Consider the following 144179-nt stretch of genomic DNA (forward strand, 5'->3'; position numbering starts at 1 on the left):
AAGAGCAATGAGTCATTTTCTGTTACCCTTGTTCTTTGATTAACATTAATTGCAGACAGCATTAGCGACTTTCAGATGCCATCCTTCTTTTTATAGCTCAAATGGAACGCAAAGGATTGTGGGATATCTTAAGCAGCGAAGGATCCATCTATGCTGCCTTCAAAAATCGATGAAGGTCTTTCAGGAGGCAGGAAATGAAGCTAACACTGGATTGGGATATGCCTTGATGCAGCTTCCTACCTTGAAATGTGTCCTCCGAAGGCAACATTTACCAGTTTTTGGACAGTATGTTTACATTTATCACCAAGCGGCAACCTCCCGCAGTTTCTCTTGAAGTCAATACGGAAGTGACTTAAACTGCAATTCATCGACTGGCCACAAGGGACAGGCTCCAGAAGGGAGCAGAATCTCATTGAGCCCCATGTTAAAATGCCCAACTTTACAGCAGAAAAAAAAACATGTTTACAGCCTGGTACAAATTGTGGTTTTGGTCTATACGCCTAATTTTGCCCTTCATGACAACTGTGAGGGGGGTGAATTTTTTTTATAACTCATTCGTTTACATTATACAAAGCCATAAAGTTTTGCATAATTAAGGGCGTGGCCACTTTGAGTGACAGGTGGATAGCCGTTTATCTGCTGTCTGTTAGTCATTGCGTCACTTCAGCTCCGCCCACGTCCCGTCTTTTTGCCCATTTTCTGTTATCGGGGAGTGACGCGCGATGACGTGCTGCCAAGATGGCAACGGCCAGCTCGACCCTACTTTACGCTTCAAAACTGCTCATAAGAATCCTATGGGTGACGTCACGGACACTACGTCCATATTTTTTTACTGTCTTGTGTGATAACCATAGACTTTCTCATCAGAGCGACGAATCGACGCGTGACCATGGAAAAAGACGATAAAAACGCTCCATACTTCTTTCTTTTTCATTTGTTTAATGGCTATTCACATAGTGCATATCGCCACCTACTTGGTGGTTGTGCAGTCTTTTTCAATCTTTTCGTTAAATTTAATTATATAATAAAAAGAAAGACTAATCAAACTAACAGTCTGTGCTTGCAAATATAACCCGGCTGTGAAATTGTAATTTTTTTATATTTAGTCATTTTGCTTCCACATTGCTTGAAAGGTAAGGTTTATCATGTAAAAAACAGAAGAAGAAAAAAGTCTTAAATCAATGCGTGTAAAATTTTTTTTTTTTTATTTGAATAAAATAAAAATGATCTTGTTTTAATAGTGCTTTATTAATCAATATAACTACATAGCCTATATAATATGTGTGCAATATGTCACACCCACTGAAGCCTCATCAATAGGTCACGCATCCGCTGAACACCTCTGAATCAAACTAACCCTGGAACATGAGCTGCTCCGGAGCAGGTTATGTTCAGAGAGTGAGTTGCTATGGCTACTAACATACCCTGAAAGTTACCTGAGTTTTTGGGACCCAAAGTTGAGGTTGTCTGCGGGTATGTCTGAGCAAGCAGAAAAGACATCCTTATTGTTGAGCCCTGCTGCCTGTACCTGATTATTGAAATCATACATCTTCGCACTTATTCTAAAACAATTTTCGCAAAACAGATGCATTTTAAGATATGATAATCTTACATGATTGTCTTCATTTAATGTGAAGACATCGACTGCCTCTAGTAGTGAGTAATCTTCAAAGATTTGTTGTAGTTAGAATTAGTTGCATGTCTTGGGTCACTTTGTATCTGCTTTACTGATGCTGAGCAAAATAGGGACCTCCTTACAGAAGCTGACATTCTAGGCCCTTAATTGCATGCAGTTGGACTGGAGCATATGCACTGATACACAACCATTGTTGTGTGTTCAGCTGCAAGTCTAATTTGTCAAGAACATTTTCTAACCCTCAGCAACTTCAAATGCCTTAAGCTGAATGTTCCTATAGAAATCCATCCAGCGAGGGTCTGCGACTCATCACCATGATTATGAAGCGAATATGCTAAGGCTGAGTGAGGAGCCTATATGAATAAGTTATTGAGGACGGGGCAGGGGAATATGCTAAATTCAATTTCTCCTCCAGGCAGGGTCAGGACTTCTGCTTTAAGTCTGAGAGGTGGGTGAGCAAACGGATCAAATTCTATTACAAAATCAGGTCTGAGATATTGTTATGGCCCGTTCTTGCTGTCGCCACTGAGTGAGCCTGCATTCTAATTCGTAATGCAAGCCAGGAGGATCAAGACACGCTTGCCCACCAGGACCAGTGATACTGAGGGTCCTGCCAAAAGAACAAGTCGTAGCTTCAACTGCTTTTGACGGAAGAAACCACAAAAATATATTTTGTTTGAATGTTTTTGTATCACCAAGGAGATTTCTGGAACTTCCTCCACAATGGAATAGAGAGGTCACACACAAAGTCATGTTACTCTCTGTTTCACATCTAAGCCTTTTATTGCACTTTGACTTCTTGGACAGCTAAAGCTACATTGTTTTAAATATAGTCCAAGCCAAAAACAGCAGTAGACACTACAAGCTTTCCGAAATATATTATAATTTACAGTTTGTGCGCATTGCTGTGAACTTTACCATGACACAAAAAGGGGATTCCTGCAATATCTATCTCTCTTTATATTTTTATCAATATAAAATAATTTATTTTGCTATCTGCAAGTGTATCACATAAAAAAAAAACATTTTAAAACTATAATGTATATATGTGATAACATAATTTATTCAGTGTTTACTATGGGAGAAATAATCCATGTAAATTATGATTGTCCCTCAGTTGTGAAATTATTTTAACCAAACCTAACAATGTTGAACTTATAAATAAGTTTAAATTCCATATCCATTAACGTAAATTCTTAAAGAAACCATGCTTTTTAAGTTTAAAAAAATTAGTAATACATCATGTCTTTTAACATAGTTTATTCCCCCAAGCAATTATTATTTATTCATTTATTTTTAAAAGTTTATACATTGTTGTATTGTTCATGTAGTCGTTGTTCAATCAATCAATCAATCAATCAATCAATCAATCAATCAATCAATCAATCAATCAATCAATCAATCAATCAATCAATCAATCAATCAATCAATCAATCAATCAATCAATCAATCAATCAATCAATCAATCAACCAATCAACCTTTCAATCGATCGATCGATCGATCAAGCAACCAACCAACCAACCAATCAATCAATCAATCAATCAATCAATCAATCAATCAATCAATCAATCAATCAATCAATCAATCAATCAATCAATCAATCAATCAATCAATCAATCAATCAATCAACCATTCAATCGATCGATCAACCAACCAACAAACCAAACAACCAACCAATCGACCAACCGATCAACCGATCAATCAATCAATCGATCATCCGATCATTCGAACGACCGACCAACCAACCAACCAATCAAACAATCAATCAATCAACCAACCAACCAATCAACCAACCAACCAACCAACCAACCAACCAACCAACCAACCAACCAACCAACCAATCAACCAAACAATCAATCAATCAACCAACCAACTAATCAATCAATCGATCAATCAATCAACCAATCAATCAATCAATCAATCAATCAATCAATCAATCAATCAATCAATCAAACAAACCTTGCATTTTTGTAAAATTTGGGTATGTTTACACAACAACAATGTACTAAAATCAGAAATGCATTTTTGCATTTTTCGTGTACAGACGACAACGTTGTCTAAACTATCCTGTTCACATGGATTCGTGAAAAATACTAAAAACGCTGTATTCCAGTAGTTGGCGACGACATTTTGTAAAGAAAAACTACGCTCCTAGACTGAACTCTTAATACGCATGCGCATGACGTCATTTTCACAAATTCATGTTTTTGATGATGATGATGGTATTGTTTTCAAAAGTTTGCATTTTTAGCCCCCCCCCCAAACGCCATTGTCGTGTAAATGTTTAAAAAACATTTTTAGTTGAAAACAGTGTAAACGGCCTCTTAATTTTTTTAAGTTAGTGTAGGCTACGTGGTCAGCGAGAAGACATTAGTGAAAAGCATATGATGAGAATCATGAGATATGCGATGATGTGTGAAGAAAACAAGGAGAAATCAAGGTAAATAATTTTAATATTTTTATTTTATATATTCTGCGTCATTTCAAACCATGGAGTAATATTGTGAAATTATGCACAAAAAAAGCACAAATAGCCTATATTATTTAGGCTAATTGAGTCTAGTGATATAACTATATAATCGCTCAGTGTACTGTAAGCATAGGTCGACTTGTATAATCTTTTTTTTCTCCGACTTGCATGTATAATCTTAGGTAGTATAAGTGCTTCCTTGTCTTGTGTCATGTGATCATCATCTATCTTCATGACTGCGGTACTGTGAAGTTCAAAGGTCCAGGCGCCTGTAGGTGTTCAAAAACGCCCAACAGACAACATCTGTGTTTAATCTGGCAGTGAGAGCGAGGAGTAACTGATTTATACTGTAGTTTCACTTTTACCACATTTACAAACACAATGGCGCGCGAGGAAGTAAACAATGTGACTGTTTCTCAGGGAGTTCGTATGCTGTTCAGTCTAATGACTCCTAATGAATCATCATTCGCGACTGTACAAGAGGTGCCGACATATGTTAATCAGGTGAGTCTGACGTCATTACCGCGTTCCTGGAAAACTTATGAAAACAAATACGAGATTGCATCGGCTAACTTACTTATTATACGAGCTACACAGTGCTTAACAACAACTATAACAACGCACACTCAGAGAGAGTTCGACAGTGCTTACATACACAATGTTATGTTTACATCTATCAGCAAAACTTGTCCTCGTTTTTCTGTTTTACCACGTGTAGCCACTTACTTTTTGTTAAAAGTATTGTTAAATGCTCAAGTATCGTGCAATAGTGCCTGAGTCTAAAGCACAGTAGACAGTAGACAGTGAAAAGTACAGTAATGTAAATGACAAAGGACAGTTATGTATACGCTATGTTAAATAACATAACGAGGGTGGAATATGGCCTTCCCCCATTGTATCAGGTACCATATTTCAACGTGTTGGTGGATTTTTTTTTTACTATTGCTTGCTCTTATAAATTTTATAAATACAAAACGACTGTAATGGTTTCTTCAGCGGGGGGTTTTCAGTATTGATAATGCATTACCAAACACTTTCACACACTGACACGATGCTCTGACTTTAATGGTGACCCCACCCATGTTTTCCAACAAGTCTAATTCCAAGGGTTTAAATGATGCCATAATTGCATATTGTACCTTTAATGGTGTGGGTTTTTCATTTTATTTTCATCAACGTGCAAAAACAGTGAACACCATGCCTGCAACAATTGGAAAATAAGTCTGCCACCTGTTCAGGTTTTTAAGCCCTACAGCGGGGTGCTCGCTCCTCACATTTTAACAGACCCATATGTGTGTTTTTTGGTTTGGCTGCACTCAAATCAACACATGTTTGTTATTTGAGGTAAAACACTCACATTTTTACAGGCCTCCATAAACACATGAATAGAGAAATTGCAATTAACCACACAGCAGGAATCCTAATTGTTGTAATTCTGTCACAAACACACACTATGTAGTTAAATTGCCTCCCTCACCATTCCTGCAGAACTTTATTTGAAGTTTCTGTCTCTTGATGTGTGTGAGTGAGACAATAGAAATTCTCGGTTTTCTTGTCTCAGTCAATACACAGATTTGTGCTTTTAACATTTTAGATATTATCTCCGATCAGTTTGATTGAAAACTGTCATCGCAGTCCCATTGTTGGAGAATAAATGTGAAGTGAACCGATAAAATCTAAATACAAATTTTGTATTAGAAATGTGTAAAAAGACAGTTTAGCTGACAGAGCATTCCTTAAAAACTGTTTCTGTTTTTGTGTTTTTCTTTGTAAAGTCAGATGAACCGTCCAGAATATGACCAAAAAAGCTAAAGAAAAAACCTAAAATACTAACATCTGCTTCACAAATGTCATTTTTTCCTTGGTGAGATCTGAGTCCACAATCACAGCTTTATGTACAACTATTAACAGCCCCTCAACAATTTTTGCAAGCTTAAAAAATTTTACTGCAGGGCTAATCGCTGTTTTCATTTAGTTTTTCAAACTTTCGAAATTGAAGTGCACTTGTTCTTATAGTTTTCTTGTTACAAATAAAGTAGCTCATTGAAGTTGAATATCTAATTACATGTAGGTTGAATTTCATGTACATTAACATTAGTTTGTAGGTTTTGGAAGTTACGTATTTGTAGCACTAGAGATTCGCTGCAGTCGGCAGCCAGATGTGTCCAGGTTTGCGTGTGATAGGGGTTCCCAAGTGGTCTATCCTGCCTCAGTTCACATGTACACACACACACACACACACACACACACACGTCGCGTTCCACCTGTAGATCTACTCTATAGTGTTGCTCCCTGCCCCCCCACTCCGTTCAGTGTGCGTGTGTGTTTGCATGTGAGAAAGCGAGTCTCGGGTTTCACACTGCAAAGAGTGACCCGGAGTTCTGCCAGCACCACATCTGTTAAGTTTTTAATTGGTCTTTTGTGATTTGCCCCATGTTTTGATGGGTAATCCGAGTTCAAGAAATCCTGAAAAACCTCAGATCCAAATATTTAAAGTTAAACATTGCTGGCAAATTATAAATGTGGTGATTTACAGAATTATACATCTAATAGTCCTGTCTTGTTTCTGATGTTCAGAAGATGGTAGTGATTGTTTTGAGATCCCAACCTCAGTGGAACCTTACAATTCCTTACACTCCAATCCAACACACTTTGGTACTTTTATCCAAATTTCATTGCATTCAAGGTGTACATTATTAGGGATGCACAGTACAGTTTATCATGTCATATTGGGCATTTAATTTGTAGCACTTAACAATTGATTTTAGTTTTTAGTGTTTTATTTTTATATTTTATATAATATAGTGTTATATTGTATATTGTATTGTACACACACACACACACACACACACTTTTTAAAGCGACTTAGGATTTATTCAAGGTACTGTATTTTATCAGTTCATTCAATCCCTGGGAATTTAAACCCATGACTTTGCTACATAATCACCACACATACTTTATATTTATTTGCTGACAGTGGTCTTGTGTGTGTTGAATTTTTATGCTTAGTTTACCATGCATTTTTTTAAGTCATGTGTAAGTCTTACAAAATGTGACTTAATCTTTTATATTAAGATGCAGCACTTCAAAGTTTCCATAAAATGTACTGTCAACAGTATTGCCACAGTATTTAAAGTTATAATAATTATTGTTTATTCACTGCTGGATTTTTTTGGTGTGTTGTAGGCCACACCATATTTCATTGGTTTGATATTATTGGAGGTTGTGTTGGGATGGTTAAAGACAGATGGCCCTCGCATCAAGACCAACGACTTCATCACGTCTTTGTCCGCAGGGATGATGTCTCGTCTGCCTCAGTGAGTTGACAACAACTTCCCAAGCGTCAGAACTGGCTGTAGTAATCACAGGAAATGATTGAAATGTCTTAGATTTCAAACATCGATTTTGTTAATAGTCGTACTGTATATCAGATATCACTTGACCTTACAAAGAGACATGTTTATTTGCTGATGAGCTCTTCTCTTTGTTTCTTTCTATAGGCTCATGGTAAGAAGTTTGGAACTTTCAGCTTATATTTATGTCTGGAACAACTTCCGTTTATTGGAGCTTCCCTGGGATTCAGCTTGGACGTGGTGGCTTGCGTTTCTTGGTGTGGACATGGGATACTACTGGTTCCATCGATTTGCCCATGGTATGTGGATATCCTGCCAAATGCACTGCTATTATATCCGTCCATCTGCTTTAAAGGAGTTCACTGAATGTAAAAATGGAAGGTCGTAACATTCCAAAATGTACAGGGTGTGCTGCTTTCTTCTTGTGAATTTTAATATGATTTTTTTTTGTAAATGTAATTGTTTAATCTAGTACTAATAGCATTTTACACCTTTCAGTTCCAACTGGAATAGGAACTATTAAAATAGTCATTTTCAATCTCCTTCCATGCAGTTTATAGTGATATAATGACCAAAAATAAAACTCGAAAGAGTGCCATAAAAGTGGTCGATTCTACTTCTGGTAAGGTACGTTTTTGTGAAAAACAGACTGAAATTTAGGTCATAATCCATTGATAATCCTGACCAAATTAAAAAATGAAAAGAGTTTTTCATTGCGATTAAACTAGCTTTTGAACATGTGTAGGAAGCACTATTTGTTTCTGAAGTCATATTTGTGGATGTTAGTTTTATGTTCTTGCCATAATGGCTGGTTTAGTTCCGTGATAATATTGTTTTGACCCCCCTGTGTCTTCAAGGATCGTACATCTTGCTACTTTTGCGAGTTCATAACTTGGAAGAGCAAGTAACTGATGACTGTTTTTGATTTACCTCAGACTCTATAGGAGTTTTATTTTCCATATTTCAGTAAACACATTTATATACGGTATAATCTGTCTTCTATCCAGATGTGGAAAATGCATCTTAGATGAAGTGCTTTATCTGGCCTTGCATATGAAATATCAATCTGTCAAGAAGTAGGCGATTGCAAAAGTTTGCGTAGCATGAGAGTTCAGGCGGAGAGCCGTGAGACATGTGTCCAAACAGAGGATAACATTGTCACAGCTGTAATCTTTGAGTGCTGTGGTGTTTTTCTTCTTTCTTCAATTGCAGCCGTCACAGAACAGCATTGCCAGTAAACATACTTTGGTACCATGCTGTAGATTGTAAATCTGCTTGAGACAGTGGATCTTGCTCTGGGAGTAGCTCTCCAGTATGCTGGAGAAAAAGAAAGCGTAATCGTACTTTTGGTTTACCAAAACACAATGTAACAGGCTGTTTTTTTTCTTCTCAAATGCATATTGCTAAATAGTTTGCTCCATGTCCTCTTCTACTCCACAAGTAAACATCCACACTGTGTCAGAGGGCCAGGGCATTGACTTCAGTTTCTTCCAAGTGAAAAAGGTAAAAGCAGGCCACTGCCCTTCGCTTCTGAAGTATGCTTACCATATGCTACACCAATTCCATCCATTTGGGATTTAATGTTGATACGATGGCAGGATGTTTTTTTCTAAATTACATCTCTCCAGACTTCACTTGGATCCCTAAATAAAGTGATGAGGTGCTTGTGGCTGTCATGTTATGTTTTCCATTGTCCCGAGCTCCTGCTCCGAGTCGGAAATGTCATTTATGTCAGAGGTCTCCTGTGCCCAATTTGTTCTTTTTGAAGTCAGAGGAAATGATTTGTCTAGTTTTCTATTCCATCCCTGTCCAAGATGACTTCTTTTGGATATCGTATGGTTATAATTCATAAAAGGCCCAGACATATTGGCCTTTCTTTTAGTTCTTTAGTTTAGCTGCTATACTTTACAACCAGAGAATATTACTGACAGAAGAATCGAAAAGAGACGAACCAAGTTCTGATTCGTTCTTTTTTGTTCTGAATAAGTCTTTTGAGCGTTTTATTATAATGAACTCACTCAAAAGAGTCATTTGTTGATTAATTGGACTACTCTGGTCACTTTTTTTTTACATTCAACCACTGAGGGCAATTCATATGCTATTTTGAATAAGAAACAGTTCTCTATTCCCAAACCTAGACCGAAATGTAAAATGACAGATGACAGCAGGGCTGTCCCCCGGAATAACTAGAAATGGCCAAATTGTCCACCCCAAATTTTGATATTCTTGATGCTGCTCTGCTGCACTCCATTACACTCCATTTGTTGCTAGGTTGACAAATGTAAAATGTTACATTTTTAGGTTGGTGTGCCTCAGCAGTCTACCAGTGCTCGCCTGTCAGAATGAGCGAGATGGCCAATCTAATCAAAGAAGGGTTAGTGCGATTTCCAACGCATCCCTTTATTTATAGCAGTGAAAGGGTGCGTCATACGATGTAAGTAGCTAAACATTTAATATTCGATAACTGTTTTACGATAAAAACGTTCAGCGACCAACAGTAACATCAAGTGATGCAAAGCTCTTGATATTTTTTTATGAAAGTGCACCATTTTTAATTGAAAATATGAGATTATTTATGTAAATCATAACTGAATTTGACGTGACAAGAAACGTTATGCATTTTTACATATTAGGCAGATGAAAATAAGAGTGAATGTGTGTGCATATTTAAAAAAAAAATTACTTCATAACTGCAATAGAACTGGAATGATATGGCTGTAATGATAATTAATAATATAAAAAAGTGTTAGAGAAAGTAAGAGAGCATTTTCAATTGCCATGGTAACATGAAATAAAAATATATAGAAACTTTTTAAAACAATATCAATATTTTTGCATTGAGTGTAAATGTTATTATTTTCAATGACCAAAAACCTGTGAGCAGCAGCTCTGTGACTAAACCACATGTCCACCTTTGTTATTTCAGATTTTACTTCTGACCATTGACTTGAGAGGTTAACAGCTGGTCTTAAGGTTTAGCTAATGATCTCCGAATAGTTTTCATACTCGGTTTTGGCTCAGTTGTCTCTCTGAAGCTTTTATCTAAAGCTCTATTCTTTTGGGACTTGTAAGCCATAAATCTTTATTCTATAGCATGAAAAAACAATTTTATGGGCATAACGGCAGAAATATAACCACTATAAAACTATACTGACCCTAATTAGTGCCATTGTAAAATGGGAACAATTTTTTGATCATTTTTATGAAATTCTTTTTTCCCTGCACAGGTCACAGGTCCTTTTTTGATACTATAAGCATGCTAAGATCTGTTAAAAATGCTATAATGCTAAACATTTGTATTGTACAGTAGCAACCCAATTTTTGCATAATTTATCACTGCTGTCCTGAATGACATTTAAAACTAGATTCAAGTTTAAATTTAAGACCGATTTGCAAAGTAGGTGTTTTTCCTTGCCGTTTAATATAGTTAGAAATTCATATCCTCATAAATCAAAGGCTGCGTATGGCTTTGGTGGCTTTTGATGTTGTCCAGGCGTCTGCTTCTGCGTGAGCTATTTGCATGCGTCCATTCTGCTCTCTTCTGTCATTCCCTGTCACATTTTTTCCACATGTTGCCTTATTTTCCAATTGCCTGCAAACCTTTATTGCGACTCTCGGTGGTGTTTGGCCATTCCATGTCTTCCTCTAGCCATGCCACACTCCACTGTAGCAGGGCTGGCTTTCCGACCGCACGGTCGGTTTTGGCAACGTGAGCCAGACGAGGTTTATGGTTTAGCCCGGACTAGGTTAATGGTCTTCTGGATCTTTTTACGCATCAAGATTTTTAAAAAATCCGTAGACAGAGAAGTGTATTAAAATAGCTGCGGTCCCCAATGTGCAATTTAGGTAATACGGTTGTTCGCACTGTCTACATGCGCTTCTCTATTAAAACAAACTAAGTTGCAATTTGGATTGCTGATATTTCAATGTTGTTGAAATGAAATAAATTGGAACTCATAGTTGTATTTACACCATTTACCCGGTGTGTTTTTACTAGTGTGTGTTTTACTACGCTCCTTGGCATCAGTAGGAGAGAGATTTGATGCGGCCGGCTTGATGACAGCAGTAGTAGCTCTGTTTTCTCTGCCGCTCTCATGATTCAGGTCCCCATATGCTACTATTTTCAAAGAGCTCCACCAAAACCTCAGCTTAACCCTTCGTTCAGGAACTCTGAAGCAGCCCGATGGGCTTTTGACAGGAAGGCCATGGTGGCTGCTGCTGCATTAGGGCTCCATCAAGTTAGTCTTTGATTTCTCAGTTTCATGAGTCATTAGCAATGAAAGATGAATGGTGGGCTCCAGAAGTCTGAGACCACATTGAAAATTTGGGTTTCAGAATCTACTGTAGTTTAAACATGGAAGTAAAGTTTTTGGATTTTTGAAAAACCTAAAACAAAGAAATGTTACGAGGTAAAATGAATGAGAACTATGAATAAGATTCTGCATTTTTCCTTGGGTCTGTATATACGCTTGCTTCCATTTAAAGCACAAGATACTCTCTGTGTCCTCCTCAAATATCATGCTGGAGAACACAATCTTCAGGTTTTACAACAATTTGTGGAAAAGGGACAAACCATATATGACATTCAGAAATGTTTTAAACTTTTCACTCATATTGTTATACTTATAATTTTTTAATGCAAAAAATTGAATTAGTTTAAATCAGAACATTTTTGCAAGTGGTTTCTAGTGGACCCTGCTGTATATCTTTTTTTTTTTTCCAAACATTTTTTTCAGTAGATGTTTCATTGCATCCTCAACAGTTTCAGAAGATTGATTTTCCTACAGTAATGCTCTCAGGTTGGAGTGCTTTTGATGGCAGACTCGCTTAAATAACCTTAGTTTTGGTGATTAGTTTGGCCTAAGGTTGCATTCTGTTCTTCCTAGATGTGTAGTATGACGTCTTTAGATTAATTACAAGTCCTGCAGGTCTTTGGATCTGGAGACCCACTTGGAAGCCCAAATTTTGTAAAGCAACATGCATTTCAAGTCCCCAATTCCCTCTCCTTTTCATTCACTTGAGTCACATAAAGACATTTGAATAATGATAGTTTGGGAAACTTTTGGTCCTTCCAAGGAGGATATTGTCTGGGTTTCTAAGACACACTTTTATCTGGTGTGCAGTCTAGCAGAAGTGTCATATTCTGTCATTCTTTTTACTTTATTTTGAGGTTTGGTTGAGGTTAGATGCTATAGGTTTATACAGGGGGCAGAGACGGTCATAAAGCTGGAGAGAAACTATAAACAAGTTATGGAAGGCAGTACGTAATGTTACATTCTTTATCACCTCACCCCATTCAATGTTTTTCAGTGGGAAAGGTGTTTATGGCACATGAGCCACTAGGTTTTCCAAAAGTAAACTTTGATCATATTAGAAATGGCATTTTGTGGCTGTCATTCTTGGAAGTGCTTGGGGCAAAATGAGTAAATATTACGTCTGATGTAACCTTGTATGCACAGAGAAAGGTTGTACGGAAGGTTTGATTTTATTTGCGCATTTTTCATTTGTAAATGGAATCCAAAAAGTTATAAAAAGAAAAAAGGCAGCTTTCTCCTGTAGCAAAAGGTCGCAGTAGCACATATTTTTACATATGCAACCTCCCAATATCAGGTTCAGGATACAGTAGTGGCACACGTTTAGCATTTACGCAGACGGTGGCAGTTGTCAAGACAAACAGATCACGTCAATGCCGCTGCGGGTTGTCCCAAAGGAGGCCGGGACTGGATGTTATTGTTTTCAAAAGGAATCCTCTTGGTGGAAGGCGGCGGGGTTTAACCCCAGGCCACGGGGGCTTCATAAATCTTCTCCTGCCTCTGGAAGTCCCCGGCCGTGCAGGTTGGAGGGCGTACAAAAGAATCGAACCGGCCAGGATGTGGAGCCAGGGCTCAAAACGAGCGCCCCCGGGACACTGCAATAATATCAACAATGTCCAGCAAATCAGCCACTTGTGTTTGTAGGCAAGTGTGTGCATATGTGAGTTTTGGACGAGGCCAAACCAAGCCAGTCTGAGGGATGTCTCTTGCTGTGTCAAAGATTTTTTCCCTCAGGATAGGAGTCTACATCCACCATATGCCATGAGTGAAATAAGACTAGGAAATTTTTTTTATTTTACAATAAATTGCAATATTCTTTTGAACTTGATTTTGATAGCTTCTGCGACACTAGTGTCACTTAGCAAAATTTCAAAAATAAAACAACCCTCCTAAACGTGCCTCCTCACGTCGCGTCTCCCCCAACTCAAACATCCCAAATACAGCTCTTAAAGGGATAGTTCACCCAAAAATTCTGTCATCATTTAGTCACGCTCAAGTAGTTCTAAACCTGTATAAAAATGTTTTGTTCTGCTGAACACAAAGGAAGATATTTGGAAGAATGTTTGTAACCAAGCAATCTTCCTTTGTGTTCAGCAGAAGAAAGAAATTCATACAGGTTTGGAACAACTTGAGGGTGAGTAAATGATGACAGATTTGTCATTTTTGGGTGAACTAGCCCAATGGGTGCGTGTAAAGGCGTTTCTCAACAAGTAAAGGTAGGCTACCTTCAATAATACTTTTACCTGTGTTGCTTGGTGTCATGAGTTACCAATTGATTAGGCTAATAACACTCAGTCTAGAGGGAATATGAGCATCTAACTTATAATGAACCCATGCAATACTGGGCGCATTTTTTGACATGACGCATTTGATGCTGTCTAGCTGGACAAACCAAAGTAAACATTAACTTTTTTTTCTGAACTGGTGCATGATGATGCTGAATTTAAGTGTCCATTGTAATGCGTTGCATCACAACAATCCATTCTCATGTGACCTGTTAAATACTGCAGTCCAAAATAAATTTTATAAAATAAAAAATGCAGTGTATTGCAAAATTTCTAATGCATTGTCCATACACGCTTAAAGCAATAACATAGCGCAACCAGTGTAGTCTGATTCAAGAACAAATTAATTATTTTAAACCTATTCTTGAGTTTAAACCTATATTTTAGTGAATCAAAAGCATACAGCACAGATAGTGATTCATGAACAAATGAATTGTACCTAAAATGTACAGTAAGTTTACTCAGTATTAACACATTGTTTATGAAACCATTGTATAAGAGCAATATTGCACCTACATTTGCATTTTCCATGATTATTCATGTGCAGTGTAATTCAAAATATACCACTCTTTTTACCAATGTCTCCAGCTGCAGTTTTTTTTTTTACTGTGAGCAAAGACATTGTGAAGTATTGTGGTGTCAGACATGGTTTTGGTTGCCTCAGCTGAATGTTTGTGTTGGCGTCTTTTGTTCGCTGACAGCTTGTCCACTCTGCCCAGACATTCACAGTTCATTGATAACCTGAATGACATGGCATGCAGTCTGTCGCCACGCTTAGGCTCAGTGAGGCCCGTGGCATCATGTGGGGCCTAGTGTGAGGGTGACACTAAAGCTGAGGGGGTATTCACATGTTCGATGAAAAGGGAAAACGCAATATTTAATGCATGTGATGAAAATAACTTGACTGCCAAGTGTTCTTGGTCCCTTATAGTTTTTGTTAATAGGTTGTTTGAATTAACATATTTACAAGTAGAGAGATTACATTTATTTTTCCTTTCAAAATGTTTCTGCAGTACACTTTAAACTCTGCAGTGTAATGCACAATGGCGTAGTGCATTTTTTTGTTAGTTTAACCCTTGTGTGAAGGCCTCTCACCTTATTCATATCTACTGTTACAGCACGGTTATTTACGGTGAGGTAATTGTACATGAGTCTGTATTTTTCTGTTCCTGTACTTTGCATCCATACTAGAGTTTACAGATAAGAACCTATTCAGGTACAATAGACCCTGAACCTTAAGGTGATTATTTTGTTTTACAAAAAATGTACATAGGCTGTGTTCACACTTGTAGTTTGGTTTGCTTGGTTTGTTTGGTCCGGAAAAAAAAAAAAACATTTAGTCCTGGTCCGCTTAGCGTTCACATTGGCATTTTAACACTGCACCTAAAGATACCAAACCTAAAGGCACAGGGATATGTTCACAACCTGATTGGCTTTTATTACATATATTTCGTGATGGAATTTACCGAACTTCCAAAACAATGCTGTGTGCAGGGCTAAATACGCTCGTTGTATGCGCGTAGCTACAGTAAAATGACAGTGTTTTGAACTTGTGAAGAGCTTATAAAATTTGTGGTGGAGTCAAAACAGCGGCAGGAATCACACACAAACAAAGATCTGCTGCAAGGAGACGCTCTTCTAATGCCTGTACCGAACTGTGATGGCCTGATGGGCAACATCGCGACTATGACGAGAAAAAAATTGTTTCTTGAGCACTGTGTCCTTTTTAGGGCCGCATCTTGTGACATCATGTCCCGTTTTTGGTTCGTTTACATGTCTTTGGTCCGTGTTGCAATCATATTTCATACAAACTGCACCAGAGTTTGTTTGGAAGCGGACCGAGACCCATCTTCTCAGCTTGTCACACTTATTCAAATGACCGCAATCACAGAGCAATCGCACCAGGGTTCGTTTTAATAGAACCAAACATGCGAAGTGTGAACACACCCTTAATTTCATTCATTCATTCTGATGCCATGACATGGTTTGGATATTAATTTGCATTGAGAATATTTTGCCTTGGGCCAGTAAGTGTCCATTAGCAGACGCACCAAGAGCACTCTAGTAACCCTAGTTGATCTCTCCTTGAGTGTTGAGGCCAACCTAATGCTTTTCTTTATCCTTTTATAGTACACACTGCTTCCTGTGCAACCAAATGCTATTTATCCCTGTATTTTTTGAGAAAAGAACAGAATCTCTGTGTCTGAGAAGACCGTGGTCTTCAGGCATGATGGGAAAGTCTTTTCTGTGGCATAGGTTCTCATCATTAAAGCTCTTCCCCTCTGAATACTGCCTGCCAAACTATGCGGCTTCCAGCCGAGGCCGGCGCACGAGGACACGGATTGCAATGAGGCCTAGCTGAACATACTTCCTACCGGTGACACCCCACATCAATCTTACACTGCACTGCCCTAGGAGGTGAAAGCATGGGCTCACACACTCTCAAACACTGACTGGAGCTCTGCGGGTGTGTTTTAAGAAAAACCTCTGATTTCATCTCTTGATTCAAAGCAGAACGCTTTAAAGAGTGTAATGTATAACAAAGTAGTATTAGCTCTTGCAATACTTCATTTAAAGTTTGGAATTTAAATTTAAATTGTGTTATTTTTATGTCAAATACTTCTATACGCGTGAAGTGTGGAGAAAACTAAATAAACGAAACATTTCTCTGTTGGTTTTGAGAGCCCCGACACTGCAACAACTGATGCCGTGAGTCAATAGCAGAAAGTGGAAACCTGTTTGGAAAAACAGTTTTCATTTTATATATATATTACACACACTGAAAACATCTCTTCCTGGTCCTGTTATCTGGATTAAGTGGACTGGTTGATGTTGTTTTCTCAATGGAGAGCTTTGACTGCTCACTTTGCCGCTGGCCTGGTGATTCTAACATCTCGGCAGAGCCCCACTGGCAGAGAGGAAGGTTTCGTTCTTATGCTCTCACCACGATGTGTTTTTTCAGCTGGATCACAGCATTTCACTGGGAACTTCACCAGCTCTTAGATTTGATGGACCTCACACTTACACAAGGCCTTCGACAATCTCAGAGAAAAATCCTAAAGAGATTTGACAGTGTTGGTCATCTCATTAGTGCTGCCTGCTAAGGCAGGCCTGTAGACTTCATTGAAGGAGGAACCTAAGCCGTATCAAAGGACCAGAATATCATGGAGAATTGAAACAGAAATTTCACAAGAAATTATATTACATTACATTTATAAAAAATAAAAAAATAAAAAAAATTTTTTATTGGAATGTTAAAGAATATTTCCATTTGAGTCTCATTGTCTCATTCGGTTACTTGTTCTTGTTCAGAAGAATGCCGACAAATCTTCCTGCCAAAGAAGAGATTGGTGGTTTAAATATGGCTCTTAGGGTCCCTTTTAACGTTGGCAAACTACAGATTTGCTTATCAACAATTTCAAAGCATGTCTAATGCCAAAACATACAAATTAGTCCCATTCATTGCTGCTTCTCATCGAGTTAGATTCTGCTTATTATTTCAAAAATGTCATTCAGCTGTCTTTCTCTTTTTTTGTTGTCATTTCAGAGTTAAACTTTCTGTGGGCTGCTCATCAGGTTCACCACAGTTCTGAATACTACAATCTGTCGACAGCACTACGCCAATCTGTCACTCAGCAGTTTTCCTCATGGGTATGAAGTCCCTGCATCTCACTAATTAACCTATGATAATTTTGGCACGATGCATGATAGATCACATAACAGTTATTAGTTAATGAGCTCTAGCCGTGTAGCTAATGACCTATTATGAAGTGATATTTTGTGTTTTATCAGCTGTTTTACCTTCCGTTGGCGCTGATGGTCCCTCCGTCAGTGTTTGCGGTGCACGTACAGCTTAACCTGCTGTATCAGTTCTGGATTCATACTGAGGTACTGTGGGATTTGTCATTACTAATGGTTTGGCACATTTCAAATCTTTTAGTGGCACATTATACGATAAAATGAAGCCTTTTCTTGCTCTTTTACCATTCCGGGATAGTTTCATAGCGTGTTAAACTTAGTTTAGCCATTTTCAAAACTCTAATCATTTGTAGGTTTGCAGTTTTGCCCATTCTGTGGTTATGAATACCACACTCAATCATAAGTAATGAGATTTTGAGATTTTATGAAATATTCCAAACAGAAGCCTTACATTTGCCATTTTAAATGGGCTTCAGTATCAGCTTTACATTCGGGGATCATTTGGGAAATGGATTTGGAATCACTTCCATCTTGTAGAGCTCTATTAGTGAAAACAGTCTTCACGTCTCCAATTTTCTGAGGGGTATAATTTATGCTCCCTTTATAGGCTTTTTTTGATGTCATGTAATTTATTGGCGTCGAATTCCCAGTCCTCATCCAACATTAGAGCACGAGTTAAGTCGTGAGGGAGCTCTTTTCTTTTAAGATAAAATTCAGCTGTTGCCAGATCTCTCATTACATGGAAATAATGGCCCACTGAAATATGGTGCTCACTTATGCTGAGCTGTTCCCATTTTGCAGACGTCAAAAATCAAACACTCAAGTAAAAAACCCGATGGTCAGCCCTAACACCTGCGATATACGCTTCATCAAGCTGAAATGGATGTTTATATCCCGGTAAAATAAGGCTGGCTTTTTAGCTCACCATAAAGCTTGCTCATAGCTTGCGTGTATTTATGAGTGTGTGTGTTAGTAGACTTATTGGCTTCTTTATGCTTCTTCTAATCCAATGTAATGTTTGTTTTACATCCAATCTATAAATATTGTTCTTTCCATCTGGAAATTTGGCCACCTTTCTCTTTCCGTAGTTAGCAGAGTTTCGACCGAGCTCATCAGATAAGAAAACACTATGTATTAATGATGTCTCCAAGTACATTTGTGAACATCTGAACCAGTCAAGGTTCCACAATCCCTGAAGAGCACATTTCTTCAGCATGTTACGCCAAGATAAAGACAAGGCACTCAATAGGGAAAATTAATCACATGCTGTATGTAAGACTAATATTACGATTCGGTCTGCCTGTCCATATGAAAAATGTTGAAGGAGGACAATGGGCTTAACCCATGATCATTTGTCTTTGGGTCTTTTGTCTGTGGTTTACATACTGAATATAGGAGCGACATGTTGCTGTTGCCCTTTTGTGCATTAAAGGAAAAGGTTGTTAGTGAGGTTAAAGAGAGCGTTCACCCAAAAATGAAAATTCTGTCATCGTGTACTTATGATACCCTAATATCATTCCAAAGCTGTATGACTTTATTTCTTCTGTGGAACACAAAAAAAGTCATTTTAAATATTGTACTAGTCATTTTTGTCCATGTAGGTTTTCAGATTTAAAAAATGACACAAAATGACCATAAAAGTGAACCCAAATTAAAGTCATTATTCATCGATAATCTTTCCCTCCGGTAAGCCGTGAACCATTGTGAATTGAACTTGGAGAACAGTCAGATTTGTGAACAAAACAATTTAAATTGGTTGAATTTCACAGTTGAATAACATTCAAATGACTTTGAATATAGTGCACAAGTCACATGGATTACTTTTATGAGATTTTATGGTGCTTTTCATCTTTTTTGGAGCTTGGAAGCCTTGTAAGAATATTATCTGTGACCTTGTGAAACTATTTCTATTTCTATTGTGAAACTATTTCTATCACTAGATTGTCAAAGATCTTGGACCTCTGGAGTGGATCCTAAATACTCCCAGCCACCATAGAGTTCATCATGGTAAGTGTTATTAACCTTTGACAGTAGAATTGCATTGCACTGTTCCCATAATGCATTGGTGTTAGTTTATCGCTGTGGGTCAAAAGCGAAGCATATTTTGTCGGCTGAATTGTCATTGAGATCTTATCATGTGACATAAGTAGCACTCTGTTAATACTGGCTATACACTTTATTTGAAGAAAAAACAGTGATTCTGTAACAACTAGTCTGTTATCTATGTAGTGAATCATTAACATTTGACCATGCATTCGCAGGGCGAAATCCATATTGCATCGATAAGAATTATGCAGGAATTCTTATCATATGGGACAGGATGTTTGGTAAGTTCTGTGTATGCTTTTAATCTGTCGACCAATAGACTCTTGTCTGATTGAATGAAAACAAGCCCGATCTGTGCCCTAGTAGCACATGCATCCAATAAACTGTCTTCCATAATTTCATGTAATCTTTCTACTGTCTGTGGTAATAAAAATGGCACAAAATAGCAGGGTCTATTCTTATATAAAAACACAAATGATGATCTGTAATGCACTTTTTGTGATTGTACTCTAGTATTGTGATTTAGGATCGCACATGCAGAAAATGTGATGTTCTCTGCTCTTTTCCATATAGGTACGTTCGCTCCTGAAAGTGATAAAGTGGTCTACGGGCTTACACACCCAATAAACACATTTGAAGTCTGGTCTGTCGAGGTTGGTACACTACAGCTTGGAAAATGTTAATACAAATGTTTTATGGAATTATTAATAGTTTTATTTCACAAATTTTAAAGGGATAGTTCACCCAAAAATTTAAATTCTGTCATCATTTACTCACCCTCAAGTTCCAAACCTGTATGAATTTATTTCTTCTGCTGAACACAAAAGGAGACATTTTATCATTGACTTCCATAGTAGGAATGGGGTCCATCAACTGTTTGGTTACCGACACTCTTCAAAATCTCTCCTTTTGTGTTCAGCAGAAGAAAGAAATGAATACAGGTTTGGAACAACTTGATGGTGAGTAATTGATTACTTAATTGTTTTATTTTTGGGTGAACTATTCCTTTAATACTAATGTTATAATATTTTTAAATTCTTTTTATTTTTTTGTTTTAATACTGATCTCTTTTGTAATATCTAAGTTTAAAAAAGTATCCTGTTTTTGAGATCATCTTTGCATTTATGTCTGTTTTGGGGTTAGTTTCTTTACAGTGGTATCGTAACATACATGGGCTCAGTGATCATATTATGTAAGAAAAGTTAACATCATTTATAAACAATGTTTAGATTAATTTACCCCTCTAATTCCATCAAGACCTTTGACTGGTGAAAATATCAACACTGCAGATGAATTGGGTTTCACATAATGGGCTCTAGTGTATCAGACCAATCTAATTTTAGAGATGTAAATATCTAAGCAGAGTCAATGGGAGCCGGCTTCTGCTCACATTACCGTGCTAGTGGAAAAGCCATGCTGTAACCATAACATTATTACTTCACTTTAAACATACGACTCGGGAGAGGTGAAAGAGTCCTGCAAAACCAAATGGAGGTTGTGTTTGATTATTTTTTCTCTGCTCTCCTGTGGCGGTCCGGGGTAAGAGCGATCTGATGTGTGTGACAAAAAGCATTAAGACACGAGGACTAGATGATGACGAATAAAATGAATAAGAAAAATGTTTATCTTTTGGTGAAATATAAACTGTGCTAAAAAAAAAATCTGAGTGAGATGAAAAGTCTTAAATACTAATCAAAAGGATAATATTTCACGTCATAGTTGAGTGAACACAGTTTTTGGGTAATGCAGCATTAAAGAGGTGGCTTAGTGTAACGGCTGCTTGTGCCATGTATGGTTTATGCCCTCATTCTTCTTTTCTTTCTCCTCTAAAGTTCCTTTATTACCCGTACCTGTGGCAGAGGTTCTGGGAGGCTGAAGGAATTTCAAATAAGCTGTCCGTCATTTTTAAAGGGCCAGGCTGGACTCCAGGAAAACCCAGATTAGGAGACATTGCTGATATACCCGAGGTGGGAATTTTTTTTAAAACTCTACTGTCTCTTATTCTGATAAAACGGTAAACAGAAATTAGTTGAGAATATAATTTAAATTCTAACCAAATTCCTAAATGTATAGAAAATATAATGAAAATGTAATGAAATAAACTGCTGTATTTTAAGAATTCATAGACATGTTTTTTGGTAGAAATTTGTATTTGATTTATACTACTATGTAAAAGTTTTGGTCAGTTTTTTTTAAATGAATACATTCAGCAATCATACATGAAATTGATCAAAAGTGACAGTAAATACTTTTCCATTGTTACAAACATTTTTATTTTAAATAAATGCTGTTCTTTTGACATTTCTATCTATGAAATAGTTCTGACAAAAATGTATAATGGTTTCCAGAAATAAATATTAAGTAGAACACTTGTTTTCATCATTAATAATAATCATACATTTCTGAAGGATCATGTGACACTGAAGACTGGAGTTATGATGCTGAACATACAGCTTTGATCACAAGAATGAATTAGATTTTAAAAAAATGACTAAAATAGAAAACCGTTATTGTTTGCTTATGGTTAGATAATATGACCAAAATCTTATATCACGACATGAGTAATTTTATTCTCGTGATAATTATATTTATCATGATAGTTACTTTTGCTTTAAATAAGGTTTTTATGATATGAACTGAAATTTCATTATTCTCATCACCATTTTCAATATAATTGAATAAACTAATACTAGCCTAAAAAACTCTCAAGCTTACCGAAGACAAGTGATAAAGAAAGAGCAAAGAAAACAAACTACAACAGAACAAAGACACAGAAATGAAATAGATCGATAGAATGTGAAGAACTTCAAGCACTAGAAAGGCTACATAAAATGTATAAAGTTATCAAATTCATAAAAAAAGCAATGAAAAGTCTTTACTGTGTAATTTAAATATACATTTATTCTTATTAAAGTCAAGAGCAGTGAAAGATTTTCTCTTGTTGTTTGATTAGCATTAAAGGTCCCGTTTTTCCTGTGTTTTTGAAGCTTTGATTGTGTTTACAGTGTGCAATATAACATGTGTTCATGTTTCGCGTGTAAAAAAACACAGTATTTTTCACACAATTTACTTATCTGTATACCGCTGTTTTCACTGTCCTAAAAACGGCTTGATGATTTCCTTATTCTATGAAGTCCCTCCTTTAGAAATACGTAACGAGTTCTGATTGTGCCAGCGATTCCCGTGTTGTGATTCGACAGCAGCTTAGCGCACGTTGCCCGGAAAGGTCACGCCTCTTACCATAACGGGGAGATGCATGTGCTCAAAGTACAGCGTCCCTGAAGGCCAAACAAAGGTGATTTGACTCCGGGATGAAAATAACAGCGTCTGGATGACATGGCGACAAACACACTCTACAAACGCAACACTTCCTCTTCTCCACGTGGGAGAGCAACAAGACCACGCCCCCTTTTTCGCGTATTCTTGTGGGCGGAGGTTAGTCAACAAACTGTTCTACTGACATCATTGAAGCAGGAAGTACAGGGATGTAGTCCAAACCGGCCGTTCACTGTAGGCTTTGAAAGGGAACTTCTGTTAAATAAAATATCTCGCTTGGCATTAAACTTTGAGCTTTATAATTTTACAGGTATTATTTATGCTCTAACAGCAACATTACACACTAACTAAAGTTTGAAAAATTGGATCACGAAGAACAGGACCTTTAATAATGACAGCAGGTAAATTTGGATACTGTCACTTTAAGACCGACTGCATGGATCCAATATACGCATTCATTGTTCTATCTCAATTTCTCAGTGCTTTCTCAACTGTTAACGTTCACTTAAGACATAAATGGCAAATACATGTCACTTTGACACATAGGTATGTGTATTTAACCATTCAAGCCCAAAGGTGGCAAAAAGCACTCCGTTCATTTCTCACACGCTCTATGTGCAGCGGCTTCATGTCACGCATCTCTCAGCACTGAGAAACAGTCTCTCAGAGAGCACGTGCATTTACTAAAATTAGTTGTCTTTCGCTACTAATTGTGCTTCAAAGCTTAAAAACGCATGCAAACGATACGTTTTTGTGACCACACAGCAACGTCACGTGAGCGCAACCGCGATAGAGACGATAGTGCAAAATCTCTACCGGTTGACACATTTCTACCCGTTAATAGTGTCTACCGGTATATCGCACACCATTAAATGTGCTCAACCAATAGTATGGGTTAGCGGCAGGACTATCTGTTGGTCTGACCAATGAAAAAATGGAGTTAGTACTCAGGAAAACGGTTTGGAAATAATCTTTTGCGGTTCCATTTCTGCTTATGGTACAGAAATGATCACCTTTACCTTTAAATTGGAAACTCTTTTGTTCCTTGCCTTACTTGTCATTTACTACCTGCTGTTTCTGTAACAGGAAAAGAGGTCTCCCAAATGACTCCCTGAGTTCTCACATAAAAACAAACTCTCGTTTCAAACAGGCTTTACAAGTGTGCGCCTTTGCCAAATGAATCTTAACCGCCTTTGTGGGCCGAAGCACAATAGGCTCATTTTCACTCGTCTTTAAAAAGCAAGCTTTTTTGGGCCTGATCAAACAGCAGGCCTGCGACAAGGTTTTGAAGTCTTCTCATCAGGAGAGCGGCGGTTTGCTTTGAAACACGTCTGACTGCGCCACATACTCACAGACGCAGTTTCACACTCTGAAAAACCCTGTCTCTCTCTCTCTCTCTCTCTCTTTCTGTCGCTCTCACCATGTTACAATTAAAGCCACCTCAAAGTAGGCCCTGGTGATCCTAAACATGTGGAGAGAGCAGGAATTTGACAGAAATATCTTGAAAGGCCCTCGGTGATGCAGACCGGGGCGTGCCTGTTGTTTCTCCTGTGGAGTGGAGGAGAGAAGTAGCGAGGGAGGCCGGGTCGGATGTGTTGATTTCTGAGGGAAAGCAGAACACCGCGGAGGTGCAGCCACCAAGGTTCTGGTGTGAGGGAAACCCACACGTGTCTGCAGCTGAGCCAGCCTCAGGAATTTTTAGGAAATCAACAATGATCAAATTCGCAGTGATTCGTGCCTTAATAACTGATGTATGTAGCAGAGTTATTTTAGGTTGGGATCCAAACAGTGATGTAATTTGAGTTAGGAAGCCGAGCTGTTTTTTCGAGCATGGTAGCTAATTTCTTGCGGGTCCAAGGTAGTAACCAAGTTGACATTGGGTGCTTCTCAATTCTTATTTGTGCATCCTCGTTTCCTTTCCTCACGTCTTAGCTCCACCCCTTTAGGATGCGAGGGAAGGATGCAAGGAAAAGACGTGAGGACGGAGGAATTTAATGAGGTGAAATGATATATCCTCGCTCCCTTTAGCGTCACTTCAAAGCGTCGTCAATTATTGATGACTACACCACTGGATTTCGTTTGCACGTCGGGATTCTTGAACATTAGAGATAACTATTTATATTGTAATTGTTTCAATCCCTACACAATACCACATTTTTCCATATTTTATTTAATATTACCAGTTATTAATAACAACAAATTATTCCCAGTTATTAACTGCTTTTTATTTGTTGTATAGTATTACAGTTTGTTTCTTTAATTTTCTTGTGCTTTGATATAATTCTGCAACTGTCGGTTGTTGTTATTTGACATACATTTGTGTCTTGTACATGTAAACATAATAATAATAATAATAATAATAATAATGAATAAACTGTGGCAAGATGTGAAGGGGGAGGAGAATTTATACGTGCGTCACGTTTAGTCAATAAAACACTTCCGCGAAGGATACACCCGTGTATCCTCGCTCATGACTCCTCAGGAAGCCTCCTCACTCCTCGCCTCCTCGCGGTGCAATTAGAGAATTGAGATGTCCTACAAGATGGCTGAGCTCGGTCGGTTTCCGGGTCATAGGATGGAGGACGGAGGAGCGAGGAAACGAGGAGGGATATTGAGAAGCACCCAGTGGGTCTATCAGCTCATCAACAATCTAGACCATCTTTGACCAAGTAATGGCTTTAATTATCCTAATTGGAACCGCTATAAACCATGCAAAACCATCTACCTGTTCCATTTCTGGTTGAAAACAATAATTTATTCTACGACTTAAGATGGTCAAGATGTTTTTTTGAGCATGGTAGCTGGTTTGTTCCTGGTCCAAGGTAGTCTACTAGCTCTTACCAAGTTGACATTGGTCCTACTAGTTCTGATCAACAATCTAGACCATTTTAAACAATTGATGGCTCTGATTAACCAACTTGGAACAGCTGGAAACCATGTAAAAATCATCTAAAATCCTCTTCAGGACTAAATTAATTGTTTATTCTATTGCTTAAGGTAGCCAAGGTGTTTTTTCGATGATGGTAGCTGGTTTATTGCTGGTTCAAGGTGCTATGTTAGCTCTAACTAAGGCCTATCAGCTCTGATCAACAATCTAGACCATATTTGACCAACTAATGGCTCTAATTAACCAAATTCGGACAGCTAGAAACCATATAATAACTGTTATTATCCTGTATTAACTCACAGAGAATGCTATCATTCTGCTAAGTGGTAGCCAAAAAAATGAAAATTTGTAATTTATAAACATTATATTATATATGTTTTGTTTTTATTGTTTTTTTTCTACGATCAGATTACAGGAGAGGAAAAGCCCCACAATCCAGCATGGTCCTCTCCGATGGAAGCCTATGTGTTAATACAGTTCATGCTTCTGTTGGATGTATATAACAACTTGTTAATGGATGAAATGGTGGGTACCTTTTTTCCTCTTTTCACCGTTGAAATTGACATCAGATTTTCCCAGAAATGTCGAAGCCATCATCTGTATGCCATCTTTGATTGTCATCTACAAGATTTTTAAAAGCTTTTAATTTGCTGTGTGGTTAATGCTACCTCACAAGGTCTATTATCAACCTCAGTCTCTCTCTCATTATCCTAAATATCCTTTAATAATAAGGCCTTTTACTAGGCCTTAGTACAGACAGAATACTTTGAAGTAATCTTTATCTATTATTTTTCAACCCCCCCTTTTAAAAACAGAGATGTTCAGTTGCCCTTGTCCGTTATCCTTGGAAGTCCATGTTCCCCAGGCATAGTTTTGGTTAGCCAGAATGTGTGGCCCCACCCTGCCTCCCCACTGAAATGAAACGGCCTGTTTTCCTGTGATTCCTACCTCTGCGGTGCTCCTTTAGTTGTGGCTCTCGGTGAAGTGTCCCCTGGATCCCTCTCTGGCTCCACCAGCAAATAAAACAGCCAGTCGGCGGTCCAGCAACCAATACAAGTCCTCTGACAAATTTCCCAGCCCCTGGGAACCTTCCTTTTGCATCAATCACCTTTTCCAAGGAAAATAGCAAACCTGAGGCCTTCAGGCTTAGCAATAAATATTGTAAAAGTGTGTATTTATACCTCGTTGTCCGTTTGCATTCACTTCCATTAACACATGATGCTACAGCACTGCTTATACTGCCACTTCAAAAAGAAGGAAAACATTCATTTTTAGTGTTGACCAAGTCATCTTTCAATTGCATCATCCATGCAAGGCTATCAATCCTGCTGGATGTTTGACTAACTGTTCATTATGGAAGGTCTGTTCACTGACCTCTGCTGAAATGCAAATTTCAGGCGATGGTTCCCCCCCCCGCCTCCCCCTTCTGCCCTCTTGCTCTGTTATTTTTGAAATTGGATATGGAAAGGCTTTACAAATTAACTAATCAAAATAGTTTTTTTTTTTCCCTTTTTGTTAATTGTTGAAAAATGAGCCAGTGCTTTAGGGCTGAGGTCTGGGATCTGGATTCTGTCTAGTGTCACACAGCAAAAAGTCAGTAATTGTTTGCTGGTGTCATTTTAAAGACGTTATGAGGTCACTCACCTGACTTAACCTCTGCTGAGTATGGTGGGTTAGCAAGGTCAAGAAAACCTCATTAACATCGTTCCATGTATTAACAGCAAATCATCACCAGATCATGATTTCAGTATAAATCCATTAAAAGAGGTGTGCGAATTCAGATTTGGATGATACTTCCCTAATGGTTAGCCTTGAGTTCTTGGAGCGTCCCAGTTGTATTACTCTACTGTCCTGACACCTAAATTTGTTTGGCTACTTGTATTCAGCTGTCATGCATGCAGAAATCTTTCTATATTTTGACTGGATTGAATAAGACATAAGAACATTTCTCCAAATCATGACCTAAATTATTCTTCCACCATAGTACAAAATCAAGATATACAGTGCGTATTCTCACTCATCTATGTATACTATGTTACTTATCTCTCACCTGCAGATACATTCTGAGATGACTGTTCTTCTCATGGCTGCCCACGTATTACTTTCTCTAACCTCTCTGGGCTTCCTGATAGATCAGAGGTACAGCTCCTATATATTTTATTTATTTTATTTATTTATATATCTATTTTTATATCTATTGTGAATTGGACGTGAAGCATGATTTTTTTCTAGTGGGCCAGCTTTTGAAAACGTATTTGCTTGATATACAATGTAAACAACCCAAGGTTGAACAAAGTGTTGTACAGAACAAGATTACAATACATATTAAGAAATAGCATACACAAAACTACAATATTCATGAAGAATTGAAAGCCACATTAAAGGGTTAGTTCACCCAAAAATGAAAATTCTGTCATTAATTACTCACCCTCATGTCGTTCGACACCCGTAAGACCTCCGTTCATCTTCGGAACACAAATGAAGGTATTTTTGTTTGTAAGCTGATGGCTGAGAAAGGCCTCCATTGGCATTCAGTACATTTACACTCCCAAGACCCATAAAAGGCACTTAAAACGTCGTTACAAAGTCCATCTCACCACAGTGACTCTACAATAATTTTACGATGCGACGACAATAGTTTTTGTGCGCAAAAAAAAATCTAAATAACGACTTTATTCAACCTCTTCTTGTCTTCCGTGTGTGCCTCCACGACGCATGCGCGAGAATATGACGTAGCGCCAGCGTTCGGGAATCCATGAAATGCACACTTTAACCCCATTTTGAGAACTATGCCGAGACTTAAAGCACGATCAATGTAGAATTCAACAGCTTAGACACGCGCATCTTCCTCTGCTTGTAAACAAATCGCTTCTGGGTCATGTGTCCGAACGCCGGATCTGCGTCATATTCTCGCGCATGCGTCGTGGAGGCACACACGGAAGACAAGAACAAGTTGGATAAAGGTGTTATCTTGATTTTTTTTTGCGCACAAAAACTATTGTAGTCGCATCGTAAAATTATTGTAGAGTCACTGTGGTGAGATGGACTTTGTAAAGACGTTTTAAGTGCCTTTTATGGGTAAATGTACTGAATGCCAATGGAGGCCTATCTGAAGCCTTTCTCAGCATCAGCTTTCAACAAAAATATCTTAATTTGTGTTCCGAAGATGAACGGAGGACTTACGGCTGTCGAACGACATGAGGGTGAGTAATTAATGACAGAATTTTCATTTTTGGGTGAACTAACCCTTTAAGCAAATGAGTTTTAAGCTTTGATTTGAATACAGAAAGAGATGGCCGCTTTCTGATGGATACTGGTAGGCTATTCTAAAGTTTAGGGCCTACTATAGCAAAAGCTTGGTCCCCTCTATGTTTCAGTCTAGACCTACGGTATTAAGCGGTCTTGATGGAAACATCATACATGCACTATACACTAAACAGTACAGTACAAGTCAAATTGATCAAAAATACATAAATAAGATTTGTTTTTCTTGTACCTTTCTTTCAGGGCTAATGCAGCTGAATTGGAGATGATGAGATGCGTTTTGATAATGGCGCTTCATCGGTTTGGTTACATTAAACCTCTGGTGCCTCTTTTGGCTTTTCCAATGGAAGTAAGTTTGACTGACACACGCACGGCATTATCATAATCTCCATTACAGATTTCCATCTTCCATTGAAGCACAATATGCTCTTTGGATTATTCTCAGAACATGCTGGGTAACAAGCATGTTTTTTTTTTTCATGTAGCTCGAGTGCTGCAAAAGAGGGCCAAATCAAATACTACTGTAGCATTCTGATTTCTCAAATGTTTCACTCAAATTGTTGACTGAAATTATAGAAATTGACTGTTTCCTACTAGTGGTATCAGACTTGTCTATATGTGTTAACTTCGTCCAAAACGTATGTGTGTTCGAGTGTGTGTTTTTCGGATCTGGCACTGTTTCTTGCTGCACGCCTCGGTGATGTATGACTCCAGATGCATGGCCCAATTGACCATAAAATTGCTGTGTGTGTGTTTCTGGCACTTGTAGCGTGGGCCGTGCATCTCAGCTGACCTTTCATTAGTGCGCCACCTCTCTCTTCACAGCCCTCCCTCCATCTCTTCTCTTCTCACCATCCAATCTTTATGCAAAGGCAATGTTTCTGGAATCAATTAACCATGTCTGCGGCTTGCCGTGGAAGACTGATTAGATTTACACAAGAGCTGAATTGCTCATTTTACTTTGAGAACGTGCATCTGTAAGCTCAGGTGCTGAAATGCCCGCAGAACAGTTTTACACAAAAGTAGCGTCCTGTTGGATTTTTGTGTCCATGTGAACTGTATCCACAGACTCCACCTGATTGAATGTGTTTCGGTAATTGGACAGCATACCAGGGAAAAAGTTTCCTTTACTTTAGTCTATTTGCAGCAATGCCATTATAATCATTCAGAAACATTATCAGTTTCCTAAAAATTGCCCCATCAGTTCCACACTCATTCCAGCTTCTGTTTATTTCAGGTAGGGGATGATATTCTTCCATTCTTGCCTGTTTTTTTTTCCTTTCCATTCCGTGTTTTTCCACCCATCTAAGCTAATATTTGTCCTCGTCATTTCTCAAGGGCGAAACAAAAATTACACCGCTGCAAAGACCCACCCCACTTTTTTTGAAGGAAAAGGTTAAGATAATATTATCAAGATCAGCTTCACACAAAAGCTGCAGTCAGCAGCAGCGCTGGCTTATCTTTCCACAGCACCTGCAGGAGAGGAGCTCTGGAGATTGGAGCCTGGAGATTGGAGCCTGAATTAGACTGATAAGAACAGTATTAGCAAGTATTTCAGGTGATTGGGAACATTTGTTTCCACTGTTAGTTCTAAGGTGTCACCAGTGAATTGGGATTTGTGGATTGTTTGGGATATCTTGGAAAAGAAAACATTATAGCAGTGCATACAGGGAAAGAAAATTATTTCAAACAAAGTAGATATTTTATTTTTTAGTATCTTTTTAGGTGATAGACATAGAGAAAAGTTACAGGAAAATGTTGGAAGAGAGAGAGAGAATATTATATGCCAGACTTGAACCTACATTAAAATTAGCCAATGGTTTGTTTGTTTGTACATTTATTTAGCAATTTGACATCTAATTTAATATTTAGTATATGTTAATATAACCTCCATATTTACTTTGTACACTACCATTCAAAAGTTTGGGGTTCGATCTCTTATGCTCACCAAGACTGAATTTATTTGATCAAAAATACAGAAAAAAACAATATTATTATGAAATATTATTACAATCTAAAATAATTGTTTTCAATTTGAATGTATAAAAAATGTAATTTATTCCTGTGACGAAAAGCTGAATTTTCAGCATAATTACTCCAGTCTTCAGTGTCACATGATCCTTTAGAGTTAATTCTAATATGCTGATTTGGTGCTCAAGAAACATTTATTATTATTATCAATGTTGAAAATAGTTATGGTGCCTAATAGTTTTTTTATTTAAATGTGTTTTTTCTGGATTCTTTGAATATACAGTTCAAAAGAACAGCATTTATTTGTAATATAAATATTTTGTAACATTAAAAAGTATTTACTGTCACTTTTGATCTATTCTTTCTTTCTTTCTTTCTTTCTTTCTTTCTTTCTTTCTTTCTTTCTTTCTTTCTTTCTTTCTTTCTTTCTTTCTTTCTTTCTTTCTTTCTTTCTTTCTTTCTTTCTTTCTTTCTTTCTTTCTTTCTTTCTTTCTTTCTTTCTTTCTTTCTTTCTTTCTTTCTTTCTTTCTTTCTTTCTTTCTTTCTTTCTTTCTTTCTTTCTTTCTTTCTTTCTTTGACCCCAAAATTTTGACCCCAGTTAACAATTTTTTTTAATAACCAACCATAATTTGGTATTATTTTAGTATTTTGATTAAAGACGTTCCTGATACAGAAATATGATATATTAACAAATGTATTCGATTTAGTCTTTACGCCTGTATTAACAATGACATAATCGGTAGCTGTATGAAGATCGCCTCTCTTGATTGAAGAAAAAGGCTAATGCTAATATATACAGTGTTCTAATCTTGAGCTTTCAGTGGCTTCAAGTTGCTAAGCAAGCTGCCATGGCGAACAGAACGTTCCTTACAAGCCTCAGGAGACCCATCCATCTTGGACCTTGTCTCAGAATCCCATTGAACTGATTTACAGAAAGTCCAGTGAGAGTCACACGAGGCTGCTATGACGCCCTTCACCCCGGCATCAAAGCGCTCGGAGCCAGACTGAACCAGGCTTCGGCCTCTCAGCTTCATTTCAGAGAATCAGTGCTAGTTTGACTGCCAAAAGCAGGAGGGGGTTTCAGTAATAGGTCAGCACTGCCACCCCAGTTCAGAGAGTCAGGGACGAGGGACAGTAGTTTATGTACGCTGTTTTTTGTGAGAGATCTAGTGGTATTTTGGGAACAAAACATTGAGTTTCACATTTATTAGCACACTTAAATACATTTTATTGGATTATTTGCATTGCCTTTAAAGGGTTAGTTCACCCAAAAATGAAAATTCTGTCATTGGTTACTCACCCTCATGTCGTTCCAAACCTGTAAGACCTTCGTTCATCTTTGGAACACAAATTAAGATATTTTTGATGAAACTTGAGAGCTCTCTGACCCAGACATCAATTTAATTACCGCTTTCAAAACCCAGAAAGGTAGTAAAGACATTGTTAAAATAGTCCATGTGAATACAGTGGTTCAACCTTAATGTTATGAAGAGACAAGAATACTTTTTGTACGAAAAAAAAAAAATCTTTTGAATGGTAGTGTATATCACCATTGTGTACTGGAGTAAACCCAGGGTTCTCTTAGTTCCTAACTAGGAGGCAGTGTTCATTACTGACATGTAGGCTTCCATGTGGAGTGTACAGCTTGAAAATACCCCTTCACTAGTCATACATCACAAAGGTGGCAGCAGAGATTTAGTCCTGTATGCGTTTGGCCCAAAACTGCAGCTGCCCTGAAGACTTGTCTCTTTGCTTATTAAACCTGAGTGTGAATGTGTGCTGCTTGTTTTAGCGACTTAGAAATGTATTTGCGTACTTATTTAGAGTGCTTTTATGTGTGTGAAAGAGAGAAAAAAGCTGAGGGACACCAGAAAGAGAGACACGAGAGGTCAACTGAGACCGCAAGAGCAGTGAAAAAAGGGGAAAATACTATATCAAAACATGTACATCTCATGTGTTTTTCCACCTAAGATACACCTGTGAAGGAAAATCAGAGAGAGAAAGCGTCTCAAATTAATTGGAAACATCTGCCAGTTTGTCATTTAACCCCTTAGGTGCTCCTCTTTTAGGTCACAGTCAAAAGTGGCCGAACAGTAAAATGAATGTTATCTATTTTAGTTCAATAATATTTTTTTTATTCAATATTTGTTTTTTGAGGGAATTTTTGGGGACTAAGTAATATCCATGTAACTATGATACATTTATTTACTGTGTGTTTTTTTTTCATGGCGATAATTTTTTTTTTAGGAACATTTTCAAATCATGTCCTTGATTTTAATTTTTTTCACATTGAAAGTACAGCAAAGTCACCAAGTGTTATGAAATTTTGATAAAGTAAAAAATGTGAAATAAATATAAATAAATCAAAAATAACCGAAGAGCACCAGAGGGTTGCATTCTGGAATTTGTGAGGTTCCCCTTTAAGATAATTTCCCAGCAAAATTAAATTGACTGGCAGTACAGACTAAAGATATAGAATAAAGTAATACCTCAACAAATGAATAATTCTTGCATTTGTACCAGAGAAAAGCTTTAATGGTATAGAATGCATTCATTTTAGGAGACTTTGAACACTTTAGGATGTCTAAGCACAGTCTGAGATTTCAATGGTCACAAGAAAATCTCAGAAGCTGAAGACTTGAGCAAAATGCATCATTTAATTAAAAAATAAAACATGCATTGAATATTGCGTTGCCATTTGAAGGGTGGAATCAGGTAGCAGGAGGTCAGGAAGCACAGGGACATGCCTTTCCCTTCGTCTCTCTCTGTCTCTCTCTTCTCTCAGAGGGAAACAGCTGCGCTGCTCCTGAGGAAACTATCGTTATTTATTTCCCATCGGAGAGGTAGTTCTGATAGATAGAATATGATTTTGGACTCTGTTTAGAGCTCGGATGCACTTTATGATCTAGAACGCAAGGAAGGAGGGGCAGTTAAGGTTACAGCTTTTTGGAAGAATGTCACTTTTGGCCTGTTTCCACAGTGGCTTCTGTGAACCTCGACTCCGAATGCATCATGGGAGATTCTTTGGCCACGTGTTTGACCTTTTGGCTTTAATTCTTTTTTTTTTTTATGTAGTATATTCTCCTGGTATGTGACATTTTAGAGCTCTCACATTTATTTATTGCAAATAAGATTTTGACCTATGTAATTGATTCACAAGTGATATTGTAACAAAAAAAGTATTATCGTTATACCCGTTTACTTTACATTTTCCGTTTATACACATCATCTTCATTGCAATAATGTGTAACTCTTCAAATACATAATGATATTAAAAACTTTACTAATTTAAATTTCAATGATTCAAAAACTAGAGTTTGCCTGTTAATATTAACCTTTTTCAATTTGAATTAAAGTATCTGTTTTCTTTCTGCAGGCCTTTGTCTTAATCTCTGCATTCTACTGGAGTCTACAGTGTGTGAAACAGCTAACTAACAGGATGAAGAAACAAAACTAGATAAGACACCAACTGACAACATCTAACCTCATATTGACACATTGTACCGAGGGAGTTTACGAATCACAAACTTTTGAAACTGATTTTGGTTTGGCATTTTAAGAAGATGCTATTAAAATGCTATGAATGAAGATATTAACACACTAAATACAATATAGCTCTCAAAGTGTGCAGAATGGTACTAACCAGATTAGTCAAAACTTGTTAAGCACACAAGCACATGTAATGCACGGAGTAAATTAAACACAGAAGGTATCAATTTATTTTAACTGTAGCTTTAAATGCATGCATACTATTATTTGAAATGTATCAAAGTATCTTACCCCCCGTTTCACAGACAAGGCTTAAGCCTAGTCACAGACTACACTGTAAAAATGATTGTTGTTTTAACTTTAAGTGCGTGCTCCCTTCATTTTAAGCTTAGTCAACTCAAATATCTAAGTTGTCACTTAATACTTCACATTTCAAGTTGACCAAATTTAAAATTTTAAGGCAGCATGAACACTTGCTTTTTTAAGTTAAAACATCTTTTTTACAGTGTAAAATGCATGCTTGAGCTGTTACAATTGAAAACAATGCCACTCTTATATTTTAAGATATCAAGTTAATTGGTCTCAAGATGCACACCAGTAATGTTTTTTTTTCTTCTAAGGCGCGTTGAACTAAGGTCTAATCCTGGCTTAATCTAAGCCCTGTCTGTCAAACTGGGCCTTAGTGCTTTTTGAAGAACTGTGTGTAAATGTATACATTTTAGATCAGTTTCTATCTACCTGAACTTTTACTGACAACGTAAAATACCTGCATGCATTTATTTTTAAATAAAAATTTAACACAATATTTTATAACTACATATATGTTGTTTTTTCTGAAAAAATCTTTAGATTTTTCTTTGTACAACTCATGCAGTGTGAATTAACCAATGGAGGCTGGTTTTTAGCTGTGGTGTGATCTCATGTAATTCTTCAAGTTACCACCAGGTGGTAGTAGCAGGGACACTAAAATTGTGTCCCCATTTCATCCAGTAGCCTACTTATGTTTATTGATTATTTGTATTGCTTGTTGACAGGGACAGTTCCAGTGGAGAACAATTCTTATGTGACAAAAAGAACAAAGCACTTAGAACCACCGACCCTTACGATTAGTTGAAAGAAAGTATTTGTTGTAAATTAGTATTGCTGTTTGTATTGCTATATGAACCACTATTTGAGTATAATTGGGTAAAATACATTACATTTATTATATTCTATATAATTTATCACAGCATACAGTCAGCAAGACAAATAATGTCTCCCAGCACAATAACAATATTAGTAGTTGACAGAAAAGAAACTTGTTAGTAGTTGATAGAAAATATTTGCCAAACATTTGAGCTTGTTTACATTTGATTTAGACATATGCATTGATTTAAAATAGCCGCTTTCTGCCAGGATGTGACTATATTTCTGCAGTTTAATTTTCCAGTTTCATAACATCTGGATTTCACACCTGGAATGAAAGTGAGGTGGTGTGCTTAAGCGGTGTAAATAATTAATGACAAATTTGTTGGATGTCTAGCCAACACATCCCTGGAGGAGTGTCTGAATTTAATCTTACTTAAATGTTACTGCTCATTAAAGACAGAAGCAGCAGTAGTTTAAGTAAATGATGTTGGCAGTGTAGAATATTAACACATTTACGATTTTCAGTGGCACCGGCAACATGTGAAACCCCTCAAAACATCACTAACTGCTTTATATTGCTTTTGATGAATTATGTAACACATTTGCATCGAATAAATATAAAAGCTCTTGAATGTTTATAAAATATTTTCATGATTTATCATTCATCACAACTTTTTATCATTTGCCAAATCAACTAATGTGGTTCAGATAAAAATGTTTGAGTTTTTATTTATTAAGCCAATCTCCTTTGTTGTATTAACTCAAATTTTTAATTTCAGTGAACTCAAATTTTTAAGGCAACCAGGTAACTTACTTTTTTAAGTTAAACCAACAAAAATGATATGATCAATACGTTATTACAACATGTTTTTACATTGCTTTATCTCATCAAAATAAGTTAAGCAATTTTCATTTTTTTATAAGTTATACAAGATTAAACTAATTTAAGTCAGTTTAATGTCAAGTTAACTGTACTTAATTTAAAGCAGCTACTTTTTTTTTTTTTTACACTGTACATTCCTGATTTGCTTATTTGTGAGCAAATGATATATTCAGCGTGTGTGTTGAATGGAAGCTGAGGCTAACAATTCCTTAGGAAAGATGGTCTCCATCGACACTTGAAAATATTCTTCACATGGGATTGGTTATTCTGTTCAAAAGAGTTTGGAGTCTAAACTACAAACGCATGTTCTGCTATGATATTGTGTGTATAAACTAGTACCGCTGTACAGGTACATTCACCCGATAGCTTGGTTTGACACAAATCTCTTTCCTGCCATAACCGACTGTTAGTTGCATGCCTGCACATTGAGTTTGAGCTGAAAGCTCACTGATGTGAGGATAACACACATTAGCAATGACCCGAACCTCTTTTGCACTGATATTTTGTCAGCCTATTACACTATTAAGTGCGGACTGCAAGATCCACATTACAAGCATACAATACAATCAACTGGAAACAATTTTCAGAGACTTAATTAGGTAAAATGTATAATGTGGTGAAAATAACAGGCTTGTCCTCCTCGAAATGGCAGATGGGTCCTGTTAGGCTCACGGATGAATGTGGTGTTCTGCTGCCAGAAAAGACCCAAATGACTCATGTTCAGATTATAGCATTACACTGCTTGCATCAACTGGCAGAACTAGAAAGAATCAGGCCCATCCTTTATGTCTCCTAGCCTGGAATGAAGCTCTTCCACGGGATGTTGACCACAGTAAAATATACAGTATTATAGGATTTGTGGCCTCATTTAGCCTTGTTACAAGACGAAATAAGAGATTGTACAAGATTGTTTATAAAATATTTGGCCTTTTAGGTTGGATTTTCCAACTAGACATGTTTACAGTTGGCAGTAATTTGCCTTTGCTAATGACTTCCAAACAGCTATTTATTGAAAAGTGATGTGCTCTCAGTGCATTCAGACATATTGTTGGTTAACTGAAAGGGATAGTTTTCTCAAAAATGAAAATTGACATCATTTACTCACCCTTCCAAATCTGTTTTTCTGTGGCGCACAAAAGAAGATATTTTGAAGAATGTTTGAGCAGTTTGGAAATCATTGATATCATTGGCCAACACTGAGGCATTTCTCGAAAAATATTCACAGCAAATGATTACAGAATATAATGATTGTAGGATTTCAGTTAAATAACAGATGTGGTTTGAGTTATACAGGTAAATGGGAGTCAGAAAGCTTGGAAAAGCTGTCAGTCACTTCACAGCTCATGAATCCTCTTTTCTCTAACAAAATCTATGGAGCAGCTGTCCCATGCATAACATCCAGGAGGTTTAGCCCTACACAACGAGTGCGTATTATTATACCTGTAGATGCTAACATGCAGTGTTTACTGGTAAATAAGCTACAAATGTGTGGCATTGAGGATACTGGCCCGAGCTGTTTTATCCTTAAAAGTACTTTTCTGACATTGTAGATATCATTGTTTTTAATGTGTAGGTTTATAGTTTAGGCGTACAATTGGAGAAATTGAAATTTCTGAATTTAGTAAAGATTTAAATAATAATAATAATAATATATTCAATGCACAAAAGTTTGGGATCAGTATGATTTAAAAAAATATATAATAATACTTTCAGCAAGGATGCATTAGTTTTCTGTTTCAAATAAATGTTCTTTTGAACAAAAAATGTATCATGGGAAATATTTTCAACATTGATTTATTGATTTCAACATTAATAAGACATGTTTCTTGAGCTGTAAATCAGCATATTAGAATGATTTCTGAAGGATCATCTGACTGGTGCAATTTGAAAATTTGGAATATTCAAAAACATTTCTATTTAAAAAAAATATTCTGCATATTTCTAAATGTGGTTCATTTGTAATGCAGATATTTTTAGTAAAAAACTAAATTAAAAAAAAGTATTCTTCATATTTCTAAGTATTGTTTATTCTACCGATTTTTTTTATTTATTCAAGAAATATATTTTAAATATATAAAAATATTCAACATAAATTGAACAAATTATCTCCATTTGTAAATTTGTTTAAAAAATGTAATTGAAAAAAAACAAAAAAAAAAACATATATATATATATATATATATATATATATATATATATATATATATATATATATATATATATATATATATATATATATATATATATATATATATATATATATATATATATATATATATATATCCTATATTTTAAACATTTCCAAAAATATTCAACCTATTTGGTTAAATGGTTCTAAAAAAATGGTAATCCAAAAAATATAATCTTTGAAAATAATATAAATATATAAATATAAATATTCAAAAAGGGTTCTACACTCTTAAAAATAAGGTTCTTTGGCAGGGTGTATGGTTCCATGAAGAACCGTAATATCCAAAGAACCCTCCCATTGCACAAAAGGTTCTTTATAGCGTAGAAAGGTTCTTTAGAATATAAAATGGTTCTTTAAAGAACCTTTTACAAAACAGTTCTTCAGGGAATCAAAAATGGTTCTTCTATGGCATTGCCGTGAAAACCCCTTTTTTGGTTCGTCCTGGCACCTTCTAAGTTCTAAATGTGGTTCAAATGTTCCACAGATTTTTATCAAAAAAAAATAAAAAATTCTTTGGTTAATTTGATTGCTTCTCCCGAGTCATCATTAAACAAATGTGTCAGACAACACAGTAGCACAGCAACCCCAAAACATGACCCTACGTTTGTTAATTGATAAACTGCAATAGGTCAACACTAGTGTCACTTAATAATGTTTGTTGATGTTATTATGAAAGTTAATATACAATATTGCACAACGTCTTCATAATAGGAGGTCCCTGAGTTGATGAAACTCTGGTGGGTCTCAACAGTAAGTCAGTAAAGGTAGGCATCTTCAACCCTCACTCACCCTCATAAGGCTGCATATTAATGTGCTGCATATCACATCCTAGATCCAACGTCTGCTAAATGGCAAGATGGAGAGATCAAGGGGGAAAAGAGGACGGGAGGGGGAGTGTGTGATGCGAGCAGAAGCATGAGAACTGATTATTGCAGATGAGTAGATCGCTCTCCCTCTCTCCAGCGCTCCTCTCTTATGCTCATTTTCTCATAGACAAACACAGTGCTCCTCTTAGAAGAGAGAGGGATTCTCGCAGGTGACGTCCACTCCAGATGATGCTGGAGAAGACATAACGTGCCTGCCGGATCACTGCTGTTGACTCTGGGAAGCATCAGGTGAGTGGAACTCCGCATTGTGCGCTTGTGTTTGTGGGAAACTGGGAATTGTGCTCCATCCGTTACCAGTGACATCTTGATGGAGCTCTTGACTGTATTTGCATTGCTTTATTCCAGTGTTGTTGATATGACTAATTGTGGTAGGGTTGAATTGTATGTAATGTGTTGTATACTTGTGATCATTGAATGGCATTATCATTTTTCACTTTGTGAGCCTGGCTTGTGGGTATCATTTATTTCAACTGTAAAAGTCATTTTGAATGTGGGTTAAGGTCAAGACGAGGCCAAGATTATCCATTTTTCGTACCCTGAGGTAACACTGAGAAGGGTTTGTTTTGGTTTCTTGACATGACAGGCACTTTTTTTATTCATAAATAAAGATTATCTTTCAGAAAAGACACTTGCTCCAGGCACTTCCTGCTCTTGACACAGGAAGTTTAAAGGAATGACAGGATGTGGAATTGAGTTGCAGAGTTTTGCTTCAGGAACGGATGAGTGCATGATCTCATTTTATTTAAACTTTTTCTTGTGACAATAGTCATCTCTTATGAACATGTATGAATGTTCTTGCACAGTAGGCCTAAATGTGTTTTTTGTTGCAAAACCATAATAACAGGTAAAACTAGTTGCGCCAGGGCACATACGGTTTCTAAAACTATGATATTTGTTATGAAAATAGTAGCTTAAACACATTTAGAAACGTTTTATTGCATATCAGCTGATATTACCCTTTTTTCTTTTTTACTTTATTGGCATGGGTCAATATTGGATATTTAAATGTACATTCTCATTTTCTCTATTTTTACATTTAGATTACCTTTGCCGTTATCTAACACTCACATTACGAACATTTTAACACTATAATAACACTAATAATTTAATAAAATGAAGTGTAATCTTTAGCAAATCTTATAATGAATATACATTTTTCATATTGTACAATTTTATGATACATACATTCACATCTAGCATTTAAATTGATCAATACTATTTTATTTATCATTTATTTGGTCAAAATAATATAGGCAATTTATCGGTTATTGGTCATAACATGAAAATAATTGTCTTATCGGTGCATCCTTTCTGGACTTACTCTCTTAATAGATTATTGAGTTGAAATCTAAAATATTTCTGCAAAATATCAACTACAGATGTTATTACTGTAAAAACATAAATACTTTCATAAGGGATATAGACCCATATCTCACTTAACTAACTACCCAACAATATAGTTTTTTTCTAGGTTAACTCTTTAATAACTTATTTTAAGTTAAATATCTACAATGGATGTTTAACTTAAAATGTTTATGATTTAATTGAATTCTTTTAGATTTATGTACGCTACTGTTCAAAAGTTTGAGGTCAGCACAGTTTTTATTTTTTAAAGAAATGAATACCTTTATTCCGTAAGGACATTAAATTGATCAAAAGTGACAGTTAAGCCATTATAATGTTACAGAAGATTTCTATTTAAAAAAAAAATTCTGTTCTTTTGAACTTTCTATTAATCCAATAATGAAAGACTGCATCACAGTTTCCACAACAATATTAAGCAGCTCAGCTAATGTCATAATTGATAATAACAATAATATTTTTTTCTTGAGCATCAAATCAGCATATTAGAATGATTTCTGAAGGATCACTAAAGACTGGAGTAATGATGCTGAAAATTCAGCTTTAACATCACAGGAATACATTACATATTAAAAGAGAAAATGGTTATTTTTAAATTGTAATAACATTTAACAATATTACTGTTAATGTGTTTTTGATCAAATCAGTGCAACCTGGTTGAGGATAAAACATTTTTTTATTTTTTTTTACTTACTGGCCACAAACTTTAAACAGTTGCATACGTCTCTTATACTGTTGGGACCCAGTCATGCTTGTACAGTACAAAGCATTGCTTCACATCAATCAATGCCTGTCACTGAGAATAACTTTGACTTCAGTATTGACTGGCATGATGCTATACATTTGATTATTTGTTGGCACGTGTGACACATAACCTATTCTAGTTGTTCTGTGATGACTGGTAGCACAGAAGCTATATTGTGTATCGTACTGTAATGATCAGTTTTGTAAAATTGACAGTATGACTGACAGTTTTCTCCTTTTGTCCTCAGAGGCGGTGGATCTTATACTGGAATGTAAACGGAGACGGAGAAACACTGGGCAGCATGTCTAATGAAGAAAAGTGGGTCACTTTGAGCCCGAACGAATTCTCTCTTCTTCAAGACTATGCGCAATGTAAGGCCTTTATTTTGTAATTCTTCAGCTGGTTAGTTTAGACCAAATGTGTCCAATATGAGTTTATCAATGCATCATGTATAGTTCAATTCAGTTAAATTTACTTAAGAGATGGGATAGACAAATCATACATTTAAAAAAAAAAAAAAAAAACTTTAATCAAGATACATTTACTGGAGAAGCAAAATTACTTATGACATTAAGGGCCCTAATTTAACGATCTGAAATGCAAGTGTCAAAGCGCGAAGCGCAAGTAACTTTGTGGGCGGGTCTCGGCGCTGTTGCTATTTTCCCGGCGGGATAAATGGCTCTTGCGCCCGGCGCAAATCTAAAATGGGTTGGTCTGAAGTAGCTTCATTATTCATAGGTGTGGTTTGGGCGTAACGTGAATAAACCAATCAGAGCGTCATCCAACATTCCCTGTAAAAGCAGGTGCGCAAGTTCCATTATGGATTGCTATTATTATGGCGTATTTACCAGGCGCACGCCAGGAGCGGTTCACAGCCGAGGAGACTGATGTTCTTGTAAGAGCAGTGAAAGACAGAGAAGTTGTGTTGTATGGGGATGGGAGAAACCCACCCAAAATAGCGTCGGTTAAACAGGCGTGGGAGGAAATAGCCACAATTGTTTCATCAGCTGGCATCCCCAGGACGTCGCACCAGTGCCGCAAGCGCTACAATGACATCAGAAGACGGGGAAAGTCTAAGCTTGCCAGCATCAATCGGGCACGCCGTGTAACGGGAGGTGGATCTGCCTCTACTCAGGACCTGACGCCAGCAGAGGACATCGCTGCGTCCACCCTCACCGATTTTTTTTCCTGGTTCTTGACGGACAAACCAATTTGTTAGATGTCCTTATATACATATATGTCTTGCCAGAAGTTGCCACTATTGGGCAAACAGGTCTCCTTAATTATTAGACAACAATTAGCCGGAATAATTTTTAAGCTAGATTTATGCCTATTTTTTCACATCTTCGTGGCACACCACAATGATTTCCGTCATCTCATGTGTTAATATTTTTTAGTGTAACAATTTATGATTTGCAAAAATAACTGTTGCATCTGTGTAGATTACATGAGCAAAGTGTATGCGCGTTGTGCACGCTATACATTATGGTCAAGCATGCGCCCTTAAAATAGCATAATGAACAACGCGCAACGTGCCACTGACTTTAGACTAGGTTTTTTCTGGTCAGTGGCGCAATTGTTTAATGGAACAGCAAAATAGCACCAGGGATTGTTTGCGCCGGAACACGCCTCCTTTTTTGCGCTGAACCGCCCAGGTAGCGCAAGTTCATTCACTAGTTTAGCGACGTGCTTCTGTGGAGGGAAAAGGGCGCTTTGCGAGGGTGCAAAATAGGAATGACACATGCGTCGGTGTACAAAGTCAATTGCGCTGGGTGCAAGATAGGGCCCTAAGTCTTGTATACTGAAAAACAAAAACAAATCAAAATTAAAGGGTTAGTTCACAGAAAAATGTAAATTCTGTCATTAGTTACTCACCCTCATGTCGTTCCAAACCCGTAAGACCTTCGGTCATCTTCGGAACACAAATGAAGATATTTTTGATGAAATCTGCGAGCTCTCTGACCCCTCTGCAATGTTATGAACACTTTCAAGGTCCAGAAAGACATAGTTGAAATAGTCTATATGACTCCAGTGGTTCAACCTAATGTTATGAACTGACGAGAATACTGTTTGTGCGCAAAACCAAAATAAAGACTTTATTCAACAATTGTTTCACATGGACTATTTTAATCACGTCTTTACTACCTTTCTGGGCCTTGAAAGTTGCCATGACGTTGGTGACTATGGAGAGGTCAGAGAGCTCTCGAATTTCATCTTCATTTGTGTTCCGAAGATGAACGAAGTTACATTTTTGGATGAACTAACTTTTTTAGTTTATACTTAAAACAAGAAATAATATCAGCCAAAGGGACTGGAAAATAATCTTGTTTTTCTTTAGAAATTAATGAATTAATATCTTAAGTAATTTTTTCTTGGTTTAATGTTTAGATATTTGTACTGGAAAACAAGACAAAAATACAAAGATTTTTTATTGTTTTTTGTAGTGTACCATTTCAGTTCAATTCATCATTCACCGTTTATTCCTCAGTATCTCCAAAAAGCATCCTCTAAATATCCTTGCGGAGAAAGCAGACAGGCTGCCAGTTCACAGAAATAAAAATCAAACCATTTAACACCATTTGTGCATGTGTCACTTAAGGAAATGTCATTTCCTGTCTGGAGTTTAAGGTTAAGTCTTCAGTCTAATTCAATTGGTACCAGACTCTATGATGGGTTAGAAAATTCTGACTGACAGTTATTAATTCCCCTAAATGCATAATCCATCCAACGTTGATTCTTTTGAGTGCTAATGCTGTGGTGGGAGTCAGTCTGACTGAAGTCTCTATATATCTATAATCTCTTTTTGGAGGGAACGGTTTGTAAGGCCCTGTGTTTGCTCTCAAAGTAAACAATTTTCCATCCATTATGTATTATATTTACCATTAAGATAAAGAGATATAACTATTCTTAGACCATTTTAGTAGCAAGAATCTGCTTGACATGACAATAATAAAAGGATCTATTGCACATCAATACAAAAACCGAACGCACAAAGATCAAGATACAGATGTGCCATTTAATTAATTACCCCAAAACCTGCATTCATACATAACAAATCAACTGTCAAAGAAAGGATCTTTCATTACGTATGCAGGGAACCGAGATCGTCTGCATTTAATTGAGTAATCTGAATAATTGATGCCCCCAGAGCCCGCTGTTTCCTGTGCCAGGCCAGTGCTTCTCTCATTCTCTCATTTTGCAGTATGACAATATGGGTCATTAGTGAAGAGGAAGGAGGGATATGTCCCTCTGCAGCTGATTGTCTGCTAGGTTTGATAGTTGTGAGCTCTACCATCATCAGACTCCTTGATAGAGACGATCTGATCAAAGATGCACTCTGGTGAATCCGTGCTGTTTATGCTTTGGGTCTGAAAAGTTACAAAGTCAACTTCAAAGGGAGTTATTCTCTATACCAGCAAACAGTATTTCTGAACTCCCTGAAACACCTCGATTGTAGTCTCAAGTTTTCTTCTGGAAACGTTCACGTCACCTCATTTAAATAATTCCCACCCAAGGCATACGCAAAAAAGGGCAGAGGCCTGGTTTAGTAGTGTGTTGACCAAGCGGCAACCTCCCGCAGTCTCTCTTTGAAGACAAAACTTAAAGCAATTCATCGACTGGCCACTAGAGACTGGCTCCAAAAGGGAGTCAAATCTGTATCTCCCCCATGTTAAAATGCCTAAATTTACAGCAGAAAAAAATATGTTTACTGCCTGGTACAAAAAGTGGTTTTGGTCAATACAGCTAATTTTGCCTGTGATGGGGGAGAATTTTTTTTATAACTCATCCGTTTAAATTATAGTAAGCCTTAAAGTTCTGCATAACATTAGTGACAGGTGGATTGCCACTGTGGTCCAGCTAGGCGGGCGTGGTTTCAGAAACCAGGCACCTCAGCTCCACCCACGTCTCCCATTTTTTGTTTTCCGGAACTGGGAGTGATGCACGGTGATGCGCTGCCAAGATGGCAACAGCGACTCCGAAACCTACGGGTGATGTCACAGACACTACGTCCATATTTTCTTTTACAGTCTATGGTGTTGACTTGAAACTCGCGGTTATGGTAAGGGGTGTGACATTTCAGAAACACGCTCTAAGCGGTTGGCCAATCACAACATACTGGTCCAGCCGACCAATCAAAGCACATTGAGCATTTCAGAAGGAGGGGCTTCTTAAAGATCCAAACCAAAGTCGTTTTAAGGCAAAAAAGAAAAGAAAAAGTAACGCAGCTGTAAGCAGGGAAGGAGACCAGAGGTCTTTTTTTTATTGGAGGAGAGGCTTTATTACGCTTTTTGTGGGAAAACAGCCTATCATTTAATGAATCGACAGCCCATTCACCCATCTTCAACATGTTTGCCATTAAACATTTTGGATTGATCTACACTGAAAAAATGCTGTTTTATAAGAGAAGTCGCAGACAATTTTGTGACTGGTAGGATTCAGTTTGCTTACTTCAAATCTGAAGGCTGGAGTAATGATGCTGAAAATTCAGCTTTGACATCACAGTAGTTAATTAAATTTTAAAATAGAAAACAATTATTAATATTTTTTTTTACTGTATTTTTGATCAAATAAATGCAGTCTTGGTGAGCACAAGATTTAAAAAATTGTATTAATCCCAAAATTTGAATGGTAGTGTAACCTTGCCAAAAAGTTCTTCATCCTTCAAACATCAAACATGTTTATAATAAAAAATAAAAAGTATATGCAAGCCATTGTCTGTTTTTTGGCATAAATTAGCACTATACATTAGCACATCATTGAATTTCCTGGCTTACAGTGTCTTATCTTTCTCTTATTTTACTCGTTTGTTGCAGACACAACGAAGAAACTAAGAGATGTTCTCCAGGAGTTTCATGGAGATGGGATTCTGGCCAAATATAATCCTGAAGAGGTATTGCAACTCTTTATGCTCTTATGAAGCACACTATATTGCAGTGTTCATGCTTAGCTAAGAATTCTGTCCTAGACCGAATGTTATGATGATGATCTAATTTCAGCAAATATTAGAACCATTAAACTATATGATGTTTGTATTGGGTAATGAAACCATTGTGGTTGCCATAATTGCTTGGCATCCATTTACTGAAGATGCCTCTTGCTTGTCATTTTGTTCTGCATAGAAGCCAGAAATCTTTAATCAGGTAATTTATAATTTTATAGTTTTACAGCCTGATCATGCAGTTATTATGTTAGCATGAATTATTAACCGAGTAACAGGGGGAAATCGCCTTCAGCAGGAAATTGACTTTGAGGGTTTCAAGCTCTTCATGGAGACCTTCCTGGAGAATGAACTTGCTGAGGAGTTCTGTCAGCATCTCTTCCTCAGTTTCTGGAACAAAGACCCCAAGCCAAGCCCCTCCATGATGGACAAGCAGAGAATCATGGGTAATTTGCATCTTCCCAATCACACAGGCTGTACAAACTGGGCAAACCTAACCTATTTGAGAAAAAGTACAAAATTTAATATACTGTGATAACTAATCAAGAAACCACCACTAAGCTATAGTTTAGAGGAAACATCTGGTAAAGTCAAATTTACACTACCATTCAAAGGTTTGGGGTCAGTTTGATTTTTATTTTAAGAAATTCATACTTTTACTCAGCAAGGATGCATTACATTGATCAGAAGTGACAGTAAAGACATTTATAATGTTACAAAAGATGTATGTTTCAAATAAATGCTGTTCTTCTGAACTGTCTTTATTAAGCAGCACAACAGTTTTTAACATTGATAATAATAAGAAATGTTTCTTGAGCATGAAATCATCATATTAGAATGATTTCTGAAGGATCATGTGACACTGAAGACTGGAGTAATGATGCTGAAAATGCAGCTTTGTTCACAGGAATAAAATATATTTTAAAATACATTAAAATGGAAACCAATTATTTTAAGTTGTAATAATATTTTACAATATTACAGTTTTAATGTATTTTTGATTAAAAGAAAATGCAGCCTTGTTGAGCATAAGAGACTACTTCCAAAAACCTTTTAAAAATCTTACTGACCCGGTAGTGTAAAAATGATGATGTTGGCCATATGCACACAAAGCAGCTATATATGGTTTAGTCCTTTTATTCAGTTTTGATTGTATAACTTTGTCTTAAAATCAATAGAGTTGCAACAAGATTCCAGGGCAACAGTTAGTCTAAAAAATGGATTGGTTCATGCCAAAACATACAGAATACGTGGTGCTTTAAACATACTCAAATGTGCTTTACAAGGTCTAAAGCTGATAAAGGGAAACTGCTCCCCGCCAAAGGCGACAAGCTTGTCTAAACCTCTCTGCACAATCCAGCTGAAGGATATGATTTGCTACCTGTCTCTCCTGGAGGGCGGACGACCAGAAGACAAACTAGAATGTAAGATCACCATTCTATTTTTATATAAAGTATCTTACAGTTCACTTGCAAGTCCTTTGTGATGTGGAAGAAGCTCTTTATATTCGGTTGGGTTTCCATTTGGTTCCATAATGGGTTGTCAAATGGTTTCCATAATGGAGAAAACATGAGGCTGTGCTGCCATCTACTGGCAGCTTTTGTCGCATCTCTTATGATTTTCTGATTGTAATTCTAGGTTGCTAGTTCAGAAACCTGTTGCTATGGGCAGACCGAGATGGCTGTTGCTAAACTGCTCAGATTCGAATAACCTCTGACTGATAGCGCCTCTGTATCATTATTATGAAGAAAGCACAATTGGTTTGCATAAAGGACGTCTGTGATGTGTCTAGTCTAGTTTAAATTGTGCTAAACTTGATTAAATTTACTTCTTGAGAGATTCTGCCATTGGCTGAGCTGCTGGTTTCCATGGTAACACTCACTTGATGGTGCCTCATAGAAAAGCTGAGATTGCACTCTGAATTGTGAGGTTCATTTCATAGATATCCTTTATGTTTTGAATGATACAGAATTTGCAATTGAAACAGTGCTCCTATCAGATGCATGAATTATTCTTGTATTAAAACTGCAGTGTTTTCTCTTTTTCATCCCATCTCTCTTTGTTTCTGTCACAGTTATGTTTCGGCTTTATGACACAGATGGGAACGGCTTTTTAGACAGTAAGGTGAGACCTCATCTTTCTAGCAGTCGCTTCAGTTTGTTACTGTTTTATTAACGGTCAAGTCGTCTTTATTTATTTAGAGTGCTTTTTACAATACAGATTGTTTCAAAGCAGCTTCACGGAAATAAACAGGAAAATAACGATCGGTGATGCAAACTTCATGTAATATGAGCTAAATTCAAATTTTGCTGTAAAGCAGTTCTACAGAAGACAGTAGTGCCATTATTCATCTTGAGTCAGTTAAGTGTTGATTCAATTCAATAACAGTTTTGATGTTGCAAAATTTGTCAATTATGAAGCAGTCAATTTAGCTGTAGAGCTGAATTCAGTTCAAGTTTTATTCTCATCCAATAGTGTCAGTGCAGTCAGATCGATAATGAAGTAGCCTATTACTGTATATTTAAGGAACACGCCGACTTTTTGGGCCTTATTCACTGTATCCCCCAGAGTTAGATAAATCCATTCAACAAGGTGCTGAAAGCATTCTTTAGAAATGTTGGCCCATATTGATAGGATAGCATCTTGCAGTTGATGGAGATTTGTGGGATGCACATCAAGGGCACGAAGCTCCCGTTCCACCACATCCCAAAGATGCTCTATTGGGTTGAGATCTGGTGACTGTGGGGGCCATTTTAGTACAGTGAACTCATTGTCATGTTCAAGAAACCAATTTGAAATGATTCAAGCTTTGTGACATGGTGCATTATCCTGCTGGAAGTAGCCATCAGAGGATGGGTACATGGTGGTCATAAAGGGATGGACATGGTCAGAAACAATGCTCAGGTAGGCCGTGGCATTTAAACGATGCCCAATTGGCACTAAGGGGCCTAAAGTGTGCCAAGAAAACATCCCCCACACCATTACACCACCACCACCAGCCTGCACAGTGGTAACAAGGCATGATGGATCCATGTTCTCATTCTGTTTACGCCAAATTCTGACTCTACCATCTGAATGTCCCAACAGAAGAATGTCTTCACAAGCAGATTGTGAAATACTCAGACCGGCCCGTCTGGCACCAACAACCATACCACGCTCAAAATTGCTTAAATCACCTTTCTTTCCCATTCTGACATTCAGTTTGCACCGCTGCATGCATGGTAGGCCCTACTGCACAAAGTTCCTTGATTATTACGCAGGAATGAGAGAATAGTTCCTAGACATATTGGTCTAGAAAATCGCAACTTTTCATTTTCCGTCGGTCTTAGTACACGATGTAACTATACACATCACAACATGTTAATAGGAAAATGTTGGCGTTATTTTGTCACTTATTGAGCAGTAGGCTAGCTGGAGCCATTTACCTCAAGTCTTTGTGCTAAGCTAGGCTAGCGGTGGGTGCGTCAGACAGAGTTATGGCGCGCACGGAGATGAGAATGGTATGTATGGACTTATCTAACTCTGGGGGATACGGTGAATAAGCTCAAGTCCCAAAAAGTTGGCGTGTTCCTTTAAGTGTCTTCAAGACCCCTGCATATGCCACCTAGTGGTTTAACGCTGAATTGTTTGCATTCAATAAATGATGGATGCTCAGTTTAGCTCCTTACTGTCGAGTTTGTTTTCAGAATTTTTGAATGAACTAAAGATATTGATTAGCTGTTTCAGGTGTGTTTGGTTGAGTTGAAAGTAGACTTTTTGCAAGAAGGTTGATCTCGTGGAGTAGGATTGAGTGTCCCTACACTAAGGCTGCATCTGAAATCACATGCTTCCATACTATATACAGTAGGAGACAAAAAACATTCTGAATTCACAATGTTCATAAAGCAGTTGGCAAAAAGCACCTGGATGGCTTACTACTTCTGAAGAACACTTTACTATCCGGTTTGGTGGATTTTGGACTCAGAAGGTCTTTGTATGGCAGGAATTAGGAATAGTAAGAGTAGTATGCGGTTCCGAATTCAGCATTATTCTTCTTACTTTGTTTTTGGAGTTGCTTTCCCGCCAAGGAAATTATGTAATATCTAGCGAGTCATGTGATTTAGGCCTTATGCTTAAGATTTTAATGTGCAAATAAATAGCACCAATGTAATTGGGTTGACTAGAGTCTCAGGTACATAATCTAATTTAATGGGTTTTAGACATTAAAAAAATGTGCATCACAATGTCAAAGAGAATAATTAAATGTGTATACTTACTAATACTCAAAAGTATGTGGCATGAAAGTTGATAAATACTTTATGTAAAATATGGAGTATTATTTAATGGGGACATACAGTAAAATCCACCAAACTGTAGGAATGACCCATCCCATGAGGCCACAGGAGAGGATTTGTAAATGGCAATGAAGCGACTGGCTGCAGGTCACATGACAGTGATAACATTGCAGATGTAATACATCTGGATTTCATTCATACTACACACGTTCATACTTTGTAGAACAAGTTTCCTCAAATCCAGCCCTGGAGAGCCACTGTCCTGCAGAATTTAGCTCAAACCATGATCAAACTCACTTTCCTGCAGTTTTCTAGTAACTCTGAAGACCTTGACTAGCTTGTTCAGGTGTGTTCAGTTGCCTGTTTGTATTCATTTTGAGGAATACTGAATCTGTTTTTGTGCAAGTGAGATGAGTAAATGCTAACTACAATAACCATCATGTTATCCACACAACGCCTCTGCTGCACCTTACTTCTGATTTCTCAGTCAATAAATGGGAAAACAAAGTAACTTGCGTTACTTATTTGAAAAAGTAACTTGGATATTTTGTGGTACATTTCAAAGTTATGGGCTACTTTATAGTTACTTGAAAAAAGTAATCTGATTACATAACTGGCGTTACTTGAAATGCATTACCCCAACACTGTGTACACTGTAAAAAAAATATTTTAAAAGTAAGTTACCTGGTTGCCTTAACATTTTGAGTTAATTGAAATTAAAAATTTGAGTTAATACAATGAACATTTGAGAATCGACAGCACCCTTTATTAAAATATTATTAAAAGATTTTGTAAGCATATTGCGTTGCGTGTGTGTTTAATAATGCAGTCAAACATGCCAAATTGTGCTATTTTCATGATTTATTACTTTTTTATTTATTTATGTGGTGTAGATACAATAATATTTTGAATTTCTATTTATTAAACCAATTTCCTTCATTGTATTAACTAAAAAAAAATTATTTCAATGAACTCAAAATTTTATGGCAACCAGGTTACTTACTTTTTTAAGTTAAACCAACAATATTTTTTTACAGTGTAGAACTTTTTTTTTTTTTTCGGACTCAAAGAAATTATTTTTTCCGAAAAAAGTTCCTACTAAGTGTTTGTGCGATTTCTGATGGCGGCTTAGATCTCTGTGTAGAGTTGCAGTGATGTAATGCAGAAAGTCTGCTCCTTTTTAACAGGAACTGGAGCACATTATCTCTCAGATGATGCATGTTGCAGAGTATCTGGAGTGGGACGTCACAGAACTGAAGCCGGTAAGATTAACTTGAATTTGAACCTGTTCAGAATTTTAACATAATTTTCTGATTATGAACTTTTGCTTTTGGTTGTGGGGTGTAGATTTTGGAGGAAATGATGCAGGAGATTGACTATGACCATGACGGGATGGTTTCTCTTGAAGAGTGGGTCCAGGGTGGCTTGACCACCATTCCTCTGCTAGTGCTGCTCGGACTTGAAAATGTGATTACCAATTCAGCTTTATATATTTATATGTGTTTGTCCAACTACCCACTAGTCCATCCATTTTGTCCATCTATCCATTCATCTAAGCCAGAAGAACAGATTCATCAGTGTTGATAAATTGATGTTACACTCTCCTTGCCCACTAGATGGAGTCCTCCACTCATTTTAAATGCCTTGACAGCTGCATTAGCGGTCTAGTATCTGATATTTGGCATGACCTCCAAATTGTTAAAGATGCATATTTGACACTTTTTATTAAGACCCATATAAGTTGTCCCAGTAAGATTCCAGGATCGCTTTTAGGTGAATGTTGTAATGTTTTTCATTATAGTTGTATTGTCATTGTCAAGTCCTCATAGATGTCTTATTCTCATCCCCTCGCTGTTATCTTTGTCTTTCTCACTCTCTCTGTTTTGCAGAATGTAAAGGATGACGGGCAGCATGTATGGAGACTGAAGCACTTTAGTAAACCTGCATATTGTAACCTGTGTCTAAACATGTTGATTGGATTGGGAAAGCAAGGCCTGTGCTGTTCCTGTCAGTGCACCAGAACTTACAACATTTATTACATTATTCACTAGATGATTCTGTTATTTTTTGCCTTATTCTATGAAAAATACAAGTAAAAACCATGTGATATACTTTCATTTGGAATATAATTAAGCTAGTGCATTAAATATCTCGTCTTTAAACAAATGCAATCAAATAATTGAAGATGGATGTGAGATAATTATACCAAATTACTATAGTATGTGTGTGTATATATATATATATATATATATATATATATATATATATATATATATGCATTTAATAAAAAAAATCAACATTTTAATGATAAATAAATAATATATTAAACAGACAAAATATGCTTGATATTAAATCAGCAATTATACAAAATAAATGTTAAAATATAATTAAAATAGAAAAAAATAGAAATTCATAGACTAGAAACCAGTAACAAATCATCGAAACATTTTTACATTACTTTGTGAATTAATTTTCTGTCTGTCTGGTTCATAGTCTGTAAGTACACCGTTCACGAGAGATGTGTGGCTCGAGCCCCCCCGTCCTGCATCAAAACATATGTCAAATCCAAGAAAAACACAGAGGTGCGTCGAATTGTAGTGTTTAAAAACCAGCACGCTTGGATCACCAATGTTTCATGGAGCTTAGACCAAGGGCTTTCTTTTCAGCTAATGAAATTAGAAAGAAATTCTCTCTGTAAGCATTGCTAATTACATGATTAACCTGGTTTAAACAGAGACCCAAATACACTAATGATGATTCTTAATCAAAGCGCATGCTCCTTTGTCTGTATTTTCTTTCTTATATAACATGTATATAACAAAAGGCTTATTTTTTTAATAGATTATGCTTCATTTCTGGGTTGAGGGAAACTGTCCAAGCAAGTGTGATAAATGTCACAAAACCATCAAGTGTTACCAGGGTCTTACGGGCCTTCATTGTGTCTGGTGCCAGATTACTGTGAGTTTATGACTTTCTTTCTCATTACAAATAATTATTACAGTTTTTATGCTTTTGAAAATATTATTAGGACCATGTGAGAATAAAGTTTGTTTTTAAAGGCATGTAATCCAATTATTAAAGTACGTACATATTTGATAAATGCAACATATAGGCCTGTAAAGTAACATAAGTCTGTATGTTAAATGATATGTCGGATGCGTTTTAAAGTTATGTTCTCCTTCTTGCAGCTACACAACAAGTGCGCTTCACACGTCAAACCCGAATGTGACTGCGGATCACTGAGAGATCACATACTTCCTCCAAACACTATATGCCCTGTTGTACTGGTAATATCTCCTATTTCTTCTCATGTGTTATTTTTGGAATCAATGCTTATATAAAGTTCAGCTCTTTTAGACCTTTACATGTGACCTTTAACTGCAGGAGAGGCAGTCTACTGTGAGAAAAGACTCCAACCAATCAGGAGGCCGGGGGAAAATACAAAGGACCAATTCTGTATCAGTGGATGGACAGGGGCTACAGGTGAATGACACACTATCACACGTACAGTACAGTGGGATGTTTCTAAAAGCAGGATGTCCATTTCCTGCAGATTGAATCAAACAATATGAAGTGTCTGGGAAGTTGACATGTCCTGTGGTAACATGCTGTACTGCATCTAAAACATTTTATTTAGCTATTTCATTTATAATTATTATGTCTGGCCTTATACAATCTCATATTAATTAGGGACATAATTTACACACCCCAAGTTAAAATGAACAAGTGAACCCTAGTGAAAATAATAAATGTATTTATAATACATTTTAGTATATTTAGTTAAGTATACTACAAATACATTCACTTATGTATAAATTGTTATACTTAAAGTCTGCTAAATTGGAATAACTGATTACTAACTGCTTAATGCACTTTAGTTATCCGGAAATAGTGCTGAAGTCCAACTAAAGATATGCTGGAGTGTATTTGATTGTGCTAAAGTGGAACTATTGCAAGTATACTTTAGGTACACTTTTTATATCTTGCATTTAAAGACATATTATTGATATTATACAGATTATACCAGGATATTATGTCATACTGTCCTTACTAATAGTGATATTAAAGCACATTTTAGGCTTAATATTAAGAAATGTGCATTGTGCAATGAAAAAGTACTCCAAATAAAGTTTAATTATAATATCTCATTATTATAATAGTCTTAAACGTTATGTCAGTAAATATGTTAATGGATTTATAGTATACTTAGTATGAAATAAATATATTTTAAATACATTTTGGATATAGGGAAGACAAAAAGGCAATTCAAAATTAGATTTTAACTAAGGATGCACTTATATTAAAATATTTATTGTATGTATTTTTTTATGTATTACTAATTATTTTTATAAATAAAATAATATTTATAAATAAATATTTTATAAAAAAATAAAAATAAAACAGTAACAACTAAAATCGATCATTTTAAATGCGATAAATGAATTTATCATTGAATATCAACCATATCAAATATTTCTGGCATATCAGTTATACATAACTGATATGCCACAAATATATTATATATTATTGCGTATTGTTCATCCCTAATGAAACTGAAATATAAGTATATAAATAAAAAAAGGACCCACTTTACCACCTCAATAGCAGCAAAATTGTTTTGCAATACAATATGAATACATTAAGTACATTACCTAACAATGCATTTTTTACATAAGTACACAATACTACAGTTGAAGATGCCTAATATAAAATGTGACCTATAATATTAATGCTGAATTTCCTGGTGAAGAATCATCAACTGTTTCGGCCAAAATGACAATTTTGAGCAAGCTAGTTAGGATTCATAGATCATAACTTGGTTGAGGCAACAGTTAGGCTGCAGTGACCCACTGTGACTGGGCGTTGTCTGAGCATAGTAATGACAGAACGAAAAAAGACAAATCATGTCCTGGGTCATCAATCTTGGCTGGCGGCGGCTAACCAGTGTAATAATCAGGATTATTATTTATAATTAGAGGAAGTAATGGATCACTCGTCGCCGGACGGGCGGCTCATTAATTCACCTGGGCCTGCTGGGATTGTTTCGATGGGTTCTGTTTTAAGCGCTTCATCTGTGTCACTGTCCACCGGAAGACGACTCACACTCTCTGGATTAGTTTGTGCGTGCATCGTCCGCTCCAAAACCCCACAATCATCATGCATCCATGCAGAAAAGTGACTCATGGTCAAAGACCGTCATTAATGACTAAATATGGAGCTGATTACTGAGGTTTGCTAGATGCGTCTCATGACGTGGGTTTTCATGGCTGGTACATTTTAAGATTTTTGTAATGGAAGAGTTATTCTGAGCTCAACAGACTCCATTTATGTTATTCTTTATGTAGTCTCTTTTTATAATTAAGAGAAAAGGGAGAGAGAATTATCAAATGGCTGACATTGAAATTTCAGGTTTAGATGGTGAATGAGAGAAGTGTTAAGCTACAACATATAGAATTGTTAAGCAAAAGCTTTGTAGAAAAGACATGTTAATAATAATTATTATAATATTGTCTGGTTTATGCATATTCGTAATACATTTAAAATCTTAAGTCAGTAAAATATGTGTCATGAAGGACAACAGCTAACAATGCTTTTTATCACTTTTTTTCTGTAGATTACGTCATCAGAAGGAACTCATCCACTGTTGGTATTCGTCAACCCTAAAAGCGGAGGCAAACAAGGTGAAAGGTGCGAACTGTAAAAGATGGTGTCACAAATAAGAAATTGACCCCATAGTATTTTCATATAGCATTTCAATTGTCTTGAGTCAATCTGCATAATTTATCAGTCACTAGCAGTTAGTTTGACACCAAATTTGTTGCCTTGGTCACATGAGCTCAATGAATTTTCAGATTTTCATCAATTTGTTGATGGAGCTTCTTTGAGTTTCAATTCTATTTATGGCAACTCAAATGATGATCTAACGATCTAATCAAATCAGTTCCAATTCAAAATCCATTTTTGGCATCCTAAAGATCCTGATCAAACCTCATTTCCTCTTGATGGACCACATTAAATGAGATGGCCATGATGTCAAATATTTTTTGTATAGTTTATCCATCTTATTAGGTGGTGACCAAATCCTTAGTTCTATTCAAATTCATTCAGCCACAAACATCTTATTTTTGATAATTCACTGTAAACATATCCTGTTAAATGAACAGTAAAAAAGTAGCAGCGGTGGTTGCCAGAAATTCACAATTCAAAATTTGGTATTATGGGAAAGCATTTTTGTGGCTGTATATTTTACCAACATAACGTCAGATCATGATGAGCGAACGACAAACAATAGAACTCGCTGCCAAGCCCAACTCGCTCTTCGCCAATCACTCGCTCTCCAGCTCCGTTTGATCCAGTCCCTCTTAAAGTGACCTGATTAGGTTCAAGTGCGAAACCACGCCCTCTATCAGCCAATCACCATCATGCTGTGGAAAACAAACTCACGGAACCGTCACAAACTTAAAACAGTGTATTTCATTAAGTTATATGATGTTAATACAGTACCAGTCTAATTGAACTATCAAAATCTGCTTTGTACCCGCACTGATAACCACCATACTAATACAGGTGTAAAATAAAAGCTACACAATGATTCATGAAAGGAATAACTGTAAACTTATCAAAAACACCCAAGTGTACATTAGTAATACCTAAAAATAAGACGAATCAAAACTATTCAAAATAAAGTATAGTCATATTGTGATGTCACAAGGTCTTGTCATGGGACTGTCCTTTAACTGTTTTTGCCGTAGTTTTACTTCTAACATAAATTTGGCTGTATTTTATTGTAAAATTTCATATAATGTCTTGCAATTGCTTTGCCATAAACTGTACTGTAAGGCAACTTTCAGTTAACCAATTAACATGATTTGATTTTTTTTTCCCTGCAAAAAATTACAAACATTTTTAATAACGTGGGACCAGTTTATTGAAGATCAACTTCACCAAAATGTTAAAGTCAGCACAAAATGGAAGTTGTGACAGTCTTTTTTTCCCTATTGTGACATATATCTGAGTGAAACTGCTTCTCAAACAAGAAAAGATGTAGGGCGGGACTTAATTTTGTCCATTGGTAATTGATTGGATCATTGGATGGTGGTGGTTTGCTATTGGTCGATCTCATGTGAGTGGCAGGTTGCCTCGCCCTCGTGCCAGTAAACACGTCATCAGAGAAGAGAAAAGATGTCATTGCAAGATGGGGGGTAGGATTAAAAATTAGGGTACATGGATTAAAAAAAGATGTACACAGATCAAACCTTTATAATAAATGCTGCAATATTAATAATAACAAGAATTGTCCATTTTGATTTTATATGTGACTTTAAAACAAAAGTGACTTTATTGACATTTAATGAACATTTTCCTAGTCATTGATTTGTTCATACCTTTTGCCCTATCTAGGATCTTCCGAAAGTTCCAGTACCTCCTGAACCCTCGTCAAGTCTACAACCTGGCCAAGAACGGGCCCATGCCTGGGTGAGTGACAGTTCTCCAGAGACTCCAAAGAAGGTTATGTCTTATCATTCTAACAGAAACATAATGCTCCCTGCTATCTAGCTCTTAGGGAAAAGAATTGTTGTGGCACATTCTCAGTTTATGTTCATAAATAAGAGTTGCGATAACCCGACGTTAACAATATATTGTATATGCAGACACTGCTTGTTGGTAATATGCACTAATTCATGCATGACAATCACTCTCTGTGTCTTAGCTGTAAATGTAGACATTATTAAAGGGTTATATCCAACATCACAAACACTGCAGTGTACAAAGCCAGGCTGTGCAAGTGTCCAGTGCTGACAGTCAGCTGGTAATAATAGATTTGTGTTAGTGTTAGTGTGTTGCCGCTCTCAGGGCCTTGTGTGATCACGCATACCATCGGTGGTGTCATCCAATGCACGTAACCATGAGGCTCTGTCATCACTAACTGAATTTGTTATTAGTATGCCAGCGACGTGGTCACTTTTGAGTTAAGTGCACAGCCGTGAGGAGTGTGACAATATTCATTGATACTATATTTTGAAAATGAAATGTTAAAGAGCAATAAAGAAAGTGGAGATGCTATTGTGGGATGTTGCCATGAAAATGAACTATGGCTGAATATTTGGGTTGACAGAAAATCGATTCCATTCAACGTTCATTGTAGGTTTTCTATACAATTTTTGCAAATTCAGAACAAAGAAATTTAATTTAGTTAAATTAGCGATTCTGTTTTTTTTTTAAAAATACATATATAGGATTGTTTTATAATCTTAGGCAAGAAAAAAGGCAAATTACTATATTTCTCATATGCTAATAAAGATAAGAAAAAAATTATATCAGCTATTGTATAGTTTAAATACACTACTCTTCATAAGTTTGGGATAAGGAAGGAAATTGATATTTTTGTACAAGTGATGCATTCAATTGATGAGTAGTGACAAAGTCATTTATAATGTTACAAAAGATTTATATTTCAAATAAATGCGGTTCTTTTGAACTTTATATTCATCAAAGAATTCTGAAAAAAATGATCAAGTTTTCTACAAAAATATTAAGCAGCACAACAGTTTTCAGCATTGATAATAAATAATAATAAGACATGTTTCATGAGCATCAAATCAGCATATTAGAATGATCATGTGACCCTGAAGAATGGAGTAATGATGCTGAAAATTCAGATTTGATTACGTTTTGAAATATAATAAAGTAGAAAACGGTTATTTTAAATTGTAATAATTTTTCACAATATTACTGATTTTACTGTATTTTTTTCTGTAAATGCAGCCTTGGTGAGCATAAGAGACTTCTTTCAAAATTCCCAATTTAATTTGGTTTCTAGCATTTTAAATGAGTGGCAAAAAAACGTATTATTCACGGTTAAAAGAAAATCTTATTTCAAGATCGATGCATATGAGTTGTCACACTTTGAATATTTCTCACTGTAGGATTATTTTTTAAAGGCTGATTTCTGTCCAATTTCTTGGCTTCTGATTAATTTTTTCCCAGGCTTTTATGATTTTATAAATGCACCCCACTGAGCGATCTTCTCCAGAAACCATTTAGTGACCTTGTCAGCCAATTTTCTTTTGAAACTATTGATTATGGTGTTTGAAGTCCTACTGACTAGGTCAGGTGTAGCCCATGTATTGGCATTTCTCTGCTGGTGGAAAAGATAGATTTTGACTTTATGCATTCACAGTCACATCTGTTGAAAAAAAAAAACATATACTTGGTGTAGTCATGTGATGACAATGTAACATTGCTTTGTCAAGGTGACTGTCAGGTGTAACTCCGGGCTGTCCTGTCAATTACAGGCCTGGCTAACACAATTAGAGCAAATTGAGTGTTTGCTTCTTCATGCTCAAACATCCTCAAAAGTTGCTTTTCATGCGATTGGTCGTCTGTTTCTGCTGTCTAATATGATTTGCCAAGCCTGCATGTCCCAATGAGTAAAGTAATTGAGAGTCTTATATCGTGTGCCTTTCTACCATGTAAGGTCCCTTCATGCGGTTACAGCTGTATTATTGTGAAGGAACGGAAGACGTTGTAATGAACAGATCTGATTAGCTTCTGAACAGGCTTGGCTTTCGAAAAGATGAATTTGCATTGGTTATTTAAACAAAAGATTTGTTCATAAAGGTTCAATATGGTGGGAAAACGATTAGATGTAGATTTTTCTGTATAATATACCTAATATAAAATATAAAATGTATTATTCTTTGTGATAATATATATAAAATTGTATATGTATTGACTCATAAATCTTTTACTAAATTAATTGACATACAATACTCAACAGTTGTAAAGTAGAAAGTTGTGGTTAAATATTTGTGTTTAAATACTTCTGGTAACACTTTTTTATTTCAGCTTAAATTTCTTTCGAGATGTTCCAGACTTCAGAGTCTTGGCCTGTGGTGGAGATGGTACCGTTGGATGGATTCTTGATGTAATAGGTGAGTTCAGATGATGTGAAAATTTAAACCCAAAACGCACTAGGGTAAGTTACAGTTTTCTGTGTTCATGGCTGTTAACTTGTTTGTTTGCTCTGGCCTTTGGTCATTTCTTAGAGCAATTAAACGCTGGAGTCATGTGGATCAGGCCTTCCATACTGTTGCATATTGTAAATGAAATCCAGGAAGTTTTCATTATAGATTTAATAAAACCAGCAAGCTAAAGTAAACTTCATAACGTAACGACATCTTAAGGAAATGCTGCAAAAAAGGCTTTTCTTGTTGTTTCAGAGGTTCTTTTATACAGAAGTGATTTTGTTATATTTGTCGAAATAGTCAAATGCTTATTTTTCACAGAACTAAAGCTATTACATTCATATCTGTATTTTCGGGGCAAATAGGATGATTATCTTTCTTCAAGAAATGGCATATTATTTATATCATCTGAAGAATAGTCTCCGCAGGTGATTTTTTTAGATGACTGTGTCCTCATTTAGTCCTTTATTTGTCAAAAAATTGCCTCCATTTTTTATCAATCAAAACAACGACAGAGTAATAGACTGGATGCTTTCAGAGGACTGTATTGATAGTGTATGAAAAGAACCATTGTATTTTTTGACATTGCCGTTTATTTCATAATACAGTACATGCATATATACATACACATACAGTGTTCACATACATATACCTGTATACTCTAGTTTGTTCATACAGTATATACAGTATGGATGTGTTTGTGTGTATAAATAGTAACTAGCCACTCAGCATTTTAACTGGCCACAATTTTTGGAAAATGTTTTATTTGTAAGTAATTTATTAGTAATGTAATATGCATAATATAAACAATCAACTTATGTACATTACATATTAGAACTAGTGCTGTCAATCGATTAAAAAAGTATGCTAATTTATCTCAAATTTTTCTGTAATTAATCCTGATTAATCAAACCTTACATTAAAGTTTTTAATATATTTTTATATTGTAATACTTTCACATTTAAACTCATACCTAATGTAGAACCAACATAAAGATAGTATATTTTAAATATTTGTTTAATGGGATCTTTTTACTAAGCACTATGAATGAAGGCCAGTATCGCTAATACTAATACTGATGTCTCTATTACATGGATTTCCCAATTTTACCCATTAATTATAGCCATTCATTATTTTTTGCGTCTTATTGCACTTGAATGGTTTAATAGCACTTGAATGAATATAGCGTGATCATATATTGTAGCGTAGCCAAAGGATGACAGAAAAAAACTGATTCTGCATTAATTGCCTTGAATATTTTAAACATGTTAAACTGAAAAAATGTATTGCATGTGTTAACTCGTTAATTTTGACAGCACTAATTATAACAAATGCCTGCAGGGGGACGCCAATGTCCTGGTGACTGTTGTTGTTACACTTTACAGCATGATCAAATCCTTGTTTAATATTGGCCAAACAACATTGAATTCAAATGTCCACTTAATCTTTCATATTTGGCCACTTCTTTATGATATAAATGGCACAAAACTGGTGGACATCAAAACATGTAAGCTCAGAGCATGTTAGACTACGTTGCGTTCCCAGATGAATGTTATAAGCAACCCATATTTATAATATATTTCTATATCTGTTCTGTGGGAGTTTTTCCTATCTGAAGTGCTGTTCTTTTTCATAGACAAAGCCAACCTTGAGCAGAATCCTCCTGTGTGTCTACTTCCTCTCGGCACAGGAAATGACCTCGCAAGGTGTCTGCGCTGGGGTGGAGGTAATTTAAGTCTTTTCAATATTTTAATTTGCTGCACGAATGAAACTTTGTGGGAATCCTTAAACCTACATTCACACTGTGGATTGATGAGCTAATCAGCTCTTGGGAAACCTCTCATATATTATCACTGTAGTATTTTCTGTTTTCACTCATTCATGACTAATTAGTTCAAAATATTACTATTATGTCAGTTCCTTGTCTATAAATAGCTAGTGCTCAATGGAGCCAACCCCTAATTTGTAACGTGACCTTTGGGTTCCAGGCTACGATGGAGAAAGTCTTTTGCAGATTCTCAAGGACATTGAGAACAGTACTGAAGTGATGTTGGACAGGTGGAAGATTGACATCATTCCTCTAGACAAAGATGAAGGAGGAGATCCTGTCCCATACTGCATCGTGAACAATTACTTCTCTATTGGCGTGGTGAGTCTGAACAATTAAAGCTGCATTTGAGGATGTAGAGACCCCTGTGATCCTTAACAATCAGCATACTTGTGCTGTTTCCCTCATAATAAACAGAGAGAGACTCGCTTTATACACGTCTGACCAGTCTGCTGGTCTAATCCATTAACCATGATACAGTATGTGATGACTGTGAGTGGAGTTTATGAATGAAGAAGTGAATAAGGCCCCTAAGTAATAAGACTAAATGAGCTAATCAAGAGGGCTGAGTGCTTTTTGAAATGCCAAGAGCATCTATTACATTAACAAAGCCATCTCTCATCACTGCGGTGAGGAGCAAAGCTTGCCAATTGACAATGAAATATGCCGTAGACGTTACACGGCTCTCGTCTTACCGAACGCGATCAAACACGTCGTGTGTTGATGCATCTTGGGCCGTCTGAAATCTAATGATGCTTATTACAGCGACCGCATGTCAGCCATTATCCAGAAATGTCAAGGGAAATACGGTAATTGACATTTACAGGTTTGACAGCTCTGTTTTATTTTAGATTTGTACACATCTTAAAAACAAGAAATTGTAATGAGGGAGGCATGCTTGGACAAATGTTAGTCAATGTCATTGAATGTCATTTCATAAATCAGTATTTGGCCCAGTGTTCACATTCAGATAGATAGATAGATAGATAGATAGATAGATAGATAGATAGATAGATAGATAGATAGATAGATAGATAGATAGATAGATAGATAGATAGATAGATAGATAGATAGATAGATAGATAGATAGATAGATAGATAGATAGATAGATAGATAGATAGATAGATAGATAGATAGATAGATAGATAGATAGATAGATAGATAGATAGATAGATAGATAGATAGATAGATAGATAGATAGATAGAGCACGTCACTGCCAAGGACTACTGAACCATTCTGGAGGAGCATGTGTATCCAATGATTCCCTGAAGAGGCTACCATGCATCAGCATGATAATGCACTAATACACATAGCAAGATTTGTGTCACCAGATCTAAATATCTTTGAGCCACTTTGGGGTATTTTACAGGGCCAAATCAGAGAACGTTTTCCTCCAGCAGCATCACATAGTGACCTGGCCACTGTTCTGGAAGAGGAATTGCTCAAAATCCCTCTGGCCACTGTGAAGGACTTGTATCTGTCATTCCCAAGACAAATTGAGGCTGTATTGTCCGCAAAAGGAGGCCCTACGGCATACAAATACATTTATTGTGGTCTGAAACCATCTAAAATCAGGTGTTTTAGTTTCATTGTCCAACTCCTGTATACTCTGTATACATGTGTATGTATATTGCTCGTTTTTAATAAATACATTTATTATATTAATATCATTTAATTATAGATAGATAGACAGATATGCATAGATAATAGATAGATAGATAGACAGACGGACAGACAGACAGATAGACAGATATGCATAGATAATAGATAGATAGATAGACAGACGGACAGACAGACGGACGGACGGACGGACGGACGGACAGACAGACAGACAGACAGACAGACAGACAGAGAGACAGAGAGACAGAGAGACAGAGAGACAGAGAGACAGAGAGACAGAGAGACAGATAGACAGATAGATAGATAGACAGACAGACAGACAGACAGACAGACAGACAGACAGACAGACAGACAGACAGATAGACAGACAGATAGATAGACAGATAGACAGACAGATAGACAGATAGACAGACAGACAGACAGACAGACAGACAGACAGACAGACAGATAGATAGATAGATAGATAGATAGATAGATAGATAGATAGATAGATAGATAGATAGATAGATAGATAGATAGATAGATAGATAGATAGACAGATAGACAGACAGACAGATAGATAGACATAGATTCAGCTACAATATTTTCTGTACCGTGTTATTGAAATTCAAATTTAAATGCGTTGACAAATTTAGTTGTTTATTTGAATTAAAGAGAAGTGCAAATCTCAGTGGGATCTAGTGAGATTTTTCCTAACACATTTTACATGAAAACACAAATTCCTTTTGAAAACAACTGAAAACCAATAGAGATTACAGAGCAAGTCGTGCTCATAATTAGTTTGCAGATTATTCAAATGAAAAACAATGTCTTCCGTAATTATGTATATGAACTCTAGGAACTAAACAGCCAACAAATGCAGCTGTTGCCAGACGGTGGTAGAAGAACATTTTAACAAATAGGGGTAATTTAAGACATTTACAACAAATCACAAAATATCACAGCATCTGTACAATTTCTTTAACTTTTAAGTTACCAAATTTTGGTAACACTTCAGTTTAGGGTCCAGTTCTCACTAGGATTTTGGCTGTTTATTAGTACTTATAAAGCACACATTAATGCCTTATTCTGCATGATATTCTTCATCCCTTAATTATACCCAATACCTAAACTTAACAACTACCTTACCAATTTAATAAGCAGTAATTAGGAGTTTATTGAAGCAAAAGTCAGTTAATAGTGAGAACTGGACCCTAATCTAAAGTGTGACCCCAATTTCTAAGGGAAAATGTTAGCACTTCAAAAAGAATAAGCATAAATGGAGCTTGAGTGATCGAATGGGATTCAAGCGTAGTTCAGGCAGACCACTGATAGCTAAATGATATCAGCTGACGCTCAGCTGATTTGTTACTCCACCTACTCTAATCAACTATAGTATTTAAGCTCATTCAAACTCATGTTCCTAAGTCTGTTGCACAGACATTTACACCCACCTCCACCCCTTCACCTCCTAGTATCTTCATTATCGAGTATTGGTTTCTGTGTAGAACTCTATTGTATCTCTTTCTGTAATATGTGCTAAAAAACGTTTGGTTGTTTTGAAGGCTGGGGGATTATGTTTCAAGGATGTGTCTCAAGCTGTCTAGTATGGCAGCTCGAGCATCTTTTGAGCCTAAGCCTTTCGCCAAATCAAAGATTGTCAATAAATTTAATTCTCAAAGTGGTCCTGACTGAAATGTATTTCTCATAGTCTCAAAGTGTTGAGGAATAAAAGAAATACAACAAAATCCAAAATATATATTTTTTAAAATGTCACATTTAAATCCAAAGACTAACAAGGTTGGTATAAGAAATGTCTGTCATCTGCAACGCATCAACAAAAACTCTCTCAAATCAAAGCTGTTCTTCATATTAACGCTTGTCTCGTTGACTGATCACCCTGTCAAGTGATATTTTGGGTAATTAGGTACCATTTAAATACCAAAGTTGAAATATCCCTCTCTGTTAGACAGGGGGTGTTATCATTTCGGTCAGAGCCAGAAGCTAGAGACAGTCCCTAATCACACAGGATCGCCTAAGATAATGTAGTCTGTTTCCTAATGACCCTGCGCTCATGTCAAAGTCATTACTCTCCCGGTGAAGGCACATCATCTGCCTGGACAAGCCGTAATTGGACTAAATGGTGAACTATGAGAGAACATTACACATGTCCCTTTATTAATTTGGTCACGAGAGTTTTGCAGTGGTAATTATCGGGGAGGGGTGGACAACGGCAGATGAAAGATAGCGTGTGACTGACTGCTGCAACTTCAACTTTAGAGTCAATGAAAGGAAATCTGGTCTCTCCTTCATGGACGCCGGATACGATGACGTCTCGGAAAGCTCCAGAGCCAGGCCGAGGGGAGAACCGTGCCTTTGCTCTCATGTTTTTATATGTTGTGCAGTTTGTAAGAAAAGAGCAATACAATCTTTTAGATACACCTGTCATTATACCTTTCTTCTTGTTCTGCGTTGAAAAAAACGGAGCCTGGTGGGACCCCGGGCCTCCCTTTGCTCTGCAACTAACAGCGGATTTAAAAGATGTCAACAGTAAAGGAATTGATTTTTTTGGCTTCCACTGAAAATTTTTCAGCAGTGAGCTAGCAGGGGGTCTTCTGTGTGGAGGTGGTTTCATTGGAAGGGCTGGATTCACAAATGGTCTTAAGAGTGTGTTTGGGTCTTGGGGGGAAAGAGAGGGAGGTACAGGAGAAAGTTTCTGCAAGTTTTTTTTTTTTTTAAATCTCTGAACACACCCAAGTTCGCTCATACTTTTGTATTTTGTACAGTGATCTTCCTTCATACATTTTAGTATCATTAGCCACGTTTACATCGACTCTGTGCACATTTATATGTCATAAGCTTCAAATCAGAATTGATCTTTGGACATGCGTCATGCGCACACTGCTCGAATATACAGATTTCCCCGCCGCTGATAGAGGGTGCGTCTCAATCAGCTCCCTAGCTTCCAAAGTCATGGAATTCAGCATTCAGACACTGGTCCTCTATGTCCGGTGACTTGACAATGTATTTTAAAAACATCTATCGCATGACGTTATGTGTAGTGAGTTGGCTCACTTAATTTATGTTTTCCGCTTTAGAACTTCCAAACATCGATGATCCCTGTTTTTCACAGTGCAATGTAGGACTTTTTAGGGAGCGAATGTTTCAGTGCACTGGAAGGATTTTGCGATTGAGACAGCCCTTAAAATGGCCGATTCCCTGATCAGTGCCCTTAATTAGTAAAAAAAAGTGGCTTTTTAGCTTGTGCTGAAAAGAGTTAATGCGAATAATGGAATATGGAAACACATTTGTTGAATAAATTGTGATCTGCATCTATCGCATGACATTATTTGTAGTGAGTTGGCTCACGTGATTTATGTTTTGTGCTTTAGAACTTCCATTAAGGGAACATAGTGAGCATCGATGATCCCTGGTTTTCGCAGTGCATTGTAGGACTTTTTAGGGAGTGAATGTTTCAGTGCACTGGAAGGATTTTGCGATTGAGACAGCCCTTAAAATGGCCGACTCCCTGATCAGTGCCCTGACTACTGAACTAGGGAGCTGATTTAGTCGTACCCGTATTCTCTAACCATCATTTTGCCGTCGCTTCTTTTCTTTGTTTTAAAAAGCAGGCTTAATATTTATCTATTTCGGGTCAAAAGCAAGCACTGTCCTTGGCCTCTGTTCATATAGTTTAAAGGTCCCGTTTTTCGTGTTTTTTTTTAAGCTTTGATTGTGTTTACAGTGTGCAATATAACATGTGTTCATGTTTCATGTGTAAAAAAACACAGTATTTTTCACACAATTTACTTATCTGTATACTGCTGTTTTCACTGTCCTCAAAACGGCCGGAGAATTTCCTCGTTCTATGAAGTCCCTCCTTCAGAAATATGTAACGAGTTCTGATTGTGCCAGCGATTCCCGTGTTGTGATTCGACAGCAGCTTAGCGCACGTTGCCCGGAAAGGTCACGCCTCTTACCATAACGGGGAGATGGACGCGCTCAAACTACAGCCCCTGAAGGCCAAACAAAGGTGATTTGACTCCGGGATGAAAATAACAGTGTCTGAACGACATGGCGACAAACGCAACCGAACCGAACCGAACCGAACGCAACACTTCCTCTTCTCCACGAGGGAGCAACAAGACCACGCCCCCTTTTTCGCGTATTCTTGTGGGCGGAGGTTAGTCGACAAACTGTTCTACTGACGTCATTAAAGCAGGAAGTATAGGGATGTAGTCCAAACCGGCCGTTCGCTGTAGGCTTTGAAAGGGAACTTCTGTTAAATAAAATATCTCGCTTGGCATTGAACTTTGAGCGTTATAATTTTACAGGTATTATTTATGCTCTAACAGCAACATTACACACTAACTAAAGTTTGAAAAATAGGATCACGAAGAACAGGACCTTTAATAAATATAGTTTAATAAATGACTGTCGTGTCATAGAAAGAAATTTTAGAATGACACCACAGTCATTTGTTAAACTATATTCAACAACAACAGCCCGTTCTGTGCGTCATACATACGTCATTACGCCATTTCTACATCATTGCACACGTGCAGAACTTTCCAGTTTCAATTTTCAATCCGATCAAATGTTCGAATTTGACATGTATTAAAAACCTTAGTGACTTTGTCTAATTTTACTTTAGTGGAAAATATATTGACAGATATTGAGGTAGGAAGCCAAATATTTTTTTTTAAATGATTATTATTACTCAAGAACATGAGACATTTTACCCTTTACTCACAAGCAAAAATACAAGGTCTAAATAGGGACAAACTGTTAAAGTAGGACAATTACGTTTCTGTATTTAATGTTTAATCAGTTTTCCTGTATGTTGTAGATATTTCACTTTTCACTTAAATGTTTTGTGTAACTGGCTAATCATCAGAAAATGTCCCACTTCTAATTAGTAAAAAAAGTGGCTTTTTTGGCTTGTGCTGAAAAGAGTTAATGCGAATAATGGGATATGGAAACACATTTGTTGAATAAATTCTGACGTAGCGAACATTAAATCCGCTGATGGTGTTGTATTCACTGTTGGTTACTAGGTTACCAATACCATTGTCATCCGCTCTAACAACTTGATGGAAATGCACCTAATTTACATTTGTTAGTTTTTTGGGTTTTTTGCAAACTTTGAAAAGATTCACTTCACGTTTGTATGGAAACCCATTAATTATATTCTTAACCCTTTCAGCACATTTAGGTATACTTCCTATAAGTGATAGCCACACTGAATCATGTTTTTTTGTGCTGATTATGATGGGAAATCTGTGGAATTCTGCTAAGTGAAATCTGCATCTCTTCTCTATGGTGTATAAAGTGTCATGTTTGTCTGCTTCTCCTTTTTGTCCTTATCAGGCCTTCAGAATCTACATTTCTTAATCAGGACATATAGTCAGTTTACATTTCAACCACCATATCTATGCATCACCATAGCGACAAAACATTTACTGTACACAAAGTACATGCACAGCGCATGCAAGTGCCTCTGAACCTCTAACCCGCAGATGTCAGAGTGGAAGAGTATCTGCAGCAGGCGCCAGCAGAGCTCCAGCATCCTGTATGTGTGTGTGATTAATTAGCCGAACCACGTGTTCAGTCCTCTTGTCAATACTCATCATCGTTGGCTAGAACCCCAGCAAAGAATCGCAAACACCTTATCTGTTAACACACATACATATGCATGGAGCCCAAACTTGTTTCCAGTCATGTGGAAGGGCGACCAGGCCCGTAATTGGTTCTCTTTGTGGGGAAAGGATTTTAGTTTTTTTTGTTGTTGTCAGATTTCTGTCGGGGTTTTAAAATACATTCATCTGGTTTTAAAATAAACACGTCTCTGTCTGCGACGTCTCTGACGTGGGGCTTTTGTTTATAGCTAATGGCCCATGATAAAACCATCATGAAACCATTCAATACAATCCTCAATCTGTTGTCTTTTCATCTTCACACAGCTGTTTTGTCAAATTCAAGATTTTTAAACCCAGATGCACAGCGGATGATGAGAGAATCTGACACACGAGTTTAATACGTCAAAGGCCCCTAACGAAGCATTGTCAGACGCTCACGAAACATTGATGACGGTATATCGGTGTGCATAAAAAAACTGATGTGATTTGCATTTTTCTCCTTTTCTAGGATGCATCCATCGCTCATCGATTCCACATTATGAGAGAGAAACATCCAGAAAGGTTTAACAGCAGGTACCGCTCTTTCTCTATCTCTGTGTTAACACCAAACACTTCACCAACACTGCATCTTAACTCCCACTGTTTTGGCTGTCATCTCGATCTGTAAGCTCGCCAGTGTGTCTGCTGGGTTTACAGTCAGTTAATGCCCTGATAACTCTCCTTCCCCCCTCAGGTGTGTCTTTGAGACTTCTGCCATGCTTTTATTCCCTAAAATTAGATGAAGTTGTGCGATTATAGATGTGCGATTGTGTGCGAATGGCTAAAAATGTCAGCTCTGCATCTTAACATTAACAAAACAGTCTGTATGTTCTTTTCGAAGAGGTCCTCAATTGTACAGCAGGCTGATGTATTGATTGAAGGAGAAAAACTCATGGTTGTGTCAGATTATAAATACCTTGGTATTATTTTAGATTCTAATTTAACTTTTAAAAAGCATGTTAAACAGGTGGCTAATACCATCAGATATAATCTGGCTAACTTCAGACACATAAGGCCATATTTAACCTCAGAGGCAGCAAAACTTTTTATGGATGCCATGATTTTTTCCCACATATCATATTGTTTTACAAGCTGGTCCCAAGTAAATGTGACAACTCTTAAACCAATAGAAACCCTTTATAAGCAAACGTTAAAAATATTAGATCAAAAACCTATCAGTTATCACCATTGCAATATTATTACTAAATATAATTTATTCAGTTTTGACAATTTCTTACATTTTTTAGATGCTTGTCTCATTTTCAAAATTTTACATGGGCTTGCGCCACCACCACTGGGTGAATTTATACAACAGAAGAGCAGTAGTGGAAGGGCTACTAGGGCAGCTACCAGGGGAGACTGTGTTGTACCGTATAGACGTAGTAAGTTTGGCCAAACTGTCTTCTCAGTACGGGCTTCAAATTATTGGAACTGTCTCCCTGTTGAACTTAAAGAGAGCACCAGCTATTTAGCATTTAAATGTACACTTAAGAAATGGATTAAAAACACTCAAAACTGCAATCATCTATAGTTGGTTTAGCCTATCTTAGGTACTGCCTTCTTTGTATTGTACTTATTATTATCTATCTATTCTCTTAATGCGATGTGTTTTCATGTATTATTATTAATGTAATTTTTTTTTTTTTTTTTTTTTACTATGATGCTGTGTTGACCTGCCAAGGGACTACAGATGAAAATTAGCTTTATAGCTAACTCTGGCGCATTTACATTTTGAGTGTAAACAAAAAAATGTTGATTGATGTGCTTTGTCCCTTTCAAAAAAAACAAAAAAAAATATTATGGATTGCAAAATCTGATCTTGAGCAGGATGACCTTCTTAGTTTGTTTTGTGTAAAATAATGTTTTAATATGCAAATGAGGCCTTATATACTTAAATATACGCTCTTTTGCATACATTTCCAAAAACAAAATCTGGAAATTGGAAAGGACCAGGTTTAAAATTCTTGGTTCTATTTGTTGACATACATTGTTAGATGAGAGGGCTTTTACAGAGGGGATTCTGGGTATCTTATTTTGTGCTTTAGTAAATTAGAGAATACTGACAATAGCCTTAAAAAATTAAGATTTTCACCATGTTTTTTGGAGTAAAAGGACCTATAACTCAGGATAGGAATGATATATCAACAAATCCCTATGTAAAAGCCTTCAGAATATAGCTAAGTATAAGACTGAAAAAGTTGGTGCTTGTAGGGGCTACTGAAGTGGATATATCTGACTCTGAGTGTGAGAAAAAACTTGTTTTGAGAAAACGGCCTTTAAAGTTTTATATTCTACAATTTCATAAATTTCTATTGAAACCGTCAACCTACAAACAAAATATATATTCAGCTTGCATGTTAAGGGACTAAACTGGCCTAAAATCTCAAAATTGACCACTGCTTGAAAAAAACGATGTTTTCACCTGCCGTGTCTCGCCTTAAGACGAGCCATGTGCAAATTCATAAGTCAACACCATTGCTGAGTATTTTCTCCTTAAAAGTCCAGTGAAAAAAAGATCTCAAAATTCGTTTTGAAATCACTGGTGTTTCTGATGTCACAAACAAATGAATCACGTCGATGTGTGGGCGGGCTTTAGCATATTATTAACTGTTGTGAAGCAGGGGAGTCTCAAGAGAAGCCAGATTATCCCATCATATTTTTCTGTTGATATGAAAAATCAGGTACATTTTGCAATATAGCAGGTGAATTATATATGTGACCCTGGACCACAAAACCAGTCATAAGTCGCACAGGTAAACTGGTGGCAAAAGCCAACAATACATTGTATAGGTCAAAATGATCGATTTTTCTTTTATGCCAACAATCATTAGGATATTAAGTAAAGATCATGTTCCATGAAGACATTTTGTAAATTTCCTACCGTAAATATATATAAAAAATTAATTATTAGTAATAATATGCATTCATTTTGACCTCATTTGGACAACATCAAAGGCGATTTTCTCAATATTTAGTTTTTTTTGCACCCTCATTCCAGATTTTCAAATAGTTGTATCTCGGCCAAATATTGTCCTATCCTAACAAACCATACATCAATGGAAAGCTTATTTATTCAGAATATGATGTATATGTTATTATGAACTACATGTCTTTCTCCACTGACGTTCTAAGTTGTTCAAAGCGTTTGTAAGGATACTGATTTAGCTGTTTGAAAACATAGTCAAGCAAAACAATGTGTCCAATATTGTAGAGAGCGATACCTTTGTGCAGCGTTTACCACATTAACTTGAGTAAAGTTGAGCGAGTGGGTCAATGAGCTGGTGTGAGTGAGTGAAGGCAGGGTTAATTTGCATATGCATGATTGCGCATATACTGAATTAAGCAGGGGTGTAGAGTTACAAGCTATTTTAAGGCATGAATACATTTTTTCACAAGGGGAAAAAAACATTAAAATATTTCATTTTGGTGATCAAAGAGGAGTTTTAAGGGATACAATTATTGACTACAGGAGGACTTTATTGTTTAAAGGGTTAGTTCACCCAAAAATAAAAATTCTGTCATTAATGACTTATCCTCATGTTGTTGGACACCCGTCAGACCTCCGTTCATCTTCGGAACACAAATGAAGATATTTTAGTTGAAATCCGATGGCTCAGAAAGGCCTCCATTGGCACAATGCTCTCTACACTCTCAAGACCCTTAAAAGGTACTAAAGATGTCGTTACAAAGTCCATCTCTCTACAGTGGTTCTACAATAACTTTATGAAGCAACAATAATTAGTTTTTGTGCGCAAAAAACCCTAAATAACGACTTATATAGTGATGACCAATTTCAAAACAATGCATCATGAAGCTTCGAAGCGTTATGAATCAGTGAGTCGATTCAGCGGTTTGGATCGGCAAAGTCACGTGATTTCAGCAGTTTGGCGGTTTGACACGCGATCCGAATCATGATTCGACTCGCTGATTCATAACGCTTTGAAGCTTCATGATGCATTGTTTTGAAATTGGTCATCACTATATAAAGTCGTTATTTAAGTCTTTTGCGCACAAAAACTATTCTCGTCTCTTCATAAAGTTATTGTAGAACCACTGTAGTGAGATGGACTTTGTAACATCTTTAGTACCTTTTAAGGGTCTTGAGAGTGTAAAGTGCATTGTGCCAATGGAGGCCTTTCTGAGCCATCAGATTTCAACTAAAATATCTTCATTTGTGTCTGAAGATGAACGGAGGTCTTACGGGTGTCGAACGACATGAGGGTAAGTAATTAATGACAGAATTTTCTTTTTTGGTTAACCTAACCTTCAAGATTATAAGGACTAAATGCACCAGAAGGGGATAGGGTGTGTTATGATAAAAAAAAGCTATTAATTAATTCTAATAATAATATACACATATAATAAAGTGCTGGTTTGATTTCTTGCAAATTGTAGCCCATTACTGATTACATGGCAAAAAAAATGAAGTTGAGTAAAGCAATCCATTACATTACAAATTTTAGGTAATAAAATCTGATTACTTTTAGATTACTTTTGACCTAACTCATTTATCACATTGAACTGAATAGGATAATATTGTACCATATTGATATAAAATACTAGGAAAAAGACAACATATTCCATTCTTTGTTATCAATAACATGAGGTGCATTAAATATTATATTTCAGAGTTTCCTAAACTGGTGTTTGTGAGTTTAATGAAAAAGCTAATAATTAAAATAAACAATTCTAAAAATTTATATATATATATTATAATACAAATTTATTTTAAAGAAAAAAGCCTTCCAAAGACATAGCAAAATAAATGACTTGCTGAGTGATAATTCAAATAATAATTTATGTGTTTGTCAGGAGTTGATTTGATATGCACTTTTCCATGTAATTATAACCACCTGACTAGTGGCTGGTCTGTGTGTGCAATTCCAATAAAACTAGAAAACTTTCTGAATGTACAGAAGCGATATGCTTTTTTAGAAAGGACGATTTAAAATGTGTAAAAGAAGAATTAGGGAGAATCAACCAATTCTGAATTATTTACTGCCATTGTGTGAATAATATGTAATCAATAAAATGGTACTTGTAGTCTGATTACAAGTAATTTAAAACAAGAGTGTAATCTAATGAAAAGTACTTCATTTTTGGAATCTGATTACTTAACCTGGATTACATGTAATCAGTTACTACCCAATACCACCCCTACCAGGAAATCAATATTGATTACCTACAATCTGAATATCACGGTACACATTTTTAATGGCTTAATACTGAGAGACAACTATAAATAATTTTTGTTGATTTCCTTTTGTTTGTTTAAGCAGCCTGTCACAGCAACATTGGCTCAACCAATGGTGCCAGTTTAGGACGGGATTATCCGTTTGTCTAACCATTAGTCGACCGGGAAAACTGTTTGAAAACATTCATTACTTTTGCGTCTGCATTTAGTAATGCCAGTGTCGCAGATATTATACACTTCACCTTAAATTTGTATATATTGCTATTGGAGTGAGACAGGCTTACTCAATGTATGTATTTACACAAATATATTTACTATTCTTTTAGCTCCAGTATACCTTTATGAATAGTCAAGCAACAGATGTAGGTGCTCCTTTGTGTTGGAGTGTTTAATTCTTTGCTGAAAGGATCTGAGTGATGTGGAACATCTGTGATTAGCCCACAATGTGTGCACCTTCTAATGACGAGCAAATTTGATATCTATGCTCCCATTAATATTTAATGTCCCAATAAGTCAGTACGAACGCAGGCGAGTAATTGGTTGGGTAATTGAATTTGCTTGGGTAGTTTGACATCATTTTTCCATCACCGTGATGACACAAGACCTTCAGGAGAGTCTTTTAATAATCAAATGATAATTATACTTTCTACGTGCGATGCTATTTTTCAAAGCTGGCGAGCAGATAACATTTTAATTTCAGGAAATCAGGATTGGTCAGGAGACAGAAGGCATGAATGCTGATTGTTGATGTTGATTCAGATCTGTGTGGGACACATAATCAAACAGTATTCTGATCACACAAGAGTATGTGTACAGACACCGTTTTATACCGCTGTGTCTTTTGAATAATGATTAAGATATTTTAAGAAAATTATACCATCTGTTATTTGAATTTGATAAATAATTCACATGAGAGAATGGGTTTAGATCTTTCTATTATATAGTATCTTTTCTCCCTCAATAATGTATGATCATAGTTAGGAAGGTATTGCAGATTTTTTTTTTTGTTAGATTTTTCTAGGAACCTTTTACAAATATATAACTGTTTTAATATATCATCATATTACTGAAGCAAAGGCCAAGCATATCTCGCTTACAGTTAAAGGTGCTGGAGGGTTTTTTGTGGATGTTAATCCATAGGAGTAGTTCTATGGAACGAAGGCCATTTGAAGTTTAAAGAGTGTTAATTGTTTTTTATTGTCCCGTATGTGTGTGTTTGGTTAAGAGAACCATTAAATATAGTTACATTTTTTTGCTGATTTGTTTAAAATATGTCTGTATCACAGTAAAGGTCGGCATCAGTTGTTCATTGCTAAAGTCTTTTTTTACTCATATTTGTATGAGCGACACAGATGCCATCCGTTTTGTAGAATGACCCAGTTTTAGTCAACCCAGTTTTTAGTCCAGTTGATCTATCTTTTTATGTTTACTTCGTACAAACCATATTAGCTACTGTAAGTGTGCTTTGGGCTATATGTCTAGCATATCTATTAGGCCATTGGTAAACTTCTTCTCTTTCGCATAGCACTGAAATTAGCATTTTCATGACTTTTTGGCTGTTGCAACTTTTCCAATCTCTAAATTTTTTTTAGTTCACACTGCCTGTTATTGGATGTCATTGCATTGACCTTATAGCGAAGACACAAATATTTGATCGGCTTAATGAGCAACCCAACAATGGCCAATTGGTTTTTAATTATAACACGGCATCATCTTGTTGATAACGGACGCGGGGTCTTGAGTGAACCCGGCTCCCTGGTTTTATTTGCACCTCGGGTGATTACCAGGAGGAAAGTGAGAAGATTTGACACTTTGCAGATAGATTAATTTACTGCTGGAGTAAGACCAGAGGGTGATAATGAGGTCGAGGATTAAAAGCAGACAATCAGTGTGGCAGCGTCGCGCGGACTCGTTAAAGTACACTTTCTCTCTCATCACTGATCGTTCATGCGGTTCCAAGATAATCTCTGTCTTCAAGATGATGCGAAGAAGGAGAAAAGAAAGTGTCTCAGTTGTCTTCGGCTTTGTGAACTTTATTATTACATTGTGTGCTGTCTTTTTAAATGTGTGGTCTCCTTATGAAAATAACCATGTGATTGCGTTTTCCAACACAGTACCACAGTACAATTGTGTTAAGCTGGTATTAATTATCACTGTCATCTAAAAAATTATCATTATCAAAAAACACAAACAAAAAACAATGCCATTTAAAAAGCCCAATTTTACAATAATAACAATAAGAGCTATATGGTATCAAGGGGAAAATAGTCCTATTGCGGATAAACGTGTGGCCGTGAATGTTTATGCACTCAATCTTTCCACATAAGTAACTTTAAAGGAATATTTAAACCACAAAATTACTTTGATTGTTATTTTTTGTTCCAAACCTTTTTTGTTATTTTTTTTCCATGAATACAAAAAAGGGATTTCCACACTGTAAAAATTGATCAGTTGACTTAATAAAAAAAAAGTAAGGAAACCTGTGGCCTTAAAATGATTAAGTAAATAAACCTGAAAAAAATAAGTTATGTGGAATTGTTAAGTTCATTCAGATGTGTGCTTTTTATGTTCACTTTTCTTTCTTTTTTTTTTTTTTACATTTTTACTTTTTTATCAGTATATAGTACCGTAAAAAATTTTTTTTAAAGAAATGAAATACTTTGATTTTTATATTTATTACTTCTATTTAAAATAAATCCTGAAAAAAATATATACCACGGTTTCCTCAAACCAAAAATATTTTATATTTATATATATATATATATATATATATATATATATATATATATATATATATATATATATATATATATATATATATATATATATATATATATATATATATATATTCAGCTTTGCCATCACCAGAAAAAATTACATTTTAAAATATGTTGAAATAGAAAACAGTTATTTAATTTTTTTTATAACATTTCACAGTATTGCAGTTTTACTGTATATTTGATCAAATAAATGAGGCTTCTATCAAAAATATAAAAAAATCTTACTGAACCTAAACTTTTCTTTTAATTTTAAAGACTTTTTAAGGCTTTTAGTTGTTAATTATTGCATTGTAGCCATTTCCACATTCACGGCAAGTGTGAAATAAATTAAAGTGTCATTAATGTGTCATTTATTTTAGCCGTATGATACTGACCAGGGAGGAGCGTTTGAGCTCTATTGAGCCGTCTTTGAAACAGCCTACCGCTGACCAGAGTGGCTCCTTAAGGGTGACATGCTCAGCCTGAGGCGGTCTTCTTTAATTATTCTCTGTTTAACCTTTCCTCGAGTCGGAGGGAGGCTGAACCATAGAGGGCCGTTTAGCGTAATGAGGGTCCTCATCAAAAAAGCTAATGCAGGAGCTAAGACTGTTTGACCCACTGCTCTCTCTCTCTCTCACACACACACACACACACACACACACGTAAGCCATCGCACCAGAGCCCTGGGCACCAGCGCTATGCACACTGCTCCTCATTTCAAATGAAATCGCTGGTCTGACTGGGATGTCATCTATAATTAATGACCACTTCAGAGTGTAATTTATTGAGATCTCACCTGTGGCCCTGTCCCCATCCCTGCTGGACTTTCAAACCCCTCCCAGCTCCACCCACCTCCTCATGTTCACACACTACTTACATTCAGAAATAGCAGACAACTCCACCTGATGTTTGGCACTTCACATACTGAACATTACAAGAAGATCTCACACTTTACACAACCACGTCATCGCTTCTATCAACACTTATCACACTAAAAATCATAGAAAATGGATGTGTATTATTTGCATACAGGATTGTAACCACATATTCAAATTCAAATGTATAAATCTTTCAACACCCATATTATCAAACAGAATATTTTCCCCTCAGTATTTATGGTGGTTACAGCCCTGTACTTAAACATATTGTTTGTTTATTTTTATTCTATTTATTTGTTTGACTTGGAGGTTTAAGAAAAAATTGAATTTTTGTATTAAAATTGATTAAATTTATTATTTTCCTCAAAAGTCTACAAACAATACCCCATAATGACCACGTCAAAGAAGTTTGTTTTGAAATTTATTAAAACTAAAAAAACTAAAAATCACATGTACATAAGTATTCACAGCCTTTGCCATGACACTCAAAATTGAGCTCAGGTGCATCCTGTTTCCACTGATCATCCTTGAGATGTCTCTAAAACTTGTAGTCCACCTGTGGTAAATTCAGTTGATTGGACATGATTTGGAAAGGCACACACCTGTCTATATAAGGTCCCACAGTTAACAGAGCATGTCAGAGCACAAACAGAGCCATGAAGTCCAAGGAATTGTCTGTAGACCTCCGAGACATGATTGTATCGAGGCACAGATCTGGGGAAGGGTACAGAACCCGATGGTCACTTTGACAGAGCTCCAGCGTTTCTCTGTGGAGAGAGGAGAACCTTCCAGAAGAACAACCATCTCTGCAGCTCTCCACCAATCAGGCCTGTACGGTAGATTGGCCAGACGGGAGCCACTCCTCAGTAAAAGGCATGTGACAGCCCGCCTGGAGTTTGCCAAAATGCACCCGAAGGACTCTCAGACCATGAGAAACAAAGTTTTTCAGCGGCAGGAACTGGGAGACTAGTCGGGATGGAGGGAAAGATGAAAGCAGCAATGTACAGAGACATCCTTGATGATAACCTGCTCCAGAGCACTCTGGACCTCAGACTGGGGTGATGGTTCATCTTCCAACAGGACAATGACTCTCAGCACACAGCCAAGATAACAAAGGAGTGGCTACGGGACAACTCTGTGAATGTCCTTGAGTGGCCCAACCAAAGCCCAGACCTGAACCCGAATAAACATCTCTGGAGAGATCTAAAAATGGCTTTGCACCGACGCTCCCCATCTAACCCGGTGGCGCTTGAGAGGTCCTGCAAAGAAGAATGGAAGAAACTGCCCAAAAATAGGTGTGCCAAGCTTGTAGAATAAAAATCAAAAAGACGAGGCTGTAATTTGTGCCAAAGGTGCTTCAACAAAATATTGAGCAAAGTCTGTGCATACTTATGTACATGTGTCCTAACCAGGGCCTGAAATTAACACCCGACCATGCGTCAAATGCGGTTGAATTTTGCAATTGGCGGGTAACACTGCCAGTCTACCTGCCACATTGGCAGGTAGCCAATGAGAATTGAGTGATTCATTGGGCAGTTTGAGAGGATGCGACTACATTCATGCGATCGGAAAGAAGATGAGGCCCTTCTGTGACTACGTTTGGATGTGCGAGGATTAACTGTTGGTGAGATGGGACGAGATAATGCAACGCTGACGTAGGCTACAATGACAGTTGCACAGATGTGTGTGCGTCGAGTGCGTGTGCATGTGAGTTGGGAAGCGGTGAGAAAATGTCCAGTACGCAGTAACTTTACCAGTAATAATAATATTAATTTAGTTCTGTTTAACCGTTCCTGAACGTGACTAAATCAGCCATCAACACAGCCGCGTGTGATGTGTTCACGTACGAGCTGCGGTAGGGCTATATCTGGATTAGCAGCAGTCTGTGACACACAGGACATCAATGAATAAAAAAGATTTTAAAAAATGTATATATTGATTTTGTTAATAACTTGACAGCACTTAAATGTGTACTCTTACAAGTCAAAGAACAATGTTTGTGGGACAAGTGGATTTTTGAAGGGGCAGATTAAGACAGATTAAAACGTCAATAACAAAAAACTAGGGAATCAACTAAATTAATGCAGAATCATTGCAAGTGGCGATCGATAGTGGATAATAATATATAGCCTTATGTATAAGAAACTGATGGTAACAATGTTGCGCTGTTGACGCTCGCGCAGCCTCTCGAGGAGAAATCAATGCTACTGAATGATTCAGTGTTTGAAAGAGTCGTTTGTATCAAAGATTCAATGATCTATTCATAAACGACTGCCTCATTCTTGAATGAATCAGCCGTTTGAACCAATCAACTCAATGACTCACTCATTAAAACGGTCACCTGCCGCCACCTACTGGCGGTTTACTTTCATGTTTAAACATTCTTTCCAACTTTTCTTATTTGTATATTCAAAAATATTTAAAACAATCTCATGACATTTTTTAATGCAGTTGTAATTTTTCAGTGTAAATTATTTAATTTAATTGGTAACAGCCCTACAGTGTCTTATTATATTTATAGATCAAATTTAAGAATATAAACTGAAAGCTGAAGCATAGCCAATATTTGATAACATTATGGGAAAAAATGCCCTTTATAAAAGGTAAAAATATCAAAGATATGCAGATATAAATATGTCAAAGCTGATTGAACATTGTTGAGAATATTTCTTCAGAATAAATTATATTTACAACACACACACACACAAAAATCCGGACAAGCACGTGAACAGGCTTTATGTCGAGGAGAAAAAAAAGTGGCTGGTAAAAAGTCACTGTGGCAGGTGGTCAAAAAACTTTTATTTTTTAATACATTTGCAAAGATTTGTCATTATGGGTTATTTGTAGAATTTTGTGGAAAATAATGAATTTAATCAATTTTGGAAAAAGGCTGTAGGTGTATCATAACAAAATGTGGAAAAAGTGAAGCACTATGAATACTTTCCGGATGAACTGTAGGTTTGTAATAACATGACGGTGAGTAAGCAGGGCCGTGAAGAGAGTTCAGGGGCAGGGGCTCAAATGTAAAAAAGGGGCAATATATAAATATAGATATACATACACATATACATACACCAATACACACACCTATACCCTGTTCGAACCAGCCTCTTACTGCATTTCGTTGCCTTGTACCTGTACTTGTGTAATGACAATAAAGTTGAATCTAATCTAATCTAATACACACACACATATATATATATACAGTAATGATGCTGAAAATACAGCTGTGATCACAGGAATAAATTATATTTTAAATTATTTTAAAATAGAAAACCATTATTTTTATATATTTCGCAATATTACTGTTTTTTATCAAATAAATGCAGGCTTGATGAACATAAGAGACTTCTTTCATAATGCTACATAATATTCAAAAATGGTAATCAGTCCTTTCATGTAACCATTTCGCCAGCCTACACTTCGCTTAATAGGCCTGTAGGAGCCGGTGGCACTTGGGTTTTGTTAACTTTGATAGTTTCATGAAATAGTAAACGGTGTATCAATATACATAAGTACAAGTGAATTTAACACTACTTACCATTAATGCGACGTTTGCTGCTGTGGTTTTGTGCAGGGATTTGTTTGTTGTCTGTTAAAATCCATTTTGTCAGTGATGCAATTTATCAAATGAGACAAACCGCAGGAAATCGTTCCACAAACGTTAGTTCGTCTGTCCATGTATTTTTCAACCGATTTATGAATAAGAACAGAAAATTACCGCTTCACATCGCCCAATGGACTTTGAACTTGCTTTGGCAGATCACGATTGGTTGTTGTATAGCCTATACATGACAAACGGGCATTGGTGAATTGTGTAATACTTTAAAATATATAGCTAATATATAGATTTGTAATTAAATCAACACATTAGCTCTGATGGATGAAAAAAAAAACATTGGTTTACTTTTTTCCCGCGAGGCCACACACTCTCTGAAAGGACCATATTTGGCTCGAGAGCCGTTTCCGAACAGTGGAAAATCAGCAGTCAATCAAAACGCACGCGACCCATAGCAACTTGTTATGACAACACCTCAACAGAAATTGTCCGACTTTTGAGCCGTTCGTTACTATTGTATACATTGTCATGTTATAATAATCACATTTATTTAGTTTTATTGACCACGATATTATCCTTGATATTTGTCTGAGAGGGGCACTTTTGATTCATTTTGAAAAAGGGCAGGGGCTCGAGCACCCAAAGCCCCCCCCTCTGCACGTGCCTGTGAGTAAGTAATGAAGCATCCCTTCAAATGGATTTAGATAATGCACAAGTAGCATAAACCACTTTTATCATACTTTTATGGTGTTTTTGTTGTTGTTGTCATTTTGGACTTCAGCCATCATTCCAAATACAGTACACTACTGTTGAAAAGTATGGGGTTGGAAATTATTTGATCAAAAATACAGTAATAACAGTAATAGTGTGAAATATTATTACAGTTTAAAATAACTGTTGATTATCTGAGCATATTTTGATGTCAAAGCTGAATTTTCAGCATCATTACTCCAGTCTTCAGTGTCACATGATTCTTCAGAAATCATTTTAATATGATGATTTGATGCTCAAGAACATTTCTTCTTATTATTTTTTTTCTGATTCTTTGATGAATAGAAAAAAAATGCATTTATTTGAAATACAAATATTTTGTAGCATTATAAATGTCTTTACTGTCACTTTTGATCAATTTAATTTGATCAATTTCTTTTAAAGATGATTGACACCCCTTTTAAACAGTAAACATAGAAATCACAACAACCTGCCTTTCATTAGTGGGTTTATTGGAAGACCCCATTGCGTTTGCTTTCAGATTGGTGGCCATCCGCCAGATCCTCTATGGTTTATAGTCTCATTCATGTTTGTAGACGTGCCAGGACTTGCTGTCATCTGATTACCTGTGTTGCATCTCTTAGACTCAGTTGGCAGATGCTGGTCTCCATCTGCAGGGCCTGTGAGACATTCCCCATCTTTACAGGAACAGAATTCCACAGGGAAGCCTTTACTGTACAAGAGACTGAGTGTTATACATCTGCGCTGGTGAATGTTGTGTATCACAGATCACTCATACACAACAGAGCTGTAGTTAAATTTTAGGTGCCGATGTGCACTTGGTCCCTGTGGTATGGCCAGTAGTCAGATAAAGCCCAGCGGTACTAGAAAGGCCTCCTTTCCCTGCTGAGATCTCCTCCGCCTTCACGGCAACCTCTTCAGTACCCACAGCCCCATGTGGAGCCACTGACTCCTGCAGGGCCGCCAGCTGTCAGGGAACCTCTCCTCCTTCACACTCTCCAGCCATTAACCATCACTTTGAGTCGAGAGATCCTACTTGACTCGTAAACTACTCACATGAAAGGCCTGTCATTATATCAAACTATTTAAGTCTTTTGGTATAGGTTTAAAGTGGACCTATTTTTACGAGATTTAATATAAGTATCAGGTGTCAGCTCAAAATACCCCACAGATCATTTGCTATGCCATGTTGTAAATGCCCATTTTTGAGTGGAAGGAAAAACATGCTGTTTTCATGCATATATCTTTAAATGCAAATGAGCCAGAAGAGGGGGGAGCATGTACCGCTCGTGCCTCAGATACTCTAGATAGAATCAAAACCAAACAGATATTTTGTTATATCGCACTCACGAGACATAGCAGTTCTTCATCATCATGAAAAAGTGTATTATCTGCATGCATTTTAAAGCCATATCAGTCTAAACTTCTAATATAAGGTTTCCTGAGCGCACACATCCGAAGCATGCGCACAGAAAGCTGGCTGTCAGATGGTGCGTCTCGTGAGTATTAAGAGAATGAGTAAGTTCTCATTCACATCTTTATGCGCTTAAACTGTCAAATACACACACGGTTATGTCAAAAAACACAAAGTTCACATAAACACAGTCAGTTATGTCTGTAGGGAAAGAAATCACATGTCTATATTAGATCTGTGTACTAAAGTGAAAGCAGCGTAATATACAGTACTTACTATGCTGTAAAAGAATATTCTTGATTGAATAAATGTAGTAGCTTTAATAAGAACACTTATCTTACTTGAATTCTGCTGTTAAATGGAGAAAAACATGCCGGAGTCTGTACAGCACACTGAGGGCGGGGTCTATGCTAATAGGGCATAGACTGTCAGCTGTCGTGGGCGGGGCCTAAACATTTGTGACGTTACACTGCTCTGCAAATGGCTTGTTCTGAGGCACTGCTTATGATTTATGGGGGTTAAAAAAAAGAGGAGTGGGTGGATTTTTACCATTCTAGGGTGGTTATGTACACACTGCCAACACATTTATGTTCAAACACCATGTAAAAGTGAATTTTGCATAATAGATCACCTTTAAAGGGTTAGTTCACCAAAAAATTTAAATTCTGTCATTAATTACTTACCCTCATGTCGTTCGACACTCGTCAGACCTCCATTCATCTTCGGAACACAAATGAAGATATTTTAGTTGAAATCTGATGGCTCTGAAAGGCCTCCATTGGCACAATGCACGGTACACTCTCAAGACCCTTAAAAGGTACTAAAGACGTCGTTACAAAGTCCATCTCACTACAGTGGTTCTACAATAACTTTATGGAGTGACGAGAATAGTTTTTGTGCGCAAAAAAAGCCTAAATAACGACTTATATAGTGATGACGATTTCAAAACACGGCATCATGAAGCTTCGAAGCGTTATGAATCAGTGAGTCGAATCAGCGGTTTGAATTGCCAAATTTCAGCAGTTTGGCGGTTTGACACGCGATCCGAATCATGATTCGACTCACTGATTCATAACGCTTCGAAGCTTCATGAGGCCGTGTTTTGAAATAGTCATCACTATATAAGTCGTTATTTAGGCTTTTTTTGCGCACAAAAACTATTCTCGTCACTCCATAAAGTTATTGTAGAACCACTGTAGTGAGATGGACTTTGTAACGACGTCTTTAGTACCTTTTATGGGTCTTGAGAGTGTAAAGTACATTTTGCTAATGGAGGCCTCTCAGAGCCATCAGATTTCAACTAAAATATCTTCATTTGTGTTCCGAAGATGAACGGAGGTCTGACGGGTGTCGAACGACATGAGGGTAAGTAATTAATGACAGAATTTTCATTTTTGGGTGAACTAACCCTTTAAGGTTTTCTCGCTATACCATATTACAAAGCTATACCTGCTAAATGCATTACTTTTTACATCTTGAATTTTCGCTGAACTTGATGCAATGCATTCTGGGATTGTTTCTCCACAAAGCCTACCTGCCTTAGAATTAGTCCAAAGTGAGGTATTTTAAGAGGCAACATAATATGATCAGTTCTGAGTCTTAACTGATTATATGTAATCTCAGATTCCTAAAATTAAATAGACTACTTGTAATTAGATTAAAGAACATTTTTTAAAATGCTTATAATCAGATTACAGTTACTTTTTTTATTGGTTATCTGAATACTTAATATTCAGAAAATGGCAGCAAATTATTCAAAGATTCTCCATAAATCTTCTCATTTTTCAAATTCTTCCTACTTTTATCTTTTAAATTTTCCTTTCTAAAAATAGCTATTGGTAATACATGTTTGGAAAGTCTTCCAGTTTTGTGGAATTGCACACATAAGAACGGCCACTATTTTTGAGTGTTTTATTTTGATTTATTTTTGTACCATATTTTTTAAGTACTTTAATTATTACTTTTTCATATATTTCTGAACCCTCTGCATTTCCTACACAACCCCAGTTTGAGAAAGTCTGACGTATGTTTAATGCACTTCACATTGATAACAAAGAGTGAAATAAATGTTCTTTCTTTTTGCATTTCTTTTCAAATCAATGTGACATGAGTTAGATCAAAAGTAATTAAAAAGTAATCCGATTTTATTACCTAAAATGTATAACGTATAGATTACGTTACTAACTACAATTTTAGTAAATATACTAAATATTAAAATTTAGTTTATTTCTTTTAAATTAGTTTATGTCTAGTACATCAAACTATCTGTGTATCAGTGTATAAAAATTATTTTGAATAATTAATTCGATTTTTTATTTATTTATCAGGTACTATTTTGAAATATTACTACAATGTAATAGTTTTCTATTTTAATATATTTATAATTAGTTTTTTGTTGTTGTATTTTTTAAGCATGTCAAGTGATTTTACTTGACTTTCTTCAGTTGAACAGAAAACACCTCTCTTCCTCTCTCTCTCCTTCTGTAGTGTCATGTTCTACAACCCAGTGCATCAGAGCAATCCTGACAGAGGTAGTTATATCCATGTGATATTTATCACCTCAGATAAAGAAGAAATTAGTGTGAGAATGAGGTCGTACATCACTACAGGTTAGATTAGGTGTCAAAAGAAAAATCAATGACAAGACCATGTTTGCCTTCCTCAGACGCAGCAGAAAGTGACGAGAGGCAAAGTTGCCTCGGGTCGACAACACAACCATCACACCTTAAGTCGCTATTCAGTACCACTGCAAAGACACATAGTTGACACAATGTTGTTTCGACACACTTTATGTACATTTTCCGTACTTTGTTCGACTCTGTGACCTCGTTTACACCTGTTTCAATGTGAGAATAATCCAAAATTTCATTCCAGCCCTCCTAGTGTGTGCATGGATCTTTCCTACAGTCTTTAGTGCAGATGTGACCCGTCTATCAGCCCTACTTGTGTGCGTCGGTGAAAGGGAACAGAACAGATGGGAATCCGATTGAAGAGATGAGATGCTCCTAATTACCTAATGAGCAACGGGATCGGCTTGATTTGTCGCTTTAGCACTCTTGTTAGGTTAAGTGGAGGGAATCGACTAAGGAGCCATCTTGTCTAAATCTAAAGCCATCTAAAGTCTAGCGAAAAGAGGATGTTGGAGATCCTGTTAAATTTCTATAATGAGGCAATTATATTTTGTTTAGTATTTTCTTCATTGTCATCATCTTTGGCTAAACCTTTATATATATATATATATATATATATATATATATATATATATATATATATATATATATATATATATATATATATATTATTTTATATATATTATTTTATATATATATATATATATATATATATATATATATATATATATATATATATATATATATATATATATATATATATATATATATATATATTATTTTATATATTTTTTTAAGTCATTTATTCTTTACTTTACTTTACTTTTTTCTTTAATTAATTTATTTTAATTTCATTTTAATTTAATTCCAAAATTCCAAATTAATGTTTTTGTTTTGTTTTTGTGAAACATAAAAGGATACATTTTGACTAATGCTTTACTTTTTAGTAAAGTACAGTTTACCTAAATATAAATATCATAAAGCATCATAAAACTACTTAAAGCTCTATATCTGCGTGCAAACTATATTTAAGTCATATATATATATATATATATATATAAAGCTGTATGAAGTTTCTTTAGATATATGTAAAACATTACATCATATTTAATTACACATTATTAGTAAGAGTTCATATGAAAATGAGTTTGAATGATGCAACACCGACAGTTACCTGTGTCTGTTATCCTTCTCATTCAGATTAAATATAACTTATGCTAACAAACCATCACTCGACATTCTACCCTGGGTTTTAATGCAGCCTTTAATTAGGCATCCAGTATGTCTTGAATGTATGTGTAATTCCTGTTAGTACACACTCGGAGGAGAGTTTTCAGCCTCCGTCCCTATGAAGAAGTGTGTGTCCTTTGAGGTGTGCATTGCCGATCTCTGCGTGTGCGCCTTGTTTTCCTCATCCGTTCTGCCGTATATTGACAATGTTGCACATTATAAATCAAAGGCAGCGAGGTTCTCCTGCAAGTGGCTAATGAAAGCTCATTTTTAACATCACTAAATGGTCCTGACAAAAAGTCTAATGAGGAAATCAATAATTCAGCGATTGTTGTCCTGCTAATACTAATAGATCCAGGTTGTTGGGGCTGGGATCCAGTGAAGAGGGGGCCATTTTTTATTGCGCAGCTTCTGCACATCAGCGTGTTTTAAAAGGTTTTCTCCCTGCCGCGGACTCCTGATTGATCATCTGTTGTAGATTTGCGACTGATTTTGGTGGGATTCAGGTTATGGGCATTTAAGAAGTGCTGTTGCCATTAATATAAATTTAATCCATTCTGAGTGAAATTAGGTGAAGAATACCTGTCAACTCCCTTTTAATTCTGGAGGCACAGATTAATGTTAGAAACGCAATGCTTTAAAACTGCTTTTCTGTATTTGTATTTTATTGTACAATATCAATGAAAAGCAAATGTTTTTTTTAATACTTTCTTAAAATTAAAGGTTCAAAATGAAGTGTTCATAGCCGATTTTGGTTCCCCAAAGAACTTTTCAATTATCAGTTCTTAACTGAACCATTTTTTTTTCTTCTTAATAATTTAAAGAACCATTGTCTACTACATTTTGTGGAATAGAAAGATTCCATGAATGTCAAAGGTTCTTCATGGGACCGTTGATGCCAATAAAAAGAGTGTACCATGCTAACAATTACCATGGATCTCTGCATGCTTGTTAGTCTTCTCCAAAAACGTAAGCCTTTTTATTGTTTCCATGCCAATTACTGACTACTACTTTTTCCTATTTTTCCTCTAACCAGATCCCATTTGTATGCTTCGGACTGTGTAATTCTCTAAATCTCTAAATCCTTGGTGTTTGGTTCCTGCTGTAGAAGGTTCAGGTGTGTGTGTCTGCTGGTAATGAAAACAGATGGTGGTTTGTTCTGGTGAGGTCACTGATCATGATCCTGGTCCCTGAGAGACTTTGTGTGGGGTGGGGGACAGGGGTCCGGCTCCACAACCCACTCTTAATTGAAGGGGCAGCTAGATTACCCTCTCTGAACCCTAGCTGGGCTCTGTGATGGTAGGGGTTTGCGCCATGTGCTTCAGTTTTTGAGTCGTCCTGGATCATTTTCATGCCAAGATGGGGACCAGACAGTCATTGTGAATTACTTTAGGTGATGCATTATTGTAAATTCATTCATTTTGATATTGAACCTACAGTCTTGCAGTTACTAGATGCACTGATATTAAAATTCTGCCCGATACAGATTGTTATTTATTGTTATCAAACTGTTAATTCATTTCAAATGACTGATTTGACTAGTAAATATGATTTGATTAGACTGAAACAATTGTTTTAAATGCTAGTAATTTTAGCCATCACAGCAGTATAATGTACTGTATGAAAAATGTATATTTATTTTATGATTTGCTAAAGATTACTTTTAACCCTTAAGGACCTAGAACATTTTTGGTACGCCTGACTTGCCTTTACTTTTCTTTGTTTTTCTCACCCATTCTAGCAGTTAGCATCAAGTGTCATATATCATTTTAAACAGGAGAACATGAAGTTTACATTTATTTAGTCTGAGAATGGATTAAATTAATATAATTTTAAGAAAAATGGCAGCAAAAAAATTGTGATTTTACTGTGAACTCAATCAGAACTTCATGAAGTTTGGATTTTTTCCTTTAGAAAGTGAGACTTGGTTGTTTTAGACTTCCAGATGAAATTTTGTCTACATGTAACAATCCCTCAGCAAGTTATAGCCATGAATATTATTCTAGGCGTGTAAACAGGTGTATTTTATTTACTGACAATGTAGATAAAAATGCTCAGGGTTAATAGAAAGATTGTTATATAATAACAGAACACTGAAACGGTGTAAAACACAAACTACATGCAAATAGAGCATGCGTTTATTTCAGTTTATTTTCATGCACGCAAATACACACCCACTTTCACGTTGTGTCAGAGAAACATGTGATTGGTGGTTCAAAAGACCAAACACTATGTTTATTGGTTGAGTTGATGACAGTTTCAACGAATCTGGGCACGTGGGGTGGGACTAGTGATCAACAATCGTTTCTGTTTGGCTCAAGGGAACAACCCACATGCGTTTCCTTGACGAATCAATGCTGCAGATTTTGATGACGTATCCACACTCACCACAGAGCCTCTGAATAATCAATTGCAAGAAATGTGATGCTTCTGAAAAGCTGAGATTCTTCTCTTTGCGGTGCATTTTACAGCATACAGATTGGATTAGCTGTTTAAAAGTTTTTGTTATTTTTAGCCACGGGCGGCTGTCTCGGTCTTTAAGGGTTAAAGGGTTAGTTCACCCAAAAATGTAACTTCTGTCATTAATTACTCGCTCTCGTTCCAAATCCGTAAGACCTTCGTCCATCTTCGGAACACAAATGGAGATTTTTTTGATGAAATCCGACAGCTCTCTGACCCATCCATAGACTGCAACATTATTACCACTTTCAAGGTCCAGAAAGGTAGTAAAGACATCGTTGAAATAGTCCATGTGAATACAGTGGTTCAACCTTAATGTTATGAAGGGACGAGAATACGTTTTGTGTGCAAAAAAACCCGGACTTTATTCAACAATTTCTTCTCTTCTGTGTCAGTTTCCGATGCTGTTCACGGTGAGCACCACGACGCATGCGCGATGCAGGAGACAGCCAATAGTGGGCTGCCGTTCTGATGTAGAACCCGGAAGCACTGCACTGTTTATAACGTCAACTGCGTCAGAGACTGAAACGGAAGAGAAGAAATTGTTGAATAGAGTCATTATTTTTATTTTTTTTGTAGCACAAAATGTATTGATATATTGGGGACAGGATTTGAAAAGTCTAAGTGGTCGTAAAAAAAAAAAGTCACACTCAGGGTCTTTGGGTCAAAAATGACCCCCATAGGAAATTAATGGGAAATTGACAAAAATTTGAAAATACAGAGTTTTTTTGTGCATACAATCTACAAATCAGCCAGGATGCAGAAAAAAATGACTCAACAGTGAAGGGGTGAATCTCTAAAACATCAAGAGTGCAAAACAGACAAAAAAGCTCTCTCACACACACACACACAAAAACACAATTAGCTTTTGGAATGGCACGTTAATTTGTTTTTTTTATAAAACGCAAGATCCACTATAGTGGTAAAAATGTGCTATTGTGTGATAAAAATGCTCAATATGTCCACCGGATGGCACCGATCTCATTAAAAAAATTGCTTTCATGAGGCCTAGGCTTGACTCTAAAATAAATATAGCTTTAATAATAATAAAAATATATATATAAATGTTTTATTATATTCAATGGGAAAAAATGGGTCATAATTATTGCATAAATATTAATTATTAATCATAAAATTATCTCAAAACACCAAAAAAGAAAAGAAAAAATATTATTGAACAAAAATATATTTCATTGATTTTACTCAAATCTTTTTTTATCTTAATCCCGCCCTCCGGGTCATTTTTGACCCGAAGGCCCTGAGTGTGACCCCATAAATGAAGACCCCCAGAGGGTTAATGACAGAAATTAAATTTTTGTGTGAACTAACCCTTTAACAGTATTATTAAATTATTATGGTTTTTAAAGAATGAATTGTGGTTGCACAAACATCCAATTCTTGCTGATAACCATTATGGTACAAATACAGTATATCATGATTCCCTAGTTACCAGCTCAGATATTTAACCACTTCAATGCCATAGAATAACTATTTTGGTTTTCTCAAAGAACCTTTTGGTTCATAATGTAAATAATATTTTAAAAATCTGAAGAACATTTTTCCACTATAAAGAACCTTTTGTGCAATGGTAAGGTTCCATGGATGTTAAAGGTTCTTCATCAGCAGAGAGTTATTCAGGGGCAGGGGCTCAAATGTAAAAAAGGGGCATATATATATATATATATATATATATATATATATATATATATATATATATATATATATCCTTATGCTCATCAAGCCTGCATTTATTTAATCAAAAATACAGAAAAAACAGTATCCTAATATTGTGAAATATTATTACATTATGTTCTTTTTAACTTTTTATTAATCAAAGAATCTTGAAAAGAGTATCACAGTTTCCATCATTGACATTAAATCCTCATATTAGAATGATTTCTGAATGATCATGTGACACTGAAGAGTGGAGTAATGATGCTGAAAATCCAGCTGTGATCACAGGAATAAATTATATTTTAAATTATTTTAAAATAGAAAACCATTATTTTAGTAATATTTCACAATATTGCTGTTTTTTATTAAATAAATGCAGGCTTGATGAACATAAGGGACTTATAATGCTGCATAATATTCAAAAATGGTAAGTTAATATAATAAAGTCCTTTCACGTCACCATTTCGCCAGCCTACACTTCATATAATAGGCCTGTAGGTGCCGGCGGCACTTGGGTTTTGTTAACTTTGATAGTTTCATGAAATAGTAAACGGTGTATCAATACACATAAATACAAGTGAATTTAACACTACTTACCATTAATGCGACTTTTGCTGCTGTGGTTTTGTGCAGGGATTTGTTTGTTGTCAGTTAAAATCCATTTAGTTAGTGATGGAATTTAAAATATGACACAAACCACAGGAAATCGTTCCACAAATGTTAGTTAGTTTGTCCATGTAATTTTCAACCAATTTATGAATAAGAACAGAAAATTACCGCTCCACTTTACATCGCCCAATGGAATTTGAACTTGCTTTGCCAGATCACGATTGGTTGGTGTAACATATGACAAACGGGCATTGGTGAATTGTGTAATACTTATATAATATATAGATTTGTAATTATATCAACACATTAGCTCTGATTATGGATGAAAAAAAAATATTGGTTTACTTTTTTCCCGTAAGGCCACACACTCTCTGAAAGGACCATATTTGGCTCGAGAGCCGTTTCCGAGCAGTGGAAAATCAGCTGTCAATCAAAACGCATGCAACCCATAGCAACGCGTTATGGCAACGCCTCAACAGAAATTGTCCGACTTTTGAGCCGTTCGTTACTATTGTATACATTGTCATGTTATAATAATCACATTTATTTAGTTTTATTGACCACAATATTATCCTTGATATTTGTCTGAGAGGGGCACTTTTGATTCATTTTGAAAAAGGGCAGGGGCTCGAGCACCCAAAGCCCCCCCCCCCCCCCCCCCCCCCCTGCACGTGCCTGTTCTTCATGAAACATTAGATGCCAATAAAGAACCTCTCATTTTAAGAGTGTACGCCACACCACTCCCCTAATGCTTGATAATGATTTATAAATAATACATTATCAATAAAAAACTGATATAACTTGTTGGTTTCAGGATGAAGAATAAGCTTTGGTACTTCGAGTTTGGCACCTCGGAGACCTTCTCAGCAACTTGCAAGAAGCTACATGATTATCTTGAGGTGGAGGTAATGAGAATAAGTGAGAAACCACATGCCTTATCGCCTTTCTAACACTTAAACACCCCCTGCAGAACCACTGGAAAGAACTGTGGCGTATTGTTTTAAGAGACAAAAAAAATTACATTTTGCCAAAATGCCTTTCAGGATTATAACAAAGCGCAATTTATTTTCAGTGTGATTGTGCTAATCCAACAGATGTATGTTTATTTCTTCATTATTGATTGATCGATTCATTGATTCATTCACTGTATTATAAATGTAATTGAAACTGTACATAAACACACCTTGCAATTCTTTCCCATGTTTTTAAAGTGTGATGGTATCACCCTGAACCTCAGCAACATCTCATTGGAGGGCATCGCCATCCTGAATATTCCCAGCATGCACGGCGGTTCCAACCTATGGGGAGAGAGCAAGAAACGGAGGGGTCACCGTAGAACAGGGAAGAAGTCTCCGGAAAAGACCACAATTGTTGACCCCAAACAACTAATTTTTGCTGTCCAAGGTATACAAACGCTTACTCACATATCACAAAACATTATGCCCCAAATGCTGTCAACAGAGCTTAACTTGAATTGAACCTGGGACATTTCTTTAAGGGTCACCTTAACGTTACTGGTTTGCAAAGTCCTTGTCTTCATACCTGATTAATCAAAGGCAACTTCAGAGAAACTTTTCTTTCATGATGAATATTTCACCAGTGACACATTGAATCATGGCGAGTGGCTTTTGTTTGGGTTGAAGGGGCGCAGTTTTAATGTCAGTGTTTGGGATTGTCAGTGGCTCTGTAATGGCTTGTGCTAGCGTTGGTGGACAGACCTGTCTAATCAAAGCAGACTCAACTATACCATGGTAAAACAAGGCGGATTGGGGTTTCAGTAACTGTACTTTCTAAAGCAGCAGGTTTACTGTCACATACGTCTACTGTTGCCACTATCTTTGCTCAAGGGCACTGAAATGACTGCCATAATCAATCAGGCAAATTCTTGTTTTTCATATTACAAAGCTAAGTTGTGCGACTTTGGTGCTTTGTAGTCTCAGAATTATACGGTATGCTCTTGGACCGCCCACAGACGGTTCACTGACCGTTTAATGCTTATTGCACACAGAACTGGAAAAGCAGAGTCATGATCTGGCAAGCTCTAATCTGATTGGCTGATAGTGACTTTAGATGACTTCCAAGAATAAAGGCCCGTTCACACCAAAAATGTTAACTATAAAGTAGTGCTGGGAATCGATAAAAAAAAAGTAACGAATTAATCGCATTGTTTTCTGTAATCAATCGCGATTAATTGCAAGGTTTTTTATATTATATTTTAAATATGTATTGTAATGGCATCTTTTTATGAATGAAGGCCAGTATCACTGATACTAATGTCTTTATGAAACATCAATGACATTACATTACAGTATAACTGAAAGCTCCCAATTTCAACATTTATTAGGCTTTAAAAAAACACCTTTTAATTGAAGTGAACTTAAAACAGTTTTTACATAAACCCATTATAATAAATGTTATATTTACCTGTGGCCTTCCCTGTTAGACATATACAGAAATGTAATTGTTATCAAACACCTTTCTTAACTGCATAGAAAATACATTAAATATAGATTAATCATCTTTTCTCTGTTACCTGTTTTTTGATGAACATTAATGACGGACATCATCAGTGCTGCTGTCCAACATGACGCGGATCTGACGCGCTGTCACGCGCATCTCATTTTCTCACGTTCATTTAAGAGGTTATTTAACTCATTTAAGATTCCTATTATGAGAATACTCGACAAAACTGGCATTTTGGCAACATTCTCTGTGTTGTTGTTATTGTTTGTTCAAGAGCGAAAGAGAACTCGATGTGTGCACAAGACTGGCGCAATCTGATTGAGACTAGGGATCTGATTGAGACGCACCCACACAGACAGGACATTGACATACAGCGCGTTCTTTTCTGTCTTGTCGCGCTTAGATGGTGGAAAAGCATTTACATGAATAGGAGCGTGATCGTATAATGTAAAGCTAGGCTATATATATATATGTATATATATTAGCGTCCACACCAGCGGACGATATTGTTCTGTTTATTCTGTGCTTGTCTGCTGTTTTAAATGCTCGAGTTTGTCACAGGATGAATTCTGATTGGCTGTCAATGTTTTATCGTTCATCAGCTGGATAAAATTGTTCTGAAAGTGATTCCAACGATATATTTTCTCTTTGCCATTCTTTAATATAAAGAACGATTTTTAGAACTATATCTTTATCCTTATCTTTATAGTTATCGTTTTTGGTGTGAACGGGCCTTAAGAGTACTGTACATAAGTTGTTTTTGACAGTCCCCCTGAAAAAGCCAAGCCAATAAAGCCAATAAAGAAAAGCCAAGGTTCACCAGGTTAATGATGTCAGATTTTTAAAAGATATTCAACACTTTAACTTGTTTGAGCAATTTAACTATATAATCAATGTGATATATAAAGTTATGGTAAGATTTAAAATCATAATGTAAGATAAAAAGTCATATTTTTGATTTATATAAAGTCATTTTGTGAGATATGAAGTCATAATTTCAGACATAAAAAGCCAGAATTGTGAGTATATTGTATACATGTATATACTGTAAGTAATGATGTTACTTAATGTAATATTAAGTCACAATTATCTTTTTATTACATGGAGATAGAAACTGGCTTTTGGAGTTCGCAGACATTGTCGCACCCTTATTTTATCGTATAATGTATTTTTTTTATACACTTTAAAAACAAACCAAACTGTGGTCATTCACTTTACATGTTGGTCAGACCAACACACTCTCATTACAAAACCTATTTACAAAAACGATTGTACATTTTGGCGAATTGGTGGCGAATTCATATGAATTTGAATCTCATTTTCTTTCAATCTGCTTATGCCACACTGAGGATTAGGCTTAGGGGTGGACAAAATCAAATCAATTCGTACAAATCAAACTCGTAAAATAGTTACATTCTTTCAAGAGATCAGGTTAGTCTCTTCCTGTCAAAGTGGGTGATTATTGGCCAGAATAAGCAACAATTTGGCCTAGAGATTGTTTTGGTTCTGATGAACCCCAATAAAAATTATTTGAATGCAAGAAGTAAGAGAAAACTCTGCACATGCTAACACATAAGAAATAACAAACACGGGAAAACCCTCACAGGTAGTTTCCTGCCAAATGGCATTAACCCAAATCCTGTCAAATCACAAAGAACATTAAAGAGTTGTTTTTGAGATGAACACTTAGATGTTCCCTCCACGGAGGATCATCAAGGCAGAACGCCGTTCACTAATCTAGAAATGTGTACGCCGGTTGTACCCACGTTGGGGAAAATCTGTGTATCATGCCCGCTTTGAGAGCATTGATTGTAGTTTTACGGAATCTCTCTGGGCCGTTATCATGGGAACGCTTCGGATCACAAAGAGCAGAATGAAGGGTGAAACGTCTGAGCCTGTTTGAGTCTTACAATCACGGTATTTGATGTTCCCTGATGAGAAATCACCCATTTGAAAGAGATTGTCAGTTAGACTTTCTTGTTTACAGAGGTTAAAGTGTTTACTTGCCTGGCCCAGCTACTTTCTTTTCAGTCAATATGGGTGAAAATGAAATATAACCTCTAGTATGAGTATACTTCTTCATGTTTTGTACAGTATATCAATATCTGTACATTTACACGCCTTAACTCCATAGTATCTCATTCATTAAACTCTTTAATCTGTCCACCTCAGTTAAACCCCAAGTACCAATCCATTATCTCGGTTGTCGTTAGTCTGTGGCCGTCTTTCCAGTTCATCCAGCCCCTTGCACTCTTTAATTTCAGTCAATACGAGTCAGACGCTGATAAATGCATCCATTTGTATCATGCATGTTTGCTCTAATATCCTGCTGCATCTCTCAGTTGGGCTAAAGCAGAAATGGAGCGCTTCGCAAATAAAACTGGCTTCCGAAAAAGAGAGCAGGGAAGAAAAAACCCTTTACGCTCCATTCTATTCCATTTACTCTGGGAAAAATGATCAATTGATTGCTGCGAAGGCAGCCGTGAACCCAGGTTCGGACCAGAGAAGGCACTTAGCCTGGGCGCCTTGCAGGTGGTTTTGAAAGCCTTCGTAGATACGGCTTCATCTGAAGGAGCTCTGAAGGTGAGAGGCCTGTGCTTGTCAGATTAGTCGAGGGAGCATTAGCTGGATGGTAAACAGGGAGTGCATTAGCCCCAGAGGCCCAGCTCTCAGATGGGGTAGAGTCTGACCTTTCGGGAGCAGTTGAGTGGCCCCGCTGGTGACGCTAGGAGACAGGCCTCCTCAGGTGGAAGGGAATGGAGGCGGGCTGAATTATTCAGCATGGACGTGGGCTGCATTGGGGCTACTGATGTCCCCTGACACACTGTGTGAAAGCCCCCCCAACCCCCTCCCGCGCACCTCAGCCCTCCCTGCGCCTGTCGCTCCATGTGCGTCATGAGCAACACGGGCTGTTCAATCACACAGAAAAAAAAACAGGTGACAAGAAAACACCATTATCAGGTGCACACGGCTTGTGTACGTGTGTGCATGTGCAAAAGAAAGAGAGCTTTGTGTCAATTTTACATGTTTAAGTGTTAAAATACATTTTCTTGTTCCAGCTGAACATTCAGAGACTTTAAGAAATGGATTTGAAAGTTGATTTTCTCCCTGAAAAGTGTAAACACTCTGTTCTGTGGTACTTTCAAAAATTGCTCTGTTAGAGCCAACATTGGCTCAACCAATGGAGTCACGTGTCAGTTTGGGGCAGAGCTATCTGTTTGATTGGAGAGTTCAGGAAAACCATAATTTTCGCAATTTCATTTTGTATTCTAATTAGTATTCTTATAGTGCCGAAATTACACTCTTCATCTACAGTGGGGAGAACAAGTATTTGATACACTGCAGATTTTGCAGGTTTTCCTACTTACAAAGCATGTAGAAGTCTGTAATTGTATCATAGGTACTCTTCAACTGTGAGAGATGGAATCTAAAACTAAAATCCAGAAAATCCCATTATATGATTTTTAAATAATTAATTTGCATTTTATTGCATGACATAAGTATTTGATCACCTACCAACCAGTAAGAATTCCGGCTCTCACAGACCTGTTAGTTTTTCTTGAAGAAGCCCTCCTGTTCTCCACTCATTACCTGTATTAACTGCACCTGTTTGAACTCGTTACCTGTATAAAAGACACCTGTCCACACACTCAATCAAACAGACTCCAACCTCTCCACAATGGCCAAGACCAGAGAGCTGTGTAAGGACATCAGGGATAAAATTGTAGACCTGCACAAGGCTTGGATGGGCTACAGGACAATAGGCAAGCAGCTTGGTGAGAAGGCAACAACTGTTGGCACAATTATTAGAAAATGGAAGAAGTTCAAGATGACGGTCAATCTCCCTCAGTCTGGGGCACCATGCAAGATCTCACCTCGTGGGGCATCAATGATCATGAGGAAGGTGAGGGATCAGCCCAGAACTACACAGCAGGACCTGGTCAATGACCTGAAGAGAGCTGAGACCACAGTCTCAAAGAAAACCATTAGTAACACACTACGGCATCATGGATTAAAATCCTGCAGCACACGCAAGGTCCCCCTGCTCAAGCCAGCACATGTCCAGGCCCGTCTGAAGTTTGCCAATGACCATCTGGTTGATCCAGAGGAGGAATGGGAGAAGGTCATGTGGTCTGATGAGACAAAAATAGAGCTTTTTGGTCTAAACTCCACTCGCCGTGTTTGGAGGAGGAAGAAGGATGAGTACAACCCCAAGAACACCATCCCAACCGTGAAGCATGGAGGTGGAAACATCATTCTTTGGGGATGCTTTTCTGCAAAGGCGACAGGGCGACTGCACAGTATTGAGGGGAGGATGGATGGGGCCATGTATCGCAAGATCTTGGCCAACAACCTCCTTCCCTCAGTAAGAGCATTGAAGATGGGTCGTGGCTGGGTCTTCCAGCATGACAACGACCCGAAACACACAGCCAGGGCAACTAAGGAGTGGCTCCGTGAGAAGCATGTCAAGGTCCTGGAGTGGCCTAGCCAGTCTCCAGACCTGAACCCAATAGAAAATCTTTGGAGGGAGCTGAAAGTCCGTATTGCCCAGCGACAGCCCGAAACCTGAAGGATCTGGAGAAGGTCTGTATGGAGGAGTGGGCCAAAATCTGGTCAAGAACTACAGGAAACGTATGATCTCTGTAATTGCAAACAAAGGTTTCTGTACCAAATATTAAGTTCTGCTTTTCTGATGTATCAAATACTTATGTCATGCAATAAAATGCAAATTAATTACTTAAAAATCATACAATGTGATTTTCTGGATTTTTGTTTTAGATTCCGTCTCTCACAGTTGAAGAGCACCTATGATAAAAATTACAGACCTCTACATGCTTTGTAAGTGGGCAAACCTGCAAAATAGCAGTGTATCAAATACTTGTTCTCTGTATATATTTTTATTAGTGCCGTCAAATCGATTAATCGTCTAACATAAAAGTTTGTAAAAAATGATTGTGTGTGTCTATATGTACACACACATACACCTATATATTTACAAACTTTTTATGTTAGATGATTAATCGATTTGACAGCACTAATTTTATTTGTAGATAAAAGGTTTAAGGTTTGGCCACAGGTTTTGGCCAAAATTCTTCTTCAAAATCTTCCTTAAAATGGCATTAAAAAATGCCATATCATTTTTTTTTTTTTTGAGTATTAATTTTAATTAATTTTAAATTTTACTTTTTAATTTAATTAAAATTGTGCTAAATATAAAAATGACTTTAATTCACATTTCTTTTTGTAATTTTTTTTATTTTTTTTATTTCAATTTGAATATTATTATAGCCGTATACGTTTTGTAGGCTTGTAGATGTTCCACCAGCTCTTGCCAGCATTGAATTTCTATTTATTACTTTCTATTTCTACTTTATAGTTTATACTACTTTCTACTGCCTGGATCTGGAGCGGTTGCTTTTATGGCTCAGGTGATTGACTAAAAAACACTGTAACTGAGTGCAGATGAAGCAAACATGCCAGCGTGCAGAAGCTTTGTGTGCGTCATGTCCCAGCCGAACATCACCTGTCACTGAAATGAATGGGAACACTTTGTGTTGATGTAACAACTTGTAAACAGTGTTTCATCTGTGTTAATATAATCTCTTACATTCTCATTTGAAATAGATGACAGTTCCCAGAGCATGTGAAATAGTAGGTAGAGAGTGTTCTCCGCTCCCTCAGGCATTTAGAAATCCCCTCCGCCTGACTCTGATGGTGTCCTCTGTGTGAGCTTTCAGCCTCACGACTCGTGCAAGCCTGACCCTTTTAGAGAGCAGAGCCACAGTGGTCAAAGGACTGTGTACACACGCACACGCACACACACACACACACACACACACACTTAACACACACACACACACACACACACACACACACACACACACACACACACACACACACACACACACACACACACACACACACACACACACACACACACATGTTTGTTTTTGTGAAATGTGAGGACATTCCATAGGCGTAATGGTTTTTATACTGTACAAACCGTATTTTCTATCCCCTTACACTGCCCCTGCCCCTAAACCTAGCCCTCACAGGAGACTGTGCAGTTCACTTTCTGTGAAAAAAAACTTGTTCTGTGTGATTTATAAGCATTTTGAAAACTGAGGACATGGGGAACGTCCTCATATTTCACCCTCTTTTTGTAATACCTATGTCATACCCATGTCATTATACACATTTGTGTCCTGATATTTCACGAAAACATGCCCACACACACACACACACACACACACACACACACTTAACACACACAGTTCGTACTTCTCACACTTTTTCAAATCCCAGCAAGGCCTCGTTCACAGCCTGTCTCCTTGACAACAGCTGAACACAGGGTTGGTACAACAATCCAGGCATTTGTGTTACCCCATTAACTGTGGGGTCTGCCAGACGACTGTAACCGACACAGTTTTTTGTGTTTTGCTTTTGCATATTTAAGAAATGTATCCCTGCATTGCCCTTAGGTACATGAAGTTTTGCACACAAGTGACATTTAGCTTGAATATGGGAATGGATTTACAGTGTAACTCATATTTATGTTCATAAAACAAATTCCGATTGGTCAATAGTGTTCCAGCTATGCTAAAATACATTTTGCAGTAACAGCTGTGATGCAAAACACCTGCTCACCTTATCACTGCCTAGCACCCATGGGGTATCTATGACTGTATTAACAATATAGAATTTAATTGAGTTAAAAGAATGTAAAAGACTCCATAGAAAAACTCGATGTAAGATACAGAATAAAGTGGACAAAGTTTGGTAATGTATGAAAGGAATAGAAAAGAGAAAAATATAATTAAAACGTAAGATACAGAATAGAATAGACGTAGGATATATGATACATGTGCACATTAAGCCATAGTGCTTATGTGAGTAGTGTGAGTTTGAACCTGGCTCACACACATCCCCCCTTCTTCCCTCATCTCACTAAGATTCCCTAAAAAGTGTCAAAAAGGTCCAAACCTAAATATAAATAGAGAATGAATGATTCAGTGCAACAGACCTGACTGGACCTTGTGCTATCGGTCAGAGCTTTGCCAGCTCTCAGTTCTGTTTGTTTGTGTGGTTGACTGACTGTTGCTTGTCTGTGGACTGAATGACACCGTGTGTGTGTGTGTGTTTGAGGAGGAGGAGAGGAAGACTCATAGGAGCTGTTACTGAACAGATGGTCCCAGCGCGACACTGGACCTCCGACCGGGGAAAAATCAATGCTCATAACTTCAAAACAAAAAAGAAATTAATAAATATGGAGGAACACTAGATTGCTTTGCATCAGTGTCGCATTCTAATTAATAGGTGTTTTGTTTGTGGGTTGTTGGTGTTTTTTTCCTCCCCTCCTTTTCTCCAACGGTGACAATTTATGCTTTTTTAGAGCGGAAGGCAGACTGTGAAGATTCCAAATCAAGCTTGTCTGCTTTTTTTTTTCTCTCCTTCTCACACGCTCCCCCCCCTTTCCGCCCCAAACACACCTCCACTGTCTGCTCCTCATCTTCTCTTTTGGACTTTCTCCTCATAATCTTTTCCCCCTGACGTCCCCCCATGGGTCAGGCTTGAGCGTTTGGTAGAAAGCGGATGGTATAACAGGCTAACACATTTTGACAGGGATATTGATATTGGTTTTGTGTTATAGAGGGAGAGGACTGTCTGCATGGGCTCCTCGGTTTTGTGTTGTTTCATGTATATTAATGATAATGTAAAATAATTCACTTCAGGTATTAGCACATTACAGATTGTCGCGTTACATGTGCTACACACTTACATTTAATCATTTAACAGATGCTTTTATGAAAAAACGACTTATAAATGTGATGTATCCAAGAGTCAAGATGCATTATCTGGATCTAGAGAAACTGGCAGGTCATTGTGAGTTCAGAGACTTTAACCAGACTAGACATTTTATTTAATTTGACTAAATTGTAGGTCTACTCATTTGTAACTTCATCATTTAATGGACTTTTGCTACTCATCAGTTAACTATTTATTTTCTTTCTGTCACTCTTTCTCAATGGTAGACCCCTCTGATCAGCTGTTGGAGGTGGTGGGGCTGGAGGGGGCGATGGAAATGGGGCAGATCTACACGGGTCTGAAGAGCGCAGGCAGACGTCTGGCCCAGTGTTCCTCTATCATTATCAGGTGTGTTACAATACAGTCTTTACAAATCGCCCGCGATTACCACATTAGCTTCCAATGTAGTGTTGTGTGTTAGTATTCCTTATATAGTGTAGTTTAAAATGTGAAGGGTTAGATTCAAGTAACTTGATTAGTGTAGTAGTAAACAGCTTTACATCGCCAAATCATTACCCACATTACTAGATGACATGACATTTATACTTTTACTGATCAAAAGTGACTGTAAAGGCATTTATAATGTTACAAAAGATTTTTTTAAATAAAATGCTGTTCTTTAAACTTTCTATTCATTAAGGTTTCATCATGGTTTCCTCTAAAATATTAAGCAGCACAACTGTTATAATAAGAAATTAAAATAAGAAATGTTACTTGAGCATCATCAGCATATTAGAATGATTTCTGAAGGATCATGTGACATTTTAAATTGTAATAATGGTAACACTTTAGTATGGGGAACACATATTCACTATTAGGTACGACTTCAAAAAAACTCCTAATTTACTAATTTATATAATATATGCTTTAGAAGTACTAATAAACTGCCAATACCCTAGTCATATGCATGCTAATAAGCAAGTTAGTAGTGAGAATTGAACCCTAAAATAAAGTGTTACCATAATTATTTAATATTTTAACTATTTTCTTACTGTTTTTTTTTTCTTTAAATAAAAATCTAATAAATGCTTGGTGAGCATAAGATATTTCTCTGAAATGCATTTAAAAATCTTACTGATCTCAAATGTTTGAACGGTACTGTATTTTTTTGATACCACGTGGGATATTTGTGCAGTATTTTGTCTACATTTAATGTTCATTTGTCATACTGTATAGGACAAGTAAGGAAAACATATTTAATATGGTACAGTTATTCTAATATATTGATGTTTACAGATATACTGTATATAAACAAAAATAAAAATGTTATATATCCTTATGTTTCAGTATTATATGCAGTCAACTCCAGAATTATTGGCACCCTTGTTAAATATGATCAATGGGGGCTTTGAAAATAAATCTACATTGTTTGTCCTTTTGATCTTTCATTCAAAAAAATGCACAGAATTCTAACCTATCATTGAAGTAAATCAAAGGAAAGTGCGGGGGAAATCTCATTATGAAATAAATATTTTTTTTCTAGTTCATGTTGGCCACAATTATTGGCACCTAATTATTTCAGCGTCCTTTTCCCAATATAACAGCTCTGAGTTTTCTCCTACAGTATAATGCCTGATAAGTTTGGAGAACACCTGACAAGAGATCAGAGATTATTCCTTCATACAGAATCTCTCCAGATCCTTCAGATTCCCAGCTCCATGTTGGTGCTTCTCCTCTTCCCCACTCATTTTCTATAGGGTTCAGGTCAGGGAACTGGGACGGCCATGGCAGAAGCTTCATTTTGTGCGCAGTGACACATTTTTGTGTTGATTTTGATGTTTGTTTTGGATCATTGTCCTGTTGGAAGATCCAACCACGGCCCATTTATACGATTTCTAGCAGAGGCGGTCAGGTTTTTTTTGTATCTGTTGGCATTTGATAGAATCCATGATACCATGTATCTGAACAAGATGTCCAGGACCTCCAGAAAAAAAAATTTAAATAGGCCCACAACATTTAAGGTCCATCGGTATATTTAACAGTGGGCATGGGGCACTTTTTATCCAAAAAACTCTTTTTTTTGTTTCATCTGACCACATAACCATGTCCCTTTTGAAGATACAGTCGAGTCTGACAACTGAATATGCTGGAGTTTGTTTAGGAGGATTTTTCTTGAAACCCTCCTAAACAACATGTGGTGATGCAGGTGCTGTTTGATGCACTTTATTAGGCTTTCGGACCCCAAGACTCAACTTATCTCTGCAATTCTCCAGCTGTGATCCTTGAAGAGTCATTGGCAACTCCAACTCTCCTCCTCGCTGTGCATTAGGACGATGTAGAAACATGTCCTCTTCCAGGCAGATTTGTAACATCTTTAGTTGATTGGAACTTCTTAAGTATTGCCCTGGTGGTGGAAATGGGAATTTTCAATGCTTAAGCTATTTTCTTACAGCCACTTTCTCTTTTGTGAAGCTCAACAATCTTTTGCTGCACATCAGAACTACACTATATTGCCAAAGGTTTTGGGACGCCTGCCTTTACATGCACATGAACTTTAATGACATCCCTTTCTTATTCCGTTGGGTTTAATATGGAGTTGTCCCACCCTTTGCAGCTATAACAGCTTCAACTCTTTTGCGAAGGCTTTCCGCAAGGTTTAGGAGTGTGTTTATGGGAATTTTTGACCATTCTTCTAATAGCGCATTTGTGAGGTCAGGCACTGATGTTGGACGAGAAGGCCTTGCTCGCAGTCTCCCCTCTAATTCATCCGGAAGGTGTTCTATCGGGTTGAGGTCAGGCCAGTCAAGTTCCTCCACACCAAACTCGCTCATCCATGTCTTTATGGACCTTGCTTTGTGCACTGGTGCGCAATCATGTTGGAACAGGAAGGGGCCATCCTCAAACTGTTCCCACAAAGTTGGGAGCATAAAATTGTCCAAAATGTCTTGGTATGCTGAAGCATTAAGAGTTCCTTTCACTGGAACTAAGGGGCCAAGCCCAACCCCTGAAAAACAACCCCCACACCATAATCCCCCCTCCACCAAACTGTACACTTGGCACAATGCAGTCAGGCAAGTACTGTTCTCCTGGCAGCTGCCCAGACTCATCCATCGGATTGCCAGACAGAGAAGTGTGATTGGTCACTCCAGAGAACACGTCTCCACTGCTCTAGAGTCCAGTTGCGGCGTGCTTTACACCACCACATCCGACGCTTTGCATTGCACTTGGTGATGTAAGGCTTGGATGCAGCTGCTCGGCCATGGAAACCCATTCCATGAAGCTCTCTAAGCACTGTTCTTGAGCTAATCTGAAGGCCAAACGAAGTTTGGAGGCCTGTAGCTATTGACTCAGAAAGTTGGCGACTTCTGTGCGCCTCAGCATGCGCTGAGATTAATAAAATAATGAGAAGATTTTGGTCATACCCGCTCTGTGATTTTACGTGGCCTATGACTTTGTGGCTGAGTTGCTGTTGTTCCCAATTGCTTTCACTTTGTTATAATACCACTAACAGTTGACCGTAGAATATTTATTAGTGAGGACATTTTATCGAATGGACTTATTGCACAGGTGGGAGTCCATCACGGTATCAGGCTTGAATTCACTGAGCTCCTGAGAGTCCCCATTCTTTCACAGATGTTGGTAGAAGCGTCTGCATGCCTAGGTGCTTGATCACCTGTGGCAATGGAAGTGATTGGAACACCTGAATTCAATGATTTGGAGGGGTGTCATGTGATGAATGATTAAGGGAATTTGGCCTTTGTGTTTCATCACGTTTATATTCATGTGGAACAGAAGGTCATAGCTGGACAATTCCATGCTCCTAGTCACCCTGTTGTGCTAACAAATACTTCAGATATTTTACTCATAAGAATTTCTAAGGGTGCCAATAATTGTGGCAGATGTGCATTGGAGAAAAACATTTATTTCATAGTGAAAACATTTTCATAAATTGTTTCACTTCAATGGAAGGTTAGATTTTTGTGAATTATTTGAATGAAAGATCAAAAGGATAAACAATGCAGATTTATTTTCACAGCCGCCTTTGCTCACATTTACCAAGAGTGCCAATAATTCTGTAACTGTAACCATCTTCAATTGACAGAACCAGTAAACCCCTCCCTATGCAAATAGATGGTGAGCCATGGATGCAAAGCCCATGCACTGTAAGTATGGCATGCACATTTAATAAAATTATATTTATTAAAAATAGATATTTCTATGTGCTTAAATGTCCCTGATATAGCTGTGTTCACCTGTCAATGTTTAATAGCGGGAATATTTTTTTCTTTACATTCTTCCCAAACTGTCAAACTGGTCAGTCTTAGATTTTCCTGATAGTTTGTGTAAAACTACAGCAGCATCTTACAAAAAAAGCTGAAAATATGCTCCAGCCCGAAACAACCACCTCATTTGCGAGATTCGAAGCTTTGTTTGCTTTTAATTAAAGTTTCTCTTCTCTGAAAGCATCCTTTCTGAAGTGCAGTGTTCATTTACATATACTTCATTTTGTCGATGCCTGGAATCCAAAAAGCCTGACAACACAATTAATTGGAAGGAGCACTTGTACCTGTAGATTAAAACTCTGGCTAAAGGTAGACCGCAACATAACTGTTATTGTAGCAGGTGATCTCCATGGCAACCTATGGCTTCATTGATGCTTAATTAGTGTCAGTAAACGCAAGGAATGCTTTTGAGACACTACAGTCGATGTTCAGGTGTTCCAACTTATCCTCAGCAAAAGTGATTATGCTAATCCATTTTTAGGTGGCGCTGCATTGTATTTTGTATTTGCTTGTGAGGGGTTGTCTGTAAACCAGTGGAAATCAGTGTCAAATAGAGGGGAAATTGCCTGTATATAAATTATATAAAAATGTAAATATTTTTATATATTTATATTCATATATTACTTTTATTATATATAATTATATATCTTTTTTTCATAAAAATATAAATACTCCAAAAACTACTTTCTGAAGACATTACTTAAAGCGTTTTCTCTTTTTAATTTTTCCGCCTTATTTTGCATTGCATTGTTTTGCCATAATTTTATTCTTTAGAGAATCAGGTATATTATTCATAAATGAGCTACAATCCTCACCTAATGGCACCTAATCTTATCTTGTCTTTCTAAATTGTTCCAGAGAGGCTCTAAAAAGGGCATGGTTCCAATAAATTTGCATTATATATGAACACTCTCGATTTCACCCCGTATGTTAAAAAATGTCATGTTGACTCTACCTCTTAATTAAACTTAAATGTTCCAAAGGTTTTCTTATTGAGGTGTTCAGTACCATTTACCTTCTTATTGCCATTACTGTGTCTGAATACTTTCATGAACAAAGCACATGGGTGAATTCAAAGAGAAGAGCTTGATATTTACCATCACCTTTGATGTGGAATTATAATTGACCCATAAATAGGGAATTCAGAATTCAACACCCAATTAAATGTGACGGGTTAATAAATAAGATTTTAATGACACTCGCACTTCACATTCTAGTCCATTAGTTCACTGCCTGTTTTCAAACATCGTTCTTTATACGCGTGGTCATGTCTTGGAGAATTTGGAAGTTGTGTTTTGCCCGTTGAACATTTAAAGGGATAGTTCACCCAAAAGTGAAAATTAGCCCATCATTTACTCACCCTCAAGTCATCCTAGGTGTATGTGACATTCTTCTTTCAGACGAATACAATCGGAGTTATATTACAAAAGTCCAGGCTAATCCAAGGTATTAGAATAGGATTCATAGTTCATCTGCCCATCAAATAACTGCTCCACGCGGCTCCGGGGTGTTAATAAAGGCCTTCTGAAGTGAATCGATGCATTTGTGTAAGAAAAAAAACCCATATTTAAAACTTTATAAAGTAAACTTTCGGCCGACCGCCTTCCCTTTTCAATTTATGAAATTTTTTTTGAAAGTTCCCCTGCCGATCGAAAGACTAACGCGACCAGGTCCGCTCGTCATGACGTCACGTACGCATCTTGAGTTTCACTTTCAACATTCAACACTTTTCCACGGAAGGCGGTCGGCCGAAAGTTTACTTGATAAAGTTTTAAATATGGATATTTTTCTTACACAAACGCGTCGATTCGCTTCAGAAGGCCTTTGTTAACACCCCAGAGCCGTGTGGAGCAGTTATTTGACGGACAGATGCACTTTTTTTGGACTTCAAAAACAGAGCAACTATTAATCAAATTCTAATGCTTGGATTAGCCTGGACTTTTGTAATATAACTCAGATTGTATTCGTCTGAAAGAAGAATGTCATATACACCTAGGATGACTTGAGGGTGAGTAAATTATGGGCTAATTTTCATTTTTGGGTGAACTATCCCTTTAACTATGTCATATCTTCTCTCAACCGGTTGTCTTTATTCATTTATATCACATTGTATTTGTTCTCAGATTAAAATTGTGCATGAGAATCAGGCCCGTATGCTGATGGGCCCTTCACAAAGCTCTGGCTGCTTTTCCTTCTTTCGTCGTGATCGAAGAGAGAGCAAAGACTGACGACCGACAGCACCTGGGATCAACACTGCACCCTACACGAGATCATGTAAATCAAGTGACAAGGTTCCTGAAGGTTGTATTTTAGCAGTGGAGAGATCTCTAGATTTCAGCTGATCATTTCAGCCACCAGTTTTCTGTCCCAGTTGATTGATTAAACTGCCATTTTACAAACCATGCACTGGGAGACAAAGGCCAACCCATGGACAGTTTATTTGTTCACAAATGTTTAAAATGCAGTTGAAAGGTACCAGGTGAAGATACCGGACAGGTATAATGGAATAAGAATCATGGAGATTCATGCCGGAGACTCTCTGTACGATTTTCAAAGTCGCTGTTCTTCTCACACTACACAACTGGGGTTTGGGGTACCATTTAGTTGCATTTAGTTACACAACATTCCAATAGGAAGAATTGCCGACAGCTCTGTTTGGTCTACAAACGTTTCACAACCAAACACATGCTAGAAGTGATGCATGAAATAACATAAAATCATGCATGATGCACGGCTGGATTTATTCCTGTTAAAAACAGCCACCAAGAAGCTTGCGAGTTGTTTGTGCCCTGATTTGCAGCAAAAAATAATGGATGCTTGCTGAAGCCATGCTTACTGAGGTTTTGTCTATGACTCCTCCCCCTGAACTTTCCCTCGCCCTGTATCTTGCGCTCTCATTGGCTGTAGGTCATCACTGATGTAAGTTCTAGTTAAAACACATTCCACACTGCAAGTCGCAGACGCGTCCCGATATTTAGCATGCAAAATATTACTACATGATTGTAACTCACATGAACAAGAAACAACTTGCATCAGATGTCGGCCATTTGTCAGTGATTTCCACAAAACTGTCGGCGAGTGGAAATCTGAGCTAAAATCGTGCAGTGTGTACCTGGCATTAGGCTTAAGAGACACTGCAGAAGCAAGTCTTTTGGAGTCTGCCTCTTATGTGTGGGGTCAGGCGGACTATGTTATTTAAGAAGCGCCAGCAGTTCTGAATTACTTGGTGCCAAATGTGAAATGACCAAAGGAAAAACTAAATACTAAATACTTTTTAACTTAAAGCATGTGTGATGTGTTGTGTCTAGTGGTAAAAAAATGTAATATGCTGTGCCCATACTGGGTTCAAATCCAGAACTTTGTAAAATTGTATTATATTATATTATATTATATTATATTATATTATTATTATATTATATTATATTATATTATATTATATTATATTATATTATATTATATTATATTATATTATATTATATTATATTATATTATATTATATTATATTATATTATATTATATTATATTATATTATATTATATTATATTATATTATATTATTATATTATATTAATCATATTAATTATATTATATTAATCATATTAATTATATTATATTAATCATATTAATTATATTATATTATATTGTTTTGTTTTTTCTATGAAAAAGAATTGGACTGACCAATTTAAATGTGAATTTGTATAGAATTATATTTATTATTTTAGGAGTTGCATTTCAAATTCACTTGGCTCAAAAAAAATCTAGATGGTTCTGGTTTAAAGTGTTTTCTAAAACACTACTTAAGTGCCAAACACTAAACACGGTCAAGTCACTAGTGAAGGAAATCATTTCCAGAAGCATGAACACATGTGGTGTAGAAATATGAACTAAGAAAGCACAAATGTGGCTTTAGGTTACTGTTAGATAATCCTCATCTGGAGTCCGTAATCGACACGCAGTCTTGAAGGCTTTTTAATGCGAATACCTGTCTGTGTTTTACTTTAAGCCAAAGCCGTTTGCTTTATGACCATTTATCAGATTGGAAGACTGTATTTTGTTGTATTTTGTCTTTACAAGACATGGTTGTCATGGTCACAAGGTGCTTCGCTCATGCATATTCATGTGTTGTGATGCACTGCTGCCAGAGCTAAAGCAAATGTGCGACTGCACCTTTCCTTTTCTTGCGAGATAGCAGCATGCAGTGATGTGAGACACTTACACATTCTACTAACTAAAGTTTCTGCCTGGTTTACTTTCACTTAACTCATTTAGCCTGCAGTTCATAATAAGTGATTTGTGCAATGAACTGCCTGATGCATTTGCATGTTGGATCGAGATTTGGCGTATGGCAGATGTCATAATTTATAGATATGACATATGACAGATGTCATCATTTATAGACTTTATATTTATACTAAGGATCTTCCTTTGATGGATAGAGAGCATGGCCTATTATAACATGTATATGATGCCAACTTTGTAAATCAATCATTAATGTGCAGTCAAATACTTGTACATTTAAATTTTTCTAAACACATTGTAATGTAAAACTTTTTGAACTTTAGCTTTGTTTAAAGTTAACTTTAATATTGGTTTTAATATTGATTATTACAAACAAAATCTGGTGAAATCTGCCGTTTTTGACATTTTGACCCGTTGAACCCCATTTCTAAAAGTGTGTAAAACCAGTTAAAGCAACATTTTCATTATTTTCGTCAGTAAAAAATATATTATGGCAGATTGTTTAATGTGTCCGTTTGTAACTCTTACAAACACACCCACTTTCACCCTTTGAACCTGTCAGCTTGCCGTAACCGTTCACCTCTTGACCTGACAACAAATGGATCCCTATGGTTGTAACCTTTTAATGTTAACCTGTCAAATGAACATCTGTACCTGTCCTGCATTTCATAAAGCTCATGGGATTATGCATTGCGGCATGAATAACTTAAAATGTCAGTTTATGTTTCCATCAGTTCCCCATAATGGAAGTCCCTCTGTTTATGTGCTGGTTTATCTGATCCTGCAAAAGCGACATGTTAGATGTTTCGCAATCATAATGCAATAAGAACTGTGACGCAAGGAACCACTAGACCGACACTTTTAGCATGTGTTAAATATGTTGCATGCATGGATATAATGAACTTCATCTCAAAGGTCAGATAAGGTGTGAAAGCACATCTATAACCATAGGTGTTATTGGGGGAAGAATCTCATCACTTGACCCCTGCATACCCTACATAGTTATCACAAACCACACATTTTCAGAACATAATTTCAAAACTTTTTGTTCAGCACATCCCACAGATGCTGAATTGGATTGAGATCTGGGGGATTTTGGAGGCCAAGTCAACACCCCAAACTTGTTGTGCTCCTCAAACCATTCCTGTTCCATTTGTGCTGAAAGAGGCCACAGCCACCAGGGAATACCGTTTCCATGAAAGGGTGTACTTGGTCTGCAACAATGCTTAGGTAGGTGGTACGTGTCAAAGTAACATCCACATGGATGGCAGGACCCAATGTTTCCCAGCAGAGCATTGCCCAAAGCATCACACTGTCTCCGCCGGCTTGCCTTCTTCCCATAGTGCATCCTGGTGCCACCTTCTTCCATTGCTCCGTGGTCCAGTTCTTATGTTCACGTGTCCACTGTTGGCACTTTCGGCGGTCAGCATGGGCACCCTGACTGGTGTGCGGCTATGCAGCCCCATACACACAAACTGCGATGCTGACTCCTTTCTATCAGAACCAGCATTAACTTCTTGAGTAATTTGAGCTACAGTAGCTCATCTGTTTGATCGGACCACACGGGCCAGCCGCCCTGTCACTGGTTCACCACTGTCCCTCCCTTGGAGCACTTTTGATTGATACTGACACTGCAGACCGGGAACACCCCACAAGACCCCATTTTGGAGATGCTCTGAACCAGTCGTCTAGTCGCCATCACAATTTGACCCATGTCAAACTCACTCAAATCCTTACATTGCCCATTTTCCTGCTTCTAACACATCAGCTTTGAGGACAAAATGTTCACTTGCTGCCTAATGACTATATATAATATAATCCTTAACCTTTATTTAACTGACAAAAGTACAAAGAAAATATGTTTAAAGTCTTCACAAACTTAAGTGTATTTTGTAAATATAAACAAATTTTGATTTTGATGGAGGCAGCACACCCAAAATAAGTTGGGACAGAGGCATATTTAACACTGTGTCACATGACCTTTCTTTTGAATTATTTGGGAACTGAGGATACTAATTGTTGGAGTTTTTGCTTGTGGATTTTTTTGCCCAATCTCGCCTGATAGCAGCAGCCATATCACCCTGTAGCCCAAGACTGGTTTCCCACTGGAGCTAAGCAGGGCTGAGCCTGGTCAGTACCTGGATAGGAGACCAACTGGGAAAACTATAGGTAGCTGCTGGTAGAGGTGTTAGTGAGGCCAGCAGGGGGTGCTCACCCTGTGGTCTGTGTGGGTCCTAACGCCCCAGTATAGTGATGGGGACACTATACTGTAACAAGCACAGTCCTTCGGATGAGATGTTAAACCGAGGTCCTGACTCTCTGTGGTCATTAAAAATCCCAGGATGTCCTTAGATAAAGAGTAGGGGTGTAACCCCGGCATCCAGACCAAATTTGCCCATTGGCCCCTGTCCATCATGGCCTCCTAATCATCCCCATATATATGATTGGCTTCATCACTCTTTCTCCTCTCCACCAATCAGCTGGTGTGTGGTGGGCGTTCTGGCGCAATATGGCTGCCGTCGCATCATCCAGGTGGATGCTGCACATTGGTGGTGGTTGAGGAGATTCCCCCCTTCTATGTAAAGCGCTTTGAGTGCCTAGAAAAGCGCTATATATAAATGTTTAAACAAATTATTATTATTGATACACGACAGCTGCTCAACAGTCTGTGGTCGTCGTTGTCTGATTCTCCTTTGCATGATGGGCCATACATTTTCAATAAGAGACAGATCTGGACTGCAGACAGGCAGTGAAGCACATCTCTTCTACGTATAGAGTGTCTAGAAAATGTGCAGAATGAGGCCTGGCATTGTCTTGCTTCTCAGGAAAGTTGTCATCTTGATGGTATATGTCTCTGTACAATCTCAATATATGCCTCCACGTCAGTGGTACCTTCACACCCATGCAAGTCACCCATACTGTTTGCACTGATGCACCCCCATACCATGACAGATGTTTGCTTTTGCACCTGTCGCTGATGAAAGTCTGGTTGGTCCCTTTAGTCTTTGGGACTGAGAACTCAGTGTCAGTTTTTCCCAAAAACAAGCCGAAACATGGACTCGTCTGACCACAGCACACATTTCCACTGTGTTTTGGATCATCTGAGATGATCTCAAGCCCAGAGAACCGTTTTTTTGCATTGAACAGATGTATAGCTTTCTCCTTTGCGTAACATTGCATTTCCATGATTCAGCTGCGGACTGTGTTAAGTGACAACGGTTTTCCAAAGCACTCCTGAGTCCATGTGGCTATATTTAACAGAGCAGTATGACGGTTTCTCATGTAATGCTGTCTGAGGGCTCGAAGGTGACACACATTCAACAGAGGTTTCCTGCCTTTTCCTACATGGACTGAGATTTCTCTGGATTCCCTGAATCGTTTCACAGTATTATGATAGTTGGTGAAAGACCTAAACAATTTGCAATCTTGCATTGAGAAATTAGATTTTTTTTTGGCATGTGAGATTTGGCACAAAGTGGTGAGCCATGACCATCTTTGATTGGATACATGCACTTTTTATACCCAAACACGATACCCTCACCAGTTCACATGCTAATTTTGGACCGTTTCAAAACAGTTTAAATTGGATATTCTATAATCTTTGCACTTTAATGTTGCCTCTGTCCCTCTGTCCCATGTTTGGAGTGTGTTGCAGCCATCAAAATCAACATTTGTTTAAATTTTGAAAACATTGAAGATATTTTCTTTGTACTTTTGTCAGTTAAATAAACGTCAAAGAGAATAATTATTGAGAATGAACACCTCTTAGGGAAAATTAAAGAAAATGGGGTAACAGTAACTAAATGTATATTAATGTATATTAAGTGAATGTATATTGTATATTAAGTGGGAGTGGATAAGTGCAAAAACGAGTGCACAGAAAGAAATAAGAGCATGTTGTAGCCTTCTGTATGTGCATCATTACATAGATTTTTGGAATACATGTATTTTGATTGGTCAAGTATTTCTGAATATTGACTGTTCTCCATGGCAGCACTGTATAATAGACCACTCGTATGTGCTCGTGTTTTTTTTTTTGTTTTTTTTACCAATGTCTCTAAGATAAGAATCAGGGTCCTGATCACCATGTCGGGGTTATTTTGTGATAATGTATTTACTTATTTAATATCAATTAATATAAGCTATTTGTTTCATACAAATTGTATTACTTATTTTTATTCCTTTTGAAGTCATCTCAGAGCCCCTTTGGAATTTAGCTGAGGCCCTCTAGGGGGCCACGGTCCCCGTGTTGAGAACCTCTGCATTAAATGATCAAAAAGAGAGATTTACGAATAACAAACCAATCTGGAATCTGTGTCTAATCTAAGCATATGCGTGTTTATTTTAGTCTTTGAAAGTTTTTTTTTCCCCAGCTTGTCAAAAACTGTGAGGTCGTTTGTAAGCATTGTGAACGGGATACAATGATTGTGTGCACGTCCATGCACATCATTTCCAAAACATCTAGCCACAAGAGAGATTATAATGATGTTATGTGTTTCTCATAAATAAACACCTTATAATTGCAATATCAGTTTTGCATATTTTAATGAAGGAACGGTGAAATAGGCTCTTGATTGACGCGTGGAAATCTGATCCGGCGGAGGACAGTGGCAGCCAATGGGAAGCGGGGCGCCGGCTGTTTCTGAAGGGAGGCCCCTGGAGCAGCATGCAGCGAGTGTGTGTTTACTTGAGCGCGGAGGAGAGACACGAGAGCGCTTTTCTCATACAGTCCGGCGACACATCCATGAATGCATGCGGTGCATTTACTGGGGTGAGTGCAAGCTTTAAGTTCTCAGTCACCGTCGACGTTTCAGTAAAACGTAACTAGAAACAGGGGAAAAAAAGTGTTTCCAAAAGTACAGTCCCTTCGGAGGATCGGCTCGCCGCATTACGCGCGCGCAGCACCGCAACATATTTACATTAGGGCACTAGCAACTTTATCCATAAAGTGTCACGGTTGTGCTGCGTTTAGCGTCGGTTTCATAATAGCCAGCATGTAGCTAGTCAGTCAAATGAAAGTTATTGTTTATGAATGGAGCCGCTGACTGCGCTTCAGCGCGCAGCAGTTCATGTTCCAATAAATCGCTTAAAGTCAGTCTCCTACTTCAAAGGGTGATCGGACGGCGCGCTCACAGTCATACCGCTGCAGAATGGACGGACTTTACGACCAACAAGTGCCTTTCATAAGATCTCATGTAAGTCTGATGAAGGTAAATTAGTGATTGTAAATATATATCTGTCATTTAATTGATTGAATGACGAGTATCAGCGTTTTTGATTAACGCGTAACGTGACATGGCTGTACAGACATGTTTATGTGCGTGATTCTTCACTTCAACCTGATAGTTTAAAACATAAGATTATAAGAGCTGTAAATATTAATATGGCGTATTAGATGACTTGCATGCCAGAATTTATGTATGTTGTTGGGCTTTTAAGTTGCCCTAGAAGACATTTAAAGTGTGTTAAAATCTGGGAAATTCTATTTGGCACTTTTTTTCAGTTCACATTTTTAAAACAAGGTATTCTGCTTTCAGAGTCACATCAGACATTTGACATATTTGTTTATGATGGAAATGTGAAGTGACAGAGAAGCACATATCTGCCAGAGTGCAAGTGTAAAGAATACAAATAATCCTGTGAAAACTTGCTTTTAGAACTTAAACTATAGGTGTCAGTATTTGATCATTTTCTATATTAAAAAAAAAAATTGATTGATGGCTAACTTGTTGGTTTCAGGATGTCCAAGACTTATCCAACTTTTTTACTCTAAAAACCAAAAATTGTCATTACCATTACAAATCATCAAAACTTGAGGGTTAATCGAGGCCACGATCAGACCTTTTACTCCAGGACATGATGAAATGTTTTTAAAAGATTTTCAACAGGTCAAAAGTGCCACTAATATGTCAACCCTCGTATAACAAGTGGAGCTGAAGTTGTGTGTTCTTTCCAAAAGCGAGCTCAACACACTCCATCTTCAATTTGAGAAAATTGATCTGTTGCTTTCTGCTTAGAATCCTCGGGGAAAGACGTCCAACACGAGACCGGCGAAGGACAGGAAAAGAAAATTCATTAACTCTGCCCTGGCGTTGGACACAGAGGGTAAGCACTCAGGTGTGGGTGAAAAAGACAATGTTCATTTCACGCCTTCTTAACATCTTGCAAAATGCAATATCGCTCGTTGCCACCTGCACTCAGGGCTTTAAAATCTCAATCAGCAGCGCTCGCCTCGGTCTTCAGAGGGCTTTGAGACTGGGATCGAGATTGCGCCCGGTGTCAAAACTCATAATTAAAGCTTTTGTACCTGTTGTTTCACCGGCTCAAACTCTGCTGTCTTTGTTTTAGAGCTGTTTCAAGATCTCAGTCAACTTCAGGAGACCTGGCTCGCAGAAGGTAAGCTCTGGTCTGTTTGCTTCAGTCTCGCTGGTTGTTGATCGAGCTTTTGTTTCAAAGCTGAAGAAGAGGAGAGAGCGTGCATGGGGGCAGATTTGGGGGAGGGGAGCAAATATGCCTCAAGTTACAGACCTAATCTGCAGTCCAATTAATGCATCTGTAGCGAAGGCACTTGGTGTGTCATGCATACATTAGTGCTTGAGAAGAGCAGGAGTCTAGGGGGAGACCGAGGAGGTTCTACTTTGAGTGTCATCACAAATTACCAGAAGAACTTGCAGTCTCGCTCACTCTCTTCTCCTCTCGTCCGCTTTTGGCAGGAGCTGAGGCAGACGAGCCACCAACTCTGCCACCTCTCTCTCTCTCGAACACGCGCGCACACCTTCTCTCCCTCACTCGGTTTCCTTTTCTTATCCCTCTCTTTTGCGTCTGATACTCCTCATATAGTGGTTTAAGTTCTTTTTTTCGTTGTTTTTAAACTGTTTTTGTTAAAGAAATGGATTGACGCTAGATCGCTTCCTGTGCTTCAGCTTTTACCGCTTCATTTTTTTCTCCCCCTAACTTTTTTTTTTGGTTTCTTTTGGCAATTTTTTTCTTTCTCATGGCAAGACTTGCTGGTTGTGGTTTAACACAAACGTGATGCTTCAGGAGTTAAGCGCGAGTGTCTTCTTCCCACCTTGCTTGCAGCACCGACCTTTAGGTTAGTAAATGGTTCCCTCTTTGGTTGATTGTAGATGTGTTGGGAAATATTTTAAATTGATTAAAAAAAAAAATCTGACAATGTTATGTTTAATTCTAAATGGCAAACTCGCAGTTTTGATGTTAACAATTGTTCTTGTCTTGAAAGTTTCGAGACGGTAACACTTTACAATAAGGTTTCATTTGTTAACATTAGTTAACTGCAATGCTTGTACAGAATTTTGTGATTATAGTCAATGTTATCTCAACATTTACTAATACATTTTTAAGATTGAAAGTTAGTGCACTGTGAACTAACATGAACGTGAACATTTTTATTAACTAACATTAACAAAGGTTTATAAATGCTGTCAAATATTGTCAGTTCATGTTAGTAAATGCTTTAACTAATGTTAACAAATGAGATCTTATTGTAAAGTGTTACCGTTAACACTTTTTTGGTGTATTTGTTGCTGCAAAATGTTGCAAATATAACTCAAAAGTAGTTTTTTTGGTTCTCTAAGCTTAATCTCAGACTGCAAAAAGTGAATGATTTTGCTGGATTTTCTAAAATGTTGGACATTTAGGAAAACAAAATTGATTATACGTGTAAAAATGTATATTGTTTAACTGTTTATCAGTCTCTAGTGACATAACTTTTTTTCATTTTTTTAAATATATATAATTGGTGGCAATTATAGTGTGATGATTTTATTTTTAGCACAATTTAAATAAGCTTTGCAGGATTGTATTATTGTAATAAATTAATTTAAGTTGTGTAAAAGTTGAAAATATAAGTCACAAATCATAGTAGACATAACATTCCGTCTGTTCATTGAAAAAAGCAGTTTGGTTGCAAATTGGGAAGGGGAAAAAAACAAAGAAGTTGGACAGCTGAAAATCATGCAAAGCAGTTTGTAAAACCGATTCCAGCGCCTTGCATTTGTAAAATCATGACTGCCTTTCAGCTTATGGAATGCATTTGCATGCGCTTTGGACAAAAAGAAGAAAGCAAGATGAGTGTGTGTGTGTGTGTGTGTGTGAGTCTGTTTATTGATCACACTAAATCTGTCTTGTGTGACTGAATGTTTGATATGAGACATGCCACATGAAAGCCCAACTAATGCAACTTAACCAACATCTAATAACTTGACTGAAATATGATGTTGCACAGGACATTGTTGTGTGTATTTAAAGCCAAACATCTATAATATAAGGAAATGATCCGTCTAAATAGGATTTGCCCACCTTCATAAGGAAAGAGAATCTCAATTTTTAATAGACCGCTTTCTTTAATATATTTAAAAATGCTTGCAGTATAATCGTGGATTTTAAAATTAAAAGTACGCTTTAGAACAGATTTTCGGACTTTACTGTCCTTGTCGCGGGTTTGATTATGCCAAATCCACCCCAGGGCCTCTAAAAGAATAAGACATGACTTAAATATTTTAGTGTATCCGGCAGGGGAAAAAGTAGTCGCTGCAGTAGATATTACAGTGAGGAGTACAATTCAACCTGTCTTACATCCATCAGCCGCGGCGCCCAAAGATTCAAGATAAATCGCAGATAGATTTAATATATGACTTCCTGTCCATTAGAACCCAAACGAAGACCTAGCGGTTTCATTTCAGAGATTTATTAGCTCAGGTAATTGGAAAGAAGAGGAAGACGTATGAGCGACGGACAGTGTTTCCGGCAGCGTAGACTAAAGAGCTGATGGCTCGTCATTTGACATACATGTGTCATTTTGGCCAGAGACAGGTGACAGTCACTTATTACATCTAGAAAACTTCAAAAAGACTCACTGAATATCTCATCCCAGGATGGTTTTAATGGTGTGACTTTTTATTTGATTTCTCGGCATCTTTTGCAGAGAGAAGTGATTGCGAGTCTCTACGTGTGTCTTTATGTGGCCTGGTGCTGCAGTTTGTCTCTTTTCTGCTCTTGTCTTTTTTTTTTTTCTTTAACTGATGGACATGCTCCAACACCTTAGCTAGCCTCAGGAGTGGCGCTGGGATCAGCTGTCCCATTCACAGGTTGACTCATTCACCCCGCTGAGAATACTGGCTGCAGCTCAGTCTTTCTTTTCTCTGTTTAACTGATGTTTACGCTACTTTTCTGACTCTTAATGCTCTTGGTGTTTCTTTCCTGCTCCAGTCTGTTCTGATCTAGGGAGGGTATTGTTTAATATCTCTTTGAATGGGTTTACTTCGCTACCAGTGAGGGAGATGGCGGTGATATTTCTTGTTGAGTTTAACCAGTAAAACGTCTGCTACGGTTGTACTCGACTCGCCTTTTCAAATACCCAAAACACTGGCAAGAACTATAAAGATATATTGGCCCTGATTCGCGAAGAACTGTATGGCCTTAGGCGCATGTTTTATAGTTTGTGTATTGAGTTATAGACAAGACCATAAAATTCAGTTTTAACCTTTATTGTGTATTGAGATACAGTTTATTGAGACATGTTGACCTGTTGTTACTCTGTGAAAAATGATATGATCAATAAGTTGACAACATATGTTTTTACCTGTTTTGCTTTAACTCATCAAAATAAGTAATTTTCAACAACAAATTGCTCATTTTAATAAAATTTAAGTTTTGTTTTTTTTGCCAGAAAAAAATGCTTAATGGCAGGTTTCACTCAAACAATAAAATCATTTTGAAACATAAACAATTCTTGAAACAGCTAAATTAAATAATTTTTAGCCTATGAATAAATCGTTTACATTTATAACATTTAAAACATGACAACTTGCCCCTACCTGACATCTATGAACAAAAAAAAATGTATTTATCAACTTTCCAGTTAAAATCTACCTTCATTATACAGTTGAATCTTGTTTGAATGGGAGTTTTGACTTAAAACTACTGTGATGTAAGCCTTCTGGCAGCTCATTTATAATATTTAACAAATTCTCCCATATTGACATTAGAAGTGAGTGCATTACAATTTACACAGACGTGAGGAAACGCTAAAGGTCCACCCCATTTCCAAAAAGAAAAGCCGAAAAGCCTAGTAGCCGAGCGTAACGTGTTGCCTTACACAAAGCAAATGTTGATTGTGCATGTTGCGACTTGTTACTGTTGTTGTGAAAATGAAAATCCAATTTTAGCGCAGAGGAATAAATGTGCTAATAGCCCCGTGCAGAGAGGTCTCGCGCACTCCTCCGCCACGGTGTGCCTTTGTGTCGAGTTTAACAAGCAATAAACAACAGGTCTTTCTAACGTGTGTGATATAAACATGAATGTGCTTAATTGAGCTCCATATGAAGGCTTCATTATTTTAGCATTATATGAGAGAGGGAAAGGTAGGGGAACGTGCTCTGTTTGGACGGCAGCCGTCGCGGCAGGTACAGGTGCTTTCACCAGCGGGGATGTGTCCCAATTAGACAGTGTGAACAATAGGTGTTTTCTCGCTGCATGGCTATCCTTATGAAGACACGGTGTAGTTGCAAAGCACATTGGATCACAAGGCAAGGTGTCTTATGTGGTTGCCTGGTCTGATGCACATGTATCGGCGAGTTTCCGTTTGCTGGATGTTCGAGCGAACGGCGGAGACAGATTTAGGATGTGTTTCACACGCCTGCTTTGTCCAACAAATGAAGTTGAAATTAAATTACTGACATAATTAGAGGATATGTTTTCTCTGTTTTCAACCAATAAATGTCTTCATGGGTTGGCCTGAGAATTTCAAATCATTAGTGTTTCAATTACAGAGGATTATTAGAGGAAATTACTCGTTTAAGCGATTATTAGAGGACAGATTGCGTTAGCTCGACTTGTGGAAACCAAATATAATGATTACCAAGGAGAAATCTGTGTTTATTTACCCTTTTCTCTCTCCTTTTTCCTCCCAGCTCAAGTTCCTGACAATGATGAGCAGTTTGTTCCTGACTTTCAGAGTGAAAACTGTAAGTGTGACCTTTTTTCTTTTACTCTGGCTCTTAAATGTATGAAATAATACCTGCGTTTATATGTCTTGAGTGTATCTCAAAAACTCACACTGCAGAAAGGCCTGACTAAAATACGATGCTCAATTTTGATGATTTAGTGTGAAATTTTAGCTCGCTGTTTACGACACGTTGTCGTTCGCCGCTGTTGTTTCTGTGAATAAACAGAGAGAGCGCGCGAACGGCGTGTGTTCTCTAGGTTGTGTACCTTCTCAGCGAGTGCAGCCAGAAGCAATAGGCCTTTAAATGGGCATAGGAAGTAAAGTTGGCGCGCAGTGGTCGTGGCAGAGCCGGTGCCAGTGTCGGAAGTGGCATGGACTGAATGAGGCACAGTGGGGAGCGAGTCCAGCTTATGTCTTAAAGAGGAGCCAAAACAGACTCTGCTACAGAGGATGTAGGGGAGAAGAAGGGGGGCTTTGTCTTTCTAGAGAACTCAAGCTCATTAGGCACATAAAATATACTAGTGTTTGCTGATAATGGCCTATTGTCCTGTATTCCTTTCTCAGTCGGAGCTAGACCTTATTGTGGGTGTAGACCATGACAAACGTGAAGTGAAATGTCACAAAAGGAACCTTTCGTGACCTTATTTTCTACATGAAACTTAACACTCTTTTTGTGAAGAATTTAAATAATAGTTAGCAATGATTATTCCATTCTGAAATGCATATTTAAGCAAAACGGTTCAAAGCACAGAGTGTTAGCTGGCGTCGTCGGCAGGGTGGGGAGGAGAGGAGGGACGGGCAGATGGAGGTAGTGCGAGGGCATGGCGGTTGGGCTCTTGAACGGGCATCCTGGCCCTCCCATATGGGTCTGAGTCGGCAATGCCAGTGGATCACTTCCGTTTCATGTGGTCCATTCCCACAAAACACCCAGAAATTGGAAATACAGGGATTACACGGCAAGAAAAAAAATACACTCTGAAACTGCTGCGCACTAGATGTGTGGCCTGATAAAGGGGGTTGTTTGTGAAATAATTTGTATGATTCAATTTTTTTTAAATATAAAAGTGTACACTGTTTAATTTTACCGTTCAAACGTTTGGGGTCAGTACATTTTTTTTTTTTTCCTGTTTTTTTAAAAGAAATATTTAATCAGCAAGGATGCATTAAATTGATTAGAAGTAACAGTAAAGACTTTTTAATGTTACAAAATATTTCTATTTCATGTTTCTTGAGCATCAAATCAGCATATTAGAATGATTTCTGAAGGATCATGTGACACTGAAGACTGGATGCTGAAAATTCAGCTTTGACGTCACAGGAATAAATTACATTTTAAACTATATTAAAGGAGAGAACTGTTATTTTAAATGAAATAATATTTTACAGTATTGCTGTAGTTTTGATCAAATAAATGAAAAGACAAAAACATAAAGAACAATCCAAACTTTGGAATGGTAGTGTACATATTATTAAAATATTGGAATTGTTAAGAGAAAAGCTGTTGTTACTGTAAAAACACTAACTATAATAGTGATTTGTGCCTGGGTAAGTGTGATCAAGCAGTGATTATATTTTAGTTATTTGCCCTTTTGTAAAGGCCATCGTAATTCAAAGCCCAGAGTGTTTAAGAAGAAGGTGTGACTGAATCTATTATCAGCGAGTAACAGTCAGCGAAGAGGTGAGAGTGAGAAAGAGAGAAGGGTGAGAAAACACACGACCATCAGCACAGGAAAAAAAAAAAGACACAGTATGAAACTTAGAAACACTTGGTTTTTTTACGTAACACAGGGTGCAGTGAAAATGGTATTCGCTAGTGTTATGAATGGGCTTTTGTGGAGAAAAGATGTTCTCCTAGTGTGATCTGCTAAATTTAGCATAGAATCCGACAAAGTCAAATCTATTAGAGCGCCTCTTTAAAGGGAAAAAAAATCACTTTTTGCAGAATGGAACATGAATGTTTGGTTAATGTCATACTTATGGAAATAATTTGGGAATATTTTGCATAAGCTAAGATATGAGGAATGAATATTACTCACCATGACGTCCTTTTGTTCAGAGCTCTTTATTTTAGTCAAAGCTTTCTTGTTCCTGTGTTGCCCACTTCAGTTGACATCTAACATACAGAAGGGGGTTTAAATGCATCTCATAAATTGCAAGAATACTAAAAATGGCAGTAAATGTCATAAACGACTTCTTGAAAATGTTGTCCATTAACACCAATCAATGCATGTGTAATTGTTGCAATCCTGGAATGACATCCTGCATGTATGACGTCCTGTGATGCTAACAGATTTTGTATTGATTCGTTTACTCGTATTCCTTTGCGTAAAATCAATTATGCCATATATTTTTTTCTTCGTCTGTCTACGTGCTTCTTAATATGGTCCGTCAAGAAGTCTTCTCAAGTATAAATTATTCATCTGTAGTGCTATTTTAGAATCCACTATCATGAACAAGGACACATCCTAACAAGACCATTTAAAATTTCAGAAGACTGCCAAATAAATTACAACTAAGTTTTTGGACTTTAGACATTGATATTTTGGTAACAATTTACAATAAGGTGTCATTTGTTAACATTAGTTAATGCATCAACAGGAACTAATAATAATGAGCAATAAATTTTTAAAGCATTTATTAACCTGTGATAATGTTAGTAAATGCTGAGTTTTAACTAAGATTAATAAATGCTGAAGAGGTATTGTTTATTGTTAGTTCATGTTAACTAATGTTAAAACCTTATTGTAAAGTGTTACCGATATTTTTTTTATATACGCACAAATCGAATAAAAAAAGAGTTCTTCTTATTTATACAGTTTTAAAGTATTATTTTGATTCAGATTGCCATTCGAAGTAAGCAGAAATAAAAAATAAAAAATAAATTGTAACACTATTGAACTTAGTTCCAAACTTTGTTAGCAAGTCTTGTCATTCCTGTGTATATTGAGAACTTACTGAAATGTCCATTTAATTTTGTTTTTTTATTGAATATGGTTACTAAATTGAAGGCAGATTTGTATTAAAGTATTTTATTACAAATGTGTCTGTCCTTGTTTATGGGAGCGCTTGTTTTAGGTTTTTAGTGCAAGAAACCTTTGGTGAAAACACCAACTTTTACGCACACAAACATAAATCAAATGATTTTTTTCTGTTTGTTGAATATATATAAAAGAAGGTAGACATCGTAAGGTCACCTCATCTTCATCTGCAGATGCCATGCGTGAGCAAGAAAGTGACTGCAGCACTTGCTGGATCTTATTGGAAATATGTTCACTGTTATTGTTCTGTTTAAACATCTGTACGCTTCTCTCTTTCTCAGTGGCGTTCCACGGGCTGCAGTTGAGGATAAAGAGAGAGCCCCACAGTCCATGTACTGATCTGGGCTCAGCCTGCAGTCAGGAGAGGCCCTTCAGACTCCACTATGGGGAGAAGTGCCTGTATAACATCAGGTACGTCAGTGCACATTCCCACACACACTATTGTTCTTTTAAAGAATAAAATCTTGTATATAGCGGGAAAATGTTGTATGACTTGTATACAGATTGCATTGAAATACCGGTAGTAACAAGACCAATGCTAGACATGCTAGACTGAAACATCTCCGAGAACCCATAAGTGTTTTTGCACTAAAGCAGCGAAAATCAACTCTAAACTTTATACTTCCAGCTGTCAGGATAGATGCTAACATACCATATTTTGGTTTACAAATTCAGCCTCAGCAGCTGGTGTGAGAGATTTAAGTGATAAATGGGCCGAATATGTCTACATGCATTTGCAATTCATAAGATACCATTTAACAAACTATTTTTATCCATTATTTATCAATTTAGGGTGTGTTATTTTTCTAATTACAGATGTTTTGTGGGAAAAAAAACCCTAATTTCTGAATGCAAATTTTGCTTTTGTTAATCACAATGTTCGCAACGCTGAATTTTTTAATGGTTCGTATACAGCACAAATTCACCTCAGACACTAAGGTGTTAGGGTGGGTGTGTGTTTCACCTTTTAAAAGTGACTAAAGACTGAATAAAAAGCACAGACGTTCATTTGACAGAGCAACTCTGAAGCAGATGGGTTCTTGGCTCAAGCTGAAAAGCTTGAGCCAAGAATAGTCTTAAAGATATATAGAAAAAAAATGCACAATAATGATAGTTTTCCTTTAGTTATTTACTCAGAGGCAACTGTACCGCAGGTGCTGTTCGAAATGACTTGAATGAGTTCCACCTGAAATTGGAAAGGGGGAAGAAAACACACACACACAAAAGAAAAACAAGAAATTACGCTACGGTGCATTAAGTGCAATAAATGGCTTTTCCACTTGGACAAGCGTCTACGGCAAACACGGTTGCTTGGTTACAGTCATCTTCCTATTGATTTGATTTTAAATTTATGACATTTCACTTGGATGTTTTATTTCGCTGGAGGAGCCAACCTGCCCTCACATTGCAGATGGCACTCAAGCTGAACCAACAACCTCTGTGATAATGATGTTCTCTTCAGAGGTGTTTTGCAGATTGTCAAGCCCCATAGAAGTCTGTTCCTTCCTTGTCTTTTAATGTTTCTGAATGGAGCGTAATTGCGTCAAGGTTCATCAGATGATTCATCTTTAGCACCTTGTCGATTGTTTGATGCGAGGGGTGGATAGGAATAGATGTGGATCTTTTAATTGTTTGATTATGGAACTATTTGAACAGAGGTCATTTATACACTACTGTTCCAAATTCTGGGCTTTTAAAAAAAATATTTTTATTGAGCAAGGACAGTAAAGATAGTTATAATGTAACACAGAAAAATGTAAGCAGCTCCACTGATTGATAATAATAATAAATGTTTCCTGAGCAGCAAATCAGCATATTCGAATGATTTCTAAAAGATCATGTGACCTAATCTCCAGCCAGATTTCGAAATACCGGTTAAGCATGCATTATACAGTACGCTGCAGACAAGAAGCTTTAGCGTTTATGTTTTTTTAATTTTTTTAATTTACCAGCAATAAAGTCTAGCGCAGTCTCATAATAATCTCTGTAGCCTGAAAGGCCCTCAGGAAAGACTAACTTAAACTGCTCTTGTTCCCTGGTGTCTCCAGTGCCTACGAGCAGAAGCATCCCTCGGGAATGAAGGCCTCCAGCCCAGTGTCTACCCCCTGCAGCACGCCCGTGTCCCCTGGCCAGCATGTGTCTCCCACTGCCGCCCCCACCCCGAAACCAGACAGGACGTACCCTCACCTCGCACCCCCACAGCCCCTCCCTGACAGCGCTTACCCCATGGACCACAGGTACTGCCAATTACAAAACACTTCTGATAGATAGATAGATAGATAGATAGATAGATAGATAGATAGATAGATAGATAGATAGATAGATAGATAGATAGATAGATAGATAGATAGATAGATAGATAGATAGATAGATAGATAGATAGATAGATAGATAGATAGATAGATAGATAGATAGATAGATAGATAGATAGATAGATAGATAGATAGATAGATAGATAGATAGATAGATAGATTATGTGCGATACTTATTCTATTCAGTGTTTTGTTCAGATTTCGGCGGCAGTTGTCGGAGCCGTGTCATTCGTTCCCATCTCCTTCGATGTCGCGGGACGGACGACCCATGTATCACAGACAGATGTCGGAACCCAGCATCCCCTTCCCTCCTCAGGGGTTCAAGCAGGAGTACGCCGACCCCCTCTTCGAGCATCCTGCCATGGTGGGGGCGCCTCTTCCCCAGACGTACCCTCACTCCATGATGATCAAACAAGAGCCCCGCGACTTCACCTACGACTCAGGCGAGTTCTGTTTCCATATGTTTACATGCTGACTTCGTTAAATTGCTCTGACTATAATGTTTCCATAAAACAACAATTTTTAACATTGATAATAAGAAATGTTTCTTGATCAGCTAATCAGCATATCAGAATGATTTCTGAAGGATCATGTGACACTGGAGTAATGATGCTGAAAATTCAGCTTTCATCACAGGAATAAATTACATTTTAATGTATTATATATTAAATTGTAATACAATTCTACTGATTTTGGTGAGCATAAGAGACTTCTTTCAAAAACATTAAAAAGACCTTAGCATACCGAAACTTTTGAACGGCAGTGTAAATAATTAAACAGAAAAATAGATCGGGAAAAAAAATAGAAAAAGCATAATTTGTAGGGGATGGAAGCGGTATGTACTTCACTAATCTAAGAGGAAACGCTCTTTTTTTCCTTTTGTTTTCTTTTGGGTGCAGAGACAGCCAGATAGCAACTTTATTAGGGATGGGGAGATTGATAGAATTAGTGTATTATTAGGAAATTTGGGTCTGATCTCATTTCCTGAGGGCCTGGCTGGAAAGGAGAGGGGCCCCTAATCTCTCCCCCAGGGGCCCTCAGGCTGTCGGCCCAGCTCTGGCATGAATGAAGAGGCTTTTGGTTTTCATTCATAAAAAATGGAGTTGGACTGCAGCAGCCTGTCAGGAGAGAACGCAGCGCTGCTTCTCAGCCGTTTCCTGTGGATTATGTGAATCTGTAGAACGTAACCTGAGGATAATAACAGTAATACTCTGGCATTTTCTGTTTACTTTGTCAAAATTATATTAATACAAAATGTATACTCTGACAATTCCTAAATAATTGTTAGTGGTATTTAAAACCTTTTTGTCACTCACATTGAGTATGAACATCGAATATACTGTCTAACTATTATCTATAAATTAGAAGTGATGAAAGCTTCATGAGTGAGTGATTTGTCCGCATTGCTTCTTTACATCGGTGGAGGGGATCATCGACATGTTTTGCATCTCCTCCCAGCCATTTAGAAGAATTTATCCTGCCTCATAAAGGAGCTTGTTTGTTGTGAGCTATGTAAGGACTGGGCAGTCAGCGGCTAATTTAATCAGCGGTAATTTCCTCGACAGGCCCATTACTTGAATGAAACCCTGAGAGATCTTTATAGGTCCAAATGAACAGGGTTAGATGTTTTATGGAGCATTCACTTAGGCTGTCTTGCTTTGCTTTGATTGAATCGCAGCTCCAACAAACAACATGACTGACGCGGAGCACAAGGCATCCGCTGCGGTTAATCGTCACAAATCTTTTGTCCATAGTGTTTTGACTCTGACTATGAAAATGGGATGTTATGCTTTTTTTTGCAATGTCTGTGACAGGGGAAATATGAAGGCAAATAAATAAATCATGTTTTTTAGGTTTTAAAACCAATGCATGATTTATTATGCATATTTAAAATGCTTTTTTGTTTTGTTTTTCTTTTTCAGAAGTGCCTAGCTGTCACTCTGTATATCTTAGACAAGAGGGATATCTGGCGCACAGTAACAGAACAGAGGGTAACTATCTTATATTGCTGTTTTTGTTCATTAATGCGTCTTATTTAAACGTTTTATTTAATGTATAACAATTTCTTCTTTTTTTTCAAAGGCTGTATGTTCGACAAAGTTGCAAGGCACTTCTATGACGACACTTGTGTAGTGCCTGAGAAGGCGGAAGGTAAGTTATTCATCTATCTATCTTTTTAAAAGTTATCATAAATAATTATGTGCTGAGGTAATTATTATTTCTTAATAAGTTGACTCTTTACTACACAGTCATATACAGTACAGTCAGACTATGAGCCACCACATATGTAACATAATTTACAACTTTATCTATCTAAAACGGCACCATTGGTCTCCTTTTTATAGTGAAGGATACTTTTTTTATGCCCAGCTTCACCATGTCTTGCCCCTAGGCATTATGGGATTTGGCTATGAGAGCTAATAGGTGTGTTATACTTGAAACAGGGCTGTGCAGACCGATCAGTGTATGACATTAAAGTACCGCGAGAGCGTTTAGAGAGCATACGGAGCTGTCTGCTCTCACAATAGTGACGTTTCAAATCAAACACACCTAATGATTTCTTCATTTTTCCACCCACAGGCGACATAAAGCAGGAGGCGGGGCTGTACCGAGAAGGCCCAACCTATCAGAGACGGGGTTCGCTGCAGCTCTGGCAGTTTTTAGTCGCCCTACTGGATGACCCCTCAAACTCACACTTCATTGCGTGGACAGGCCGGGGCATGGAGTTTAAACTCATTGAGCCTGAGGAGGTAATATAACTAGTCTAAACATAGTTTTTCAACCAAGATTGTATCTTTATGTGGCCTCTTGAACAGTGCAGATAGTTGCAGAGCTTTAAAAAGCGGTGTTGTGGTCTCGTTCAGCAGGGAAAATAGATTTTATTTTTCAAAAATGTTCAGTTGTGTTTAATAAAACTTCAGAGCATAAACGTTTTTTTTTAAAAATTAATTAATACAAAAATAATACAAATAATATAACCCTGTCATATTTTTCAAAATCCAACCGTTTATTTTGTTTTTTTTAGGCAAAATATTAAAAAAAATGTCATGTTATTTTAGGATCACATTTGATACATCAGGCTTTTATGGATCATATAGTATGTAATATAAACCAATGAGATACTTAATAATAGTCAAAATAATAAGAATGCAATGCAATACAATGATGAGTGAGAGATGTACAAATAAATGTTCCTCAAGCCTGATGTATCATATTTGATGCTTAACATGATTTTCCTAAAAAAAACAATATGATTGAATAATCAAGGAAACCTAAGTTGCTTCGGTCCATCAAGTGGTCATCTTGAAATATAACAAAAAATATGAAACTTTGACAAAATATGAAAAATAAAAAAAGATCTGAAAGTGGACATTTTTAGAATTATATTAAAAGGATTTTTACATGCTAAAAAAAGTAAAACTATCAATCATACGACAGAAGGCATGTAGTAGATTTGGCTTTAATTTAGAGGCCTTTTGAATTTTGCATATCAAATATTATACAGTAGGCTTTATAAGGTTCATTTTATGATATTATATATTGCTTATTTACATCGTCATCTGATTATCTTTGCTAAAATTAAAGTGCTTCCACTTTATATGCAAATTACGAATCCTAGGGAGGCTCTTCATTTGTTTGTTCAAAACAGTCTGTCATGTCCATCCAAAAAACAAAATATTTCAACATGTTGACTCTCCAAAATAGCCAGAGTTTGAAAAGTGAGGACAGAGGTGTGTTTGTGTAAAGTGTCTGCGACAGTGGGACTCGCTAGTGCTTTATGTGTGTGCGTGCTGGCGTTGGTCCACAGGGCAGCTGTAGGGAACAGGGGAGTCATTCATGCCATCAGGTGACTGGGGGCCGATGGGATTGGTTGGGCGGGTGCAAGGCGTGAATGAGCCGCAGTAGAGTGAAAAAGGCCCACAGCGCCGGGCTCTGGGAGATTGGCGAGAGGGAGATTTGAAAAGGAGGGGGGCACAGGTGGGTGGTCGTGCGGACAGGTGCAGGAACATCTGCCACGCTCTGCTGTTCCTAATGAACACATCTCTGACTAGAGGCATGGGTACACAGCTGTGGCCAATGGAAGATGAAGGCCGACCAGTGCTTTGTTTTTGAGAAGGGTCCTTGAGTGGGTGTAATGTCTTATGTTTGCCTAATGTTTAAGAGAAACTTTTGCTATTGCAGAATGTAATTTTTTTAACAACTTACTGTCTTTGCTTCGAAGGTGGCACGACGCTGGGGAATTCAGAAGAATCGACCCGCAATGAACTACGACAAACTGAGCAGATCGCTGCGCTACTATTATGAAAAAGGCATCATGCAAAAGGTAAAGCAAACTAACAAGCTAAGCTAACACTGCTGATACACAAAAGATTTAGCTTAGCTACTTTCCAAACACAGTCCTTTTGGCATAAGTGGTCTTTTTTTCATAATAAGCTACTTTTATATGCTAATAAGAAAATGTAATTCTCAGCTACAATGCTAAAGTCTGAGAGTTTGAATACACTGTCAGTAAATATTATGCATTATATTGATCAAAATTGACAGTAGAGACATTTATAATGTTGCTAAAGATTTATATATAAATAAATGCTTTTCTGTTCATCAAAGATTCCTGGAAAAAAGGTATCATGGTTTACACAAAAAATATTAAGCAGCACAAATGCTTTTTCAACATATTAGAATGATTTCTGAAGGATCATGTGACACTGAAGACTGCAGTAATGATGCTGAAAATTCAGCTTTGCCATCACAGGAATAAATTACACTTTAATAGATATTAAAATTAAAAACAGCTATTTTAATTTACAATAATATTTAAAAATGTACTGTTTTTTGATCAAATAAATGCAGTCTTGCTAAGCATAAGAAACTTATTTCAAAAACATGAAAAAATCAGATGTATTATTACAGTAGTGTAGTTATAACATTTAAAGATAATTTAGGCAAATATAGGCATTTCTGGTCAACACTAAAACATCAATATTTGGACTTGAATGTATAGAAAATCCTTGTTCTCCTAAAACAATTGAATTTTTTGCCTAATATAAATTTTTTCTTTGAAAAATGATTTTGTCACACTGAAAGAGTATTTAAATTAACTACAAAGTTTAGCACTAAAACATCTACAATATACGCATTGTATGTTTTATGTATTAAAAGTTAATGGACATGCTATCTGTCAACATCCCAGCAATTCTTTTAATGCAAGTCATCATTAAAAAAGTGAAACCATCTTAAAATTTTCCTTACACTGTGGAAATGTATAGTAATATTCTGGTTTCTTGATTCAAAGGTGGCAGGTGAAAGATACGTGTATAAGTTTGTCTGCGACCCCGAGGCTTTGTTCTCCATGGCTTTCCCCGACAATCAGCGTCCGGTGCTGAAGACCGACCTGGAGCGGCAGATCAACGAGGAAGACACCGTGCCGTTGTCACACTTCGATGAGAACATGGCGTACATTCAAGAGGGCGGCTACTGCAACCCGCACCCGTACAATGAGGGCTACGTCTACTGAAAACGGCTACAAGAACAGTCCGGCCGTTTCAAAACAAAACAAACTTTCAGACTGTCCCTCATTTCCTTCAGTCATTCCCCAGGACAAAAGAGAGCACTTTATGGACAGAGGATGATGGCAGTGTGTAAACCTACAAACTTACTGGTGTAGTTACGTTAGATGCTCCTTTGGTGTTTTTTGTTGCTATTGAAGGGGATGGGGTGTTTCAGCATGCCGTTTTCTCACAGCGAAAGACTCTGGAGGGCGAATGGCCTCTATCCGGACAGATGTTTTGAACTATTTAAACAGGTTAGAGTCTGGAGCACGTGAGTGGAAAAATCCCAAACTCTTTTACCATTGAAACTCTTGGATTGTTTGTGGAGCGCTTTGTTATTTTCGCACATTTTCACGTTTGTTTTCTCTCCCTTGGTGTCAAACTGAGTAAATAATACAGTGTATTACTATGGAAATAAAATCCTTCAAACTCTCTATGTCAAAGTAAAATGAGCACATATCTGACCCTTTCTCGCCCATCCAAAATGAATGAATACTAGCACAGTTACAACAAATGAAAGATTCATGTTATTTGTGAAGGGATATTACACTAGTATTCAAGTTATACCCGTATATATATATATATATATATATATATATATATATATATATATATATATATATATATATATATATATATATATATATATATATATATATATATATATATATATATATATATATATATATATATATATATATATTCTCATATGAATATGTCTTAGAGGAGGGAAGATGCAGGTAATTTTCTCAATGAACAAGATTTTTTTCTTAATGAATTAAGGAAAGACAAAAAAAAACATGTCAGCATGATTTCATAAAACTACAGTGCATGGTGTTTCAAATACTGCTGTTTTTTTATTTAATTTTTTAGATCTATTTAATTAATCATCTGTATACTTCAGTATTTGACACCATAGTTCACTGAATATGACTTTTTAGTCAAAAGCGCCTATAGATATCAAATAGTTATCTTCAGACAGGTCTTGTGCAAGATGCAAGCTTCACACGTGTCTATGACATCATTATATTAGTTACATTTTTTAATATTAAAGTGACAAATTGCTTTTTTATTAGGAAAATAATTGGATGTTGGTCCATTAGTTGCTCCACCATGACATCTTTGAAAATATAAAACATGTATATTCAGGTTAATGCACCTCAATGCTGCTTTTCGTGTACATTTAGTCACGTATGATCAGACGGCAGCTATGCCCTGCAGTACGTTCATTTTTTTTTTCTTCATTCTTTTTTACATTTGAAAAAAAAAAGCGTCAGTGTTTATTGAATGTAAAAAATATATACATAATTGCGAAGGGAATGGCAATAGCTACACTTCTGTAATAAAATAGTGTTGAAATACAAACAGGTTGTTTTTTTGTTCCTAAGTATGTGCATTGTGATTTATGTCAATCTTTGTCTCATATTTCAGTGGCACAAACATCCGAGCAAATAAGCAGTGCTGTTCCCTAGTTTATGATTTCATTCAGCTTCCAGATTCACAATAAAACTGACAGAAATAGAAGAATTCTTACTTGAGATGGTTAATAACACTGACTTTTTACTTTAATGTTGCTTGCCATAGGCTTTATTATGGAAGCTTGTTTTCACCACTGAATAAAAAATAAAAAAGGTAATTGCGACTTTTTTTCTCAGAATTGTAAGACATAAACTCGCAATTGTGTTGAAAGTCAGAACTGCAAGAGTTTATATCTCACAATTTTGACACAAGTCAGAATTGTGAGATATAAACTCGAAATTGCAAGAAAAAAAGTCAGAATTGCAAGATATAAACTTGCAATTGCGCAGAAATAGTCAACAACAATTGAAAAGATAATTGCGACCTTTTTATCTCAATTCAGATTTTTTTCTCGCAATTGCATAGCCTGACAAGCCAGACCCACATCAAGATGTTGGGTCTGGAAACTCACCATTGACAGGGCTCAATCCGAAGGGCGGGATAAACGGTTGTCTTTCAAATTCCCTCTGCACACAATTGGATAGCGCCATGAGTGCCACAACCAACCAGAGCAAAGAAGAAGGTGATGCCGAGCTAACGTTAGTTGATAGACTTTCGCCGTATCCGGTAGGCAAAACTTCGAACATAACTTATTTTCCTAAGAATGACTTCAGTGCCGTTCTTTTCTCAAAGAAAAGCTTAACTCCAAGTCTTCCAGAGTCGCGGCCAAAGCCGATTCAAAAGGCCGCTGTTCGTCAGCTTCTTTGTTTACGAGTAGCACGCAGAACCTCCGCAACTCTGAGAAGAGTCAGAATTGCGAGATACAAACTTGAAATTAAGGAAAAAAAGTTTGAATTGTGAGAAAAAAAGTCAGAATTGCAAGGTTTAAACTTGCAATTGCGAGAAATAGTCAGAATTGCGAGATATAAACCCAATATAAAAAAATTCAAGGGTAATTGCGACTTTATCGCGTAATTCTGACTATATTTCTCACAATTGTGAGTTTATATCTTGCAACTCTGACATTATAACTCGCATTTGTGAGTTTTTTATATCTCGCAAATCACAAAAAAAAGTCTGAATTTTAAGTCGCAATTATCATTTAAACTGTTTTATTCCGTGTCGGAAATAAGCTTCCATACTTTATGCCGATGAAAAAAAAAACAGGAAAACAGGTCTCATCGCATCCGCTTGCCAGAGAAAGTGAAAAATATTAGAGGTCGACCGATTCATCGGTTTTGCCGATTATCGGCACAAATAGTTGATTGGTGGAACAATCGGTTATCGGCAAAAATCCTCACCGATAGTTTTCCCGTGTTGCGTCCGTTGCTGGAGCGGCTGAGACGGTGAGCTGTTATTACATAGTACAAGGGCTCTGAGAAGGGTCTGTTGGCATGGTATAGCACGAGAGCGGCCTCTAGAGGCGAAAAAAAACTCACGTGTGTTGTTTACATTACCACGAGGCTGCGCGCTGAACGGAGAGAACACGCTGCACAGAGAAAGCTGACACATCAGATGTTTAAAACACGCCAGCGAAACGGTATGAATACTGAACACTACAGTACTTGTCGCCAAATAATTATAAAGTAATTAATTTCTTCACTAGATGCTGCATTAACACAGCAGTGTTGTCGACGAGGCTGAGAGGACGCTAATAGCAGTACCTTAAGCAGTTAAAACAATGTGATTAAAAACACACGCAAGTCCGACCCAAATGTTGTATTTAAAATGAGTGATGTGAGAAAGCAAACTGTATCATCATGCTGCCGACAGAAACATAAACAAAGCAGAAGCGCATTCGTTTTTTATTAGTTAATCGCCTTCTAAAAAAGCAGACTGTTTGGATTTGTATGAAATGGTAACTCAACAATAAGATTCCATTTGTAACATTGACCAAGGTTATTAAATGCTGTGGAAGTATTGTTCATCGTTAGTATGTTAATTTCAACATTAAATTGTTTGAATTTTTATCTGTTAACCTTGGTTAATGCACTATGAACTAACATGAATGATAAAGTTACAAATGTATTGCTCATATTAATACATGGTGTAAAAAATATATGCATAATGCTTTTAGTTCATGTAAGCTAACACATCCTTGTTGCATAGGGACTTGCATAGTGTTACCTATGAAATGTACATGCATGTTTCTAGATTATAGGTAAAGAAACAAATTTGACCTGTAATATTTTAATGTTTAAATAATTTTCTGAAGAATTCGTTATGTTAGAACTTCTCATTTTAATATTCATATTTATATGTTTTTTATTTAGCACATTTTCAAAGTTCAGCACTGTTTAAATGATGTTTTTTTATCCAGTATCCATTTTAAAAACTATCGGTCGATTAATCGGTTATTGGCAAGTGCGGTCCAACCTAGTAATCGGTATCGGTAAAATCCACTATCGGTTGACCTCTAAAAAATATGAACTGATGCCGAATTGCCGATATCTATGGACTTAATCCAGCTGAGGCCTCATTTGTAATATGCCTGTCTTCCAAATGTGAAATCTATAAATCACAAATGATCTTGAAATTTTGTGCAGCTGACAAGTCAAAGTCCAAATCTTTTACTTGTGAATGGCGAGCAGCAAGAATTGCTTCGATTTCCAAATACCTGAAGAACTCAGACACTCTGCCACAAGGAAAAGTGTGCGTGTCTGCTTAAAACCTGACGTGGCGCTAAACGTTTATTTTACGTCAAAGACATTTTTTATATATACGAACGTTGCCGTGGATTTTAGTCCGGAACCGGAAGCGATGCAACCTGTTTTACAGAATATGGACATTTGTTGCGCATAACCCATATTGCATATATATAAATCTGGAGAGTTTGCAATGTAGTACTGTTATTTCAGGTTTCAATTGCTACGTTGAAGGAGGCACCATCACAGAAGATTTAGTCAAAATGCTGGCTATGGAAAAGTCATTGTGTTATTTAGGGACGCTTTTTCATGACTGCAACCATACTGGTTTCACGGTTCTTATTCTGGAAATATTTGTTATAAACATATATGCAATTACATACTTATCTACATGGACAGTTAATTTGGTTATATTTTTCTGTGCTTTTTATTTGGTTGACATTTTGTAGTACTAGTACTGAGACTTAGAGTTGAGACACAAAAATATACCATATATTTTAAAGTACCTTAGCATTACCACCATTTGTTTCAGTAATTTCAACAGAGAGGTGCAGACAAACCGTCATCCTTTACATGCTTATAAAAACACGTCTTTACAACAGCAAAATGGTTAACAAGCCAACAACTGTGTCCCATATCAAGCACACACTGGCCCAAAGCTGTGGTCAAATTTGGCTGTTAAAACGACCGTCACGGTTACCAAAAAAGCACAAATGACTGTGGTTTATTCAAACATCTACCATTAAAATCTCATGCAAAACCTCACGGCGCTCGAAATATGTGGTGGAATGGTGAGGAAGTGTACTGGAAAGTGAGATGAAAAGAGGTCAGGGGGAAAAAAGGACCCGATAATATCCGTGGTAATCTTGTTAAACAAGTCGCGACAGATGTCCTCTTTCTGTTATCTTGTACGCTGAATTGTTCTCAGCTCTATTTGAATACTCTACGCCTCTACGCCGTTTTTATTCATTTCGAGATGGTACCACGTGAGCGTGTGTGGAAAAACACAGATGATCATTGTTACCTGTGCTTCTCCACGAGCCATTAAACCACTCTCAAATTGTCTTCAACAAACCTTTTTATCACTCAGAAGCAATAAATCAGCCATCGTCTGCAAGCAAATACTACTTAGAAGCTACTAGATCCATTAACATAGTAGCTCCAGGAGTTTAGCTTGATTCTGTCTGTTTGCTTAGTGTCCGGCTACCTTGCTTAGCTTTACGGCAGGCTGTGTTTACTTATGGGAAATGGTTTGTGTTGTCTGAGTGGCTGTGACACTCGCATGTTTGACAAGTGAAATGAGACCAAATGTGCTCCGTGTAGCCGAAATGTCTTTGAAGCGCCGGCTTTTAATACGACATGTTTACCTATGAAAAAATCTTTATTGGCCCTCAGCCTTTAGCCATCGAAAGCCGTAGTGGTGAACATAAATCATTCACGAGGTAATTCAGGGGAACAACTGCACTGGAAAGGTGGACTGATATAACGATGACCATTTAAACCGTTTACAGTCACGTAAAATAAACAGCAATTTGAAAAGTATTAACGCTTCAACAAATATTTAAGGTGGCGAACGTATTTTGTATCTCTGATACGCACCATTATAGGTTTTGCACCATTATAGGTGCAAAACTGAAAACATTTTTAGGTGTCTTTATCTACTATGTACTTACATAAAAAAGCTCTACAATGTACGTCGTCATATAGGCCTATTACAAAACAGGTTGAATATGGATAAGATTAGAGACAGGTTTAGGGTTGATTAAGGGGTAAAATACAGAAATGAATTACAGATATGCAGGTATTTTTTTTAAATATAAGTATATTGTCAAAACGTATGTACACAAAGTGCATTGTATCAAATGATTAAATTAAATCTTAGTACATAATGGTTAAAGCAGGGCTCAACATTGAAGGAACACTCCACTTTTTTTGAAAATAGGCTCATTTTCCAACTCCCCTAGAGTTAAACAGTTGAGTTTTACCATTTTCGAATCCATTCAGCCGATCTCTGGGTCTGGCGGTAGTACTTTTAGCATAGCTTAGCATAGATAATTGAATCTGATTAGACCATTAGTATCTCGCTCAAGAGTGACCAAAGAGTGACTCTTCTGTAGTTACATCGTGTACTAAGACTGACGGAAAATGAAAAATTGCGATTTTCTTGGCCGATATGTCTAGGAACTATACTCTCATTCCTGCGTAGTAATCAAGGAACTTTGTGCCGTACCATGGGTGCAGCGGCGCAATGATATTACACAGCGCCTGAAAATAGTCCGCAGCACGCTCCCTGTGCAAACAGGTTGTCACATTGGTTATGTTGACGGAAGTTAGGCTATTTTCAGGCGCTGTGTAAAGTCATTGTGCCCATGCACCCATGGTACGGCAGCAAAGTTCTTTGATTATTACGCAGGAGTGAAAGTATAGTCTGTCTTAGTACACAATGTAACTACAGAAGAGTCAAGTTTTAAATTGGAAAAATATTGAAACTCTTTGGTCATTTTTTTTAAGCGAGATGCTAACGGTCTAATCAGATTCAATGATCTATGCTAAGCTATGCTAAAAGTGCTACCGCCAGACCCGGAGATTGGTTGAATGAATTTGAAAATGGTAAAAATCAACCAACGCTATCTCATGACCATAGACTGTAAAAATATGGAGGTAGTGTCCGTGACGACCCATAGGATTCGTGCGTCACTCCCGGATAACAGAAAATGGGCAAAAAGGCGGGACGTGGGCGGAGCTGAAGTGACGTGATGACTAACAGACAGCAGATAAATGGCTATCCACCTGTCACTCGAAGTGGCCACGCCCTTAATTATGCAGAACTTTAAGGCTTTATATAATGTAAACGAATGAGTTATAAAAAAAATTGACCCCCCTCACAGTTGTCATGAAGGGCAAAATTAGCTGTATAGACCAAAACCACAATTTGTACCAGGCTGTAAACATGTTTTAATCAGCTGTACAGTTGGGCATTTTAACATGGGGCTCAATGAGATTCTGCTCCCTTCTGGAGCCTGTCCCTTGTGGCCAGTCGATGAATTGCAGTTTAAGTCACTTCCGCATTGGCTTCAAGAGAAACTGCGGGAGGTTGCCGCTTGCTCACGACTGATTCTTATGTATTTTACGAGGTGGCTAATTCGTACGAATTTGTATGATTTGTCTAAACCCCAGAGATGAGTACGTTTAGGGGCGGGGTTAGGGGGAGGTCATTTGTTGGAATTCATACGAATTGGGCAACTTGTCAAATACGTACGATTTAGCACAAATCGTACCAATTCATACAAGTGAGGTCGTACAAATTCATACGAATTAACCACCTCGTAAAACATGTACGAATTGCCGTGAGATCGGGTTGAACTCAGCTGCTTAACTGTAGGGGAGTTGGAAAATGAGCCTATTTTCAAAAAAAGTGGAGTGTTCCTTTAAGCCTTTTCATGTGTTTGTCCTTCGGATAAGTAAATCTGTCATTCATTCCAAGTAAAAAATATGCTTGTCCAGAATTTTGTGTTATAATAAATATAACTTATTCTGAAGCTATATTCTCATCAGTGTTTAATCAGCTTTGACATTTTTAAATCTGCATATTTGTGATATTTTTACCTTTTATAAAGGGCACCCCCCCCCCCCCCCCCGCCCTATTAAAGTATGCTTCATCTTTCATTTTCAATTCTCAAATTTGATAAATGAATTAAATTAGAATAATAAGACACTATAGGGCTGTTACCAATCATATTAAACAATTTACACTGAAAAATCACAACTGCATTAAATAATGTTTTCGCTGCTGAAATAGAACAAAAATTCAATATTGCGTCTAAAATTTAAGTGACATAATATTAATTACTTTTTTATTGAACTGACATTAAACATTTTCACCGTGATGGTATTCAGCACTCTTGGTCGTGTGATGTTGCTTAACTATCATATGTTATAAATATAAAAACTGCATTTTGAATGTTTACCGCAGTATGTTAGGCTAACTGGGTTTCTTTGTGTGTGCTGCACTCATTTGTTTCCATTTCTCGTCAGTACATTATACATTATTATTCATTAATGGCCACTTGCACTAAATGAATGCAGAATCATTATCGTTTCGGTGATTCCCAAATTTTCTTTTTTGTTTGTTTTTGTCATTTTAATCAGGCTACTTGTCCCGTCGGGCAAGTAAAATTCTCTTTCACTTGCCCCTTCAAAAAATCCACTTGTCCTGGACAAGTGGGCAAACGTTAATGTCAAGTCACTTGACCCATTTATTTCTGGTGAAATGATTCAAATTTCTTTTTAAATCATCTTGAAATGGATACAGATTCCATAAAAAAAAGAAAGAAAATATGTTGTGGCACTTTTCCATCGCATCTATTGCATGTATATAAACAGTCTGAACATAGACCTGATTTACACACCTTTGATAATGGTGTGTAGTGGGATGATCAAAGATGGGGGTAGTTGCTGCTGACTCTGGAAAGGATCAGGGTGTTGGAACAATAATTGATGCCGAGCAGAGGCTGAACTCAGGCATCGCCACCGGTTGACACCCATTACATTGTTCAGCGCTGCTCACTTTGCAGGTTCACGGCAGATAAAAACACAAAAGGGGTCGGGCTTTCGGGAGACATGTCTGCAAGTACGACAGTGATGAATCGCTCTTGATGTGCGCTCAGAAAGCGGTGAAATTGGGTTGTGGTGGCGTGCTATAGCTTTGGGTCACATGCATCCGTGCTGGTTATAATCAGATGCTGGCAGACGGTGGGAGTCTAAAGTTAATCTGGAACGGGTCTTGATCAAAGTTCACGTCAAAAGAAATGTCTAAACTTTTTTACTCTCGTGTTACTCTCAACATGAAAGTGAAATAATAATAAATTAAGAATTATGTTTTGTGTTTTATAATTTTAGTATATTGCACATGATTATAGGGAAGACCTGGGACAATTACAACACACTAAATGTAATCATTATAAAGGTGGATCTATCTATCTATCTATCTATCTATCTATCTATCTATCTATCTATCTATCTATCCATCCATCCATCCATCCATCCATCCATCCATCCATCCATCCATCCATCCATCCATCCATCCATCCATCCATCCATCCATCCATCCATCCATCCATCCATGTCCGTTAGTCTGTCCACCATCCATCCATCCATCTATCTATCTATTGATCTATGTTTGTCCGTTAGTCTGTCCATCATCCGTCCGTCCATCCATCCATCCATCCATCCATCCATCCATCCATCCATCCATCCATCCATCCATCCATCCATCCATCCATCCATCCATCCATCCATCCATCCATCCATCCATCCATCCATCCATCCATCCATCCATCCATCCATCCATCCATCCATCTATCTATCTATCTATCTATCTATCTATCTATTCATCCATCCATCCATCCATCCATCCGTCTGTCCGTTACTCTATCTATCTATCTATCTATCTATCTATCTATCTATCTATCTATCTATCTATCTATCTATCTATCTATCTATCTATCTATCTATCTATCTATCTATCTATCTATCTATCTATCTATCTATCTATCTATCTATCTATCTATCTATCTCATCCATCCATTCCGTCCGTTAGTCTGTCCATCATCCATCCATCCATCCATCCATCCATCCATCCATCCATCCATCCATCCATCCATCTATCTATAGGTTATTTATTAAAAGTTAACATGAATCACAGTTGCTAACATCGCTTGCTGGTACCTATCATACAGGATTTTTATCAAAGCTACTGTAACACTAGTTATGAAATTAAAATTGCATGACTGCAAAGAAAGAACCTTTATAATTTAAAATGAACATTATTTCATTAAAGTATCTAGTTGAAGACTGTCCTTGTCTTATTAGCTGATAAATATATTTTAGTTAAAAGGATTTAACCCATTTAACATAATAATAAAGTAGGTACCACTTAGACTTTTGCTTTAATACACAAATTATTCATGATAGCTAAAAAAAAAAAGTAGTACCATATAAAGGTCATTTCTGTATGCAAATATTGTAATAGTACTATTACTTCTGGAACTTACAAATGTCTCTTATACATATAAGTGTGTCTTATACCAAAATATGGCGCATTGATTACTGTGTAGTAGTCAGTAAATGAAGGCAAATTAAAAAATAAATCTTACAATTGTCCCCACA

The 144179-nt window shown here is 37.0% G+C and overlaps 3 protein-coding genes across 6 annotated transcripts; all 3 read left to right on the plus strand.

Annotated features, from left to right (window-relative positions):
• Positions 1-4308: 4308 nt before the first annotated feature.
• agmo (alkylglycerol monooxygenase) lies at positions 4309-36478 on the plus strand. 2 transcript variants are annotated; one of them, XM_079823537.1, is made up of 14 exons: positions 4323-4378; positions 4528-4611; positions 7294-7424; positions 7608-7759; positions 17606-17709; positions 17851-17946; positions 19698-19764; positions 20019-20084; positions 20377-20456; positions 21636-21770; positions 26375-26491; positions 28023-28105; positions 29474-29579; positions 34578-36478. In XM_079823537.1, exons 2-14 carry the CDS (start codon positions 4537-4539, stop codon positions 34656-34658), a joined length of 1293 nt encoding a protein of 430 aa, XP_079679663.1. In that variant the 5' UTR covers positions 4323-4378; positions 4528-4536; the 3' UTR covers positions 34659-36478. The 2 variants fall into 2 exon arrangements, with proteins under 2 accessions (XP_079679662.1, XP_079679663.1); XM_079823536.1 differs by having other exon boundaries at positions 4309-4611.
• A 3345-nt stretch (positions 36479-39823) lies between these two features.
• dgkb (diacylglycerol kinase, beta) lies at positions 39824-111051 on the plus strand. The gene is made up of 25 exons (XM_079823747.1): positions 39824-40007; positions 42134-42257; positions 46701-46777; positions 47007-47027; positions 47124-47271; positions 48112-48249; positions 48900-48949; positions 52287-52361; positions 52447-52566; positions 52989-53106; positions 53593-53681; positions 53941-54057; positions 54288-54386; positions 54484-54582; positions 56714-56787; positions 58501-58575; positions 60949-61034; positions 62704-62793; positions 63056-63216; positions 70644-70708; positions 94128-94218; positions 94525-94717; positions 103810-103930; positions 107625-107685; positions 109929-111051. The coding sequence occupies exons 2-25, from the start codon at positions 42188-42190 to the stop codon at positions 110031-110033; spliced, it is 2343 nt and encodes a 780-aa protein (XP_079679873.1). The 5' UTR covers positions 39824-40007; positions 42134-42187; the 3' UTR covers positions 110034-111051.
• Positions 111052-116698: 5647 nt separating this feature from the next.
• etv1 (ETS variant transcription factor 1) lies at positions 116699-134353 on the plus strand (the record flags this gene model as incomplete). 3 transcript variants are annotated; one of them, XM_079823154.1, is made up of 13 exons in its annotated part: positions 116699-116814; positions 117155-117238; positions 118061-118148; positions 118392-118439; positions 122975-123028; positions 126329-126458; positions 128096-128284; positions 128546-128802; positions 130282-130350; positions 130442-130510; positions 130940-131109; positions 132582-132683; positions 133653-134353. In XM_079823154.1, 13 exons carry the CDS (start codon positions 116710-116712, stop codon positions 133872-133874), a joined length of 1587 nt encoding a protein of 528 aa, XP_079679280.1. In that variant the 3' UTR covers positions 133875-134353. The 3 variants fall into 3 exon arrangements, with proteins under 3 accessions (XP_079679280.1, XP_079679281.1, XP_079679282.1); XM_079823155.1 differs by lacking the exon at positions 116699-116814 and having other exon boundaries at positions 117194-117238; positions 128558-128802; XM_079823156.1 differs by lacking the exons at positions 116699-116814; positions 117155-117238 and adding an exon at positions 119046-119136 and having other exon boundaries at positions 118067-118148; positions 133653-134343.
• Positions 134354-144179: the final 9826 nt, after the last annotated feature.

Source organism: Gobio gobio, assembly GCF_949357685.1.
Source record: "Gobio gobio genome assembly, chromosome: 8".
Taxonomy (NCBI): Eukaryota; Metazoa; Chordata; class Actinopteri; order Cypriniformes; family Gobionidae; genus Gobio; species Gobio gobio.

What these genes read in the sequence shown, in the direction of transcription:
- agmo (XM_079823536.1), top strand. Translation starts at nt 4,489, where the DNA reads ATGGCGCGCGAGGAAGTAAACAATGTGACTGTTTCTCAGGGAGTTCGT. An exon ending in AGTTCTGGATTCATACTGAG is followed by an intron (nt 17,947 to 19,697) that starts GTACTGTGGGAT and finishes TTCTATCACTAG; the next exon opens with ATTGTCAAAGATCTTGGACC. An exon ending in GGCTTCCTGATAGATCAGAG is followed by an intron (nt 28,106 to 29,473) that starts GTACAGCTCCTA and finishes CCTTTCTTTCAG; the next exon opens with GGCTAATGCAGCTGAATTGG.
- dgkb (XM_079823747.1), top strand. Translation starts at nt 42,188, where the DNA reads ATGTCTAATGAAGAAAAGTGGGTCACTTTGAGCCCGAACGAATTCTCT. An exon ending in ACGTCACAGAACTGAAGCCG is followed by an intron (nt 52,362 to 52,446) that starts GTAAGATTAACT and finishes TGTGGGGTGTAG; the next exon opens with ATTTTGGAGGAAATGATGCA. An exon ending in GGAGGCAAACAAGGTGAAAG is followed by an intron (nt 56,788 to 58,500) that starts GTGCGAACTGTA and finishes TGCCCTATCTAG; the next exon opens with GATCTTCCGAAAGTTCCAGT.